We start from the raw sequence: 143,307 nt of genomic DNA, 5'->3' as shown, positions 1-143,307 counted from the left end.
CCTCTCCCTTTAATTTAGGCATTTAATAAACAGATCGCATCGTTCATCCAGAAATGGGGAAGGTTAATAATTTCCTTGGGCGGAGGGTTCCAAGCAGCCCTGGCGGCTTTGTGTGGACCTTCAAAAGAACTTCTGCAGACAGAGTCTGTGAAACTTTTTATTACTGGTCTATTAAATTTTCACTAGGCTCCCCTGCCCTCATTAATATCATTAGTGTATAGGCCCAAGAACCTGCCCAGTATTTGTCAGACATCCCAGAACCCAAGGGATGGGTCCGACGCCATAAAGCAGGTGATATGCCCTCCTGAGGTATTTCTCCTGCCAACTTTCCCAACTGGCAGTGCCCTGTTGCTCTTCCGAATGCCCAGGACCCCCCACTGTGGCACCATAGTGAGGAACGAAGCCGAAGAGACCTTCTCTCAATGCCTCAGCTCTGCTTCTACCAACACGTGTAAAATGGGGAGGCAAAATCGTTTTTTCTCTCGGGCATCCCATTCCTTGCTTGTCAGGACTTCAAGGGCAATTCAGACTATGTCGAGTCAAGGAAGTTGCTGCTTAAGAAAGCAGTTAGGAGGGGCGCCTGGGTGGCTCAGTGGGTTAAGCCTCTGCCTTCGGCTCAGGTCATGATCTCAGGGTCCTGGGATCGAGTCCCACATCGGGCTCTCTGCTTGGCAGGGAGCCTGCTTCCCCCTCTCTCTCTGCCTGCCTCTCCGCCTACTTGTGACCTCTCTCTGCCAAATAAATAAAATCCTTAAAAAAAAAAAAAAGCAGTTAGGAGTGCAGGGTGTGGGGGCGAGACAGACTTGAATTTTGATCCTGGCTGTGTGTTCTCAGGTAAGTCACATAACCTCTCTGAGCCTCATTTTCCTTACCTGTAAAGTATATCTATTTCACAGGAGTTCTTGTGGGGATTCAAGGAGATGAGGAATGTGAAACTCTTCACCTGGTATCTGGTGCATAACAGCTATTAGACTCCTGACATATCACATCTAGAAGTGCTTTCATTTTTTACTTTTTTAAAGTTTTTTTAAAAAGCTTTTATTTTGGGCACCTGGGTGGCTCAGTTGGTTAAACAACTGCCTTCACCTTAGGTCATGATCCCGGAGTCTGGGGATGGAGTCCCGCATTGGGCTCCCAGCTCCACAGGGAGTCTGCTTCTTCCTCTGACCTTCTCCCCTCTCATGCCCTCTGTCACTGTCCTTCTCTCAAATAAATAAATAAAATCTTTTTTTAAAAAAGCTTTTATTTTTTTATTTGACAGAGAGAGAGAGTGTGTGTGCGCGCACAAGCAGGGACAACAGCAGGCAGAGGGAGAAGCAGACTCCCCTCCAAGCAGGGAGCTCAACATGGGACTCCATCCCAGGACCCTGAGAACATGACCCGAGCCAAAGCAGACACTTAACCCATTGAGCCAACCAGGCACCTCTGAAAGCGCTTTTAAAGAGCATTTGCTCAGGGGCTCCTGGGTGGCTCAGTGGATTAAGCCTCTGCCTTCAGCTCAGGTCATGATCTCAGGGTCCTGGGATATAGCCTCACATTGGGCTCTCTGCTCTGAGGGGAGCCTGCTTCCCTCCCTCTCTCTGCCTGCCTCTCTGCCTCCTTGTGATCTCTCTCTGTGTCAAATAAATAAATAGAATCTTTAAAAAAAAAAGAGCGTTTGCTCAGACCCCTCATATTCTAGATGGGGGAATGGACCTAGAGGGAGGTTATCTAACTCATTAAGGAAAGAACTCATTAAGGAAAGATTAGAAAAGTTTTCCCGGCCCTCTTCAATCCACTTGGCACTTCTTAGGGCACGTCCAAAGCAGATGGGGAGGTGGCGAAGGGAGACCGGACCTGCTGGGGCCCAAGTGGATGGCAAATTTCGTTTGGTCTGGTGGGCTGGTGCCATGTTCAGTGGACACCAATGCCGACTAGCAAGTGAGGACTTGGGAGATTTTTCCAACCTAGGATTATTTTCATGATTATCTACACTCAAGGCTATTCCAACAAAGCCTTGCTTGACCATCCCTATGGTGTCATTTCTCCCTAACTGGTCTTCAACAACGTCCTCCCCCAAAGGCAAACGTTTCCCTTTGGCCAGCAGAGCATTCATCCTCCTTGGGCTGTGAACAAGGGGCCTCTCTCCAAGGCCTTTCGGGCCGGGTGTGGGGCAAGGGAGGAAAGGACTTCTCTCCCCAGCTCACTTTGCTGGGCGGGAAGTTCTGTGGCTTTCACCAGGACAAGTTAGGGGGGTGGGGGGAGGAGCAAGGGTGCTGTGGCTCTTGTGATTGGCCGTCCACGAAAGTGGTGTGTCAAAGAACGGCCAATTCCACGCGAGCTCTGGCGGCAGGCCCCGCCCCCCCGACCTCACGTGGCCCCGCATGAGGTTGCTACTTGCCTGTTCAGAGACCAAGGAGCACTGGGAGTTCTGCCCAGCTCAGCACTTCGTTATACCATGGAAGCAGGAAGGAACTGGCCAGTAAGTACTCAGCTCCTGGCTGAGCAACTGCTAGACTAAACAGGGCTGGGATGTGCAAGCTAAGGCTCCACCCACCCCCAGGCCCTGGAGCTACAGAGCCTGGCAGTAATGGGATCCTGGGGTGGGCACTTCATTTCCTTCCTACTCCGAGCCTCTGCATCGGCTTCCAGAACCCCAGATGTGCCACGAGGCATCAGTGAATGCATCCAACCCGAATCCACTTAGCCTGCCCTCTTTGGTTTTCTGTTAGCCTCCTTCTTGTGGGGAAATGGGACCAGGAAGCAAGGTGACCTTGGGAAAGTCATCCCCCTTCCCTGGGCCTCAGTTTCCTAATCTGGAAAATGTGTGGGCTGAACATGTACACTCAAGTCTTCACAGCTGCCTCCCAAGGCCAGCTCGCCATCCTAACTTCTTGATGTATCTCGTGGCCCCCTTCAAACCATTACCAATGCAGCAACCAGGGGACCCTAAAGCACATATCAGATCTCCTGGGCTTGAAACCCTCCCATCCCACTTTAAATAAAATTCATATCCCTTACTGTGATACCAAAGGCCCCCATCTAGCTGCCTGGTCTCAGCTCCAGCCTTTCCCACCCCTCACTCCCTCTGTTCCAGCCACACCAGCTTTCTTGCATGTTCCATAAACATGCCAAGCTTGTACCTACCTCAGGTCCTACCCTCCTGCCCAAGATGCTTTCCCCCAGCTTTTTGCCTGCTTTAAGTCCTGGTTCTACCTGTGGTCCTGGCTCAGGGTCACTTCCTTGGGTATAAGCCCCTCCTTGAACAGGGTTCCCCCATCCATTCCTGTGAGGCTAATTCAAGTTCTGTTGCTATATACACTTTCACTAGACACCATTCTTTTTTTTCATAGCACTCCTCAGAACTATAATTATTTAATGTCTGCATTCCCCACTGAAATGTAAGCTCTGTGAGGGCGGGAGCCTTGTCTGTCCTGTTCACCATTTTCTTTTGGGGAACTTGTGTAGTGCCTGGCACATGGGGAGAGCTCATTAAAAATTGTTGGGTGAGGATGCCTGGGTGGCTCAGGCAGTTAAGCATCCACCTTTGGCTCAGGTCATGATCCCAGGGTCCTGGGATGGAGTCCCACATCAGTCACATCCGTTGCTTGGGCATCAGACTCTTGATCTCATCTCAGGTCTTGATCTCAGGTTCCTGAGTTCAGGCCCCACATTGGGCTCCATGCCAGCATGCAGTGGCGCCAGCCCAATTAAAAAATTGGTTGTTTGGGGTGCCTGGGTGGCTCAGTGGGTTAAGCCGCTGCCTTCAGCTCAGGTCATGGTCTCAGGGTCCTGGGATCAAGGCCCGCATCGGGCTCTCTGCTCGGCAGGGAGCCTGCTTCCCTTCCTCCCTCTCTCCCTGCCTCTGCCTACTTGTAATCTCTGTCAAATAAGTAAATAAAATCTTAAACAAAAAAAAAATGGTCCCTGCCATCTCTGCAGCTCTTTAGCCTGTCACTGTGTTCTCACCGTCTGTGGGGCTCTAAGGTAGTGGTGTTGACCTAGTGACGTCACTGTTAGGCAAGCCAGGAGGGCAAATCTGTGTCTGGAAGACTCAGAATGTGGTCACTCATGAAGCCTAACGCAAGACTCGCATTTTTGTTATTCATGCCTCTGGTCCCCTTCATTAGTGATTCAGTGCTCCGAGTAGCTACTGGGCACCAGCTGTATACCTGGCCCTATCCTAGATGCTGCTGGTCAAGGCGGTCACCTGCCCAGACTCGGTCTGGGTTCCTTAAGAGCTTGCCTGTAAACAACCAATTCTCACGCGCGTGTCAGCCGGCCAGCCGTGCTCAGTGCCTGGGAGGACAGAGGAAAGAGCAATTGAGCACTGATTATCCTGTGGAAATTTAGTGGGGGGGAAAGGGAAGAGGAGCAGATTGTGCAAGAGGGTAATCCGATTAGCGGTGGTGCTGGAGTCCCTTTCCTGATGGAAGGATGAATATCAGGGAAGGCCACCCATGTCATGGGGAGCACTTGGGGGAGGGCTCTCTGTCCATCAGGTGGCCGCAGGGGGAGGGTGGGGAGCTGCTTCTTGCCAGGGTGGCAGGCTCACGAACACCCCTAATCCACTTTCCACCGCAGTAGCTGTCACGTTCTCAGGTCTCCAAGCCACCCGGGGTCCTTCTGAAACAAGCAGAACCTCCTTCCTCCTACCAAGCCCTGTAGATTCGGGCGGAGTGGGTCAGGTGTGGGGTCTGGCCATCCGCATGTTTGCATGTTTAATAAACACCCCTCACCCACGTCCTTCTGAGGCAGGCGTTCCCAAAAGAACACTCAGAGGGACGCTGGTCCAGTGGACTGACAGGTGGCTGGTACAAATGGGAACTTAGGTGGAAGTGACCCACAAGGGCATCCCAAGGATTTGGGATGCATCACTGACTGGGGGGAGGGAGCGGCTTTGTAGGAGTGACAGAGTCCAGGTGAGAGTGGGCGTTCTCCGTGTGAGAGAGGAGTCCTAAGCCCATGACAGGAATCCTCAGGGCCCTGGTGGCCATCCATTCCCAAGTGTTCCCCTCCCCACACGAGACCAGAGGTCTCTTGTGTGCCCAGATGGTTTCTGGGCCACAGAAAAGAAACCAGAAGGGGTTTTCCTACAGGTGCATCCGGGAACAGCAAAATCCCGAGGTCGCTCCTTGCCTCCAAACAGGCAGTGCTGGAAGTAAGCATCCTGGGGGCCAGAGGACTAGCCTATGAGTAAGAGGGAACCCCAGAAGGACAGGGGATGACACTAATGCATGAAGCGCTTCGTTTCTTTATTCCCCAAACATGCGCTGAGGGTCAGGCACCATACTAAGTGCTGCGAGGTTTGCTGGTGCCACCATCTGCCCGGCTGTCAAGGCCAGAAGCCAGAGACTCTTCCCTCTCTTACTTATGCCCTCCAGGCAATCTGATTCCCGGAACCTCACTGATTCCACCTCCTGCCTGTCTGTTGACTCCCGCCCTCCTCCCAGGCCTCTTTGCCTGCTGCCTCAGCGCCTGAGCTCACTGCTCCGTCCACACCTGGACTTGCCTCACTCCCATCCGTTTCCCACACTGCGGCCAGACTGATGATGGCCTCTTATTTTTAAACAGCTTTATCATGGTATAGTTTGCGTAACACAAAACTCACCTATTTTAAGTCTACAATTCAATGATTTTTGAATATTCATGGAGTTGTGTAACCGTTACCACGATCCAATTTTAGAACCTTTCCATCACCCTGAAAAGGTCCCTCGTGCCCATTAGCAATCACTTCCTGTTCCCACCCCCAGCCTCCGACAACCACTAATCTACTTTCTGTCTCTATGGATTTGCCTTTTCTGGGCGTTTCACAGAAATGGAATCATGCAATGTGTGGTCTCTTAACGTTTGGCTTTGATCGCCTCTCTTAACACAGGAGTCTGCTCAGTTAAGCCCCTTGCATGCGATGGTAAATGGCTGATGGATGTGTTAGTTCACCTTTCTCTGGTCCTCATTTCACAGTATATATGTGTATCGAATTATCACACCGGGTACCTTCAATGCATACAACGTTGTAAGTCAGCGTTCTCTGTCGAACCCTCTTGAAGGGGTCCCGGTCAGTCATCCACCATCCAAACATCTGTGACTGTTCAAGGTTCTTCTTGATGGACCCTGCTTTGGAACGTTCTGTGGTTCCTGAAGACACACCGTGGCCTTTCTTGCCTTCACGACTGTGTACCTGTGGTTCCCCTGCCAGGAATGCCCTCTGCCTCCCCCGGAAGGAGGCATAACCTCTGCTATAATGTATCCAACATCCCATTTCCCCAATTCTTCTTCTAAAGATTTTATTCATTTATTTGAGAGAGAAAGAGAGCCAGGGGGAGAGGCAGAGGGAGAGGGAGAAGCCAACTCCGCGCTGAGCAGGGAGACTGATGTGGGGCTCAATCCCTGGATCATGACCTGAGTGGAAGGCAGATGCTTAAACCACTGGGCCACCCAGGCGCCGCCCCACAATTTCCCAAATTCTGATCATCCCTTCCACTCTAAGCACGTCACACCCCGTACGTGCTTTATTCATTGCACAACTTGCACTGCAGTGTAAGTACCCATACACACCCTAGCTAGACTGGGTTCCATCAGGGCATTGGAAACAGATATGCTTACCTTAGAAGCAGATCCTGGTTCAGAATGGCCGCTCAATAAATGTGTGTTCAACCAAACAGAACTATGTGCTGTACAGGCCCAAAACTGCCCTTCAGGAGCTCCCAGTCTGGTGAAAGAGTAAATGAACCATTCATCGGCCAACCTACATTGACTGAGGGCCCATGACTCAATGGTAGGAGGTGGAAGGGAACGAAAAGGATAAGGCATCCTGCCTCATGGGACAGTCGAGAAGACACGCTCTGCACAGATCAGCAGGTTGTCCTACGAAACATGACACCCCCAAATGTTAGGTGGTGGGATGCTGGGATATGTCATGAGCCCAGAAGAGAGGCAAGTGACTGCTGTTGGGACACCGAGAGAAAGCATCATGGAGGAAATTGAGGGCAGGTAAGGATTGGAACAGAGGTGGAAAATGTAAATCCCATTTTGGATTTTTTGTTTGGTTTGGTTTTTTAAGTAGGCTCTCCATGCTCAGTTCATGGCCCTGAGATCAAGACCTGAGCTGAGATCAAGAGTCAGAAGCTAAACCGACTGAGCCACCCAGGCGCCCCTGGGAATAGCATTATTGGATGGCAGTGAGAGAATGGCCTGGCAGCATCTTTTGGCAGAGGGGTGGATGGTTTGGAAGAGGGAGGCCCGGGGATGGGGGAACAAAGGACTCAGAAGACGGTAAGGACCTGAAGTACAGCTATTATCAGGAAGAATGGCCACACAGCTGGAGTAGGATTTTTAGATTTAGCAAACAAAAATTCAGGGCACAGTGCAAGAGACATACATAAACTAAACTATTACTTGTTGGATATCTGAAGTTTGCATTTAGCTGGGCATCCCTGCATTTTCTCTGCTATCCGTACCCTGGAGGAGAGCAAGTTTGAGCCCAACCACGAAGGCCTTGAATGCCGTGCCAAAATGTTTACCCTCTGCCCTAAGAGTTAATGAGGAGCCACTGAAGGGGTTTAACTTGAGGACTGACATAATCACTTATGCCTTTTAGAAAGATGGCCCAGGTTGTGGCAAGGAGAGTGGATGGTGGGGGGGGGCAGGGGTTGGGGCAGCTATAGACTGTGACAGCAATTCAGGGGACAGAGGATCAAGGCCTGAGTCAGGGCAGAGGTGGTGAGCATAGAGAAGAGGGTAGAGTCCGGGAGCAACCCAGCCCCAATCAGATGATGCTACATTAATTCTAAGTACACATGGAGAGGTAAGGCACGGGAGTTGCAACCAAAACGTCCAGGGCCAGTGGAGAAGCAGCCTCCAAGTGGGGTGCAGGGCAGAGCATCCTGTGATCTCTCCCACTGCCACCTGCCACCCAAGGCAAGAAAGTGAGGGATGCGCTGGTGAAGCTTAGTTGGAGAGCTTGAGCAGCTGCCATGGGAGAAAGCCCTCCCAGTCTCTCTCTGGCTGGTCCGTCCTGTACACTTCCCTTTCCCCTTGGGCTCCGGCACCGGTCCAGAGCACACAGTGTTCTCCCAAACAGATGGATGCATTCTGCTCTGGGTGATTCACTGTCCCTGGCTAGAGGGGCCTGACTGCTGGGGCAGGGACCAGACAACCCCTAAGAACATTCCAAAGGGCCCCCTGTGCAAACCCTCACAGAAAAGTTCACACCGGGGGCTAACAACGGGTGTCTAAACAGTGCTGTCTTTTCTGGGGCGACTTTTGGCACAGCTGATGAAAGAGATGCCCCACCTTAGCTCTCCTGGCCAGGAACATCTAGAACACTCTCCTAGCTCAAGCCTAGTGCTCCTTGGGGATTCAAGAGTGGAGAAGGCAGAGCCTGCTTCTCTGTGCTGATTCGTTCCCCTCTAACCCAGACACTTGTGCCAACAGCAAGTCCCACCCCAATCCCATGAGCCTCATGGCTGCACGTGGATGTGCACAGGGCTCAGGCGGGGACCAGAGGCTGACAGCAGGGAAAGGCTTTTCACCACAGGCTGCAGAGTTGGGCACAGAGGATGGGGTGAGAATTTTCCCGCGATCCCTGCTGTCTTTCCCAGGTTTTGCGGGATGCAGTGGTCCCTTTGGGTGGAGTTGCCAGAACCTTCCTTGGTAACATCTGAGGCCTTCATGCTGTACATGGGGAGGCTGCCTAGCTAAGGGCAGTGGCTCCAAACTCCGATGGAGCTGAGTGCTCGGCCTCACTCCCCCTTACTCCCTGTGGACCTTGGACAAGTGACTTAAGTTCTCTGAGCCTGAATTTCCATTCCCAGTGTGTAAAATGGTGGTAATTAGGGTACTTGAGAGAGCTAAATGAGATTATCCATGTAAAGCATTTAGCCTTGTGTCTGGCAGTTAGAAACCATTCAATACATGTTAACTTGTATAATTATGCCCCTTTGATTACATGCCCTCGCACAGTTCTCCCTGGCCCCTCATCAGATTGTTTTCCCCAAGGGCACAGCTCAGGACCATCCCCTTCAGGCCACCATTGCCTGGTGAAAACTAACCCCCGCCCCACCAACCAAGGATCCTTCTCTGAGGAACTCAGTCCTTGCTCCACAGATGGTGGTTCTCCCCGGGCCTCTCATCCTAATTCAGAGCCACTTGCCCTCTATACCTCAGCCTTTTATCTGCTGTGTCATTGTTGGAGAAGGAGCCAGAGCCAGAGGGCAAAGGGCAGGGGCAGAGAGCAGGCTGTCTAGGCCTGGTGGGGCAGAGGAGATGCTGAGAATCTGTCCTGTCAGCGCTTTTTCCCTGTTGGGAGGCAGGCACCGCCAAGGGACTGAGCTTTCTGAGAATGTCCAGCTCTGCTCCGTCCAAAGCTGGCCTGCCCTGGGGCCACAGCCACAGGCCGCCCCCAGCAGGTTCTCTGATCTCTTGGGTAGAAGGAAGGCACAGGAGCCTCAAAGAGCTCAAAAGATCACCTCCTACACGGTCTTGCCTGCGGCTCTTCAGCCCAGCTCAGGGCTGTCATCCTCCATGCTCTCTCGCAGGCACCCATATGCCCCAATTCACACCATATGCAGAAAAGGCAAGGAGACCAAGCTAGTCTTGAAAGGAGAAAAGGCCCCGGAGAGCCGAGCAGTGAGGCATTTGTTTGTTCTCCAAACTACAAGAGGCCCCCAAAGCCTCTTAGGCGCCCTGGAGCCTCCAAGGAATTATCAAGAGCGACTGAGAAAGTGTCCGCAGTGCTAGATCAATTAGGAGTGCCGCAGCAATCAATCAAGAGAGCCTTTAACACCAGCTTTCCCCCAGCTTTTACTGCACCTTCTAGGTAGAATCTCATTAAACCCTCTCCAATCTCTAGGAAAAAAAAAAAAAGAGGCAAGCAAGCCCTTGAGGAAAAAAAAGGACACGAATAGGCACATTCAAGCCGACTGCAGAAAGCAAGTAAGTGGCGGGGGTGGGGGGCGGCGGGGAGGAGGAATAGAGATGTTATGCTTAAAACATCTGGGAAGTGGTATCAGTCCTGTAAAAGCAAGGCTGGCTGGGGGGAGCCTTTCCAGTGGCCTTGCCCAGCTGTCCTCCTCCCACTTAGAACGAAATGTTCTGTCTTTCTGCGGTTATAACCTCTTTTCACTTGGAACGACTTGCCCACGTCTGGACCTTGCTCCGGGCGGCCGCTCAGCGAGGCTCGCACGCCAGCGCGGATTACCCAGGGAGCCCCGGGGGAAGGGCTCCGCCCCGCGCCCGCCCACCTTCTGCCCCGCCCCCGCCCCGATCCTCCGCCCACTGCTGGGGGAGGGCGGCCGCCGCGGGCTTTCGGGCTACTCTCCAGCTCTGGCTGTGCGGCCGCGCGCGCCTCTGCTCACCCTCCCCTACGAGCACATGTCTTCCCACGCGCTGCTGCCGGGGGAAGCGGGGTGCAGACCGGCATGTGGGCTGCCATGCGGCCGCCAGACAAGGGCGTGGCGGGGAGGCCAGCCCTGGCGGCGGCGGCGGCGGCTGGGCAGTTCTATCTGGGTTCCCGGGGAGTCCCGGCTTGCTTAGCAGAGGTCCCTGGGAGGATCAGAGTTCTTTAGATTTTCCAAAAGCCTCCGACAATGCGCTCACCCTGGCTCGCCCCGGGAAATAGAACCACAGCCACCGGCCGGGGACCTGGGGTGGGGGGCGGGGGAGGAAAGATTGGGCTTCCGAAACCCAGAGCTCTGATGGGATTGACGCCGGGGGTGGGGGATGGTTTGGAGCCGAGCCCGGGTCAGACGCCACCGGCGCACCCAGGCAGCTAAGGGGAAAGGGGAAAGTGGCCGCGGTGTAAGACAGCTGGTTCTCAGATTTGGCTGCCAAGTAGAGTCACCCGGGGAATTCTGATGCCCAGGGCCTCATCCCGCATTCGTGTTATCAGAATCGGGGGTGGGGGTGAGGCTGGGATCCAGACAAGGGTAGTTTTTTATTTTTTTTATTTTTAAAAAATTTTTAAAGAGATTTTATTTATTTGACAGAGAGAGGTCACAAGTAGGCAGAGAAAGGCAGAGAGAGTGTGCAGCAGAGGTTGCGAACCATCGGTTGCAGGGGTGACACAGAGCTGGTCCCAGGACCAGCAAGTGTGGCGCGAACCCGGGGTGCTTGTTAGAAATGCAGACTCTCCAGCCCCACCTCAGCCCTAGGGAATCAGCATCTCCATTTTTAAAGGAACAGCTTTCTTAAGATGCAATTCACACAGCTCAGAATTCACCCTCTTGTAGCGTATGACTCCGTGGTTTTTACAATTTTGTGCAATTACCACCTCTATCTCCCTGGTTGCATTTCCATCACCCCCAAAAGAAACCCCATGCCAATTAGCAGTATGAGTCTGCATTCCCTCCTCCATCCAGCCATGGGCAACCACTATTTCTATCTCCCCAGATTTGCCCATTCTGGATATTAGGATCTGCCTTGGAACAGATTTCTTCAGCGCCTGACAGTTTGAGGAACACCAGTGTTAGAGACCTTATAAGAGAAGCAGCCCTCACTCCCCTCCCACACTTGTTGTCATCCAGACCTGTAGGTCCAGAGTTGCTAGATTTTTCTGCTTTTTCAAGAAACGCCCAGAACTCTGGGTTTTTATGTGAAATCTTGCACTTTTAAAAAAGGTTGGCAACTAATTCAGAATTTTGGAAAACACTGTTGGAGCCAAACAAATTCTGTCTGAGGGCTAGATTCAGCCTGTCAGCTGCCACTTTCGCCATTTCTCATGGTCACCAGGTTCTTACCCACCCCCACCTAAATCCTTCCTGCTCCAGCCAGAGTCCATTTCACCTTGTTCACTTTCCATGGAGCAACCATTTAGTGGCCTCATAAAATCTTTTCACATAAGTCTTACCTTTCTGCAAACAGACAACTACGCATTTATTGGGGGCCTACTATGTGTTTGGTGCTTTACACTTCCTGGAATCATTTAAATCTTCACAATAGTCTTTTTTATTTTTTAAGTAGGCTCCACGCCCAGCGCAGAGCCCAACACGGGGCTCGAACTCACGACCCTGAGATCAAGACCTGAGCTGAGATCAGGAGTCAGCCGCCTAACTGACTAAGCCACCCAGGTGCCCCCTTCACAACAGTTTTTATGGCAGATGTTATTATCCTGGTTTTAAAGACCAGGAAACTAGAGCTCAGAGAGGTTATGTAGCTTTCCTGATGCTGCAGCTGTCATGCAGGGTCCAGCTGCTGGGCTTTGGTACCTAAGCCCTGTCTACCTCGTCCTGCTGCCTCTGATTTCCCAAAACTGGCCCCCATTTTTCCTCTCTTTCTTCCTCTTCTGAATCTTCTCCATTAGTCCCCAATCCTGGACACAGCTCTCTGAGGACCATTAGATTAAAGAGAGCACAGTTTCAGTGAGCCTAGGACCTCGGTCTGCTGGGGAGAGTCTCGGTTGCAAATACTCAGGCTTGTTTCCCCATGAGTACACTCATTCTTGTCAGATTGGTGCCCTGATCTTTGGTTTGGAAAATGTGGCCAACATAAGTGAGCCATGCTCTATTTTGAGGCTGATTCATATTCAACTTGTGGTCAACTCCCTCCTTTGCTTGGTGTTTGTCTTGTTTATTTGTGTTGCACTAAATTATGCTGTTAGGTTCTGTCACTAACAACCCCCTTGCACTTGTTGCCCGTGAATTTCATCCTGATTTCGCAGGAGCTTCTTCCCCCAACCCGTCTGACTGGAAGTCCTTCCCTGGCCTGCTGTGGGTTTGGCCCCCTCCCAATTTTTCATTTTCAAGTCACTCCAAATGTCCCATCGGCCTTGCTCCCTTCACTGCTCTGGAAGTCCTAGGTAGGCCTCCTGCGGTGGCCGGGGGGAATAATGCACACAGATGGGGGGAGGCAGAATCCACCCCCAAAATTGGTTGAGGGGGGAGGGTTTGGCTGTGGCGAGGAGGGTCCCATGGTGGCCTTAGGCCAGAAGCTCTAGCCTATGTCAGCTCCAGACCTAATCTGGCACCAGGACTGGGGGAGGGGCAGGGGTCCCTGGACCTCTCCTCAGATCAGAGATGTCCTGGTCCTGGGCGTCCCTCTGGCAACAGTCAGTACTGGCCCCTTGGGACATCCCATTGTCTTGATTGAGTGCGGTGGAACCCCAGGCCAGTTGCTAGGCACAGGGTGCACTCAAACAATGTAGTGTGACAGTTCCCCAGCCCGCCCCAGGGGCCTCCCTGGGCCACAAGGGTGTGGTTTGCAGTCTGGGTACATTCTGTACCCTCAGCCCCGGGGGCGGGTTTGTGGTTCCTGGTGCTGCAAAGCAGGGCCCGCCCAGGCCTTTCCTCTCCAGCTACAAAAACAAAGCTTAGACCACAAGAGGGGAGGAATTGAAACAGAGGCCGGCACTGTATAGCTGGTCCCTGTAGATGCCAGGGAGGACCTGCCCCCTGCCCCCTTCCCTGAAGGAGTCCCACGCATGGAAGGCCAACTACCACCGGTTCCTTGCTTCCCTCCCCATACGCCTCACTGAATGGCTGCCTGAGATACTGAACAGCAGTCTGGTGGGTCAGGTGGGTGCAGGCCAGAGCTCTCTGGGGCCTGGCTGCCACTGCCTTCCCCAGGGACCCCAAACCATGGCTTTCTTTTCTCTGGCAGGGTTCCATGTCTCCACATTCCTCTGACTGCTGAGGGTCCTGGGTCTTTGGTAGTATCATCATCATCATCATTATTACTATTACTATAATTATCAGCTAGCACCACTCACAGGCCTGTGTCGTCCTGGTGCTTTCAAAATCCTCCAAGTAATTAATCATCGCAACCCTTGTATGAGAGAATAGGAGCTGATACCTCTTTCGCACTCACTGTGCAAGCACTCCACACATCTCATTTAATCCCCAGGGTGCGATGCCTGGGTGGCTCTGAAGACTGGACAAGCAGCACCTCTTCCATGTCTCTCCACTGGAGAATCAACTAGCTCTATGTCGCCAGAGCGGAGGGAGTGTTCCCTGGAGAAGCTGGGCGAGGCAGGTGTGACCTTTGCTCAGTCGAAGGGATTCCCCAGGACTCCCTGGGAGTCAGGCCACACCCACCTGCTGCTTCTGCTGGTGGAGTAAGCTCTGGAGTAGGGGGGGGAGGGAGAGAGAGAGAGAGAGAGTGAGTGTGTGTGTGTGTGTGTGTGTGTGCGCGCGCGCGCTCACACGCAGATGGGAGTTGGGGGTGGGGCGGGACGGGGGCGGAGGGAAGGAGGTGACTGAGGAAACTCACCATCCCAGAGCTCTCTGGCTCCCTCTTCAGGCAATGCGCGCTCACTGCCGCTCCTCTCCGGGTGACCAGTTTCTGCCACGCCGAGGCTCTCTGTTCAGGGATCTCAAAACCCACCACCCTTCCCTGTGAGCTGCAAGTTCTGTGGACCAGGCCACTGCTGAGTCTTTTTTCATTTCATTATTCTATTTTTTTTACCGTCTTATCTGTTTTCAAGTGTACAGTTCAGTGGTGGGAATTACATAAGCATTCCTGTGCAGCCATTGGCACTGTCCATCTCTAGAACTTGTCCTTCATCCAAAACTGAGACTCTGTACCCAGTAAACAGGGACTCCCCATTCCTTCCTGCCCTCAGCCCCTGGTAAGCACTGTGTTACTTTCTGTCTCTAGGAATTTGACTCTTCTCAGTACCTCACGTAAATGGAATCTTCCAGTATTAGTCCTTTTTGTCTGGCTTCTTCCACTCAGTGTAATGTCATCGAAGTTCATCCATGTTGTGGCATTCTTTTTAAAAATTTTATTTATTTATATTTTTAAATTTAAATTCAATTAGCCAGCATATAATACATCATTAGTTTTTGATGTGATGTTCAATGACTCATTAGTTGTGTATAACACCCAGTGCTCATCGCATCATGTGCTCTCCTTAATGCCCATCACCCGGCTACCCCATCTCCCTATCCACCTCCCTTTCCGTAACCCTCAGTTTGTTTCCCAGAGTCAACAGTCTCTTATGGTTTGATTCCCTCTCTGAATTCTCAGAATTCCATTCTTTTTTAAGGCTGAGTGAAACTCCACTCTCTGTGTCCACCACATTTTATCAATTCATTCTTTGAGGGACATTTGGAATTCCACCTTTTTGGGCGTTGTGAATAATGCGGTGAACATGGGTGTGTACAAAAATCTGTCTCAGTGCATGGGTCAGCACCTCTAGGGAAAGTTCCTCACTTGCCCCAACTCTGTGGCCAACGGTCCCCAGCACCAATTCTGACGAACCTCTCCGGGCTTCATTTCCTATTTCTGTCCTGTGTAGTTATGGTCATCTTCTCCCTCCTTGAGGGCATTGTGTCAGTCTCTGGCGACCATCTTTGTCAGCTTCCCAAGGAACTGGACCACAGCTGCAGTTGCCTTTGTACAACTAATGGGGGACAGTGTCGAGCAGTGGTTAAAGGCATGGGCTCTGAAACAAGACTGAATCCTGGCTCGCTCCTGTTAACCTCACGCAATCTACTTGGCCTTGCCATGCCTCAGTCTCTCCATCTGCAAAACTGGAGTGGTGATAGTGGTATCCATCTCAAGAGATTATGAGGAACTAAATGATACCATATACAGGGACACCTGGGTGGCTCAAGTTGGTTAACCATCCGACTCTTGATTGTAACTGATCAGCTCAGTTATACTCTCAGAGTCACAGGATCAAGCCCTGTTCAGCGCAGAGTCTGCTTGTCCCTCTCCCCCTACTCCTCCCCCTACCTGTGTTCTTTCTCTCTCTCTCAAATAAATTAAATCCTTTAAAAAAAATGATACCCTATACAGAAAATCATCAGTACAATCCCTGATACACAGTAAATGCTAAATAAATAGGAGCTGTTACTTTTAAGCTCCCTTTCTCCCCATCACGACCTTTTCGTAAACAAAACAAAACATCAAGGAGTTTAGTGGGAGCCATCTCAGTCTGTTTTCCAGGGAGGGCTGGTGTTGAACTTATAGACTTCCCGCTCCACCATCCCCCGCCCCTTTCCCTGTGTTGATAGTCTGCTCTCGCTGGCTTCCCTCCACTGGTGTGAAATGTTTTGTGAAGTTAGTGTAAACAATACAGAGACTATAGAAATTGTTCCCTTCACTCCAGCAGCCCAGCGCATTGTAGCCATTGTGCGCTCGATAACCTGGAGGTCCTGTGAGGCCCCCACTGAGGCCAGATACGGCTCAGGAAAGCTGCCAACTGCAGCCGGCTTTCAGAAACCATTTTTCCACCTCTGGAACCTGTGACAGAGGGGACACATTGTTTATGGCTTCCAGGCTAGGAGAGAAGAAATGAAGCCACCAGGCTCAGTTTATTTCGTGGTTATCAGTAAAGATAGCCCTATCTAGTGAGTCCTGTTGCTTAAAGCGAATATTAATAGGGTCTATTAATAGAGTCCAAACCATCACTTGAGTCTACCCGGCCATTCTCCAAACATTGATTGGGCACCTGTTACAAGCCAGGCACTGTGGGGTCCAGAGATAAGCAGAGTTAAGATCCCTGCCCTTGAGGCCCCCAGGCCAAGAGCCTGCAACTCTCAGACTGCTTTGAGAGAGTTTGAAGAAGGACCCCTGCTAAGGCCTCCTGGAGGAGTCGGGCCAGACTTCACAGAGGCACTGCTGACTTTTGCGTTGACACTTGGAAAGTAAGTTTCTCAGACCGAGAGGCAGGGCCGGGAGGCTAACACGTTCCCCCAGGGGACATGACATCTGTGCTCTGAGGGCTGAAACTGCTGCGGGGGCCGAAGGACAGGCTGCCTGTGGGCTGTGGCCAAGCATAGAGACCAAGGTAGGGCCGTCAGCCTGAGACAGACGGGGAGCAGGGCCCAGAGCACAGAGAGGTACTGTCTTATTGCTGGTGTTTTCTCTGTGTTGTAAGAGTGTGTACTTTATCCTGCAGGTTTTCCAGCTGTGTTTCCTGGAGTACTAAAGTTCCACAGAGTGGCTTCTGTGGGGCTAAGCTAGTGGCTGCTGGTGGGGAGAAGGGAGGAAGGTGGGAGAGGGACGCCAGTTGGCCAGAGCTGTAGGAGCTCTGCTCTCTCCAGCTTGAGTCGCTCCACATTGACTTGGGTTGTAAAGTTTGGTTTGGGGGCGCTTGGGTATCTCAGTCAGTTAAGTGGTTGACGTTGGCTCAGGTCATGATCCCAGAGTCCTGGGATCGGGTGGTGTGTCAGGCTCCTTACTCACAGGGAGCCGGCTTCTCCCTCTGCCCACTGCTCCCCCTGCTTTTGGTCTCTCTCTCTCTCTCTCTGACAAATAAATGAAATTAAAAAAACATTTTTTTAAAGTTTGGTCTGTTGGTTTCAAAAATGATTTTTAAAGTGCCACTTATTTATTTATTTTTAATTTTTTAAAAAAGTGAGGGAGGGGAAGGGGCAGAGGGAGAGACAGCATCTTTTTAAAAAGATTTTATTTATTTATTTGACAGACAGAGATCACAAGTAGGCAAAGAGGCAGGCAGAGAGAGAGAGAGAGAGAGAGACAGGGAAGCAGGCTCCCTGCTGAGCAGAGAGCCCGATGCGGGACTCGATTCCAGGACTCTGGAATTATGACCCGAGCTGAAGACAGAGGCTTTAACCCACTGAGCCACCCAGGCATCTTAAGCAGGCTCCACACCCAATGTGGAGCCCGATGCATGGCTTGACATCATGACCCTGAGATCATGACTTGAGCCAAAATGAAGAGTCAGATGCTTAATGGACTGAGCCACCCGGGTGCCCCAAACTGCCACTGTTTTTTAAAAAAATACCATCTACACAGAACTTTGAAAACTACTGCTGTGGATAGAATGGGCATATATCAAAAGATTTGGAGTAGAAGAGTTGATCTATTTGATTTATCATATATATATCTGTATTTGATATACCACATATATTTATCACATATATAAGCCCTGAGCACTCCCAATATTTTGAGATCACAAAGATGAGAAGGACCGTGCAAAGCAGACTGAGAAGGAGCAACTTGTGAGGTAGGAAAAAACAAGAAAGTGTGCAGGAGTCCCAAAAAAGATGTAAGAAAGATTGCTTCATGGAGTGAGTGATCAAGGTGACAGTTGGTGTTGAGAGGCCTAGCAGGTCGAGGACAGATAATTGGCCATTGGAGTTGGTAACTCAGAGGGAACCAGGGACCTCAACAAGAACAATTTTGGTCAGTTGCCAGTGGGCCTCAGAGCCAGCTAGGCTGGGGGCCACCCTCTCCCAATAGCACACCAGGCCAGCAGCTACTGTGATAGGGGCTTGCAGCCCATCAGGCCAAGGGCTGGTGCTGCCCACCAGTGTACTTAAAGCAATCACAGCCCGGCCACCAAAGGATAGTTAATTCAGCCCACAGAGGGGATACCCTTGCAACAGCTGCCTCTGGTGGCCAGGGGAGTATTGTGCTTCTGGGCCTCAAAAGGACATCTCCTATGTCTAAGGCTACCCCCTTCAAGACTAGGAGACCTAGTTGAACTACCTAATACATAGAAACAAACACAGAGAGTTAGGTAGCATGAGAAGACAGCTGAACATGTTCCAAATGAAATAACAAGACAAAACTTCAGGGAATGAACTAAACGAAACAGAGATAAGCAATCAATCTACCTGTTGAGAGTTCAAAGTAATGGTCATAAAGATGATTGCAGAACTCAGGAGAAGAATGTGTGAACACAGAAAGAACTTCAATCAAGAGAGTAGTGAACAGAGCTAAAGAATACAATGACCAAAATGAAATAAAAAATACACTAGAGGGAATAAATAGCAGATTAGATGATACGGATGAATGGATCAGCAATCTGGAACACAGGGTGGTGGAGATCACCTGAACTGAAGAGCAAACAAAAAAAAAGAATGTTTATATGAGGCTAGTTTAAGGGACCTCTGGGACAACATCAAGCATATTAGCATATTAGCACTTGCATTATAGGGGTCCCAGAAGGAGAAGAGACAGAGAAAGGGTGCAGAAAACTGATTTGAAGAAGTAACTTCTGAAAACTTCCCTAACCTGGAGGAGAAAACACACATCCAGGTCCACGAATCACAGAGAGTCCCAAACAAGACAAACCCAGAGAGATCTACACAATAACATATTATAATTAAAATGTCAAAAATTAAAGATAAAGAGGGAATCTTAAACGCCGAGAGAGAAAAGTAATTATTTACACATGAGGGAGGCCCATAAAACATTCAGCAGATTTGTCAGCAGAAATTTTGCAGGCTGGGAGAAAGTAGCATGATATAATCAAAGTGCTGAAAAGAAGAAACTTACAACCAAGAATATTCTACCTGGCAAGGTAATCATTCACAATTAAAGGAAAGATAAAGAGTTTCCCAGACAGGCAAAAGCTAAAGGAGTTCATCACCACTAAACCGGCTTTATAAAAAATATTAAAGAAACTTCTTTAACTAGAAAAGAAAAGGCCAAAGCCAGAAATAAGAAAATATATCAAAGAAAAAAATCCCACGGGTAAAGGTGAATATATAGTAAAGGTAGTAGACCAACCACTTATAAAGTTAATCTGAAGGTTAAAAGACAAAGGGTTTTAAAAATCAACCATGTCTACAATAATTTGTTAAAGGATACACACACCTACACAAAAGATATAAAATATGACAACAAAAGCATCAAATGTGCGGAAGGGGAATAAAAGTTTAGTGCTTTTAGAATGTGCTCACACTTAGGGGCACCTGGGTGGCTCAGCCGGTTAAATGTCTGCCTTTGGCTTAGGTAACAATCTCAAGGTCCTGGAATGGAGCCCCAAGTCCTGAGTCCCTCTTTGGGCTCCCCGCTCAGCAGGGAGTGGGCTTTTCCCTCTCCTTCTGTCCCCGATCATGCTCTCTCTTTCCCTCTCTCTCTCACTCACTCCCTCTCTCAAATAAAAATAAATAAATCTTGGGGCACCTGGGTGGCTCAGTGGGTTAAGCCTCTGCCTTCAGCTCAGGTCATGGTCTCAGGGTCCTGGGATCGAGCCCCGCATCAGGCTCTCTGCAGAGAGCTTTCTTCCCCCTCTCCCTCTGCCTACCTTTCTGCCTACTTGTGATCTCTCTTTCTCTGTCAAATAAATAAATAAAATCTTTTAAAAATTAAAAAAAAATCTTTAAAAAAGGAGTGTTCAAACTTAAGTGACAACCAACTTTAAATAGACACACACATATAGATATGTCTATCTACATATGTATGTTGCTATATACGAACTTCATGATAACCACACACCAACAACCTATAATAGATACACAAGAAATAAAGGGAAAGGGATCCAAACATAACACTAAAGAAAGTCATCAAATTGCAAGGGAAGAGAGCAAGAAAAAAACTCCAAACACCACCAGAAAACAATTACCGAAATGGCAATAATTATTTAAAATGTAAATGGACTAACTGCTCCAGTCAAAAGACATAGGGTGACTGAATGGATTAAAAAACAAACAAACACATAAGATCCATTTATATGTTGCTTACAAGAGATTCACTTCAAATCTAAGACCTGCACAACTGAAAGTGAAGGGATGGAAAAAGATATTCCATGCAAATGGCCACGGAATGGTGGGGTAGTGGTACTTATAACTGACCAAAATGACTTTAAATCATAGTGGTGACAAGAGACGAAGAAGGGCATTACATAATGATAAAGGGATCAATCCCACAAGAAGATAGAACACTTGTAGATATTTATATACCCAACGTAAGAGCACCTAAATATGTAAAATCAATATTAATAGACACAAAGGGAGAAATGGACAGTAATACAGGAAAAGTAGGGGCCTTTAATACCCCCCTCTTACATCAATAGATAGATCATTGAGACAGAAAATGAATAAGGAAACATTCCCTTAAACAATATATTAGACCAGATGGACTTAATAGATATATGCAGAATATTTCATTTAAAAACAGCAGAGGACATATGATTTCACACATATGTGGAATTTAAGAAACAAAACCTATGAACAAAGGAAAAAGGAGACCAACTAAGGAACAGATTTTTTTCTTTTTCCTTTTTTCGAATTTTATTTTATTTTATTTTTCAGTGTTCCAAAATCCATTGTTGAAACAGATTCTTAACTCTAGAGAACAAACTGATGGTTACCAGAGGGGAGGTAGGTGGGGGGATGGGTGAAAAACGTGATGGGGATTAAGGAGGGCACTTTTTTTTAAGATTTTGTTTATTTATTTGACAGAGAGAGACACACACACACACACACACACACACACACACACACACACGGCACAAGCAGGGGGAGTGGCAGAGGGAGACAGAGAAGCAGACTCCCCGCTGAGCAGAGAGGCTGATGTGGGGTTCTATTTCAGGACCCTGGGATCATGACCTGAGGCAAAGGCAGATGCTTAACCGACTATTTTTTTCCAACCTGGAAAAAACAAAATTGGAGACTAAACAATATGCTTCTAAATAACCAATGAGTCAATGAAGAAATTAAAGAGAAAATGAAGAGTGCCTAGGGACGTCTGACTGTTCGTTTTGGCTCAGGTCCTGGGATCAAGTTCTGCTTCAGGCTCTGAGCTCAGCAGGGAGTCTGCTTGAGCTTCTCTCTTCCCTCTCCCTCTCCCCCTCCCCCATCCACTCTCTTCCTCTCTCAAATAAATAAATATACCTTAAAAAAAGCATTTGACAAAAGCCAACATCCACTCATGATAACAACCCTCAAGAAAGTGGGTATACAAGGGAACATACGTCAACATAATAAAGACCTTGTCTGAGAAACCCACAGCTAACATCATACTCGATGATGAAAAGCTCAAACCTTTTTTTCTACAATTAGGAACAAGACAAGGATGCCCACCCTTGCCATTATTATTCAACATAGTATTGGAAGTCCTAGCCACAGCAAGAAGGCAAGGAAAAGATATAAAAGGCGTCCACATTGGTAAAGAACAAGTCAAACTTTCACTATTCACAGGTGATATGACACTGTATATAGCAAAACTAAAAATTCCACCAAAAACTATTAGACCTGATGAATGAATTCAGTAAGGACAAAATCAATATACAGAAATCCCTTGCATTCCTATACACTAATAATGAAGCAGCAGAAGGAGAAATTAAGAAAACAATCCCGTTTACAATTGCATCAAAAAGAATAAAATACCTAAGAATAAATTTAACCAACGAGGTGAAAGACCTGTCTTTTGAAAACTGTGACATGTTGATGAAAGAAATTGAAGGCGACAAAATAAATGGGAAGATACAACATGCTCATGGATTGGAAGAATGAATCCTGTTAAAATGCCCGTACTGCTCAAAGCAATCTATAGATTCAATGCAATCCTTATCAAAATACCAATGCCATTCTTTCTAGGACTAGAACGAATAATCTTATAACTTGTATGAAACCACAAAGACCCTGAACAGCCAAAGCAAGCTTGAGGAAAAAAACAGAAAGAAAAACAAAAACAAAACAACAACAACAACAAAAACAAAAAAACAAAGCTGGAGGTATCATGCTCTCAGATTTCAAACTATACTACAAAGCCATAGTGATCAAAACAGTATGGTACTGGCACAAAGACAGACACACAGATCAATGGAACAGAATAGAAAACCCAGACATAAACCCACACTTACATGGTCAATTAATCTATGACAAAAGGGACAAGAATACACAAGGGGGGAAATACAGTCTCCTCAATAAATGGTGTTGGGAACACTGGATAACTACACGCAAAAGAATGAAACTGGACCATTTTCTTACACCATATGTAAAAATAAACTCAAAATAGATTAAAGACCTAAATGTGAGACATGAAATTATAAAAATCCTAGGAGAAAACATAGGCAGTAAGCTCGTTGATGTTGGTTACAGTGATATTTTTTGAATCTGTCTCCTCAGGCAAGGACAAGACAAGCACAAATAAATAAATGAGACTGAATGGAACTAAAAAGCTTTTGTGGGACACCTGGATGGCTCAGTCAGCTAAGCGTCTGACTTCAGCTCAAGTCATGATCTCAGGGTCCTGGGATTGAGCCCTGCATCTTGGCTCTGTGTTTACTGAGGAGTGTCACCCTCTACCTCTGCCCCTCCCCCCCCCCAAATAAAAAAATAAAATCTGTAAAAAAAAAAAAATATGGCGCCTGGGTGGCTCTGTTGGTCCAGCAACTGCCTTTGGCTCAGATCACGGTCCTACAGTCCCGGAATCGATTCCCATGCCCAGCTCCCTGCTCAGTGGAGAGTCTGCTTCTCCCTTTGACCTGCCCCCTCTTGTGCGCTCTCTCTCTCATTCTCGAATAAATAAATAAAATCTTTAAAAATAAATAAATAAATAAAATAAAAAATAAAAAGCTTTCGCATAGTGAAGGAAACCATCAACAATACAAAAAAACAACATACTGAATGGGAGAGTATATTTGCAAATAATATATTTGATAAGGGGTTAACATCCGAAATGCATAAAGAACTCCTACAACTAATATGAAAAACAACAACAACGAAGTCCAATTAAAAAATGGACAGAGTAGGGACGCCTGGGTGGCTCAGTTGGTTAAGCGGCTGCCTTCGGCTCAGGTCATGATCCCAGCGTCCTGGGATCGAGTCCCACATCGGGCTCCTTGCTCCGCAGGGAGCCTGCTTCTCCCTCTGCCACTCTGTCTGCCTGTGCTCGCTCTCTCTCTCTCTCTCTCTCTCTGACAAATAAATAAATAAAATCTTTAAAAAAAAATGGACAGAGCAGGACGCCTCGGTGGTTCAGTGGGTTAAATGAACAGGACTTGAACAGACATTTTTCCAAAGACGACATCCAGATGGCCAACAAACACATGAAAAGATGCTCAACATCATTCATCAGTAGGGAAATGCCAATCAAAACCATGAGCTATCACCTCACACGTTGAAATGACTATTATCAAAAAGACAAGAAATCACAAGTGTTGGCCAGGATGTGGAGACAAGAGAACTCTTATACAGCGTTGGTGGGAATGTAAGTTGGTGCAGCTATAACAGAAAATAATATGAAGATTCCTCCAAAAATTAAAAGTAGAAGTACCATAAGATTTGACAATTCCACTTTAGGTGTTTATCTCAAGAAAACAAAAACACGAATTCGGAAACATATATGCATTCCTATGCTCAGCACAGTAGTATTGACAATAGTCAAGATATTGAAGCAACCGAAATGTCCACTGACAGATAAAAGGATAAAGAGGGGGGCACCTGGGTGGCTCAGTTGTTAAGTGGCTGCCTTCAGCTCCCGTCACGTCACGATCCCAGGGTCCAGGGATCAAGCTCTGCATTGTGCTCCCTGCTTGGCAGGAAGCCTGCTTCTCCCTCCCCCACTCCGCCGCTCCTGATCCCTCTCTCGCTGTCTCTCTCTCTCTGTCAAATAAATAAATAAAATCTTGAAAAAAAATTAATGGCCCCAACTTCACTGGGTTTTTACAGAGAATGAGTTCCTTCATTGAACGTGTTCTGAATAGGACTGGCATCTGACTGCACTCAAGAACGAACTTTGAGAGTCAGCTATTGTCTCTGTACGTTTTAATGGTCTCTACATTTTAAAAATGTATATTTAAGAAAAATAACCACTCCGTGGGAAAGGGCACCTAGGAACTTCTGAGCACTATCCACTCTGATGGGAATATTGTGTGAATCAGGAGCACAGCGAACCGCATCCATTATGGTCCAGACCAGCCACTAGCTGCAGTGCGTCTAGTGAGAAAAGGACCCTCCCGCATGTGCATCAGTGGAAAATCAACTAGCTAAGCAGCGGACTCGTCAGACCTTCTTGCTGGCTTTCCCTTGAATGTCTTGCTGTGTTACATTCACATTCAGGCTACCATAGTCAACAGGGGCATCTCTACCAGTTTAGGAGATTGGTAATTACAGGACCATCCCTTCTATGGCCGAGGACTGGAAATGTCTTATTATAGAGCCCAGTCTAGGCAGATCTGCCGCAGCAAGGGATGAGCACATCGGAAGAGATCACTAGGAAACGCCTGGGACGAGAGGGAGTAGTTAGAGGCCATGGAAAGTGTGATCAGAAGCATGTACCTAAGAACTGCCAAAGCTGGAAAGGCCCTTAAATATCCTCTAATCTTTCTTTAAAAAAAAAAAAGATTTTATTTATTTGAGAGAGAAAGCATACACACAAGAGAGCAGGAGTAGGGGAAGGGGCAGAGGGAGAGGGGGATACAGGCTCCCCACTGAGCAGGGAGCCCAATGTGGGGCTCTATCCCAGGACTCTGGAATCATGACCTGAGCCGAAGGCAGAGGCTTAGCCACCTGAGTCACCCACGTGCCCCTAAGATCGTCTAATCTTTCTACCTTTAGGGATTAGAAAACTAGGGTCCAGAGAAGGGACGGGACTGGTCCAACATTGACCAGCCACTCAAGTAGCGGGTCTAGGAACAGTACTTGGGGCTCCTAGGTTTTCTGTAGGGTCTTCATGCTCTTTTCTAGAGATCATTCTGCCTTTCTGGTCGTTCAAACACTTCGCCTGGGAATCAAGTTTAGCCAGGTTGCAGCTCCGGGCAAAAAGAATTCATCTCTTCTGTGGAATCCTCTCTTGGTCCCCAGAGGTAACGTGGGGACCAAGTGGGCCTGGGATGGCCCTGTTCTTATGGCACACAATACTGACATTACCAAACGGCCGGCCTGGCTGGAATCAGGGATGGATGGAGACTGGCTCTAATGTGTGGCCGGGTGCCAGAGTCTTCAGTTTTAGAATGATTAAATCAAACCTTGAAAGGCCGCCCACAATGCATATGGAGGTGAGGACAGTGGCGAGGGGTGGAGATAGAGGCAATGACAAGCAAGAGAGGCTCCCCTGCCCCCCAGTCAAGACACAAGAGAGAAGGAGGCCGGCTGGGATAGAAGGTTGCAGGGCAGAGTCATTGCTATGCAGACCGTGGAGGGAGCGCTGGGAAGCGGCTGGGAGGATATGATGGGGGAGAGTGCGGAGTAGGTGAGGACCTGTACAGAAGAGAGTGAGTAAAGCCAGGCGGTTATTTAATTATTCCAACTTCACCTTTTCTCAAAAAAGATATCCAGTCCGCTTACAAGGACACACAAGGTAAGTCAGGGCAGCATAAATTAAAGCTAGCAAAACAAGGGCGGGCAGAAAGTGGAGCCAAGAATAAGGGTAGAAGTGCATACCATAAAAGCCTCTGCTCCCAGGAGGGGTGGGCCCCAATGTTGGCTCTAAGCTTTCCAGCAGCCAACAGGAAAGGGGAAACCTTGGCGTTACACAATTCACAATGTCCAGGAGATAAAAACAAACTCATTGCTCAGAAGGGCAACTGTTCTTAGTACTACGATCAGACAGGAATTCCTCCCGGGGGTCCTCGGAGAGGATGCTGTGGGATACAATGAACGACATCCTTGACAACATCCTTACAATAGCGGTAGCAACGAGTTTCAAAGGGCTGTTTTTCATGAGGACCCTCAGGATCAACCGCCTGGATCCCACTGCAGCAGGCAATTAGGAGCTAAAAATAGCACGTGAAGGTGCACAACAGTACATGCAGTATGTTCGCACTGGTGGGAAAAAAGACGGTTATATATAGGCATGCATATGCATGGAGCTCTTCTGGAAGGATACATTGGTAACAGGGGTTGCCCCTGGGGAGAGGAAGTGGAGGCCTGCGGGCCGGGACAGGAGAGAAATTTCCTTTTCATCCGAATACCATTTTGTACCGCCTGGATTTGTGTTAACCATGTCTTGTCTTTTTAATAAAATTTGAATTGCTGAATTTTAGTTCCTATTTTAATTACTGAAATAATAATGACATTCAGCCCCCAGAGGGTCAGCTGGGTTTTATCTCAGAGCCACAGCCAGGCTGGGGATGTCCGAAAGTTCTTGATGTTTCAGGAAAGGAGGAAAGTAACATTTTTGGAGTAGCTCCTGGGTGGGTAGGGCTTTCGTTTCCATGAGCTCATTTAATCCACACAATAGTCCTGGGAGAGAAATCTACCTCATGGACAGTCAACTCCGTTTTCTTGGAAGGGACGCATGAGTTAAATTGCTTATTTTTCTTCCCGCTGTTGATTTGTAGGAGAAATTAAAAAAAAAAAACTGGTGAGAAAACGGGGGCTATGGGGAATTTCAGATAGCTGCTGCACGGGACACACTTTACACTTTCAGATTAGTCCTTGTTTATCTGAAATTCAAATTTAGCTGTGCACCCAGAATGTTTTTTAACTTTTAAAAAATTGAGATATAACTGGCATCTCACATTCTAGTAGGTTTCAGGGGCACAACATCATGATTCAATATGTGTGTATATGCTGCACAGTGATCACCACACTAAGTCTGGTTAATATCAATCTGGTATTTCACCATGTTTCAAAAAATTAGAAGATTTTTAAGACTTATGATTATTATTTTTAAAGATTTTATTGGGGGGGGCTTGGGTGGCTCAGTTGGTTAAGAGTCTGCTTGGGTTGTGATTCCAGGGTTCTGGGATCGAGCCCCATGTCAGGCTCCCTGCTGGGTGGAGGACCTGCTTCTCCCTCTCCCTCTGCTGCTCTCTCTGCTTGTGCTTGCTCGCTCTCTCTCTCAAATAAATAAATACAATCTTTAAAAACAAACAAGCAGACATAAATAAAAGATTTTATTTTTAAGTGATCTCCACACCCAACTTGGGGCTCAGTCACAGCCCGAGATCAGGAGTCACGTGCTCCACCGACCAAGCCAGCCAGGCATCCCCTAGGTGATTTTTTAAAATTAAATCAATTTGACATATAATTTCCATGTTTTTTGACTCCACAATGCCCATGTAAGGCTTTTAATTGGTATATTTAGACCAGATACATCAAATGTAATTATTTTCTAGCTATCCTGGAAATCAAGACCACCATCTTCTTGTTGGTTTCCTGTTTGTTCTGTTTTTGTTTCTTTTCCCTAACTGCCTGTGTTGCTTTTACCATTTTTAGAATTCTATTTTAATTACAGGCATATGTCAGAGGTATTGTGGGTTCAGTTCCAGACCACCACAAATAAAACGACTATCACAATAACGTGAGTCAAATGAATTTTTTTGGCTTCCCAGTGCATATAAAAGTTATGTTTACACTATACTGTCATCTGTTAAGTGTGCGCTAGCATTATGCCTTAAAAAATATGCACCTTGGGACGCCTGGGTGGCTCAGTTAGTTACGCGGCTGCCTTCGGCTCAGGTCATGATCCCAGCGTCCTGGAATCGAGTCCCACTTGGGGCTCCCTGCTTGGCGGGGAGCCTGCTTCTCCCTCTGCCTCTGCCTGCCACTCTGTCTGCCTGTGCTCGCTCCCTCTCTCTCCATCTCTCTCTCTCTGACAAATAAATAAATAAAATCTTTTAAAAAAATATGCACCTTAATTTAAAAATACTTTATTGCTAAAAAGGCTAACCACCTTTCAGTGAGTCATCATCACTGATTACAAATCACCATAACAAATAATAATGGAAAAGTTTGAAATATTACAAGAGTTACCAAAATGTGACACACAGACACGAAATGACCAAATGCTGTTGGGAAAATGTCCCCAATAGACTTGCTTCAGGCAGAGTCTCCAGAAACCTTCAATATCCACAAAGCTGGGGCGCCAGTGGATTAAACATCTGCCTGGGTCCTGGGATCGAGCCCCACGATGGCACACCTACTCGGTGGGGAGTCTGCTTCCCCCTCTCCTTCTACCCCTGTCCCTGCTCATTGTCTTTCTCAAATAAATAAATAAAATCTTTTTAAAAATCTGTAAAGCACAATAAAGCAAGATACGCCCGTATCTATGGTGCTTTGGGCTACATCTCTTTCTATAACTTTTTAAATGACTGCTCTGAGTATGATATAAAATCTACATAATTGATCACGGACTACTGACATCTCCGTCTTAACATTTTGAGTGAAACATAGAAATCTTACCTCCCTTTATGTCCCTTTACCCTCCCTCATTCATAGTTGTCTTTTATCCTATCCACTAATTTTTTTCTCACTTTACTGAAGTAAAATCAACCAGCATATAATTGTCTTAAATATTCTACGTACGTTGAGAACCTTGTCACACAGGATTATAAGTTTGGCTTCAACCACCAAACCTGATTTAGAAAACTCAGGCGGTTGGGGGGGGGGAAGGATTTCTCTTGTATTTACCCATATTTTGGCTTACTGTGTTTTCTTCTTTCGTGATGTTCCAAGAGTCCATTCCTGTTTCTGTCAGTTCCTTTCTGTTCAGAGAATTGCTCTTAGCCAGTCCTTCAGAGTAGGTCTGATGACGACACCCTGTTCTTCGCTTTCCTTCATCTGAAGGATGCCTTGATTCCCCCACTTTGTTCCTGAAGGGTATATGCATTGGATTCTGGGTTGTTAGTTTTCTGTCAGAACTTCCTTCTCGTCCCCTGGTTTCTGATGAGAAATCTGCTGTTATTTGAATTTTTTCCCCTACAGGTAAAGTATCATTTCTCTCTCCCTACTTTTGGGATCTTTTTCCCTTTGTCTTTGGGTTTTGGAAGCGTGACCATGATGTGTTTCAGTGTGGATTATATTTGGGTTTATCCTGTTTGGGGCTCCCTCAGCTTCTTCAATCTGTTGGTGTATGGTTTTTGGTGTTTTGGGTTTTGTTTTTGTTTTGCTGAATTTAGGAAGTTTTCAGCCATTATTGCTTCTAGTACCTTTTAAGCCACACACTCCCTTACCAAAAAAAAAAAAAAAGATTATTTATTTATTTATTCGACAGAGAGAGAGAGACAGCGAGAGAGGGAACACAAGCAGGGGGAATGGGAGAGGGAGAAGCGGGCCTCCAGCCAAGCAGGGGCTCAATCCCAGGACCCCAGGATCACGACCTGAGAGGAAGTCTGATGCTCAATGACTGAGCCACCCAGGCGCCCCTAGCCACACCATTTTCACCTCTCCTTCTAGAACTCTGAGGTCGTGAATGTTAGATTTTTTGGGTTAGAGTCATAAAAGTCCCCAAGTTTCGTTCTTTTTCCTTTCCATCTATTTTCTCTCTGGTGTTCAGAATGAGTCACCTCTGTTGTTCTATCTTCAAGTTCACTCACTGATACTTTCCTCTGGTCCCTCCATTCTGCTGTTAAGCCTAGCCATTGGGTTTTTGTCTCTGGCTTTTTGTTTTGTTTTGTTTTGTATTTTTCAGTTCTAAAATCTCCAACTACCCTTTTATCTCTCCATTTCTTTGCTGAGACGGTCTGTTATTTTTACTAGTTTCAAGCGTGTTCATATTTGCTCATTGAAGCGTTTTTTATGACGGCTCCTTTAAAATCTTTGTCAAATGATTCTAACATTTCTGTCATCTTGGGGTTGGCATCTATTGATTGCCTTTTCTCAGTGAGCCCGAGATCCTTCGTGAAAATACGAGTCATATTTATAGTCATTTTATAGCTGTTTGGACATGTGGGGTGTTATGAGACTCTGGATCTTGTTTAAAGCCTCTATTTCAGCGAGCTGCCTCAGACCCATGCTGGGGAGAGAAGAGAGACGTGGTCTCATAATAAGTCAGGTGAGATGGAAGTCCAGGGTTCCCATTCAGGCTCCAGGAACACCCAGAGGCTGAATGGGAGTGGGAGCTGAGGATCCCCACGAGGCCCCTCTTTGAGGGGCAGGAGTACCCCCACGGACAATATGGGGTGAGAGGCCTCGTTATGGTCCTGTGCCAAGAGCAAGGTGGGGGGGGGACCCATGTTAGGTCTTCCTGAAACGGCCCTGGTGGGAGGTTAGGGACGCCGCCTTACAGCCTAGCGAGGGTGGAAATCTTGGCTTCCCCCTGGGTCTTTGCTGGCTTGGGGCAGGTAGAGCTGGTTTTCTTTTCGGTATCCGGTTGCCCTTGAGTGGTTGTTGTCTGTAAGTTTTCTGTCTTGTCAGACTGTCTGTTTTCCCGTTCTTTTGCCTAGAAAGAGGCAGATTTTGTCAGGGCTTCTTTTGTCTCAGCCCCTTGGCGTTTCTGGGTTGCCTGTGTTTCCAGTGCCCAGTTCAGGATATGCAAGGCAAAAAGAAAATCCAGAAGACTCCAGTTATGCTGTTGCTCGGGTTATGAGGACCCTAGCTACTCTGCTTTCTCACTCTGCCTTTCAGAGTCTCCTCTTTTTATTTTTAAGATTTTTATTTATTCATTTGATAGAGAGAGAAAGTGAGAGACAGAGCAGGAGTGGGGGTGGGGGAGGTGTTCAGAGGGAGAGGGACAAGCAGACTCCCCATGGAGCAGGGAGCCCAACTGGAAGCGGGAGCTCGATCCCAGGACCCCGAGATCATGACCTGAGCCGAAGGCAGATGCTGAACTGACTGAGCCATCCTAGGCACCCTCAGAGTCTTATTTTTTAAACTATATAACGTCCTGTATCCCCCATTCTGTATTTTTATTCTCAAAAACAGGCAACCCTACCCAGGATCCCTATTACTAGTTGAGGCCGTAAAGACAATATGGGAATTTTGCATGCTTTTTCAACTACAAGGAGTGGAATGATAAGGTTTTCTCAGCCCCTATTAGCTCATAAAATTCTTTTTTTTGAGAGAGAGTATTCAGCTGAACAGCCAATTTTCTTGCACATTTCTGTTAATCAAAGTTTTACTGTGCTTCTAGAACCTTGGCAAACCACCCTTCCCATCAATTTGCCAGTGACATTGAGTTTGTGCTAATGAGGCCCTCTGCTGTCTGCAGAGAGAAAGGCAACGCCATAAATCTGGAGGCTGTGGCAAATTTCTCCTATCTCTGCGGCGGGACAAGGTGGATCAGGAGTTCATAAATTACACTGTTATTAGCATCACCGATCCCCCAAACTTTGGGGACCTGGAACACCCTAGCTCTGTTTAACTTCAGCATACTGTTTCTTTCTCTCCTCTCCTCACAGAGATGTGTAGTGGCACGGTTTAAATATGAAGTTCAGGTCAAACAGCACTTTGGACTTTTAGTGCCAACTGCTCCCATTAACACCCCAATTGGGGAACTGAGAGCCACCTTGGGCCCTCCGCAAGGCAGGCCTGGGCACGGCAGCCCGTACTATCTGCCAGAGAGAGGAAAGGACTCACAGATACACAAGCCAGGATGTGGGGTTGTGCTAGTCTGGAAACTTCCAGAACCTTTACTCCGCCAGACTAAGAAGGAAGTAGAACAGTGTTAGAACGAGGGAAGCAGGCAGGCCTCAACGTACGGAAATAGGCTGGCTTTCCTTCCACATTGCTTTCTACTCCATCCAGGCCTTTGCGGACAGACTCCTGAGTAGGGGCATGAAGAGAGGCAGTGGGAGTTAACCCTGTTCCTCAGCAGGGGAAGGAAGTTTGTCAAAAGGAAGCATGTTGCATATTCTCAGGAGGCCTCCCCTCCCCAGAAGGACAGCACAACACAGCTACTCTCCCCCTCCTTGGAAGCTTTTCTTTCCCTCCCTCCTTCCCTCCCTCCCTGCAACCCATGGGAACAAAGTTACAGTTGTTACTAACTCCTTGCTGCTCCCTGCAGGGAAGAAGCAGGCGAACTCAGGCCTACTGAGTGCCAGGAACAGCCTGAGTGCCAGGGACGGTATCAGGTGCTTGCTAGAATTTGTGTCAATATTCACAACCGTCCTACTGCGGATAATGGTAATACTGCTGCTGACTGAGGGTTGGGTTTTGCAGCAAGCACCGTTCTAAGCACTTTGCATGAGTCATTTAATTTCATCCTCACGCCACAGCCTCAAGGTCTGTGTTATCACTGCCCCTTTCTTTCTTTTTTTTTTTAAGATTTTATTTATTTATTTGACAGAGAGAGAGAGATCACAAGTAAGCAGAGCAGCAGGCAGAGAGAGAGGGGAAGCAGGCTCACTGGCTGAGCAGAGAGCCCGATGTGGGGCTCGATCCCAGGACCCTGAGATCATGACTTGAGTCGAAGGCAGAGGCTTAACCCACTGAGCTACCCAGGCGCCCCATCACTGCCCCTTTCTTAACCACACAGGTGAGGAGCGGTGGAGCTGGGATTTGAACTCAGGTTCAACTTCGAAGCCCACACCCTTAGTCACTCTTGGTAAATAATGGAACTCAGATCTGAATCTAGGTCTGTGAAGAACTTTCAAATCCCCAGGTGTAGGCAAGGAAGTCAGATTGGTAAAAGCTGCGTGCCTGAACCCACAAGCCTACACGCAAGAGGCCTTGTCTCTCTCTCTCTCTCTCTCTGTCACTCACTCACACACACACACACACACACACACACACAGGAGAACTGAAGGGGGTCAAAGTGCACCTCAAGCTATTGACGTGCTTCAGCTGGGCCAGCCACGTAAGGACCAGAGGTAGCAACTACTCTAGTGTTGACAGTGGTGCTGGAAGGAGTCATGAGGGTGCTGGTCAGGTTCTGTTCTTTTTTTTTTTTTTAAGATTTTATTTATTTATCTCGGAGAGAGTATGCACGTGTGCACACATGCACGAGCAGGTGGAAGGGCAGAGGGAGAGGGAGAATCTCAAGCAGACCCCCCACTGAGTGTGGAGCACCACGTGGGGCTGGATCCCACGACCCGGAGAGCACGACCTGAGCCGAAACCAAGAGTCGGATGCTCAACCAACTGAGCCATCCAGGCGCCCCATGTTCTGTCTTTTGATCTGGGTTCTGGGTATGTTCAGTTTGTGAAAATTCAGTGAGCAATAAACTTGGGAATTGTCAACTTCTCTATATATTATGTGGCGAAAACTTTTGATTTCTTCGGAGACATACAAAGTTCTGAGAAGACCAAGTAGACATACTTTTTCTTTTCCTTCTGGTAAGTCCAGCTGAAAGCTCTGGACACTAGCTCTGGAGCAACCGCAGAAGACTCTGGGAGGTGGACAGAAGGCAGAGCAGGTAGGGGTCTCTGACTCAAGGAACAACACGGTCGTGAGTTCCCTGGGTTTTCCTTTTGCCTCATATATTCCAGACTTGAAGGTGAAGAAGCCGACTGGGCAATGTCAATGGGCATAGGCAACGAACCCCAGCAAAGGCATCTCTCCCAAGGAAAGAGACAGCCTAAGAAAACAGACAATGTTAGATATCAATCTCTCTACTGTAGCCAGACAGCACAGGAAAAACTGTGGCCCCACCCCCACCGGCCAAGGCCACGCAGGGAGCGGAGACTTGGACTTCAGGCTGTAAAGAGCACCCCAAGCCCTCTTGCCAGGGGTGTCAGAGAAGGCTGAGTGAGTAGAGAGGCGGGGCTTTCATCTGGTTGAATGATAATGAAGGTCCCCGTCTAGCGGTATCAGAGGAGACCATGCGGGGCGCCCTGACTTCCATCCCCACTAGGCAATATTAAATACCCTTCCTGCTAGGTAATGCCAGATCTGGTGGAGACTTAAAGGTTTTCACCATCACCCGGTAGTAGCGAGACCACATTCCTCCAACCTTGTGGTGTCAGTGGAGGTCGTGTGGGGAGCAGCTACAAGGAAGTCCTACCCCTCCCAGCCAGGAGGTATCAATGGAAGCCTGGCAGAAGCTGCTACTCCCAATCGCACCTGCAGGAACAAGGAGGCTCCCCACTTGGTTGTCAGCAGATGCTGAGTGGGACCTGCACTTCAACCCCCAGCTGGCAATCCCGAGAGATGCCAATTTCCCCTTCCAGGGCTGAAACAGTGTCAGAGGGAGCCAGCTGAAAGAGAGAGCTTTGAAAGACTTGATCAGACGCTCCAGCGAAGAGGATAGAAGGATGGCAAATAAACACGTGAAAAGATGTAAAACACCATTAGCCGCTAGGGAAATGAAAATGAGAGCCACCATAAGCCCTCACTATACACTTATCAGAGTAGCTAAAATTAAAAAAAAAAAAAAAGTGAGGGTGCCTGGGTGGCTCAGTTGGTTAAGTGGCTGCCTTCAGCTCAGGTCATGATCCTGGAGTCCCGAGATCGAGTCCTGCATTGGGCTCCCTGCTAGGTGGGGAGTCTGCTTCTCCCTCTGACCCTCTCCCTTCTCATACTCTCTTTCTCTCTCTCAAATAAATAAAATCTTTTAAAAATAGTGACAACATTGAATGCTGGTGAGGATGCAGTAAAACTCTTGTGGCAAACTGATCTCTGGGCTCTGGACATGAAATAGAATACAAAGACAGAATTTGTGGGTAAAGAGGAATGATAGGGGTGCCTGGGTGGCTGGGCATCCAACTCTTGATTTTGGCTGGGGTGCTGATCTCAGGGTCGTGGGATCCAGCTCTAACTCATAAGATTCTCTCTCTTTCCCTCTGCTCTTCCACCCCTGTTTGCTCACTCGCTCTCTCTCTCTCTCTCAAAAATTAAATAAATTAAGAGGAGCAATATAGTTTTATTACTTTGCCAGGGAAAGGAGGCTGCAGCAGGCTAATGTTTTCAAAAACTACAGACCCGCCCAGGGAGGAAAAGGCTGAAGGGTTTTATAGGAAAAATGCAGATTCTGGGTGGTTTTGATAGGAATCTAGTACATGCTGTGAGCCACGTTGGATCATGTCTCCAAGGTAGTCTCATGACTAGACTAGCACAAGTGCCGGACCATCCCAGTCTTGTTACTAAGTATACATTGAGGTCAGTGAGATGTCAATATCAATAGGGAGCTCCTGGAACAAAGGTTTCTACAGAAAAACAAGTGAAGGGAAGAGGGAGGCTTCAAGAATGAGGAAGAGAAAAATCAGTTCAGCTCAAAGTCAAGCCTTACTGAAGCATTAGTGTGTCCATCTTAATTTCCATCCATCTTTATGTTTCTATAGCGGTTTGAAAACTGGATCACTCATTCATTGCTGGTAGGAATGCAAAATGGCATGACTGCTCTGGAAGTCAGTTTGGGGGTATCTTAAAAAAAAAAAAAACAACTTAACATGCAAATACCATACAACTCAGCAACTGCATTTCTGGGTGTTTATCCCAGGGAAGTAAAAACAGGTTCGCACAGCATCCTATACGTGAATGTCAACAGTGGTTTTATTCTCAGCCAAAACTCAGAAACACAAATGTCCTTCACTGGGTAAATGGTTAAACAAATTGGTCCATGTATACCATGGAATTCTACTGGTACTAAAAAGGAACAAACTATTGAAACATACAACTTGGATGAACCTCCAGAGAATAAGGCTGTAGCTTAAAGAAAAAGGCAAAAGGTTACATGTTGTCAGATTCTATTTATACAACATTCTTGAAATGACAAGATCTTGCAAATGGAGCACAGGTTTGTTAATTGCCAGGGGTTCATGGAGGGGGGCGGGCCCAGGGTGGGAAGGAAGTGGTCATGGTTATTCAAGGCAGTGGCGACTCCTTCTGGTGATGGCCCTGTTTGTATCTTCTTTGTATCAATAAATAACTTTCAGTTGTATATTACACTGCAGTTCTGCAAGGTATTACACTGGGAGAAACTGGGTGAAGGGCATATGGGATCTCTATTATTTTTTACAACTGCATGTGAATCTGTAATTATCTCAGAATAAGCATTTTAATGAAAGAAAAAAAGGCAAAGGGACTCTGTTCAGCACTGGCACAAGGCTCTGGAGCCCTCGCCCCGCCCCCCCCTTTCCATGAGTCTCTGATTGCCATTCCCTATCTGGGTTGCTGAGGTAGCTTTTGAAGTCTGGCCGTGGACTTGTTAAACTGTTGTTGTAATCTTCCTCAGGTAACCTGCTGCTGCTGCTCCTGCTTCGCTCAGCCATGCCTTCACTTCTCCTTGCCCTTTGGATTCAACCACCCAGAATTTTCAAGCCTGGCCTAGTTTGCAGCCCCGCCCGCCACTCCGGGACTATCTGGAGAGGGCATTTGGGCCCACGTGGATGGATGGCCACCTCTCCACTGGTTGCAGTGGCTGCCCCTTGAGCCCTCCTGGCCAGGTGCCCCTGGGCGGGGTATCTTGGACTGAGCAGCCCCTCAGCCGAACTTCAGCCTCATCCCCCATACTCCACGGTACCAGCGTCCGCCAGGCACTCGGGCCAGAAAGACGGAAGTTGTCCTGGACTCCTCCTTCTCTCTCAGTCCCAACGTCAAAACGTCACCAGGTTCTGCAGCATTTTCCTCCCGGATCCACTGTAAGCGGGTCTTCTCTCATCCCCTCCCCTGAGACGACTGCACAGCTGCCTGCCTGGCCTCCCTCTTTCACACTTACCCCCCACCTAATCCGGTCTTCACATCAGTGCCACTGTAACTGAGTGATTCCCATGCCGCCAGCATCCTGCTTAAACCCCTCGGTGGCTCCTCTTTGCTCCCTGGATAAAGTTCAAACGCCACAGTATGTCTTACGTGAGTAGGGCAACCACAAAATAGGCTTACACTGTTATCCTAACCAGGACGCTTTTGAGAGCGAAAGGTGGTGCCGTCAATAAATACACTGGGACAACACGTGTGTGGTCCCTCTACTTCGAATATCCTTCATGATCTGGTCTCAGCAGCACCATCCCTCCTCACCACTCCCCACCAAACCCTGAAACAGAGGCATACACAGGCACGCATGCGCGCACACACACCACTCTTTAGGGTGCCCACGTAAGCACATGCTATTCTGTCTGCCTGAAAGATCCTTCTCCCCATTCCCCCCTTGGCGAATTTCTAACCAACTGTTTCCAAAGTCAAAATAATTTTCTCTAGGATGCCTTCCTGACTCCCAACACTGGCTGAGGCGTCCCCGCTGCCCCCCACCCCCTCCGGCTGCCTTGCTCACATTGCATCTTGTTCTTCCCTCATCACAGTCCTCAATCACACCCAATTGTAAAGCCGTTTTCCTCTCTGGACCAGAGCTCCACGGGGAGGGGGACCTTGTCAGACTCGTTTCTGTGCCCCTAGCTTCTAGCACAGCGCTTGGCTTGCAAAAAGGCACTGGGCTGCGCACTGAAACTCTGCGCACCTTCCTGTCTGCTGAAATGAATGGGAATCGGGCACTGTGTTGTCTCCCTGGCTGCTGGGGTGTTAAGGGGAAGAGTGGACCTGGAGGACCCGCAGGTGCCTCTCAAGGCTGGAGCTATTTCCCTCCATCCTCTGCTTGGCTCCCCCTAGTGGCAGCTGGGCAGCAGTGACCGGTCCCAGGGGCCACATTGGCCCAGGCAGGAAAGGGACGGGCGGGGGAAGGGCCCTCAGCCAGGCTTCAACTCCTACTGGGCAGCCCTACCCTGCCTGGCTGCAGCCACAGAGTCCCCATCCACGGGGCCACCAGAGGTCCTACCCCACGAGCTTTGAGGGTGAGGACTGAAGTCGGGTAGTGTGGCTCCAGGCTAACTTCCATGCTGGAGGTAGAAAACTGCTGTTCCCTGTTGCCCTTGCAAAATGGATTAGTCAAGCCTGGCTTCCCTCTTTTGTCTTATATTCAAACCCTGGATTCGAGCCACAAAATGTGAGTGAGCTCAGGGCAACACTGTGGATGAAACGACAAGACCCAGCTGCGACATGAGTGGACGCGCCGAGGGTGGCTGTGGGGACTTGGAAAATCTAAGAATGGAGTCAGCTGAAAACACAAAGCGGGGTGGAAGGGGATGGGATGAAGGCCCGTTGGTTTGATTTTGCTGCAAAATGAGCTTTCCCTTCCCCCATTTGGAATGTCATAGTTGGTAGCTGAGCTACTGGAGGAAGGCCTTGGGGAAGAAAGCTGGGCAAGGAGGGGACGGGAAAGATGGGAGAAGGGTATCACTCTGGTGGCTTAGGGGGTGTGTAGGAACAGTAGCCTGTCACTGAGGAGCATCCAACAGGCCAGCAACAAAGAGGATCACACACAGACTCAGGCTGAAGCAAGGAACCAGCCAGGTTTCTGAGTCTCGGGGGAGCTGGTGAGGTGACCAAGGGCTACAATGGAAAAAGCTACCTTGCCCCTTGGTCTCTCCTTTCCCTTCACTCACAAGCAAAAACACAAGGGAACATCCTCAAAAAAAGACAAGGGGGCCTAAGAAGCTTCATGGCAAGACTACTTAGGAACCTCAGAGGCCACGGGCATTCAGGCGTGCGGGCAGGAGAGCAAGGCGGAGAGGGGAATGGAAGATGGTGATCAGGAAGAAGTGTCGGCTTTCTTGGAGCCCTTGGTGCTGAGACACAAAGTGATCTCCGGAGGGGTGAGGTCCTAGGAATCAGTCCAGCCACCACAAGCCCTTTCCCTTTGCAATCACTGGGGCCATGGAGAACAGAACTAGATAATCATTACCATGGGTGTTCTGGGTCTGAATATGCCTGTAGCTATCTTAGCTCGACCACAGTTGTCCCACAAATACCTAGACTTTGAAAAAGGGGACTTAGAAGACACATGTTATTGAAGATTCTGTGGAACACTGAACTTTATCCATCAGGATTTGGGGCAGAATTTCCTTTACTCCTAAACAGGGAGTCTCAGAGTAGAAAAAAGGTCTGCAGGAGAGACAGGCCTCAATACATGGCAGGAATAAAGGAGGAGGGGGGAGTCCTGAGCTGTAGAATTCTTGCCTTTAAACCATGACCTGATGTCATGATAGGAGCCACCTGTCCCAAGCAGCTGTAGGGTGGGTGGTGGGGGGCGGGTTGGGGGGAGATACCCCGGTGTGTTCTTCTGGATAAAAGCCTTTGCAAAAAGCTGAGCCTGTAAGAACAGCCTTCTGGGAGAGCCAGCAGTTGGCAAAAAGGCAGCAAATGACTAACAGGCACAAGGTCAATCCTTGGCCTGAAAATGAGGTGTCAGTTAACTTCCAGTATGTTCCTGCCCCATGGTTGTATTAATTCTAATCCTCCCTTCTCCCATTTGCAGCTATTGAGGGCAGTATAGAGGACTCTGGTAAGCTGTTACCATGTGATGGGCGGAGGTGGGTGGCGCTTTGGCCTCCCTGGAGGACGCATCTGGCGGGAGGCTAGAGGTGCCCACTGAAAGGTAGGAGGCTGCTTCTCCCTCCTAACCGAATGTAATGGCTCTTCTCACCAGTAGGGCATTTACTCCTTCAGTGGTCTTTAGTCTGCATGGGGGGCCCAAAAGCAGGGCAGAACCTTCTTCCTTCATCCTTACTTCCGAAGTTCTTTCTGGGGGTGTGCCTCCAATACCCAGATCGCTTCCCAGAAGCCTCTTCCCCACCCCACAACCAAGAGCTAGTAAGAGACAGTAGGAGGCAAGATCACTAAGAGGGGCAGGTCTTTCTTTTTTAAATAATTTGACACAGAGAGAGAGAGATACTGTGAGAGGGAATACAAACGGGGAGTGGGACAGGGAGAAGCAGGCTTCCCGCTGAGCAGGGAGCCCGATGTGGGGCTTGATCCCAGGACCCTGGGATCATGACCTGAGCCGAAGACAGAGGCTTAACGACTGAGCAACCCTGGCACCCTAGGTTTTTCTTTTTTTAACTGCAGGCTTTCTCCATGATCCTAATAACCCTCAGGTCAAGGGCTACATGCTATTAACAGTCCAATTAAATAAACTCTCTAGCAGAAAACGCTTCTATTCCCAATCTGGCAGGGAGATTGGTAGCCCCAATTTGCAATGAAATCTCTTATAAAGGCATTAGCTTGGGGACTCTGCTGAGGTGAGGTTTCCGTTGTTCCAAGGCCTCTCCCCTCCTCTGGCTCAGAGGGTGGAAGGTGAGGGATGTGGAGAAGCTGGGGATGCCTATCGCTCAGCAGCAGGCATCGGGCCCTTACAGGTGCAGGCCGATCCTGGCTTTGGTGCCTCCCCTCCCACCCCACCACCTCTATTCCTGCCACAGTTCCCTAGTGAAGACCCACTTGCCTTCCAGGGCAACTTGGGGGCTCTCCCGCCTAGAGGAGCTTGTGGCACTTGGCTGGGTGCCATAGGGGACTGAATACTGACCCCCTCCCAGGCGGAGGGGCCAAAGGTGGGGACCGAGGGCCTCTCCTGAGTGACCTTAAAACCTCATTCTAGGAACTGAGTGACCCAAGGGGGCCCACAGTAGAGTCGAAATGTTTGGACACAGCAAGCCCTGACCCACTGATCCAGTACTTCAGGAAGCTGCATGATCAGCAGGTTAGGGCACTGACGCTTCACATCAGTGGCTCCCAGAGCAGCAGCCTGACCAGGTGAATGAGGACTAGCGGGTCAGAGGCACATACTTCAGAGCCCACCTCAGTCCCTTTGGAATCAACCCCCCCTTTTTTCCCCAAAAGACTCACTGTAAAGTTGAGATCCCAATATTCAACGTGAAGTGCAACCGAGGCAAACAAAAGCAGAACCAGGCTTCAAAGATAAAGGGGTGCTGAGCTCTGCAGAAAGCTCTGGAAGCATGTGGCTTCTCCCGAAGAAAAAGGGCACCCTTATTTGATGAGGCACCAAAAACAAAAACAAAACCAAAACAAACAAAAAAACCCCACTGAGCATTCTGGAATGCATTATAATTCATTCTTCAATTGTACACATTTATCTTCCCCGGTTTTTAATTAGGAGGCCTGATATGAAATGCCACACGTGTGTCTACTACTGATGGAGGGAAATTTTGCATTTGGCAAAATTGGTTCCAAATGAATAAATGATAGAAACTATGCTCTTCCTATGAGAAAGTACTGAATGTCCAGCTCTGGGGAGAAACCAGAGATCCAGCAGGCCTGACACGCAATGTACCCTCTGGTACATAAGGCACAGAGTTACACCATATGTAGTTCTCGGTAAACCCTAGATTTCTTAAGGTCTTACTATTGAACAGAACTGTGGCCAAGGTCTTCTCTTGGCTGAACCATGCAGCTAATAGTCTAGAGACGCGGAAGTAAGAGCTATCATTGGGCAGCAAGACCCCCTTGGACCAAATCTGCAGCAGAAAGATCGGTACAGACACGATACAGACCCACAAATCACACACAGACACTTTATTAGTTTCCTCTACAAGAGACAATAACATCAGTCTTTTTAACAGAAATCTCAGGTCACTGGAGAGACCAAAGAGATGGAAGGAAGATGAAATATTTAAATTAATCAAAAGGCACTACGACCCCACCTAAAACCTACTACCATGGTGGTAGCGGGCTACAGAAGATTACTCTATGGCAAAAATAATCCCGTGTCAATGTCAGAGATTACGCAGCAGGAAGCGACTTTGCTTTCCAGAAGACTGGTACGGGGAACACTTGCGCCCGGAGGACATCTGGCCAGGGGAAGGGCAAGATGGCTGAAGGTCAAGCCAAATGGAAAGGAATGGCCACAAAGGAGAATCCAAGCGACACAATCCCCGAGCAGGGGATGAAGGATCAGGCTTTTTCCTCCCAAGAAGCAGTCATGGCCCTGTATGCTGCCTCCCCAACCAACCCTGGGCACCCCCACCCCCTCCAGAGAGTGGTCTTACAGGACTCAGCGGCCCAAGCTGGGGCTGCCTAGGGCTCTTGCTGTCATTTCACAGAGACTTTTTGAGAGCTTGTCACAGGCTGGGGATGGAGGGGGGAACTGGGGTGGCTGTTGCCAGGAGTTCTGAACCAAGGAAACCCTGAAGTATTCACATGCAAAGCAGTCTGTGCCTCCCCCTCCTCCCTGGGGCACATTCAAACACCCCTGCACAGCGCCCTCCAGAGCCTGAAATCTCGCTGCTTGGCTACAGGTAAAGCTACAAGGCTCGAAGCAGCGTCAAGCCAGAATGAGACAATGCAGGCGGGGGTTGGGGGGGGGTGGAAATCGCAGCAGTTCGTCTCAATCCGTCTTTCTCTACATTTAGGAGAAATGCTAATACACCCGATGAGGGGTTTAGAAAGCTTGGCTGGAGCAAGCTGGGCCTTCTGTGGAGTTTGTCATCAAATACCAAGGGAAAACAAGGGGGTGGGGTTCACTTTGTAAAAAGCCTCAGCAGTTACTCTATTATAAAGGGACGTGGCTGAACAGGTAGGAAACGGATTCCCCGTTGTGAGTTCTCCTGATGGCTTCTGCCAGGATCATGGAGATGTCGATCACCTATGGGAGCCGAGAGGAGCATCAGATTAGTGGCACACGGATGACCGACCCATTGGCCGACACTGGTGAGCAGCCTCACACGGGGCCTTCTCCTTCAGACCGCAGTACAGGACTGCGTCCCCTCGTGAGCCACCCCAGCTATATTCTGCATAGTATTTCTCCATATGAAGTTCAGAGACTCAAGGGATTCGTGTACACACTTTTAATGAAGCAAGACCTTGTTCCTTCAGCGCAACAGCTCTTAAAACTAATTACTTGGGGGAATTAAAGGAGTGGTCCCAGGACCACTTTTTTTTGTAGGTCTCAGATGGAGGCAAGGAATGCGCATTTTAACAAGAACCCTAGGTAATTAACTTAGGCTGTTACCACAGCAGGCTCTGAGACACTGAAGTTCTGAGGGGTATACCCCCCCCCTTCACAGGTTTCCCACTGTGTCTGCAGGGGCCAACAGCTAAGAGTGACACACGCACAGTGTAAAGCATGGACTTGCAAACTGGAGTGTGTATCACCATCACTGAGAGAGTCCTCTGACCTCCAGAGGTTCGCCTTGCAATCTGAACTTTTAAGCGTGATTTTTTTTTTCTTTGGGGTCACAGGTCCTCATGACAGACTCAGCCCTTAAGGGCAAAGGAGGACATCTTCAGAATCCAGACCCCCAACTCGCCACAGGCAACCGCCTCCTGAAAATACCTCAGAGACTTCTTTAGCAAGAGTCCCCTCCTCACCTGTATTTTGGAGCAATGCTTCATCTTATCCTCCTGAGGTATGGTATTGGTGACAACTACTGCTTCAAAGCATGCGTTGTTAATGCGAGAAATGGCCGGGCCAGAAAAGATTCCGTGAGTCAAAATTGCATAAACTCTGGTGGCTCCAGCTGAGAGAAGTCTAGAGGAAAAAGCAGAGTTGCTCTGGATTACTCTCACTTGTCTCACTTGTCACTAAAGGGCCTGAGTTAGGGGGGAGGGGATTTTATTAGTCAGCTTGGGTGCCTTAAAAAAACAGATCTTGCTCTCAGTTCTAGAGGTCAAGATCAAGGTGGTGACAAGGTAGCTGTCACCCTGAGGCCTCTTCTCTTGGGTTGCTGGCAGCTGCCTTCTCTCACTGTGTGCTCACACATGACCTCTGTGTGCACCTATGCATGGGGGAACCAGCGCTTGGGTGTCTCTTCTTACAAAGGCACTATTCCCATCATGAGGTTCCCCCGCCATGGCGTCATCTAAACCTAGTTACCTCTCCCAAGGGCCCCATCTCCAAATACCATCACTGGAAGCTTAGGACTTCCAGTGTATGAACTTTAGGGGGACATGATTCAGTTCATAGCAAAGAGAAATAACCGGACTAAGAACTTACCTGAACTGGTTCGGATTAACGAATTAAGACTGGAAAAGACTGCTAGGCTCAACAAAATCCATCGCCTTTTTATCCTGGGCACACAGCTGGACTACATTTCCCAGCCTCCCTTGCAAAGTTAGGAGTGGCCCTGTGACTTAATTCTAGCTATCAGAATGTGGGCAGATGCAATGTATACCACTGGCTGGGCTTAGAAGAATCTTCCATGGTGATTCTCCATGCTCTTGTTTTCTCTTTCTGGCTGGCCAAACTGGAAATGTCTTCCAAGGTAATCTTGGAAGCCGTATGTTAAAGATGCAGCACAAAACCGAAAAGAGGGATACTTACCTGCACCAGAGTAAGCCAGGAACAAGAAACTATCATGGTAATGAACAGACATTTCAGGGAGCTGATCTGTTACAGGCATTAGGGTCACCTTAATCATACAAGGACGATATGAGTTTTATCAATGTGTACTCCAGGATCCCAATCAGGAATTGCTCAGCCCACACTTTCTTAGCCCCTATTATATGCCAGGCCCTGGGCATGGCACAGATACCCCGAGGTTAAGAAAAAATTAGGAGAAACAAGGCTCTGCACAGTCGTGTGGATTATAAGCAATGGGGAGCCACTTAAGGTTTTCAAGGAGAGGAGTGATGGGTTCTAGCCTTAGTTTCAGATAGATTAGCTACCGGGGAGGCAATGAGAGAGATGGACTGGGGAGGTAAGAGACTGGTGGCTAGCAGCACAGTGAACAGAGTGAAGGCACAGCTTGGAACAGTGCAGGCAAGGGATACCTGGGTGGCTCAGTTGGTGAACTGTCTCCCTTCGGCTGAGGTCATGATCTCAGGGTCCTAGGATTGAGCCCCACATCAGGCTCCCTGCCCAGCAGGGAGTTCTGCTTCACCCTCTTTCTCTGCCTGCCACTCCCCCACTTGTGCTCTCTTTCTCTCAAATAAATAAATAAAATCTTAAAAAAAGAAAATCACAAGGAAAATACATTTATAGTACCGCACTGTATTTATAAAAACAAAATGCATAAATGGACTCACACAATTCAAATCTGTACGAAGGGCCAATTCCTATCTTTTCAGGCCCATACATATCTACTTAATTTGTTTTTAAAAACTACCAAACATCTAGTATTCAAGGGCACCTGGGTGGCTTAGTTGTTAAGCATCTGCCTTTAGTTCAGGTCATGATCCCAGCGTCCTGGGATCGAGCCCCACATTGGGCTCCCTGCTCAGCATGGAGCCTGCTTCTTCCTCTCCCACTCCCCTGCTTGTGCTCCTGCTCTCACTGTCTCTCTCTCTCTCTCTCTGTCAAATAAATAAAAATAAAATCTTTAAAACAAACAAACAAACAAAAAGTCGAGTATTCAGAGTGGTCAAAACATTTTGCAAATAAAGTGGTGACAGTCGCACGACACTGCCAATGTAACTAATGGCCCTGAATTGTACACCTAATGTTCAAAATGGCCAATTTTATGCTCTGTATGGTTTAGCATAATAAAGTCAGGAGATATGGGGGGGAAATATTCATCAACGTATACACACTGCAACTCAAGCCTTGGGTGATAAATCTCCCAAAGCTAGTTACCATCCCCCTCGACTCACTTCCATGAGAACCCGCTGACCACTGGCCCCACCTCTCCTCACTCACTTGTCAGCAGCATGGCAGATCGTGCCACAGGTGTCAGCCATGTCATCTACCAGGATGGCCACCCGGTCCTTCACGTCTCCCACCAGCACCATGCGGTCTACTTCGTTAGCCTTCTTCCGTTCTTTGTGAATCAGAGCGAAGTCCACGTTCAACCGGTCTGCAATGGAGGTCACTCTGCAAAACAGGGTGTTCGAAGTTAAACCTAAGGACGAAAGACAGGGACTAAATGATGGGCTTGTTTTCCGGTGGGGAGGTGCGGGGGGAGGGGGAAACACTCTTTGAAACCAAACTGTTCCCAGGGCTGGAAGAAAAGAGCTCTCACTGATTGACTTCTCAGAGGCCAAAGGCACAAAGTGGGTTTTATAGACTAAAGCCTCCATATGAGAGGCTGAGAGCAGTTTATGAGCGTATTAGTCAGACTTCGATTATAATTAATTCTGGTTTACAGTGAGCGGGGGATAGCCAGATGCCTCACCAGTCCCAGGAAGCAGTAGGATGCGAAGGCATGTTCATTTAATAGATTGGCAGCAGAAGGGGGAGAGAGAGAAGACGTCATTAACTAAGGCCGCGAGTGCAGATTGGCCCAATTTGACATGCGGATGTTGTGAGAAGTGAACCTGAACCTGGCAGGAGAGGAGTCAGAATGCCTGTGCTCTCACCACACTCCCCTCAGTGCTCCACCAACTGTCAATGTCAACTGTACCTGGACACCAAGCTTGGAAGTTCCTTTTAGGAGCGCTAGAAAGAAAGTTATACCAATTAACCAGGAAAACTGGACATCTGGCCACACAGCCTGAAGTATCTCCAAGTCAAAACGTCAGTCTCATTTTGCTATTACACAATAATACAAAACCGAACTAGAAGGTGGGACGGGAAGACCGATCTCTAATGACCAAGTCCCGTATAATAATTCACTCAACCAGAAACTGATTCAGCGTAAATGACAGCGAGCTGCTCAGTGTAAATGGCGTGCAGGCCCGTGGTCTGCTGTGCCATCCTCCCCGGGCATGAAGAAGCCTGTGCCTTGGGTCTTTTTTTTTTTTTTAAATGCAGCACTGATCCAACCAGAGCATTATGCCCGGTTTCTGCTGTGACTATGGTCACGTGACTGGTATTGTGCTGGATAGGGGAGAATGCATGACCCTGTCACAGAGAACACAGAAGATCTGAACCACAACCTAGATGGCAACTGTACCCTGACCTAGGGACCACACCCTGTGCTCTCCGTGACTACTGGGTGGGCAAGAGGAACACCAAGAATAACCCATCTGCTTGGAACATTTATTATCCAAGATAAATGCATGATCAAATTAGCTCAAGTGTCCCTGACCGTCCAAACTTGATGGCCAACAAAATCAATGACCGACAAAGCAGAAGGGCTGGAAAAGTCACTCCCTACACCCCTGAGGGGAGAAACTGTGCAAGTCAACAGCACACGGGGGATCTCCACCTACTCCGAAAACCCTGCCAAGGCAGAAGTGATAACAGCCACTCACTCTGAAAACACTCCACTGCTTTAAGAACATTATCAACACACACACAAAAGAGTCACCTACTGAAGGCAGTTTTCCTGTACACAACTTTGGAAAGAAAAGCTTGCCTGATTATTTATTTAAATCAAACATGACTATTTTCTAAGTCCCATGGCAAGATGGGAAAATACTGGCCAACAAGTTAAGACAAGTTTGACAACTACCAGTAGGGGGATGCTTCTTAGGCGCACCGCTTTTACAGATGGTTAACTAGCAATTACGTGGCACTCATGAAGCCATGCCTCTGGCTGAATAACGGAACCCAAGTTCTCAGTTTGGCGGTTCTGCTGAAGTTAGTGAAATAATAAGGTTGTTGAGAAACAGTCACTGAAAATTTGAGTGGCTTCAGAAGGATCTGAATTAGCTTTTCCTAATCATCTGTGTTTTGTAGCTTCTTCATTCTATTTCCACCAACAAGAAGAACACGTGTCATCCTTTTGAATGCATTACTAGTGAGTGATACACCAAGGAAATCAAGAGCTCTTAGTCTGCACCAGGGGAACTGTAAAGCCCCCAAACTGGTAATCCTTGGCAATCAGTTTGTTTAAAATGTTAAGGTCTTGTTTTTAAATAAAGTTACTCCACTTTATTTTCCTTCCTGCTTAATATCTTTGTGCCAGAATGAAAATGGTCTAACCACCGGCATCATCAGGCACGGAAAACGCCTACTTGTCTACTAATAGCACGTAGTTTGAAAGTGGGTGCCATTCATTACAAATCCCAATTTCCCACCATTCTGGATCGCTTCCCAGTGGTGTGGCTAGCTCTGCAGTGCCAAGCTGATTCATGGGTTTCAGTCAAGCCTACAACACGGTAACTACTTAAGGGCCCCCTTTGTGCTGCCCTGCCTTTCAGGCAGTGACTCAGGCCAGTAAAAGAGTGTTAGTAAAACTATGCCCAGCCTGTGCTCCAGCTCCAGCCACTCTGAAGTAGAGCTGACCCTTGAAAGACATGGGTTTGACCTGTGCAGGTCCACTTAAGAGCCGATTTCTATTGGTGCAGTGGAGTACTGAAGACGTATTTTCTCAGTAACATTTTCTTATCTCTTGCTTGCTTTCTTGTAATATACTATGTAATTCACATAAAATACAACAGGGTTAATCAGCTGTTTATGTTATTGGGAATGCTTCCAGTTAATAGTTGGCTGTCACGAGTTGAGTTTTGGGGTGGTCAAAAGTTCTATGTGGATTTTTGACCGCATGGGTGGGGAGGACGATACCCCGAACCCCCATGTCATTCAAGGGTCAACTGTACTTAAAAACTGTCACCTGCTAGAAAAGTATCACTTTCTGGGGCACCTGCGGGGCAGGTGGGGGGGGCAGTTAAGACCTGCCTTCGGCTCAGGTCATGATTCCAGGGTCCTGGGATTTAGCCCCTGGCCAGGCTCTCTGCTCAGCAGGGAGCCTGCTTCTCCCTCTCTCCCCCACCCATATGCTCTCTCTCGCTATCTCTCTCTCTCAGATAAATAAAATCTTTACAAAAAAGAAAGAAAAATACCACTTTCTGACACAACTGTCTGAACGAATTCCCCAGTACTTTGAGAATAATATGCATTCCAGCCATACCTCTTCGCTCCACCAGCATCAGGTGAGACAATAGTACAGTTCCTCCACTCAGAGATGTTCTCCCTTATCCACTTCAGGACAGCTGGCTCTGCATACAAATTGTCCACGGGGATATCAAAAAAGCCCTGTGGAAAGAAGCTGAGTCATGTTTGCTTTGTTTTTCTGCACTTCCATTTATAAATGACCAATACAAAGAGGTTAATAATAACCTGCCCAAAGAATATCTTCCTGTAATGTTCAGACTGGAAGGCATGCCTGGTGGAAGAGACTAAAAATGGCTTCCTCAAACCTGGGCGGCACAAGAGAGTCCAGCCAAGATGGGCAAGGCCTGCCCTCAGCTAACCCACAACTGAGGAAGGGGACATAAGGGAGCCCTTGGGAAGAATGGTCAAGTTCAGCCGATACCAGGACAGACCAGTCAACGTGCAGACTTGTGAGGTCATACTGCCTTATGCCACTAAATGCTGGGCTGGTTTGTTAGGGAGCAAGAGCTAACTGCTAAACCAGTTAGAGAAGCTAGTGGAATGTATTTATAATAATAAATGGTCACAAAGACTAACTCTAATACTAGCTGCTATTAATTAGTTGTGTTTCTCAACAAATCTGTTCCTCTTCTACGAAATGGGTAGAATCACCTTCCCCGGTACCTCACTGGATTGCCACAAGCCTCCAAGGAGGATCTGAAAGTCCCTTTAAATAGTACAAAACAGAAGGTAGTATTCCACTCCCCTTTCTCTGGGTTTATGCTAGGAAGTAGGTTCCGATAGCTGTGGCTCTCAATTTAATGATGACAGTAAGAGTTTCTATTTATTGAGCACCTGTCCTGGGCCACGTGTTCCACCATAAATTTCGCACTCACAGTAACAATGCAGTGTGTGTTCAGAGGAGTTAAAATAACCTGCCCAAGGTTACAAAGCCGCTGACTTTCAGAGCTAATATTCAAAACAGGTCTGAACCCAAACCCAATGCTCTTTCTCCAAATTCCAGCCGGCCTCCCCTATCCATCCACCGCAGAGACCAAGGTCAGGAAGTACACTGAAGGTGAGTGTGCTTGCGGCGGTGTCAGTGTACTGGTTAATCTGAGCGGCACTTGGGCAGGTTTTTGCTTCTCTGCGGTCTCCAGCATTATCAGCTCTCTCCTCCCCAACCCCCTTTCTACTGCCCACTATTTCGCTTCCAGATACCTGAATCTGAGAAGCATGCAGGTCCATGGTGATAATATGATCTGCGCCTGCTACGGACAGCATATTTGCCACCAGCTTGGCTGAGATTGGAGCCCGGCTCTAAACGGAGGCGGAGGAAAGAAGAACAAAAAAACCAAAAAAGCCTTTTTGAGAAACAATTCATTTGCTGGAGAAGTATCCCTTTAATGTGCATTTACTAGGTTCAAGGCACTGTGCTGCCAGGAAATTCATAGAAAGTGCCATGGCCACTGATTTCATGAGTAGATCACAGTCTAGCCTGAATAGTAAGCGGAGTATCACTTTTCCAAATCAGGATAGGCTTTCCGAAAAGAAAAATACCTTTCTACCTTTTGTTTTCTTAACTCAATGTGCATAGTTTCAGCCTATCGAGTGTTGCAATGCTCAATTATTTAAACCAGGCAGACTTAAGAAAAAAAACAGGCAAGTACACCTGCTGCACTATAAAAGAGCAAAGGCCTTGCGCTTTACTCTGTGGGAGGACTATACTCTCTCAGAATAAAAATATCTGGCCTTCTACCAGACATTGTATGCAAAATCTAAGCACCGATTATTACAACAGTCCTGCAAAGTTTTATGTGTATTACCTTGGCCTCTAATACAGCAGACAAATGAGGTGAGATGTGTATGTGTGTAATGAGACTAAGCATTCGTGTAACCGACTTCCAAGTTTGATGAAGAGGTCACAGCTAGAACCCCAAGAGGGTCCCAGAGGAGCTACTAGAGTTTAAAAAATAATTCTCCTCCACAGTAGCTGGTGCTTAGTCCTACTGACGTAATTAAAAAGTCACAGTGAGCTAACTGAAAGTCGCATATGAACAGGCGGAACAAATACAGACTACGAATGTGTGATTTATATAAACCAACCCCACGTCAATTGTTTCTGAACACTGGGTGATAGCTATGAGAATGTGATAAAAAAAAATAATACACCTTCTACATATGGGTCTGAGGATTAAGGAGTTTTTGTGACTTTGGGCAAGTGCTTCTTATGATTAAAAAAAAAAAAAGTTTTTTTTTTCTTAAAGGAGATTCTGCTCCCACCTTATCCTTTTTATCCTGTCGGGCATAAGGGAAGCATGGGATGACTGCAGTAACCCGGCTGGCTGAGGCAATCTTGCAGGCATTAATCATGATCAAAAGCTCCATTAGATTGTCATTGATTTCGCCACAACCACTCTGAACAATGTAGACATCCTCTCCACGTACGCTTTCTCCAATCTCCACACTACAACGAGAAAGGAAGGAAAGCAAAAACAAGGAAGATATTTTATTTAAAAAATTTTTTTAAAGATTTTATTTATTTATTCGAGAGCAAGAGAGTGAGAGAGAGAGAGCATGGCGGGGGAGGGTGAGAGGGAGAAGCTGACTCTCTGCATAGCGGGGAGCCTGATGTGGGACTTGATTCCAGACTCCAGCATCATGACCGGAGCCAAAGGCAGAGGCTTTACCACTGAGCCACCCAGGGGCCACAAAAAAACAAGAGATTTTAAAGCACTATAATACACTTCTGTGGACAACAAGGTCTAAAAAGTACACCTTCCCTACTACTGTGCTGTTCATGAGTTACAGCCCAGTGGGGGTCATGTGGACACGAGTCCCCTCACTTTGGGAGAGCCCCTGGAGGAGCCCCTGTACTGGAAACAGTCTACTGCCTCAGTTTACTCCAGTATGCCATACAAATAGCTACTTTTACATGTGACGTGGCAGGAAGACTGGTTAAAGCACTCACAAGTACTTGGAACGTAATTTCAGTGAGCTGCCTGTATCTCATTATACAGAGGAACAGGACATGTGAATGCAAATTTGATACAAAATCTGTGACTGTCACAATCCACCCAGAACAAAAGCAGAAGGATCACGTAAGGAGTGAGTCACTACTGTTCCATAATGATGCCTTCTATGGAAGCCAATACATCTACCACACTGGCACTTCACTCAACAAATAGTCCATGTTCATATGCCAGTCACTGTGCTAAGTGCCAGAGACACGTGGAGAACAAAACAGATGTGGCCCTTGCCTCCATTTTATGCTAACTATATTCTGTCCAATTAGTAAGTCTTGTTTAAAAAACATTCCACAGGAATTATGGAGTAGGGCTATACTTTACCATAAAAAGAAAGTTTTAACAGCCACGCTTGGATCCTTACCAAGAATAACTTAGGATTAAAAAATCATAACCTCCGTGACACCTCACAGCAACACCACTTCCCGAATTAAACCTGCAAGGGCGGCGGGGGTTATTTGCGGATATGTGTGTACAGTATGTAGTGTGTATCAATCAGGACTAGGCCAGAGAGCTGATGACTTCTAGCGATCAAGAGCAAAACTTCAACGGGAGGTAATTCCATTGCCAGAAGCAGCTGATACAGAAGATAATTATTTAATATTTATTCCTTTCCAATCCAAGCGATGGTTGATTTTAAAAAGAATGGGATTAGTTTATATTACAAAGCAAGAAAAATAAGCGCTAATGGTAAAAATCAAGCCAGAAATCAATGAGAACAGGGAGGCTGAGATTCCTGGTAGCCAGAACAAAGAGGAAAACACATTGGTCTGGAGTATCTGGAGATAAACCTTCAAGCACTGAATTCAAGAAGTATTTTATACTAGGGATCCTCACATTAAAAGTGCATTATTTTCTCAATAATCAATATCAATAAGGCACGTCTGGGTGACTCAGTCAGGTAAGTGTCTGCTTTTGGCTCAGGTCATGGCTCAGGGTCCTGGGATCAAGCCCCACCTGGGGCTCCCTGCTCAGCAGGGAGTCTGCTTCTCCCTCTCCCTCTTGCTCATGACTCCCTAGCTCAAATAAATAAATAACCTTTAAAAAAAGCAAAAAAAAATCAGTATCAATAATCTTAGTTCCTATACCGATAAAGTAGAAAATGGGCAAAATAAACCCAAAGTAAGCAGAAGAAAATAACCGTAGGAGCGAAGTCAGTGAAACTGAAAACAGGAAAACAATAGCGAGAAACCAATGAAACACAAAGCTGGCTCTTGGGGGAAGGGGAATTAAAAAACCGGTAAGCCTCGGGGCACCTGGCTGGCTCAGTGGCTCTTGATCTTGGAGTCGTGGATTTGAGTCCCATGTTGGGTATAGAAATTAGTTAAATAAACTTCAAAAAATTTTGAAAAAACAAAAAAAAAAAGATAAACCTCTAGCAAGACTAACCAGAAAACAGCTTCACTGGAGAGCTCTACCAAACATTTGAAGAATGAACACAAATTGTGCACCATCTTTTCCAGGACACAGATGAGGCAGGAATATTTCCAACGGATTTTACATTTTAAGAGGCCAGTATCAGCGAGATACCCAAGGCAGACAAAAGCAAGCTAAGGAAACTACACAGAGGGAGAAGTGTGGGTGTGGTTACAACAGGAAGGAGTCTTGCGGTGACAGGATGGTTTTGTATCTTGACTGCCTCAAGGGCAGTATCATGCCTCTCGCATTAACACTACAGTTTTGCCAAAAAACTATAGTTTGGAAGAACTCTGGTTGGGAGACTTGGGAAAACTGGGAAATGGGTACACAGGATTTCTCAGTATCATCTCCTATAATTACATGTGAATCTACGACTGCTGTGAAATTTGGTTTTAACAACAAAGGGCATTACGCCACTTTGTGTGGACTTAGGTGAACCATCACTGTGGTCCTCCATGAATGTCGAGGTCATAAAAGTGTGACTAGAAACAAGGCATTTCTGTATGAAGTCTTAAGAGTCTCGTCCAGTTGGATTATGTTCTGAGAAACTATGTTAATATGGTAAGGGAATCTGGAAAACTCAGTTTTTTGATTTGATAAATAGCTCTTCTCCAAATATCTTCTCCCTAGTTTACTATGCGGCAGTCACATGGTCTGTCTTCCTCTAAGTTCCCTGCATCCATCCCTCCTCACGTCAGTGCCCTGCACTTCATCCCACTACCTGGAATGGTCTTTCTGTGAGCAGCTCATTTATTTCTCAGGTCTTCAATCAAAGTGTCTCCTCTGACTATCTTAATTAAAAAAAAAAGTGACCTCCCTGAGGACCAAAAGATTAAAAGTGACTTAAAAAAAAAAATCAACCGGGTGCCTGGGTGGCTCAGTTGGTTAAGCCTCTGCCTTCAGCTCAGGTCATGATCCAAGGGTCCTGGGATTGCACCGAGCATTGTCTGGCTCCCTGCTCAGTGGGGAGTCTGTTTCTCCCTCCTTCCCACTGCTTGTGCTCTTACTTGCTCTCTCAAATGAATAAATAAAAAATCTTAAAAAATAAAATCAACCGATTGTGCTATATGAGCTTCATTTGCATGCCGATTCAAGAAAACAAGCCCCCCCCCATTTACAAAACAGGGAAATTTGGAACCCTAGTGCTGTTAATTTTTTTTAAAGGATTTTATTTATTTGGCAGAGAGAGGTCACAAGTAGGCAGAGAGGCAGGCAGAGAGAGAGGGGGAAGCAGGCTCCCTGCCGAGCAGAGAGCCTGATGCGGGGCTCAATCCCAGGACCCTGAGATTATGACCTGAGCCGAAGGCAGAGGCTTAACCCACTGAGCCACCCAGGCGCCCCTAGTGCTGTTAATTTTTTTAGGCAAGAAAATGGTATTGTGGTTACTGAAAAACATATGGGTGATAGGATAGAACATCCATGTTTGTTTCAAAATAATTGTGGGGAGGTGTGTGGAAGGGGAGATTGATAGATGAAACAAGATTAAAGCCAGTAATTGATAACTGCTGCTCTGGGTAGGTGATGTGTACACTGGAGGAGACCATTATACTATTCTGCTTCTGTTTGTTTGAAATGTTCCCTAACAAAGTGACCCTCCCCAATTACTACCTTCACAACCTACTACTTATCATGACTTGTTACTGCTTTATTTTTTACCCACTTGTTAATGGTCGTCTGTTCCCTTGGACTGCAAGCTCCGTGAAGGCAGGGACCAGATCTGTTGTGCTCTTCTGGACACAGTGAATTAGTAAGCACCCCCCAGGATTAGGCTGCCCCTTGAGAGCCACTCACTTGAGTCAGAATGCAAACCTTCTGCAGGTGCGCTACTGAGAAGATTCAGAAGCCTGGCTTCCATCATCCCTCACAAAGTAACTCACTTCACACTAGAGGCAAGTGGGTCCAACCTGTTTCTTTAGGATTTTGATAAATCTGCTCATACCCTTTCCACAGATAGATACCCAGCTGGCAGAGATTTTGTTTTGGGTAGAACCACAACCTGTTGGGGCCACCAGAGCGGGGAGAGTTACGAAGAATTTTATGGCAGGATCCTGCAATCTTGATACAAGAGGCAACCTAATGAACAATATGGCAATTTTGTGGACCCTGGTTTAGCTTAACCGACTGCTAGTTTTTTTTTTTTTTAAAGATCTTATTTATTTGAGAGAGACAGAAAGAGAGAACGAGTCGGCGGGAGGAGCAGAGGGAGAAGCAAGACTCCCCACTGAGCAGGGAGCCCCATGTGGGACTGGATCCCTGGACCCAAGATCATGACCTGAGCCGAAGGCAGACGCTTCACCGACTGACCAACCCAGATGCCCTATGAACTGCCATCTATTAATCACCAGGATCAGCCTTAAAAAGCAATAGACTCTGTCGGTAATGTTAACTATGCCAATGCCAAAACTGCTTTCTGAAGACACTCTTCAAAAATTCAAATGGACAAGGAGGAGAGAGCCAGGAAGGGCTTTCTGGGAGAGCAACTTCCACGTTTCCAAAGTGTAGGTCCTAGAATGGCACCGTTCAGTCTGGGAGGCACTGGACTTGTGTGGTTACCAAGCACTTGAAATGTGACTAGTGTGAGGAACTGAACTGAAATGTGCTAGAAGCATAAAATACACACTCTACTGTAAGGATGGTATAAATAAAAAGGAAAAACGTATCTCAATTTTAATGTCAATTAAGTGTTAAAACTACCCTATTTTGAGATATGCTGGGATAAATAAAAAAAGAGTATTAAAAAAATTACAAACCACAAGCAGACAAGGCTGAATAACACCTCCCGGAGGAGACCATGTGCTGGTCTCCTGTAACAGGCAGTGGTGTTTAAAGAGACTTCTCACATCTCCTTTACTCACACTGCCCACCCTGTGAGAAGTTCCAGGCTACAAGAGCTCCTTCTACATTTTATGGTGCACAATTCCGGGGTCTTGACCCGGTACTTCAAATATCTGAGCAACTTCAAAACTCAAAATTCTTATGGTGAGAGCCCCACACCACATCACCCCATTGACTAAGATCTTCATTTCCCAGGAGTAGAACCAAAGTCAGGCACAGTGATTTCCAATAAAGTCAATGGTAGTCTCTACAACTGATATGGGAGGCCTATGGCTCTTATTTCAGTCAAGAACACAGAATATCATCCGTGGTCCAGACATTCACTCAACCAGATCCAGGTTGTTTGATGAGAAGCTAGGGGAATAGCAGTTTAACAACTGGTCCAAGAGAGCATTAAGAGAAGGGCTAAGTCTCTATTTCAAAGGTTTCTTATTTTCAAGTAAGGCCAGAAAGCAATATCCGAAGACCATGATGCCGTCTCTCTTCAAAAATGCCTCAGTTACCGGGGTCAATATTAAAAATACCTAAAAGGAGCGCCTGGGTGGCTCAGTTCGTTAAGCCTCCGACGCTTGACTTCAGCTCTGGTCGCGGATCTTGGGGCTCTGGGATTGAACCCCGTGCTGGGCTCCATGCTAAGCAGGGAGTCTGCTCAAGATTCTCTCTCCCCCTACCACCTCTTCTCCCCCACCCCCACTGGCTCTCTAGGCACTCTCTCTCTCTCTCTGGAATAAGTAAATACATCTTTTTTAAAAATACCCACAAAATTGCTTACATTGTTCCTTGTGTTACTCAATATCGTTATTTAAGGATCCCATCCATAAAATTCCTAAAATTTTGTGCTTGGTGGTGTCTAAAGTATCTTATGAAAATAAAAACTACATGATCCACTGCATATGTCTTTATCCCTTTGGCTGCCAGGAAGCCAAGGGATACAGTTAAATTAACACTGAACTTCAGCAATCACTTTATGCCAAATTCTTGGCATGATTATGATAGTCCTTTGTTCTAGAAGGCTTCTAATGCATCTATTTAGTGAAACTTTTGTACGTGTGACACACGTGACATGTGACACATCATGAAACACGCTTCATATCATTTTTTGGAAGCAGATAAGGTATGAATTGTAAAATTAAATGATCACTGCCAACTTACACATCAGGACCATTTGCTGAATATAATACTTTGGTAGAGGTGATTCTTTTAGAAATTATATTCTAACATCAGAGGTTTGAAAAATAATTTTTATAAAAGCACCAGCTCACTACCCTGCACAATCGCTGGGAACATTTCTGTGTTATTGTATCACCCAGCTGTTCAGCCATTCAGCCATTTCCCAAAGCCAAATTCAGGACTAAAACTTACCCTCAAGCACAGACAGGTGTTATGACCAGGCATGTATCTAGTAACTTGGAAATTTTCTTTATTAAACAATATTCAAAATAAAGTGGTGCAGGGGCGCCTCGCTGGCTCAGTCGGTTGAGCTTCCCACTCTTTGTTTCGGCTCAAGTCATGATCTCATGGGTTGTGAGATGGAGCCCTGGGCTCCACACTCTGTGGGGAATCTGCTAGAAGAATTCTCTCCCTCTCCCCACTCATGCACTCTTGTGAGCCTGCTCTCAAAGAAATAAATAAATCAAAATGAAGTGGTGCAAGTAAAGTAGGACATTGCCTTATTTTACTGTGCATAACTGATCTCCCTAAATTAAGATCAATCCCTCCCTCCAGTAGTACTGTAGTGCACATTTTCATAAAGCCTAAAAAGCCTGCAACCTACACTCAGATTATACAGCTCGGTCAAGAAACAGTTCAAGGAATCCTCAAAAAAATCTTAGTATTTTTCTTATGGCTTCCTCTAAGTCAAAGAGATGATAAATTAGGCAGTGACTGATGATAGAACAGCTGTGCCTAAAACCTGTTTGCTCTTAATATACTCTATCAGGTGGAAAAACCTGGTTTAGCAATTTAAAGGGTAACACCCCATGTTCTCTCCCTCTAGCTAATGGCGTGTTTTCCAAGTGGCTTTGGGCCAATCGTTCTCCCAATCTCCTAGTGTGTCCAGACTGGCTATGTCCATCCAATGAGAAAACTAGCTTTTCCTTTACTTTTCCTTTAGCATCAGGCATAAATGCATCCAACTAGTACGGAAGGCTACACAGAAGGAAATCAACTGAAATCTAGAAAGCAAGTAGTAGTCTTAAGAAAATCTCAAGAATTCAGGGGCACCTGGGTGGCTCAGTGGGTTAGGGCCTCTGCCTTCGGCTCAGGTCATGATCCCAGGGTCCTGGGATCGAGCCCCACATCGGGCTCTCTGCTCCGAGGAGAGCCTGCTTTCTCCTCTCTGCCTGCTTGTGATCTCTGTTTGTTAAAATAAATAAAATCTTAAAAAAAAAGAAAATCTCAAGAATTCAGATGGAGACACTGGCATGTGCAAAATGCAAGGGATTAACTAACCAGGGGATATGGTTCTTAGGAAAATCCTAGGCAACCGAAGTTAGTCTTCCCCCTCTCAGCCTATCCAAAGTAACGAAATAAACCAAAGGTCCTTATCACTATTGAAGAGAGTAAAAAACAAACAAACAAACAAACAAAACTTTGGAATATACTAAAATTTTAAAAGCCAGATGAGATAATTTATCAGCAAAAATTTAAACAGTAGGGGCTCCTGGGTGGCTCAGTGGGTTAAGCCTCTGCCTTCGGCTCAGGTCATGATCCCAGGGTCCTGGGATTGAGCCCCACATAGGGCTCTCTGCTCGGTGGGGAGCCTGCTTCCCCCTCCCCCTCTGCCTGCCTCTCTGCCTACTTGTGATCTCTCTCTCTCTCTCTGTCAAATAAATAAATAAAAATCTTAAAAAAAAATTTAAACAGTAATACCTAGAGTTGGGCAAATTACTTAACCTCTGAATCTTAGTTCTTTCATTCATAAAATGGGGATAGTAACTTCTCAGCAGGGTTGAGGGGATTAAAATGGATAAAGCCTGGGTGCCTGGGTGGCTCAATGGGTTAAGCCTCTGCCTTCAGCTGAGGTCATGATCTCAGGGTCCTAGGATCAACTCCCGCATCCGGCTCTCTGCTCAGTGAGGAGCCTGCTTCCCCCCTCTCACTCTGCCTACTTGAGATCTCTCTCTCTCGGTCAAATAAATTAGTAAAATCTTAAAAAAAAAAAAAAAAGAAATGGACAAAGATTTATGTTCAAAGGTTTTCATATAAAAGCATTAATAAAAAATGGGAAATAACTACTAGCAGGGACTTGGTTATCTAAAATAATGATAAAACCATAAGACAAGACTCTACAGCTATTTTAAACCATGTGGACTAAATATTAAGGGGATAAATTATTCAAAAAATACTGCTACATGATGAAAGTTAGAACACCTCAAATTTTTTTTAGAGATTTCATTATTTATTTGAGAGAGAGAATGAGTGAGAAGGAAAGAAAATCTGAAGCAGACTCCACACTGACCACAAAGCCCAGTGCAGGGCTTGATCATGCAACCGTGAGATCATGACCTTAGCTGAAAACCAAGAGTCAGATGGTTAAATGACTGAGCTACCCAGGTGCCCCAAATATCTTACATTTTTGAAAAAGTACTTAAACACACACAAACATCTGGAAGGTCATATATGAAAATGTGAACAGGTGATCGTGGGTGCTAGGATTATTTGGGATGTATTTTTTCCCCTTGTCCTCTTCTGTATTTTCCACATTTTCTGCATATAATCACTTCCACTTCTTATCAACATTCACCGTGCATTTATTGTGTGGGACAGTGTTTTCCTTTACTCCTATCTCATTTAATCTTCACAATAATTCCATGGATAGATATTACTTTACAGATGACATTACTGGGGCAAAGAAAAGCAAAGATTTCAAATGCCGGTTCTCTGATTCCAGAGCATGAACTTCTAATCGCTCCTATCTACCTGTGTGTGTGTGAGACACCCACCTACATGTATGTATGTATGTATGCATGTTTCCTATATAACTGGATAGCAATGGATGATCTTGACTCGAGAAAAGCCACTCTGCTCAAAAGAGCACCAACCCCTGAGATTCTGCCAAATTGTACAGATAGCAAAACTGGCTCATTTGAGGCTGGGCTCTGCAGTTTCCCTCTCTGATGACCCAGAGTACCCACTGAGCTGCTCTGTCCATGTCCTTTAGAGCCCAGGAGTCATGCAGAAGAGCCAAAGGTGGGGGGGCATGAAGAGGGGGAAGCTCCAGAGGTAACATAGTCCATTATGTTCAATGAAGATTTTAGACCATCTAAGGAACCAAAAAGCTAATGATTAAGCCTGAAACAGGGAAACCAAACCAGTCAGCAATTTTCCATGCTGGGCTTAATCTTAGCCAGGATTTTCAAGCATGCTATTGTTCAGCTGTTTAAAAATGAAACCAGCCTGATCGCCGAAGTAGATTGGGATTGCTGATGAATTCAGATGAGTCAGAACACTAAACTGTTCTCACCCTCCCTGTCTCCCAGTACAGCTTCAGGTTCTAGGATATTGCATTAGGTAGAGGGTGAAGGGTTAACACAAAGAAAAATAAAGTCTTTGTATTTTTCCTAGAAGGGTAGGAAAAGAATTTAACAACCAGAGTTAAGGGGGCCAGAAAAACCCCTCTAAATGAAAATCATTCTTGGCCCCTACCTATACTGCCACTGGCAAAGTCTGATCCTGTAATGTCTTCTTATTATGGTGTCATAATGGTGTGGTCACAGCCAAAGACAGCAGCTTGGCCAGCCTCTTCTGACTAAGCTATTGCCTGGTTACAGACTGTGTCAGTGTTTGCACTATCATCTGCATCACAACCAGCGGCACAGTAAGTATCCAGAAGGAAGCTGTCCACTACACATGAATGCTTTTATCAGCAGGTCTAGGAAGGATAAGGGAGTTACATTAGGGTAGTAAGTTTAAAGAAAGCAAAAAGGAAAGGCATCTAGGAATAAATGTTGCAAGCAACCTTAACTAATTTAACTGATCCTTGGGTTTGGAGTAAACTTTCCCTTAACAGATGACTGCGCACCGTGAGGCTGTGGGCACTGTCCTGATTTGATCAACAGGGCAAAGAAACACAAAGTATGAATATCAGAACCAGAAGATTCTACATTCTGGTGGAAGGATCAGGTAATTAAGTTTATCTCTAAGATGGCCCCCAAGGTGCAGGAGGAAGTTGAAAGTGGGGGGAGGGAGCAAGTTTAATTAGCAAGGCAATGAAAAAAATTCAAGCTGCAATGCACTATGCAATTCCGGTCTTCCACTCCATTATCTCTCCTCCATTATCTTAACACTCAGGGATAATAAAACTGTTTCCTAAATTCTCTACGGGGGCCAAGGGAAGTGGACAAGTTCAGGATAGAGTCTGCTAACTGAAAAATAGGTTTCTGTATGTACCATCTGTACCAGTAGCTGCACTGGGGAAGGTCAAGGATTCCAGAACTAAGGTTCCCTACCTAACATTTTCTGGATGGCTCAAGCTGAGATGCTGGCAATCAGGATGCAGAGTTGATGCACCACTTTAACTGAGCAGCTAGATTTAACTTCAACAGAACTCCGCTTCTCAAGATGTGATGCTAAAGATGTGAAAAGCCAACGCCTGCCAATCCAGCGGAAGTCCTTAGTAATAATTTTGGCGCCCTCGGTACATAATGTCAATTTCCCTCAGTACAAAACCCGACCGACACCATTTCGAATTGAAAAGCTGCTTCGTAGACTCTAAGAGAAGCACCGGGAGGGCTCAGTACGCAGTAAGGTTCTCCCAAGAAAGCTGGTCCAAGAGTTAAAGTGAACCCAGTCCTGTCTGGATGGCTCAACAACGAAGCGACAAAGCCACGTGTCCCCTTGGCTGAGGCTAAGCGTCTTTCCCTTTCCGTCGCTCTAGGCAGCGGCTGTCCCCACCTTGGGTCCTCCAGCCCTTGCCTTCAAACCCAGCAGCTTTGCCTCACGCTCCATCTTGACTCCACCCCACCGCACGGTGAGAATGAACGTGACCCTCCCGCGAGAGGTAACATAACGGAAACAACCCGCGGGGCACGCTTGCCACGGAGCTGCCCCTTCCCCTACCCCAGCCCCCAACCCGGGTCGCACAGAACTCCCGCGGCGGCCCCATTCCCCCTACCCTCTGTCCCCCCAGCGTCAACCCCGCCGCCCCGGCAGGTGAGGCCGGTCGGGGTCCCAACTTCGCCCTTACCAGGTCTCTTGATTACTGAATTTCTTAGTCACCACCTTGCCTAGTTCCAGGCCCAGGCGGTCAGCAATTTTCTGGGATAAGTCCTGGTGGGAGCTGCCGCTGAAGATTTTAATATTCGGCATCTTGGCTCACTACCCTAGGCACTCTCCGCTCAGCGATCACTGCTGCTGCCGAGACGGGACCCGAAGTCGGCCAAGAGACTCAGTGCTAACCGCTTCGCGTTGCTACTCCGCCATCTTACATTCCCGCCCGGCGCGCGGCTCTAAATTGCCAAGCGCCGGGGAGGCGGGGTCAGCGGGGAGGTCCCCACCCCGCCGCCCCGATTAGCTGAGCGGGAGCGAGGGGCGGGTTTCTCGCAGCAGCTCTGCCTGCCTCCAGTTGGCTGGAGGCCATGAAAAGGGCGAGGCTAAGGCACGGCCCCGCCCCCTGCAGCTAGGCTGTAGGGGAGCGCTGGCTCCCGAGCGCTAAACTGAACCATGCTTGATTGGGGGGTGGAGGGATGTTGGTGACGCGTCGTGCCAGCTCTTGCTCGCAAGCGGGAATTCAGGCACGCTTATTTATCCCCTTTGGCAGCAGAGAGTAAGTCTGGCTCTGGTTTGCAGTTCCGTTTAAGAAAATCTGTTGATCGGGATGGCAGCCAGTTTGTCAGAATGAAGGGGAGATTTCTGAGCAGAAGTTTGCCTGTTTCTGAACGTGATTTTTATCTCTTTATAAGGGCGGGGGTGATATAAAACACGTCGCCAGCACCGAGAGACACCCGTGGCACAGGTGCATCCAACGGGCGTGTTTGCCCTTTGCAACTATGCTGTTTTGCCTTTGCCTGGGAGACAAGTCTCAAGGTTTGGAAAGTGGCTGAACGCACGTCACCTCCATCATCCAGAGCCATGGCTAGAGAAAGTTGTGTTTTGTTTTGGGCGATGGGACCAAGTGTGTTCAAACAAGTGAAGGGGTGTGGATTTTCCAAAATACCCTGGCGATAAAGGTCTAATTTAGCTAACCCTTGGAAAGGAGAGAAAATATATGTATATATGTATGGGACTTGAAATAAGGAGCCCGGAAGGAATCAGAAAACCTAGTTTTTGGTCTTCTGCCTCATGTGAGCCTCAGCGTCATATCTGCATGTTGCTAATGTGGACTTTTACACCATATTTTATTATTTTTATAATGATACATGTGCTAATGGAATCAAAGAGAGCCTTCATCCTTACACCACATTTTCATTCAGCATATTCAAAGCACAGGTTAGAAGAGAAAAATCATACAATTTTAGAATCATACAATTTTAGTCATGAGCACCATAACTACAAGCTGTAAAAATAGAAGGGACTTCAGAAATCATCTAGTCTCCTAGCTTTATCTTACATATGGTGAAACTAAGTCCCAGAGATGGGAAGGGATTTGTCCAAGTGGCAAAGGCAGAAAATACTCAAAGCAGCATCCTGTGTTTCTCTCATTGCCATGTTCAGCAGTGTCCATGGAGGACCTCTCCTTCTGACCTCTTGTTATACTTTTATGAGTGCGGAAATTTAATGTAGGCCCAGGTGTCGAGGGGTACTTGGAGAAGGCAGCAGATAATAAGGCAGAATGTTAGTAGTGTTCCATCATAGCTGATTCCTCAAATATTTACTGAGTGCTTTATTGCATACAAGGAAGTGTGGGAGTGCCTGGGTGGCTCAGTTAGTTAAGCGTCCGACTCTTGGTTTTGCCTCAGGTCATGATCTCGTGGGCCCTGGGATCCAGCCCCCAGTTGGACTCTGCATTAAGCAGGGAGTCTGCTTAAAGATTCTCTCCCTCTGGCCCTCCCCCCACTCACTCTCTGTCTCTCAAAAATAAATAAATAAATCTTTTTAAAAAAGGCAGCATGCTAGGCAGAAAGTATTTGCACCCAAGGGATTCATTCATTCAAAAAACATTTATTGAATACTTTTAATTACCTGTTCCGGGCACTGAGAATATGATAGTAAACAGTTCAAAACCCCTGCTCTCATGCGGTTATGTTCTCAAACAAGAAATGTGTAAATAAAGACGATATATAATATGTCAAATGGTGGTAAGTACTGTAGAGGAAAATGAGGCAAGGAAGCGGGATAATGTGCCAGGATGGTAGTAGGGGAGAGGGAGTTTTAAGTGGGGTAGTCAGAGAAAGCCAACCTGGGAAGGAACATTTGAACAAAGACCTAAAGGAGATAAAGGAAGGAGCCATGTTCCTATGTGGGACAAGCAGAGGGAACAGCAGGTGCGAGAACCCCAAGGCAGGAGAGTGTCTAACTTGTTTGCAGAATGGTACAATGGTCGGTGTGTCTGGTGTGGAGTGAGTGTTGGGGCAGTGGGGGTGGAGCATACCTGTAAGAGAAAATAAGGAAAATAAGGTCAGTGAGGTAAGAGGAATTGGTGGGAGGCTGCAGACCATGGACCTTGTAAGACATTGTGGGCCATTTGAAGGATTTCTGCTTTTACCCAGTCAAGTGGGTTTTGTTGTTGTTCTTGTTGTTTTAAGCAAAGCATGACATGATCTGACTTCACCTTTAAAAGGATCATCTCAACGGCGCCTGGGCAGCTGGGTTGTTTAAGTGTCTGCCTTCGGCTCAGGTCACGATGTCAGGGTCTTGGGATCGAGCCCCTAGCGGGCTCCTTGCTCAGCGGGAAGCCTGCTTCTCCCTCTCCCTCTGCCCCTCCCCCCTGCTCATGCTCTCTCCCATCTCAAATAAATAAATAAAAAGTATTAAAAAAAAGATCATCTCAGCTGAGAATAGAGTGTAGGGGTCATAACAGAAAGCAGGGAGACCAATAAGGTGTTGGCTTCTCAGTAGAGAAAATGAGACACTTATAAGCCATAGAATGATTTAATACATTAGTATAGACGAGCCCCTCAAACACAGCAGCTCAAGTAAGACGGATGATTTCTCTCTGACATCACATGCTGGCCAGCCTAGGCCAGTGGGACAGTTCTGCTCCATGCAAGGACATGAGTGCCTCCACAATTCTAGCTCATGGGAAGGAAGAAAGAGGTCCAGCAAAGGGCCCTCCTCGGAAGCGAGTCAGGTAGAATTTGTTCATCTCACTTTCCGTCATATCCCTTTGGCAAGAGCTCTGTCACATGGCAAGAGCTTAGTTGCAAGTCACACCTAGCCGCAAGCAAAACTAGGAAACACCTTGGGAGGTGGCCCTGTGCCCAGGCAGGAATGGAAACTTGATTTTGGGGGTATAACTAGACATCAGCCACAAGATCCAAACAAAGCGATATGCAGACTCAGTGGTAAGAGGTGTCACCTCTGAGCTGCACATCCTGGGAGGTATTTTTGGAGGTCGAAGTACATGAGTTAGGCTGAAGAATGAGTAGGGTTTGACCAGGCAATGACTGGGAGGAGGTGGGTCTCCCTGGGCTTGAAGCAAAGGTAGTAGAGGGGTTTTTAAGAGGGAGTAGAGAAGGGTTTTAAGGAAAGAGAAGTAGTCTACTTTGGCTGGAGTAGCAGGTACTAACTATGTTGAGAAGTTATTCTGCAAGTGATGGGAAGTCATTGTTCTGGAGAAAGGGAAGGACATAATCATAATTGTGCTTTGGGCAAATTTATCTGTAGAGGATGGATAATAGAGATTGGAGGCAGGTGACCCAGGTTGGAAAGGTAAGTTAGTCATGTCCCCAACTGGGCCACTAGTTAGAGGGTTTAACAAGAGGGTCGGGAAGAATGCGATTTGTGAGTCTCAATGTTTTGGAGGTCACGGCCGCCTTCGAGAATTCTGTGAACACTGTGGATCATCTATCTCTCCAGATAACTGATCTTGGGACCGTGGACTGGGAGAATTTTGTAAACACCCTCTTCCTTGGAAGGGCTCCCTCCCTCTCAAGAGGTTTTCTCATTTTAATGATGAGGAATTAGTGGGAAGGAATGTGAGGAATTAGATGAGGAATAGTGGGAAGAATGGCCTGCAGGGACAAGGGTTCTTTCCCTAAGAGGAAACCACCCTTAAAAGGATTTTACACCCCTTTGGAAGGAGCCCTCCACTCTTTCCCGGGTGATAGGTAGATGACAAAAGCCTGATTCGCTGACGGGTGCATGGAGGATTAGTTGAATTAAAACAGCCCGCCAACAAGCCCAAAAAATCCCGTAGACTCAGAAACTCCTGTAGCAACCCTCTCGGGTCCCCTCCCTCTTCCAGAACTTTATACCATCGCTCAGTAAACTTTGCTTTGCTGCCCACCACCCTTCATCTGGTCTACCTCTACATTCTTGGAAGCTGCATGACCAAGAACCATGGGCACCCACCGAGGGGAAAGAAATCCTGCAACCATTTCTGTCTTCTCTGTTCTGTTTCTTTTCCCCTGTAGGCTAGCATGACCTGTCCTCATGGTTCATATTGTTCGGTGATGGCAGGTGGGCATCTTGCATGTAAGCACAGCTGAGGGCTTTCAGAGGCCGCAGCAAAGTGCATCACATCTGGAGAGAGTTCCCCATGTGCTGTCACCTCCCTGAGCTCACCAGCTGTCAGCAGCTGGCCCTTCCGTTGGGTCCTGAACTCCTCGTCTCATGTTCTGTGTCTTCAGGCAGCATGCAAGCTCTTCGAGGGCAGAGACCATGTTCTCCCATAGCCCCTAGCATGGACCCCTGGAGTGGGGGAGATAGGTGAGGAGGTGAGTATTTGGGGCTTTTTCTAAAAGATTCCATGTAGGAGTCCTTTGAAAGAGCAAAGGACATATACGTAAATCATGGCTTTTATGAACAAAGTCTATCTTAAAACTAGTCCCATTCCAGAAGCTTTATCTCACAAAGCCAAGTTTGCTGTTTTGCCTTAAGTAGGATCTGGCTGGACCCTTCAGATGCATTCTCTCCTAGGGTTCTCATAAGTTGGTTTCCTGTGATTGTGGGCTTGATTGTACAAGGTCCATGTCCCAGGAATCTAGAATCATCTAGAGATTTAAGAGATGGGAGACTTCAGCACCCCCTGGGCAGATTAGCACTGGATAAAAAAAAAAAAACCCGCAGGGACAAGTGGGGTCTGTGGTTTGCTCTGGTGTTTGACTTTTATGAGCTTTGGAGTCCTCCCAGTTTAATGACTGATTTGGGGAGTGTTTGGGTGATGCTGGAAGTATTTGCCTTTGTTTTAAAAATGCTTGAATCAAAGAACGTCGAAAAATGTGCTTTTTAAAAGCTAATAGGCCCTCCAGTTCAACCTACTCATTTTACTTAGCGAGAAACCTGATACCCAGCAAGAGAAAGTGAATGCCCAAGGTCACACAGCTAGTTCTTGGAAGAGCTTTGAGTATAACAAAAGTCTCCTGGCTCCTGGTGTATGGCTCCTGCTTGCAGCTCTGTTACAGAGCCAAGTGAGCACCGAGAATTGAGCATCGAGCATCATGGGCTTGGGGCCGCAGAACCTGCAATTCAAATCAGGTTTTTTTTAAAGATTTTATTTATTTATTTGTCAGAGAGAGAGAGGAGCGAGAGCAAACACAGGCAGACAGAGTGGCAGGCAGAGGCAGAGGGAGAAGCAGGCTCCCTGCCGAGCAAGGAGCCTGATGTGGGACTCGATCCCAGGACGCTGGGATCATGACCTGAGCCGAAGGCAGCCGCTTAACCAACTGAGCCACCCAGGTGTCCCCAAATCAGTTTTTCTTTCTAATGCTTGGGGCAGGGGGCGGGGGACTGTCCACCTTCTACTTGGTTCTTTTGAATTTCTTTTCAGGTCCCTGGGGGGCATTGTACGAATATCCCTGCCATGCCAAGTTAGGAAAGGGACAAGTCTGTCCTTGCTCACACTTTTCCTACTGATTCCTCTGTCAAGGCCAAGAGTCCTGCCATTGTCATCAAACACTGTTTTGCCTATAAGTGATACTAGGAAGCAGGAATGACAGCTACTCCCAAGAAACTGCAAACCTGCTTGGCCATCCTGCAGATTTAGCCTCAAATGTAGATGAGGCAGGGAGAAGCAGATGGGCTCCTGAGTTTACAAGTGGGCAAGCTGAAGTACCAAGTGATTAGGGTTCTAGAAAAGTCAAAGAGAACGTGTTATCTCAGTGGCTTGGCCACTCCCCATGGTCAAAATCCCATAATGAGAGAAGGGATTTCCAACAGCCATGTTACCAACCAAGGCCACGCAGCATGCCTACCAATTAAAAGAGCAGATTCACCGCATCCCTATTGGATATGACGATATCTAACATTGCAGGAAGCCCTTAAGGCACAACACAAATTGCTTTATTTGTTAACCAGATGGCTTAAAACCGAACATATGATCATAATACCAGTTTCTGCTGGGGGAGAGGAAGAAGAAGAAGAGGTCTTTTAGAAGGGAGGCGAGGCCTAGTGGGTGGTCAGCATGTAGATCAATGAGAAGCCAGAGGAACATGTGAGGACCCAGGATGTCCTGATGAGAAAGGGGTAGGGAGGGCCACCAGGGGGTGGGAAACAAGACCACCTTGGCCTCCTAGGCCATTTTGCCATGATCCTGGGAGCTGAACCCTCCCCCTCCCCCATAGGTCTTTGAAATTCATTTCTCTTGCTGCCCTCTGAAGAACACCATAGGTTGGCACATGGCTAGGGTGGCGGTGGGACCTCCTCCACCCCCAGAACTAAACACTGGGCATAGCGGCTAGACCTTGCAGCTGCCTCTGGAAAACTGGCTAAGGGTTTGGGGTTGAAAGCCCTCTCCTATGAGCTAAGCCTAAACGTTGATGAAAAATTACAAGTTCGAGCCTCCTTCAATTATAGCTGCTTCTAGCAAGGAGGAGAATGCAGAGAGGACAGGAGGATGTCAGGGAGATGAGCCAGGGCACCGGCCAAAGGCCAAGAAGAGCCTCGGGTCTGCCTGAACGTGTCTACCGCAGAACAAGTGTTCTCCACTGAGGTGCCCAATGTCAAAAGAAAGGCCCAAGGGGGCCAGGGGTCCTGCATATCCCTTTTGAGGGGAAATGACCGGCAGATGGCTTTGACTGAGGATGACAGGGATTTGAAAGAAACAGGCCCCTGGGTTTCTAGTCGCAGGCTCTTGGTGCAAGCTTAGTTTCCGGACCAGTTGCAAAGGGGGGACATTACACTTGTTAAGCTCCAACAGCCTGAACAGGGGATTTTTATAGCTGCTTTTCAGCCCTCTGAGCCACCAAGAGAGGCTGAAGACCCAGTCATCTTTGTTTTAGAGAAGAGGCACAAAGAGGTAAAATGACTTTTACCCCCATCATATATAGCAAGTCAGCGACTGTGCCGAAAATAGCACGGAGCCCTTATTCTGGGGAACCGCTCAACTTAGCCCACACGGCCTCCCTGCTTCGCTTGCTCATTGCAGGTGCAAAATTCTCCAGCTTGGAGGGAATCTGGCTCTCTGTCTATTCTTGGGACCGACCCTCTGCTACAGTGTGTAATAGGCAACATGGGAGGCAGGGGCTGGGAGGGAGGGTGGGAGAGAGGCTGACCCCACTTTTTCCCGGCACCGTGTCATGCCAGGTGTCTTATTCCTGAAAGAGTGCCTGACTTCTGCTGTGTGCCCAGATTCACGGACATAGGCCAGTCCTTGATGTCCTACCATGCCAGCTATCAGCTCACCTGATGGGCCTGGAGCGTGCCCAGTGTTTCCACCAAAGTGTGTCTAGTAGTAGAGGTTAGCACACTTGGTAGGTGGGCATGGGGATGAAGCTGGAAGTATCAGACATGAGTCTCAAGTGTCTGAAATGGTACATATTCTTTTTTCTTTTTTAAGATCTTATTTATTTATTTGAGAGCGAAAGAGAGAGAGCATGAACAGTGGGGAGGGGCAGAGGGAGAAAGAGAAGCAGGCTCCACGATGAGCAGGAAGCCCAATGTGGGGATCGATCCCAGGACCCCGAGATTATGACCTGAGCCGAAGGCAGAAGCTTAACCGACTGAGCCACCCCGGCGCCCCAAAATGATATGTATTCTTTACAAGGCATGCAACTTGTGCATTCCTTGCTGTATTTTTCCACAAAAAATATTTAATGTATCACTCACATGATATCCTCCTCCCAAATCTTTGAGAAAAATGCAAATGCATAAGGAGTGTGGACTCAGACTCTGGTTTGGAGCACGGAGCGGGGGTGGTGTTCCATAATTTTGATGGTGGCCTTTTGGACACACTGTTCCACCCACAAACTTGAAGGCACAAATACTACTCCACCCCAGGGTTCCGAGGGGCATGTGGCACTGGGGCAGCCTGATGAAGAGAGGTGGGGGGCGGGTGGGCTTGCAGCATCCTGCACTTCACACCCCAATGTTGCCAGTGAATTGTCGGTTACCCACTTGCTGCCTGGAGGCAGCAACACTGCAGGAGCAACACTGATGGGCCATCTTCTGATGAGTGTGGCTGCACCTGTGCCTCTGTTTCTAGGGAAACTGCCTCAAAGGTGGGGCTGGGCTGAGTCCTGGGGGGCAGCCATTGAAAGCCTGGGTAGGTTTGAACCCTGGCTGGCTTACCACTTACTGGCTGTGTGACCTCGGGCTAGGGATTGAACCTCTTTCGGCCTCAGTTTTCTCCTCTGAGAAATGAATATTTTGTTTTTAGATTTTTATTTATTTACTTGACAGTGAGAGAGAGAGAGAGAGAGAGAGAGAGCACAAGTAGGGGGAGGAGGAGACGGGAAAGCAGGCTCCCGGCCAAGCAGAGAGACCGATGCGGGGCTCGATCCCAGGACTCTGGGATCATGACCCAAGCCAAAAGCAGACACCCAATCAACTGAGCCACACCGGTGCCCCTGAGAAATGAATATGATCATAGTCTCTCTCACTTTAGCTTAAAAAAAAACTATATATATATATATATATAAATATATATATAAAATTATCATTATTATTTTATTTTATATTTATAAATTTTATTTTATTGTATTATTTTATATTTATAATTTGTTTTATATTATTTTATTATTTATTATTATTTTTAAGTAAGCTCTTTGCCAACTGTGGGGCTTGAACTCACGACCCTGAGATCAAAGTTGCATGCTCTCTCTCTCTCAAAGGGTTGCTAGGAAAATTAAATGAGATCATGCGTGTAAAGTACTTAGCACAGTGCCTGACATATGGCAAGTGATCACACAGTTGTTTTTGCATATTTAAGGGCAGGGATCAACTTTTTTGCATCGTAGAAGGCTCTCAGCATAGTACAGACTCATATTCCTTTTAGTCCAAGCCGTGAAAATAAGAATGAGGGGTCACCACCCAGAGGGAAAGACAGACATCACAGATAGGAGGGCTGGGGCTCTTTCCTAAGTGGTGGGTCCAGAACCTACAGCTGGAAATGTCTGAGAGGGTGCCAGAATGTGCCTCAGTAATACTGGGAGTGTGGGAAGCACCCAAGAGCTTGGTGGCCTGGGTGAGAAGTTGCTAGAAGCACTGAAGTGAATCAAGAGCTTCTGTCCCTGTGAGAAGGCTGGCCTCCGTAATTCTCCTCACAGTGGCTTCCAGCAGCTCAGGCCACTGGAACTAAGCGACCCTCCTGGAATTCAGGCCAGTTTTCCAGGGCCTAGGACTGACCCTCAGTGGTTATTTCCTCTGACTGCATGGAGGAGCTCCTCTTCGCTCCGGATGCACACCCAGAGTCTGGCCTCCAGCCTACAGGATGGGGAATGGGATGTGGTTCTCCCTCTCATCCTAGCAGCTGTTGGGAGGAATTCAGTCCTAAGGTATATACATCGATGCCCCTTCCCAGTGCTGGCAGCTGATCTTCCCTTGCCCCTTTTGGCAAGGGAGAGTTCTGGCTGAGGCAGTTCCTTTCAATTCATTTCTGATGAAATTGCCTATTATCCACAGTGCCTTGACAACAGCTTGACAAAAATGTGGCTTTGCTAGCACCATGGGCTTCCTGGGTCTATGCCAACTGCACGAACCCATTTCCCCGTAATTGGCTGCAGCCAGAAAGCGGCAGTCAAGCTCTGGGGACTCAGGTCTGGTAGGGGGCGGCTAAAGAGCCTCCGCCTCGGGCTCTGGTTCAGGCTGAAGATGGCGGGATAGATACTTAGTGGGAAGATGGCGTCCCCCAGTGCTCGGGGATACCACACAGTGGTATCCCCCTGTGGTTGGGGATACCACACAGTGGTCCTGGTTCCACAGAAAAGGAGACCAATCGGTCATCTCAGGAGAGCTTCCGAAGCTTTGGGAAAGTAGTGTGTGGAAGTCTGCTGAGTGAATGGGACACCTGACTTCTCATTCTTTGACAGGAGGAGGCCAGGCTGCCTGGCTTCGTCCAACTGCGCTGCCCTGGGTTAGCCATTCCCAGGGCAGTGAGGGCCCTTGGCATGAGGTACAGAGGTCTGGGAGGGCACTCTCGTGACAGTCATCTCATCCAACACTCATTCATTCCACAAATATTTCTTGAAGACCTACTACATGCAGGGTCCTGTGTGGATGGGTAGGTACCCAGGGTCTAGAACCGAGTAAGAATGCTTTCTGACTGGAGGGAGCCACCCATGGGCTAGAGGGCCCCAAATTTCTGGACTGCTCAGTTGGGTTCTCTTAAGTGGTTGACAGGTCTCACTTTACATTGGCACTGCCTTCCCCTGAGTCCCAGCCTTGGGGTTGTGGGACAGTATCCCCAGTGGGCGGCCCTCAGAAGAGCTCTGCGGCAGGGGCCAGGCCTGTTACCCCGTGACCTCCCGCACACAGAGGGGGTCTCTGACTGTGCTGTTTCTGCCTCCTCCTCTGTGCCCTGCTCCCAAACCACTTTAGCCAGGAACTCTGCAGACGGGAGAAGAGAATCTGTTTCTGGTCTCTGGGAGGAAGTGATTCCTCAGGGCGAGGGTACATGGTTGTCTTGTTTGCCTACTGGGCCAGCAAGGCCAGGGGAGGCTGGATGGAGCTGAAGCGGTCATGTGCCCACGGATGCCCAGGTGTCACCCCGAGGATGATTTTCTTTCTAACTCATCACAGGGAGTTTGTGTGGCAGGGAGAATATTTATCTAGTTGGCATGGGGGTGCCTCATATGCTCCTGGGGACCTGTGATTACCGGAAGAAAATAAGAGGATGGAAGAAGCAAAATCATTTCTCTCCATTAGCTATAAACTCTGAAAAGCCAGAGAGGTCAGCCCTGCTTAGGGTCCTGCTGCTCCTATCCTTTTGAAACACCCCCCCCAAAATTACCAGAGGGCATTATAGGGGATTTGCGCCAGCCAAGCTATACTCCGAGGCAACTGGGCACGTTTCAGAGGGAGAGTACCCATTTTCCAGCTCCACCCAGAGAGCCGCCCCAACCCTGTTCATCCCCTACCTCCTGGGCCCTTCAATCCCCACCCTCTGCTCCCTTCAGCTCTGAGGTCACAGCCAGGCTCCAGAGAAGGGAGTAGACCATTCCTGTGATTACGACCCACAGGAAGCTTCTAAGAGGAGCGAAGGGGAGGCAGCAAGAGCACAGGGTCCTAAGCTCTTGTCACTCGCTGGGGCCCAGGTAGATGGGAGCAGAAGCTAGGGAGAGCAGTTGGGGGTGGGGGCGACCAGCGATTCAAGGACACAAGGACACCACCGACCAGCGATTCAAGGACACAAGGACACCCACAAAGAGGCACTGCAAAGACATATTGGGATAGTAAGATGAATAGATTTAATCATTCTTGTTTGAAAAACAAGACATAAATTAGTATATATATATATAATTTATATATTTTATGTAGTATATATACTATATACAGACATTAGAAAATGTGTCCTCTCCATGAGGCTGAGGGAGAGGTGAAGGATGGTGGTGGAATGACGCGGACAGTGGACTGGGTGGCGAAGGTGCAGGATCAAGAAGTTGGGAGAAGAGGAAGACCACGACAGCCCTGGGGCTTGCAGTGGTCATGGGGGAAAGGGTTCCCCACTGGCTGCATCTCTGGCCCATTGAACGACTTGGTCCTAGGGGGGAGGAGAAGCAAGAAAAGGGGGGGCTGGCTTCTGCAGAAGGGGCTCCCCTGATCCTTGCCGGGAGAAATCACCACTTGGGGAGGTGGGGGGGCTTTATTGCGCTGGGGGGGTACCAAGGATGGGCAGGGGTTAAGCACAGTGTACATCTTTATAAAACTCACATAAGAACAAGAGATTTCCCACAGACCTCTCACATAATGGTGAAAGAGAGGCAGACACAGGGCGTGAGCATGTGGCAAACGGTGGGGCAGGTATGGAGAGGTGGACAAGAAGCAATCTATACAGAAGAAACATTGGCTTTCTTTGTTCCCTACAGTGGGGCAGCTGGTAGGGACTCCGTGTCTTCACTCCCGGGAAGGTTGTGGGGGACGGGGGTGGGGCTGGGGGGGGGGAACTGGAGGGGATGGGGACATGGCAGCAGCGGTAGATGTGTGTCAAGGAGGATGCTAAACAGTGTGAATTCCCTTCCAGATGACTCCGGAGAGAGAGAGAAAGAGAGAAAGAGAGAGAGAGAAAGAGAGAGAGGTGCAGGACTGCACCGGGTAAGGCGCTCAGCTTCTTTTCTTAGAGAGACAAATCCACAGGGTCAATACACAGCCAAAAGCATATACTCAGGATTAACATATCACGCTAGCTTCCAGAAGTTTAAGATATAGTCATCAACACCCCCCACCCCTACCCCCATCCCCCCTCCCCCCACCCCCCATCCCCAGTCCGTAGCTAAGTCAAACTCCTAAGGACAGTCTGTCTGGTAGATGTTGAGAGAGGAACCGCTCGCCTGGAGCGCCAGCCCTGGCGCTGGGCTGGGCTGGGCTGGGCCGGGCTGGGCTGGGCTGGGCCGGGCGGGCTCCGGGGCCTGCTCCGGGTCTCCCCGGGGCAGACGTTTATCACCAGGTACCTAACCCAGAACGAGTGGGGTGATCCCAGATGCTTGCTCCCTAGTGGACTGAGCCACCCTGCCCATCAGCGAGAGACAGGGCACTTTGGGGATGGCTGGTGTGGAGCTACTGGGCCTGGGGGGCGAGGGCTCCCAAGGCCGCCAGCCTGTGAGGCAGGCCACTGACAGCCCTGTGTGGTGGCTGTTTTCTGCAGACCTGCCTCCCGGGCCCAGGCCCTCTAGGGTGGCTTCTGCCTCGTGAGTGTGAGCCCAGGGTGGGTGGGCACAGCTGGGGGGAGTGCCCTTGGTGCACCCCCCCACCCCGCCACTGGGCATGGTGTCTGGTGCTACAGCTACTGCTCCGTGGGGGGTGGGGAGATGCCAGGAGGAGCTCAAGGCCTGTGGGCCTGCCTGCTTCAAGCCCTGGCTCCCCTGGCCCCCTAGAATGGAGCAGGAAGGTGAGCCTGATGTCACCTGTCAGCCCTAAAGAAGAGATAAAAATCCAGCTCTGCGGCAGGCAGGCAGGCGCAGTGATGAGGGGCCTTGGCCCTCACAGTGTCAACCAGAGGCCGGGGAAGGGACGAGGGTGCCCAGGGTGGTGGCCACCCGGAGCCCTCAGGGAACAGCCTTCATCCGGGGAGTTCTCCCTCCTTGAAGACTGAAGGCCCGTGGACCCCGACTGGCCGGGCAGACACGGACACTCACCACGAGATGAAAAGACCACAAAGCTCAAACCTGGGGCCGTGGTTGGGGGAGGTGGGGGAGGGGGCAGGCCGGGGCGGGTGCCCTACTTGATGAGGGTTTTTAAGGAGCGGGTGAATGTGCTCATAACAGTCGCTGAAGTTGGGGAGCCCGGGGGATGCCCAGTGGCCGCGCCGACAGCTGCCACCGCCTGCTGCTGCTGCTGCTGCTGCTGCTGCTGCTGCTGCTGCTGGTTAAGGTTCCGGGTGGTGGACTCCTCAGCGGCGCGCAGTAGAAAGGTGTAGTTCCTCACCACCTCTTCGACCTTGGCCAGCAGCTCTTGGCGCTGGGCCTCAGAGCGCACGATGAACACCAGCCGCACGAAGGTCTCGATGAGGCTGCTCAGCACCTGGAAGCTGCCCGTGATGGCCGCCAGCATATGCGTCGGGCTCTTGTCCACATTGGCCACGCGGCGGCACGAAGCCCGGAGCTCCTTGAACTTGAGAGCCAGCTCGAGCTTGTACTCAGAGATCTGAGAGACGTAGGGCTTTGGCGCACGGGCCTCAGGGCTGGCCACGCACTGGCGCAGGACAGTCAGCAGCTCATTGGTGTCCAGCCTGGCAGCCAGGAAGCCGTCGGGCAGGCCATAGGCATGGGCCCGCAGGGCATTGATCTTGGCCAGGCTCCCTTCGAAGGTGGACACACGCAGGTCGATCTCCTGAGTGCGGGAGGCCTCGGGGCTGCTGCTGCTGCAGGTGGCGGCATCCAGCACCTGCAGGGTCCTGCTCACCACGGGCACCACCTGCTCGTCCAGCTTCATGCCGGGCAGGATCTTCATGGGGATGGAGTAGGAGAGCTCGTCCTTGCCGTCACTGGCGTCATCCGCCATGTCGCACTTGCGGTAGTAGAAGCAGTAGCGGATGGAGCAGCATTTGCCGCTCTCGCTGTCCTCGTCCAGGTCGGCGGGCTTCTGGTACACCTCTTCCGGCAGCGAGAACACTGCCATCTGTCTGGGACCTTTGGTCTCGGGGGCAACCTGGACGTATGAGGGGTCTCCCAGGGTCGGCGACTCCAGGGACTTGGGTTTGGGACCCAAGCCTAGGGGGAGGCCTGCCTCTACCTCCTTGGGCTCCCTGGGCAGCATGCCCAGGGGTGGGTGTGGATAGATGTCGGAGGTCAGCGAGGCCCTGTCACCCTGGTCCAGTTCACTGATACTGTAGCGGCGCATCAGCTTCCTATAGTTGGGAGCGCCCAGACACTCCCCCCCTGTGGCACACGTGGTCAGGCAGGACATGCCGCTCTCAGGGTCAGATCGGCACTCCCGGGATTCCAGGCTGGTGGAGCGGAGGCGCCCCGTGTTGGTGGGGCTGCTGAGGCTCAGGCCCGGGCCAGCCTCCGGCTGCCTCTGGGTAGGTGGGACCCTGTCCCTCTCCCGCCCCCGGAGCCCGGGCATGGGCGTCTGGGGGGCCTGCGGCCGGCCCCCCCGGCAGATGCGCTTGCAATCACAGCTGCGCCTCTGCTCCCGTGACATGCCTGGCCCCTGCTGCACGGGGCTGCTGCGCAGTTGGCAGCTGCAGCGGCCCGGCGCGGGGGGCTGCAGGTACTCGGGGCCCGGCAGCTCCCCCTGGCTGGGAGGCTTCAGAAGTTCCTCGAGGAACTCTAGCTCATACTGCTTCACCTTCTGCAGCTGGGCCTGCCGCTCATCAGTCTCCTTCTTCTGGCGGGTTGGAAAGGTGGCCGAGAATAAATTGCGGAGCCGGAAGGGGCCTCGGGAGGATTTGGTCTTGGTGGGGCCTTCGGAGGCCGAGTGGCCTCCATCCAGGGTTGTCTCAAGCTTCCTGGAGGGCATGGTGCTCACCTGCCGGCTGGCAGCCTGGGGCCTCAGCGGGCTCTGGCCTCGAGGTTGGTAGCTGGGGCTCTGGCCTCGGGACTGGCTGCTGGGGCTGTGGCCTCGGGACTGGCCGCTGGGGCTCGGGAGAGCCATGGAGTAGCTGGCTCGGGGCACCAGGCTGGTCTCCTCGATCTTGCTGCCTTGGGGCACACTCTCCAGCTGCCCCTTCTCCCCCTGGCTGGAGATGGCGCCTGGCTTGTGCAGGGCGGGCTTAGCCCCCTCTGGCCCAGCCTTGCCTGCTACCTCCCCTATGGATTGCTTGCTCAGGGACTCTCGATTCGCTCGTGAAAGATAGCTTTTAGGAGGGAAACTTTGCCCAGGCAGCCGGTCCTCTTGTGGGGAGAGGTGCAGGCTGTCAGCCCGGCTGCCTGTGGGCACTCTGGAGCCAGAAGAGACCTCTGGGCTCAGCGGCTGCTGGGAATTCCGTGAGGTCTCTGGAGCACCAGGGCTCATTTTGAACTTCAGATTCTTATTTGCACTGCCACCCATCATGCTAACTTCTGATCTTCCCATGCTGACCTCAGGCCTCCCCATGCTGGCCTCCAGCCTTCTCTCCCCGCTGCTGGGAGGGGTCACTATGGCCCCACTGGGGGCAGGTAGGCTCTTAGGGTGAACCACCTGCTGGAGGGCGGCCGAGATGATAGCTGGGGTCACGTTGCCCTTTGGGTCCAGGATAAGCTTGGGGCTCAACCTGACTTCTTTGGGCAGGTTCTCCCTTAGCTCAGACACCTGCTCTTCACTGAGGGATGGTGTGGCTGCCCTCAGTGACATCTCTAGGCCTGCCCTCGCATGGCCGGGCCCTTTGTCCTCAGGAACTGGGGACAGCAGGCTCAGATTCTTCTGCTCACTAAGCTGCGGGGACAATGCTGGGTGCACAGCCAGGGCGTATGTTCGCTCTCTCTGAGGTGGCTGGGATTCTGATGGGGGCAGCTTCCTCCGAGCGCCAGGGGGGCCAGGACTCTGGCCTGTGACGGCTGGCTGCAGGGCTGGGTTGGAATCTGGGCGCCCAAGAGAGTAAGGGGCCGTGAGGACAGCCTGGGCGGCACAGCTCTGGATCCGGAAGGGCAGGTCCTTGCGAGCCAGGAGGCTCTCCTTGTTGAGGTGCTGGGCCAGGAAGTAGGTGGTATTCTGGTGCTGCTTCATGGCGGACACCATCTCTGACATGTCTGTGAGCTCCGAAGAGTTGGTTTCGTGGCCCGAGTCCAGCGATGATTCAGGGGTGATGGTGGCCAGTACAATCAGACCTAGAGGGACAGGGAGGGGGCTTGCTGCACTTACTCCAATCGAGTCCTTTCGCCAGCCTTATATAGGAAGTTTACGGGTGGGGGTGGGTGAGGGGGCAAGGGCAGCCAGCAGTATTTGCAGCCAGCGAGAAAGCCCTTAGGTCAGTCCCAGGACTGGCCTGGAGGAGGGGTCAGGCAGTGGGAAGTATAGGGCTGAGGGCGGGAGGAGGGGAGGGGAGGGGCAGAGGGAGACAAGCTGGCAGAGGGCTCCTGAAGGGCGGGAATCCGAAAAAGAAACAAAAGAGGCATAGAAGAGATCGATGGGGCAGTGTGACGGCAAATTAACATGCACAGCGCATGCAGAACAACGGGCTAATCATCACTATTTTTAGACTCAATAGCGAGGAAATGTTTGTCAATTGTCCTGAAGAGGGCTGGCAGAGAGAGGCCCCTCTCTATCTGGCCGTCCTCATCTGGCCAGGCCAGCCTACAGCTGAGGCCCTTGCCTCAGTGTGTCCTCTCTCTGGCGACCACAAGGGGCCACTCGCTAGCCAGGGAGCGTGTGCTCCAGACTCTGAGCAAAGAGAAATGCTGGGGGTGGGGGGGCAGGGAGGGGGGTGGCCAAATGCATGCAGGCTGCCCACCACCAAGGATGCCCTTGCATACAGAAAAGGGAGGGGATGGGTCTCTCCCTGGTTAGTCAGGCTGCCTCTGACCCCAAGCTCTTCTTCTTCTCTGTCCACATGTGCCCCCTGCCTCACACGCTTTCTCATACGCCTTCTTTTTCCCTGTTCCTTTTGTGTTGCTGTAGCATTTACCTGTTCTTTTTAAGGTGTATGTGTGTGGAGGTACATATCGTGAGTAGGGGCACAGTCTGACACGCGTGCTTGGCTACACGGTGGACGCACGTGTGTCTGTAACAGGGAACAGCATGCACGTGGTATGGCTCTCCCACCAAATAATACCTGCTGCTACTAGCTACTACTTATGATGGAGACTAATAGCTTTATTCCTATGTACTAGGCAGTGCTTTGTACAAATGATCTCATTTTGTGCTTACAGCAAGCCTCTGTGATATGACTATTGTTACCAGACCCACTGAAAATGACAAAAGCGAGGCTCAGAAAGGGTTAAGTGCCTTGCCGAAGGTCGCACTGAAAGTGAGTGAAGAAGCCAGGACTTGGGTGGCTCTGACTGGGAGCCCATGTTCTCAGGCAAGGTAAGGACCTCAGCCCTGAGCAGTGATGGCTCCTGGCCTCCCCTGACCCCAGGACACTAGGTGGTTGGTTGGTCGTTTTGTTTTTTCTTCCAGTCATGTGCATGCTGGATATTCTTTGCCTGTCTTCTAGATCTCTCAACAGTTTTGCTCTGATCCTCCATCCTGGCCTGGCCTGCCTCCGTAGCTGTCACAGCCCCAGTCCCTGAGGTCCACCTGCAGGACATTTCCAGAGATGGAATGGTGAGAGCCAGAGCTCTAGCAGGAGCTAAGCAGCCGGTCCCTGACTCAGCGTTGTTGATCCCCTGACCCTATCTGAGCTACCTCAGGCCGTCCACTGCCCTGGCACCCCACGGTGACTTTGACCTCTGCTCAGGAAGAAGCAATATCACCCGCTGGCCCTGCCTGGCCAGGAGAAGGAAGGGGAGGCAAGAGGAGGAGGAACGGGCCGTTACCTGTAGTCTGTGGGGGTGGGGGGTGGGGTCCATCCTCTGAGGCTGCCAGGGCTTCCAGAGCCTGCAGAGTGGACACCAGGGCATCATCTAGCTCCTGGGCATGATCTCGGACTGTCCGGGTCTGCACACTGTCGATCAGTGTCACTGGAATCTCATCATACAGGAGCCCACGCAGGTGGCGTCCTTGTTCCTGGCTCTGGACCGCCCGGCGCTTGGGGTCATCCTCGTCCGAACTGTTGTCTCGGAAACCAGGAGGGGGCGCAGCAATGGCAGGCAACAGCGACGTGCTCTCATCTTCCTCCTCTTCCTCCTCCTCACTCCCAGGGGGTGGGAGGGACATCAAGTCTACCATATTGTCACGAGAAGAGCCGGGCCTCCCACCTTTGCGAGGGCCCAGCTGCTCCTGAAGTTTGGCTTTGCAAGAGTCACAGTAGAAATTCAGGGCTTCGGCCCCAAGGGAATTGTCCAAGGTGTAGGACCGGGCCCTGCTGGCGCAAGGCTCATGGTCCAGGCTGGCTGCGTCAAAGTCATCAGGGATCACGTCGTAACCTTGGCCAGAGCTTTTGGATGTGGGGTCAGACTTGGTCCGGGGCCTGGTCTCCTCAAAGAAGATTAAGTTCTCGTTGACATCAGTCCGGCTTTCCTGTTCCTTCCTTTGTTCCCGCATGTGGAGGTAGCAAAAGCTGACAAGCTCAGAGTCGGCAGGCGGGGGCGTGCTGCGGCTCGACTTCCTGGGGCTGGTGCCCATGCTGCCCACATAACTACTCTCCTTTTTCCCCAGGTGGCCCCCAGGGACAGGGCGGTGGGCACTGTGCATGTAATCTAAACCCAGAAAGAGAATCAACAGATGAGCCCTGGTGTCGAGGACTGTGGCTGAGCTCCCTTGGCGTTTCTGGGGCACCACTGGTTGGCAGGTACTGACAGGATTACCTGGCCGCTAGAGGTTAGGGGAAGGGGCAGCCATGTTGCTGCCAACCCTCAAAGTAGAGTGAGGAGACCAGCCCCATGGGAAAAGGCATGGGGTGTTGGGGGAGGAGCTGAGCACGTTGTCATCTGGGTACACCTTGGGCTCTCACCCAGGTATGCCTGGTCTGAAAGTCAGCTGTCCACATACTTTTAAAAAAAAGTGAAATTTGTTTTATGTCCCCCTTGGAACTGGCCCAGCACGCCCTCCCGCCCTCCATCCTCACATTTTTCAGAGCTTTTCCAACCCCCAGTGCTCTATTATGGATCTCTGCTAGCAGAAGGAAATAACCTGACCAGTTCCTCGTGCCTTAGTGGGAAAATGCAAAACAGGCCACATATGGTGCCTGAAAATTCCCATTTTGAAGAGGACTGTTATGGAAGGACCCTAGAAGACTAAAGCGCTACTGGTAGTATTCTGGGCATCTGAATGTGTAAAGTATATGAGAAATAGGCTGGGACGTGCGTATGTGGGAGGAGGGTAGGAGGAGCATTCTTCCAATCCCTCACATCTCATTATTTCCCCGTATCTGGGCAGGGCTACCCTGCATGCTACACAGTGTTCTTGCCAACAGCTTTTTAATGATGGTCGGTATGCACATCTGAGAATTATCCATAGCGAATGAAATGCTTTCTCTCTAAATGCATTCTCTCTTGTAGACTGTTTTGGGGGCCCTTCCCCATGTCATCTGGGAGAATATACTCAGATAAGGCCAATTCATTTTGCTAGCAGCAGACAGAATGACAGATGGCAAGCAAGCACTAATGAAGGCTAAGGTCATCACACATGATCCCATTTAATCCTCACAACAAGCCAGTGAGGTAGGTGAGGTCACTATCCCCATTTTGCAGAGAGCGAAATGGATCCATTTGGTTATGTGGCCTATCCAAGGTCACATGAATCATAAATGGTGGCCTGGATTTGAACCCAGGTCTGAGGGACTACAAAGCCCATGTTTTTAACCAGTATCCTAATGTTCATCATGGCAGTCAAGACGCTAGAAAACAAAACTTCAAAATGCCTTTCAATTTCCAGTTTGATGGAGTCAGTGTGTCAGTGTTGCTTTTCACAAGAGCTTCCAACCATCACAAAAACATGGTGTTGGCACTTTGCAACAGAGTCCCAAAATACATGAAGCAGAAACTGACTAAATCAAAAGGAGAAACACACAATTCAATGGCAATCATTGGACCCTTCAATACCCCACTTTCAATAATGGATAGAATGATTAAACATAAGACCCACAAGGAGATAAAGGACCTGAACAACTATAAACTAAGTAGACACTAAGTAGTCACAGAAATCTATAGGACATGCCCCCTACCAACAGCAGAATATATATTCTTCTCAAGGGCATCTGGAATGTTCTCTAAGATAGACCAGATGGTAGGTCATAAAATAAGCCTCAATAAATTTAAAAGAAATGAAATCATACAAAATATGTGGGTTTTTTTAGCATAATGGAATTAGAAATCAATAACAGAAAGAAATTTGTGAAACTCACAAGAATATGGAAATTAAACCAAACATCCCCAGATAACCAATGGTTCAAAGAAGAAATCACAAGGGAAATTAGAAAATATTTAGAGATGAATGAAAATGAAGATACAACATATCCAAACTTAAGGGATCTAGCTAAATTAGTGTTTAGAGATTAAATTTATAGCTATAAACACATACATTAAAAAGGAAGCGATTTCACATCCGTATCTTAACCTTCTACCTTAAGAGACATGAAAAAGAGGAGCAAACTAAACCCAAAATAAGCCAAAGGAAAGAAATAATAAAGTATAGAGGACAGAAAAATGATAGAAAATCAATGAAACTAAAACTTGTTTTGTTTTGTTTTGTTTTGTTTGAGAAAGAGCTTCCATGCATGTGTGAATGGGGGAAGGGGCAGGGAGAGAGGGAGAGAGGGAAAATTGCCAGCAGGCTCCATGTTCAATATGGAGCCTGATGCGGGGCTCGATCTCATGACCCTGAGATCACGACCTGATCTCAAATCAAGAGTCGGATGTTCACCTGACTGGGCCACCCAGGCACCCCAAAAGTTAGTTCTTTGAAAAGATCAATAAAATGGACAAACATTTAGCTGTAGCGACCAAGCCAAAAAAAAAAAAAAAAAAAAAAAAGAGAGAAGATTCAAGCTACTAAATCAGGAATGAAAGAAGGACCATCACTACTGACTCTACAGGTACAGACTTGATTATAAGGGATTATTATAAATAAGCTTATGCTAAAAAAACACTAGATAACCTTGGTGAAGTGGACAAATACCTAGAAATATATGCTTAAAACTGACTCAAGAAGATAGAAAACCTGAATAGGCCAATAAAAAGAAAATACATTGAATTAGTAATTAAAATTACCCACCCCTGCCCCCACTAAAAATAAAATTTGGGCCCAAATGACCTCACTGGTGAATTATGCCAAATGCTCAAAACACTTCAACAAATTCTTCATAAACCCTTCCAAAAAACAGAAGAGGAGGGAACACTTCACAACTCATTCTACAAGGTTGATATTACCCTGGTTCCAAAACTAGACAAAACATCACAAAAAAACTATAGAGCAACATTTCTTCCACATATTTCTTCCACAAATTTCCTCAACAAAATACTAGCAATCTGAATCCAGCAACATAAAAAGTATGATACACCATGACCAAATGGGATTCATTGCATGAATGCAAGGTTGGTTTAGCATCCAAAAATCAATTAATGTAATACACCATGTTAACAGAATGGTGGACAAAAAAACACATGATCATCTCAATAGACTCGGAAAAATAATTTGGCAAAAGCCACCACCCTGTCATGATAAAACTGAAAAAGCTAGAAATAAAAGGGAACTTCCTGAACATGATAAAGATTATCTATGAAGAACCCATAGCAAACGTACCTGATGGTGAAAGACAGAAAACTTTCCCCCTAACGTGACGACAAAACCCAGGATTTCTCTTCTTAACACTTCTATTCAACACTGTACTAGAAGGTCTAGCCAGGACATTTTGGCAATAAAATGAAATATAAGGCATCCAGACTGGAAAGGAAAAGTAAAACTGTCTCTATGTGCAGATGACATGATCTTGTACAGAAAAAAAATCTCAAGAAATTCGCAAAAAAGTTATTAGAGCTAATAAGCTCAGCAAGATCACATGGTAAAGGACAATACAAAAATTAATTATATTGTTACAGAGTATCAATGAATAATCCACTAATGAAATTAGGAAACACTCTATTTCCAATAGCACCAAAAGGAATAAAATACATAGGTATAAACTGAACAAAAGAAGTACAAGACTTGTACAATGGAAACTACAAACATTCGTGAAAGAAATTAGAGTATATTTAAATAAATGAAAAGACATTCTATATTCATGGATTGGAAGACCCAATCTTGTGTGCCTTCCAATCAAACATAGCAGTACTTCCCAAACTGATGTACAGATTCAACACAGTCCCTATCAGAATCCCAACTGACTTTGAAAATAACTGATGAAGTAATTTAAAAATCCATATGGAATCACAAAGGACACATAATAACCAAAACAATCTTAAAAAAAGAACAAAGTAGGAGGACCCACACTTCCTGATTTCAAAACTTAATACAAACCAATGGTAATCAAGATGGTGTGGTACTGACTCAAGGAGAGACACATAGGTCATTGGAATAGAATTGAGAGTCCAGAAAATAAACCCTCATGTTTATGATTAAAGAGCCCAATTTAAAAATATAGACAGTTCATGAAAGAAGATATACAAATGGCCAATAAGCACATGCAGAGATGTACAACAGTATCAGTTATGATGATGCGAATCAAAACCCCAAGATACCAGTTCACACCCACTACAGTGGATGTTCAAAGAAAAAAAAAGATGGACAGTAACAAGTATTGGTGAGGATACGGTGCAATTGAATCCTCCGATATTGCTGATGATAATGTAAGTTGGTGCAGTCCTCTTGGGAAACAGTCTGGCAGTTTCTTGAAGTTAAGCATAGAGTTACTGTTTGACCAGCAGTTCTGCTCTAGTTGTATACCAAAGAGAAATGAAAACCTATGCCTCCACAAACACTTGCACATAAAGGTTTATAACATGATTATTTGTAATAGACACAAAGTAGAAACAATGCAACTGTCCATCAACTGATGAATGGATGAACGGAAGGCGGTCTTTCGGCACTATGGAATATTATCTAGCCGTAAAAAAGGAAGGAGTTAGTGATATAGGCTACAACATGAAGGATCCTTGCAAACATTACACTAAATGAAAAAAAAAAAAAGCAAGCCACAAAAAAGACTGTATATTGTATGGCTCCATTTACCCAAAATGTCCAGGATAGGCAGAACTACAGACCCAGAAAGCCAGTTCATGCATGGTTGCTTAGAACTGGGTGGTCACTAGGAGGGAACCAGGGAATGAGTGCTAATGGGTACAGAGTTTTTTTAGGAAGGGTAAAAATGTTCTAAAATTAAATTGTGGCAATGATTATATAATCCTGTAAATATATTAAATATACTAATAAAACGCTGAGTTGTTGGGGTGCCTGGGTGGCTCAGTCGGTTAAGCGACTGCCTTCAGCTCAGGTTATGATCCCAGGGTTCTGGGATCGAGCCCCACATCAGGCTCCTTGCTCAGTGGGGAGTCTGCTTGTCCCTCTCCCTCTGCTGCTTCCCCCTGCTTGTTTGTGTGCATACTCTATCTTCCTCTCTGTCAAATAAATAAATAAAATCTTAAAAAAAGATGCTGAGTTGTGAACTTTAAATGGGTAAATTTTCCATCCTTGAAATTATATTTCAACAAGGCTGATTCTTTAAGGAGCGCCTGTGTGGCTCAGTCACTTAAGTCCAATGCTTGGTTTCAGTTCAGGTCATGACCTTGGGGTGGTGGGATTGAGCCCTGAATCAGGCCCGCGCTTAGCACAAAGTCTGCTTGAGATTCTCTCTCTCCTTCTTCCTCTGCACCTCCCCCCTACTTGTGCTCCCTCTCTCTAAATAAATGAAGAAATAAAATATTTTTTTAAAGATTTTTATTTATTTATTTGACAGAGAGAGAGATAGCAAGAGAGGGAACACAAGCGGGGGCGGGGGTCGGTGGGAGAGGGAGAAGCAGGCTTCCCGCTGAGCAGGGAGCCCGACGTGGGGCTAGATCCCAGGACCCTGAGATCACAACCTGAGCCAAAAGCAGATGCTTAATGACTGAGCCACCTAGGCGCCCCAAGAAAGAAAATATTTAAAAGAAAAGCTGTTTATTTAAGAAAAAAAGCACAGCACTGGGCACCAAGTGTACTCTCAATCATTATAAAAAGAGCCAAAAAATGTGCTCTGCTCTTGAAAGAACTTTATGGGGTTTATCTCACCATAATCCTATCAAATCTCTCCTGACGTAGAAGCTGTTATCGTCAGTTTCCAGATGAAGCAACTGGGACTCTGTTTATGGAATTTGTTCATGATCATGCGGCTAAGACATGGTCTCTACCTTCAGATTCCAAGCCCTCGCTGTCTTCCATAGACCCCACTGCACTTTTCAATACAGAGTCTACATAATCAGGTCAATCAGACCTTGGTGGCTGTATTTAGATATAGGGTACTTTGGATCAGCTGGGGGAATATTAATGTCACGACCCTCTGAGCCTCAGTGAAGAAGCGCTCTACAGCAGTGCTAATCCAGGAGCACGAACGATCAGTTCCAGAGGTTTTTATCCTCAGGCACTGACCACAGGTCTGGGCCACGCACCAGGTGCTGACTACCTACAAGACAGCTGAACAGTCAGCCCAGCCAGCCTGGCAACAAGCTGCCATCAGAGGTGGCTCCCAGGGGCATGTCCAAAAGCAGGTGGTGACTCCTCTCAGACGAGGGCTGGAGGTCTAAGGATGGCTCCCCTCCCTGCAAAGTGGGAACATTTCTCCACAGCAGGCTGACAAGGCCAGGGGAGGCCTAGCCCACCACTTGATACTGTGATTTCCAGATCCGAGGAGCGATAAAGTGCTGTGCGAAGGAGAAAATATGTCTGGAAAAGCCCAAGACTCCTCTAGACATAAGGTTAGAAATGCAAGGAGAGCCAGGTGCGCTGGGCTGATGGCTGGAACAGTGTGCCTCTCAGATTCAAACCTGCTGTAAATTGCTCATCAGCTTTCCCCAAGGGGGATGTCCTAGTCTAGCTTTCTGTACTCAGCCACTCAGAAGACTGACTTTTAAAAAAAATGCTTGGAAAGAACAGGCTGGTGATCCAACTAGAGTTATGTTCAAAATATATGCAGTGTGTACACACACACACACACACACACACACACACACACAGAGTCAGTGCAACACGGAATCAACCAGCTTTCTATTAGTTGCCTTTGCTGTATTCTCAGTCTGATGATCAATACTGGTCAAAGGGACGATCTGGAGGCCTTCAGAGGCCCTCAAGTTCTTTCTGAATCACCCAAAAAAGCACCTAGTATGTTCAGTCAAGCTTTAGATCTCTTGTGTGTTGCTGGGTGAAAATGGGTGAGCTACCATGGGATATACAGTAGCCATTAATCAGAATATTCAATTTACCAGACCAAGCTGTTTCCTAACCATGGCAGAAAATCAGGGAGTTCTTCTGACTAGGGTCCCCACTGAGGCCCCAAAATCCTTCTTTTGCTGGATTTCTCCCAGAATACTGGAGAGAAATGGCAGCTGAGCACTGAGTTGGTGGGGCTAGCTGGCAGCTGCTGTGGGACAAGAATATGGATGGAGGCAGACAGATCAGCCCTTAAGTGGGCTGGAGCTTTGGCCCTGAGGATAAAGCCCAGAGGAGGCTTGCAGGATGCCTGTTCCCTAGAGATCTTCACTAAACAACAACTGGGCACCGGGGCTTCTTTTCTGGGATGAAAGGCGGGGGCGGGGCATGGAGGAGATGTCTCTCAGCTTTGTACCAGGAACCGATGGCCCTGCACTGTGACCTGGGTGGAGGGCTCCTCAGGGTGCTGCTTGCAGTCCCCCTGTTTGTGTCCTGGGGCCATGGGGTCAGATGCGCATGCCAGCCCCCGAACGTCAGGGCTAGGGCTCTAACCCTGCCCCAGCCACCAGGAACACTTAGTGGTTGCCCTCGAGCCAGCAGCTAACAGTTCAAAAGGCCAAGTACTGGGCCCAGGCATGGACCCACACCCCTGGAGAGGCGAAGCAGAACAAGGGGAATGCCACTGTGGTCCCTTGGGCTTCTGCACCGAGACGGGCCCTGTGCTAGAGGCAGCTAAACCACTGCCCCTCTGCAGGCCCCAAGGGGGATGCTCAGGAATCAGGGAAGGGCTCGGAAACCATGCCTGGCATTTATAGAAGCCTTCTTTCCAGGCTGCAACACCTTCAAGGGAATCCCACGGTCCTGATTTGCCTCTGGAGAAGTAACAGGGATGCAACTCTAGGCGTGTTCAGTGAGACTGAAGGGAAACAGGAAACCTGTGCCCTCATTTGGTGCCATTATCCCTTCAGAGAGATGCATACTTAAGGGCAGCACCGACCACGGTGCTGATGGGATGACAGAACACTCTGGAAGGCAGGTGGGACTACAGAGCCATCTCTGGGGCCTTCTGAAAGCAGATCCCCCTAAAGAGCCCTCACTCCCTCATCTGGTTCTTGGCTGGGCTCCAGGCTCCTTCTTCTGTATTTCCTTCTCCCTTTATCTCTCTCCCTATCCTGCTTAGCAAAAGGCATCATTGACTTAGCTGTGATGACAGAGAGGACCAGAGGGGACAATGACAATACTAACACAGGCTTGGCCATCACTTGGCCATCTGCAGGCCTGGTAATACCTATGGCCATCCGCTTGGGAGCTATTCACCTGAGGACGCGTGGCAACTCGGTGTCCTGGCTTCTTCCTATTTCTAGTCAGTTCCTTTGCTTCTCTACGTGGAACCTCTGTCTATGCCTTGGGGCCACCTGTCCTTAAGGCCACCTGTCCTTTCCCCAGTCTCTGTTTGGTGGATTGCCTTCTACGTCTTGTGGGCAATGTTAGGAGTTGTACACATGGGCTTGTCATGGTCCTTGTGATGAAGAGAAAATGACGTGAGGGTGTGCTGCTCAGGTCTCCTGGTTTGGTTTGGGGCAGCAGGATCTGGACTGGGCTGATCGTTCCCAAGGCCCCTGTTTGTGCCAGCACCAGGACAGTTCCGAGGGGGTAGCTGCACGGAGTTGCCTAACTGGGAAGCCTGGTGTTGGGGGCTGCACTTGACCTTGTTCTTGGTGGTCATCCCATCATATCTCTGGAATATACTCTAAACCCACACAATCTCTCCTACCCCAGGCTTCCATGGCCTCTTAACTTCAGACAGCTCTGTCAATCCTCATTATGATGAATAAGAGAACGATTTTATCTTCACTTTCAACCTCCACCTTCCACAAAGCCAGAATGCCCATGCCTCTCTCCTAGATCACTGTACCTCTAAAGCTGTGCCTTAGATCTAATGCAATTCTCTAACTGGTTCTACTTATTGCTTATTTGTTATTTTTATCTTACGTTCCTTCACTGACTCGATTGTGATGTGTTGTCACAGGCATCCTTTGTGGGACAGGCCCTTCTGAACGTCAGCTATCTTTCCCACTGGCTTGTGCCAGGAAGGACCCAGCAGTATAGCACTGGCTCCTGGGAAATCAGGGTGCTGGGGGAATGGGGGGAAGCACTAAGGCAGCAGAGCCCCTCCCTCCCTGTCTCCAGGGTCCCAAAGGGGCTCCGGCATACTGAAAACTGAGGCTGAGCCCTACCTGCCTTGATCATTGGAGGTGGAAGAGGTTGGCTGGCCGGCCTAGAGAAGACCATCTTCCTGGAGTCCAGCAGGAGACGGCAGTACCCCGCAATCAGGCAGGCAAAGTTGGTGGCTTCAGGCCACTCCATCAACAGCACCAGAGGCTGGGGGAGAAATGAGAGGAACCATGAGGACGTGGGAAGGAGGGGAGCAGGTGCACGTTCAGGGGGACCGCAGTGAAAAGATGACTTGCAGAGGTACAGGAGTCATACTTTCTAAACCAAAAACCGAGGCGTGTGGACTGACAGACCAATTCTTCTGGTTTGAGAGTTTATTTATAGTGAACTCCTACCCAGGTATCAAAATTAAATCAAACTTTAGTTTCACATTTAATGAACTACCTTTACTGAAAAAAGATTAAAGTTATATAATATCGTCTGCCTGCTGTGTGGTTGTATTTGTGTTTGTCGGGGGCCCGGCAGATGTGTGGGCCAACTGGGAGAGGTGGGGTGAACCTGGGAGTCCTGGCTGGACTGGGGAACATCCCTGATAGAAAGTTCCTGAACCCATAAACTATCTCTTGCTCATCTATAGCCCTTTGCGCCCAGTACCCAGAATGTTCCATGCAACAAAATCCTCACTGTGCCTTCTGGACCCAGTCCTTTCTGGCCTGCAGCCCTGCTCAGACCTCCATGCTACCCCCTGTTTCCTAGAGTGTCCTCAAGATGTTAGTTGTGCCCCCTGAAACAGTTCCTTGGTCCAATAAATGTGTGAAACCTTGGGTCAAACAAAGTTACGCAGAGACTTGTACTTACAGGAACTCTCAGACTCTCAGACACTTTCATGCAGGAATGTGCAGTATGAAATGTTAACAGTGTGGCCAGAGGGCTTTAGGATTCCAACGTTTCCAAATTATTTGACCAAAACCATCTATTTTCACAGAAAATCTCATGGTAGTAGGGTTGTATTTTTTTTAACCTATTTTAGGAAATGCTAGCATACTCTGTTGACTTTTGTTCTTGACCCTGAATTAGTCAAATTAATCCCAGGATTAGCTGGTTGACTGTTTCAGTGACTTGGCACCGATATACCAAAGGAAAGACAGACCCCTCCCAAATCAATACCTTTCCAAGAAACCTTCCCAATATCTGTATCATGATTTTGTCAAAGTGTGGCTTGAAAGAAGTCTGGGTCAGATTGAAGTCAGCTATGGGAGTATTCGTCCTGGGGCAGGGCAGTGGCCTTCAGATAAAGACCAATGGAGACTGGCTGAAGAGGGAGCCATGGGGCCATGACTCACCTTGACTTTTGGCTGTTCCCAGACCAGGCATTAAGAACTGAAAGAATTAGGATGGAATGAATCCCTTCTCTCACCAGTGAGGTAGCCATCGCAACAGTCCAATGAGAGGTGATGAGAGCCTCCACGAGGGTAGTGGCAATAAAAGGAACACCGTGGAAGACTTGGTTGAACTTGGTCACCAATTAGACTAGCCTTCTTGGCCTGGATCACCACCTGGGGAACAATTCTGAATCCAAACCAGCTCACCTTTTAAATAAAGTTGCCTAAGTCCCTTTGCTATCTCCCAGGATCCTGACACACAGCTCGGGTTGACTATTTTGTAGTTCATCAGACTAGGGTCTGGCAAATTTTTCTGTAAAGGGCTAGACAGCAAATGCTTTAGGCAGTAACTCTGCTATCATAACATGAAAACAGCCATAGATAATCCATGAGCTAAACAGTGGGTGTGACGGGGGTCTAAGGAAACCTTATGCACAGAAACAAGAAGTGGGTCAGGTCTGGTTTGATCTAGGAGAGAAGCTTCTTTCCAGCCCAACACAATGTTCACACTCATTTTCACAGCTCTCAGCTTGTTTCATTTGCCAACACTGATCCCCTTCTCTTTTGGAAATTCTTCTCTTTGCTTTTGTTCCCATGAGGTGGCACTGGATTCTCATTCTGTAGTCCCTGACCATTTCCATCTCTCTCTTTGGCTCACTCTTCTTGGAGAGCCTCCCAAGAATCACCATCCTCAGCCCATTTCCCTCTTGGACACTTTGCCTACCTCAGTGCTGTGTCTCTATCATATAGTCTCCTGCTGGATCAAATCCTATCTTGAATTGTTTAGTTATTCTCTATTCAATGACACTGTGGGGCATGGCAAGGCATTTGGATTCCATCCCCCAGGCCTGAGTTGATGATACTCCTGTGGAGCTCACTCAACAACATCAGGAAGAAAAGGGACCATCTGTACCCTGAGGAGCAAGTGGCTCCTTTCTCCAATGAGAAGGGGACCAGGGATGAGATGCTGCTTTTGGGTCATTTGTTTTTTTAGTTTTTATTTTAGTTCCAGTTAGTTAACACATACCCTTTGGGTTATTATTAAGAAGGGGCAGAGGGAGTGTTTGTAACTCTAGTGAATGGATGCTTCTGTCGCAACAGAATGCGTACAACAGAATCTGTACATTCAAGAGAACGCAAGGTTGACCTTGTGTACAACAAAGGAGAGACAGAAGGGGATTGGGATGGGGGTGAGAAGAGGGCCTTGACCCCCTGCCATTAATGGCAGAAGGATACCCAGAGGTTTGGGTGTGAACAGCTGCTACCACCATTACTAGGAGGACCCAAGACTCACTAGGCTTGCCTCGAGAGCATTCGCTGACATCATGGCTGCTCCTGCTGCCACTGCTTTACTTCAGGCCCTCTTTGTCCTCCTCCAATACCAAAACTTGTCAAGGTATGTGTGAATGGGTGACAAGGGGGCTGAGATCCCGAGCCCCTCGGCCTCTGGGTCCTTTTGTGTCTGGCCCCAAGCTGGTTCATCTGCTTATTCTAGTGGGCCATACAAATTGTGGCATTTTTCACGATATGGAAAATGTGGGGACACACTAATCTCAGGAATCCCAGTAGCCTCCTGACCAGCCTTCCTGCCTCCAGTCTCTTCACTTCACTTCCCTCCACTCCACCTCCATATTGCTGCCCAAGGTTCCAAAACACAACTCTCACTTGAAATGTATCTCATCACCTTAAACCTACTACCTTCTCATGTCACATAAACCCTTTAGGGCCTGGACTCAACCTACAGCTCCAGGCATATCTCCCACTAGCTTGCCTGTGCCCTCCTCCCATCCCTGCCCCTCTCCTTATGCTCTAGCAATGACACAGAATTTTCAGTTTTCCAGAGATGCCACGTTCTTTGATCACTTCCTAGCTTGTTCTCTCTGGCTGAAATGCCTGCAGCCAACTCTGCCCACCGGATGAACTGCTACATGCTGGTGGGATAGCTCGTGGACAGCATAACCCACTGACAGATGACAGCCATTCATTGCAGAACAGGGCTAACACAGGTCCTGCCCTCTTGCAGCTTATAATCTAACAGAAAATAAGACATAAATCAAATAATCATACACATGAATATGAGTGGAAGGTGTGATAAGCACTATGAAGGGAAAGTGCAGAGAGTTATCAAAACATAGAATGTTCTGGATCAGTGTGTGGGTAGGTAGGTGTGAACGTGTACTCCTGTGACCAATCGGTTTCAGAAGCTGGAGAGCTTCTCTGAGGAAAGGACCTTGGCTGATGACTAGAATGACATTCCTTTTGACCAAAGTACAGGCTGACTGGCTTGACTGACTGATGGACAGATGGACTGACTCGCTGGCTGAGGAGCTGTCTGACTCACTGATGCCCCGGCTCACAAGCTGGCTGCAGGACAGGCAGAATGCCTAATAGCCTGACACCCTGACTGGTTAGCTGCCTGGCTGGCTGGCTGGCTGGCTAATGGATGGATCAGAGGCAGAGAAACCAGCTGGTCAACTGACTTAGCTGTCTGACTTCGTTTCAGTTTCCCTTGCTTATCTCTTACCCCAAATACAACCTGATATGGGTAATGAAACAGCATGAAGGTGAAACCCCACGCTCAGAGAAGGCCATGGGCATCCCCAGCTGGCTCAGTCCAGCACATCAGGAGTCCGTCCTCTGCATGCCCACATGGCCAACTGGGGGGGACACCCCAGCATGGGCCAAAAGGAACTTGTCAAAGGAACACAGATGTGCTTTTCACCAGCAGGTGTAAAAATCAAATCAAAGGCAGGCAAGCAAAGAGGTTGGATAGGTTTTCTTAGGAACCTTCAAAGACATTTTATTTTAAATAGGATTTTAACAATCGTGATGTCTAATGTAATGCTTGTCCCTACAGAAAGCACTAGAGCAATAAAGCTCAAACATGAGAACAGGAGACACACCGGGCCACAAGAGATCCCTTGGGACATTTCTTTGATGGTTTCTTTTCCCCCTTATGTGCTTCTGTGGTAATGGGGTATGGTCATGGCCCACTGGTGTGTCAGTCCCAGACAGCTGTCTCTTGGAGAAAGAGCTCTGCAGTATCTCACGGTCAATCCACTAATAGCAAGTAAGCAGAGTGAAAACTGTAACCAAATACGCCCAGGCCATCTTCAAACGTTACTGGAGAAAAGGGGGTGGGGTTGGAAGCATGGCCAGCCATGAGAAGGTAGAGCAGGGATTAATTTGCTATGCCCCAGCCCCATCTCCTTCGTGGGGTTCTCAGAGTGTGCTGGGAATTCACAGGCATCCTGCACTCTGGGATGCCAGCTAGGGAGGGGACTGTTCTTGGGGTAGCCTCAGTACACTCTAGCATCTCTGAAAACTGGAAAAAGGTGGGAATCCAGGGACACAGAAGGGCAAGGGTACAAGATGATGGTCCTTGGGTCCCAGGGAATTTGGGGTCTTGCCTCCAGGGCCCTGGGGAAGGCTAACCGGGCATAACCAGCCAATCTGGAAACAAGGCAGATTATCGCTGTGAGGTGGTGGTTCTCAGGTCAGACACACATTACAATCCCCTGGGAAGCTTGAACAACCTATATACCCCAGCCCCACCCCCCCCCAACATTTTAGTTTAAATGGCCTGAGAGGAAAGGCCCAGGCAACCAGTGGTTTTTAAATCTCCATACATGATTCTAATGTGCAGCCAGAGCTAAGGACTACTGCTCTGAGTGAAGACTCTTAGCTTCACCAGGGCCTTCCAGAATATTCCCAGGCCAGAGTGGCATATCTAGGAGGAAATGAGCCAAGTCTGGTTTCTAACTTCCATGCTCCTAGTTAAGGGAATTCAGACATTCTTTCTTCAGTATACCTTATGCGGTGGCGTGCTGGGAAACATTAAACAAGTTCTATGAAGTCCTGATGGGTATTCTTTGTCAATTTCCCAAACCCCGCCCCCCCAATCCTTCCCTTTGTTCATATATATGGAGAGAGGTACCACTCAGTAAACACAGACACTGCTGATATGGGGTGTCTCCAGGAAGCTTCCTTAATCCCTGAGCCAGAATTGATTTTGCCCTCCTCTGTATCCTGATATGCTCTTGGTACCTCTTTTTTGGCACCCACTTTGGGAATGCCACATATCGGCATACTTCTTTCTCTTCTACAGAGAGCTTCTAGAGGGAAAGGAGCCATGTTTTTCTTTTCGTTTCATGCTTGTACCTCCCATTGGGTTTAGTTGCTTCCTAGCAACACTGAGTTCATACTAAATGACCTTCAGATAGAAGCCTAGATCTTTTTTTTTTTTCCTCCCTCAATCTTTCTCTTTTTCTCCCATCACCGTATCCCCGATCCTGGCTCTGCTGCTTTATCTGTGAAAAGTATAAATAACCATCCTGTCAATTTCGTAGGGCACCGCTTTGTAGCGATACACATAGCAGACATCTCTGATTCCAGATGCATCTGATCTTATGTAACAAAACTTGGGGGTGAGCAGCACGTTTCTCAGTTAAATCCTATCTTTTTTTTTTTTTAAGATTTTTATTTATTTATTTGACCGACAGAGATCACAAGTAGGCAGAGAGGCAGGAAGGTAAGCAGGCTTCCCGCTGAGCAGAGAGCCCCATGTGGGCTCGATCCCAGGACCCTGGGATCATGACCTGAGCTGAAGGCAGAGGCTTTAACCCACTGAGCCACCCAGGTGCCCCAATCCTATCTTTAATGTAAGGGATGAGAGTTTCCTACTTGAAGGACTCTCACAGTTATGTTAGTTTCCTGTTGCTTCTGCAACCAACCAACACAGGCTTAGTGGCTTAAAGAAGACACACCTGTTCTCTTACACTTCTGGAGGTCAGAAGTCTGACTCAAGCGTCATTGGGCTAAAATCAAGGGTTGACAGAGCTGCGTCCCTTCTGCAGGTAACCCACAGTCCTTGACTCATGGGCCCTTCCTCCATCTTCAAGGCCAACAAGGTCCTGCAGAGTCCTTTTCACCTCCCATTATTCTGACCTTCTCTTCTACCTCCCTCTTCTACTTATAAGGACCCTTGTGATGACACAAAGCTTACCTGGATAATCCAGAACAATCCCCCTATCTTAAGGTCATCTGATTAATTCCATCTGCAACTCTAATTCCCCTCTGCCATATCACATGGCGTATTTACATGTTCTGGGGATTAGGGCACAGGCATCTGTAAGAGCGGGCCACAATTCTGCTTAGCAGAAACATTCTAATGCAAAATGGATAATTCTCCTGTGGTTTTTCATATGCACTGTATTGCCTGCTGCAAGTGGGGCGTACCTGAACTATCTACCACTTGACAGTTGCATTGCTCACCCAACCATGTGCTGTTTCCCACTCAGTAGACTGCAACCTTCTCCTAGCCCCCTCCATTCACCCATGCGATGTCCTGTTTATCCTGTAATGCGGTCTCTCATCTCTCCACGCACCCGCCATTTGGCCACTCTGTGTGCTGTGTGCATAGCCCCAGTCTTCAGTGTAACCATGATATAGGCAGCAGGCAGTCACGGTTAAGTATAATAAGCCAGGTGCATCGTGTGTACAAGAGGGGAACGTGTGTGGGCATTTGTGCGCATGTGCTTGGTGAGTCTGTATATTTCACACTGGCTCTTTCTCAAGACCACTGCTGTCCATCCAGCTCAGGCCCTGCTCTTGTCACTTAATCCCTGCGCTAGGGCCAGCATCCCCTCCTCACCTCCCTGGCTTCACACTAGCCTTGCCTTCAAAGCTTTTAGCCAGCTTATTCTGCCCACCCTCAATCTCTTCAATTTTTTTTTTCTCATAAGTCTCCTCTCCAGCCAGGCAACTATGCTTATCGACCTGCACATATGGCTTGCTTATTTCTGTGCTTGCTCTCTGCCAGTGAACACAATCCCACTTCTTTCTGCTAATCCGTGCCTATCACTTCAAGATCGAGCTTAAAACATGCTCTTGTGGAAGTCAGTTCTTGTTAACCCCTTCCCATTCTTTTGTTCCATGTTCTGCACCATACTCACCTGCAAAATTTACTTCATGTTAACTTTTCTTCATTGCTATTTTGCTTTTCAAGAAAATAACAGGTCTCATTCGTTTCGTACTTACTATGTATCAGGCAGTGTGCTGAGACCTTTTGCCTACATTTTCTCATTTAACCTTGAAAAACCACCTTTTGAGATAGGCATTCCATTGTGCAGTTGAGGAAATCAGTGTTCACGGAGGTTAAGACACTTTTTCAAGGACACACAGTTTAGGAAGTGGAAGAGCTGGGAGCTAAACCTGGTCTGTCAGATTCCAGAGTTCCATACATGTTCTGATGTTGTGTTATTAAGGGAGGTTGTGTGTCTTTGTGAGACTAGTCTCCCCAGTAAAACTGTGGTTCCACCTGGGCAGCATTCATGCCCACACCAGTTGCTGGATCGCTCCTAGAAATGAGAATAGTGCTCCTCACTCAGTTAATACCCACTGACCCTGCTCAGCTTGGTTCCTCTCAGATCTCTGGACCCAGGGGTCAGTGGTTCTCAAATCTGGCTACACTATAGTATCACTTGGGGAACTGCAAAGTAAATAAATCCTGATGCCCAGGCTGCACCCTGACCAATTTGATCACAACCTCTGGAAACAGGACCCAGGCATCTGCATTTTTAAGATGTTCTCAAGGAAAGTCTGTTGGGCAGTCAGTGTTGAGAATGACTCATACAACATAGGAGAAGAGTCATCCGGAAAGTTGTTTCTCTGTTTTAAACCCTTTTTATTTCTCAGGAAGCCATATCTACACTGCATGTCTTATCTTTCCTCTCCCTTCCATACCTGTCCACCCGGCTTTTTACCCAACAACACTGGCGGAGGGCAGTGATCATTCGTGGAGGAAGTAGCCACAAGCTAATTAGGTATCAGCTCCAGGTGGGTTCCTAAACCAACGTGAATGCTGGGAATCACAGGCGGAAAAACTAACATATTAAAGCTTTCTGAGTTTCACAAAGACAAAAATAAATAACTTGGTCTTTTAGAAACAGCAAATAGTGCATCTCTGAATTTGCTAACAACATCACCCCCCTGGGAAATCCTTTAGGAAAGGAAAATTGCATCTACTCTAACAACTTCAGCCAGCAGGCAAGCAAGGCTGCCCCCATCCCCACACTGGTGACTTGGGTGTTCAACAGGAGAGCCACGGAGTGGATGGCTGATCATGGCTGCCAGACCCTACACAGGTAATAGGCGCTTGCCAGTCTGAAGGAGCTGATCTGTGGGAAAGGTTCTAAGATTCTGGAAGCGCTAGACTCTGGGAGGTCAGATGTGGACTGTCAGCCTGTTCCCCGTCTCCCCAGGCCTCTGTGGGTCCGTCCACATATTCATGCACCCCCTACTCCATGATTCCAAGTGTGTATGCCTATAGCAGGGCTCCCCAGCTGGTGTGCGCATATCCCTTCAGCCTCTGGGGTGGCCAGACAGGGCCTGGGGAGGCCATAGTCTCTGGGGCTGGACCATTTATCCTATCATTCTGCATGAATGTCATTTTTTGTGTGTGCTGTGACATAAGAAAGATTGGGAAGCCATGGCCTGGGGGTAGCTCCAAGTCCAATTGCCCTGCCCTCTGCTAAAGACCCCTTGTGGGTTGATCTGACACTTCCTAGCCTTCCCTAGCACCGGCTGACCATAATATGTGGCCAAGACAGCATGTCCCACAGGGCTGAGAAAGAAAAGAAAGATGAACCCAAAGGGGCCCAGGCTCTGAACCACTTAAGAATCACTGACCCTCACTGGAAAGGCTCAAACTCTCCTTCTCAAGTTTACTCCTCTCTCTGTTCCTAAGGCCTGTCCCTGGAGAGGAGTAGCTCCTCAAAGTGGGGCTTACCTTGGCATCCATGATGCTGGTCTCCACCCGGGCCACGCCCTGGTTCTCCCGGAACAGCTGGATCTTACTGATCTTGCTGAACTCGGATAGCACAGTGGTGAGGTTGGTTTTGAGGTCAATAACATGGCTGATGCCATGACGGGGTCCCACCAGGAGAGTGGTGGCTGACTGCTTCTCATCCTGAGGACCGAGTGTGGCGGGCAGCATTCACAGAGAGAAGGGCAGAGGAGGTGGCAGAGGAGGTGGGAGGAAATAGAAAACAGGCATTGAACCGGTTCTGTTGGGAGGTCTGGAAACATTTGGGGCTTAGGGCCAGCGCAGGGGGACAACTATGAGGGGCAAATGGTCTTGGAACGCTCCTATTCCCAGGGCAGGCCCCGGGTCACTGGATGCCTTAGCCTCAGCAACAGGCTGAGTGAGGTGGTTCATGATAGGGCTGGCTCTAGCAAAATCAGGAAATAGGGGAGGTTTGTGTTTTAAAGGTTTGCAGTGTCCTTTTCCCCACCAAGCCCCAGGGGCTTTCCATTTGTCGCTGCGGGCCACTCGGTACCCCAACCCAGTGTTCTGCCCGAGCAAGTGGCATCCTGTGTCTGGTCTTCACTTCCTTGCCCAAGAGCCACCTAAGCTTGCACTCCGCATCTGGTGCCAAAAGTTAGGCAGACAGTCACTCAGCCTGAGGTGTTGGAAGTCGACTGGGGGCTTAAGAGCAGGGTCGGGGGAGCCCCTCCCTGCGAAGACATCTGTTCTTTGGCAAAACAGCAGTCCTTTTTTAAAAAAAATTATTTTATTTTTTAAAGGATTTTATTTATGAATGTATTTGTTGGGGGCAGGGGATACAAGCAGGGGGAGCAGGAGAAGCAGGCTCCCCACTGAGCAAGGAGCCCAAAGCCGGACTCGTTCCCAGGTCTCTGCGATCATAACCTGAGCTGAAGGCACAGATCTGCTTAACTGACTGAGCCACACTAGCATCCCAGCAAAACAGCAGTCTTAGCCCAAAGGAATGACCTATACGAGTATCAGCAGTGGCAGGGGGGTAGACAGGGGTGGAGGGAGGGGAGTAGGCTTTCAGGGATCTGCAAGTACCAGTATGTAAATTCGTCCCTCTGCACCTGAGCACTATCAAGCCTGAGCCCTCTGCTGGCCCATTTTCTGGCATTAGCATCACCCCAAGGAACCTCTTTGGGTCTGCTATAGACACTTTGATAAGCGGCTTTCCATCAGTGTGACCCACGAGCATGACAGTGTGTTCCCCAGAGCATGACAAGCACCTGCATCCAGAAAGCAAGGTGATCTGAATTCCCTTCCACCGTGGCTCACTAGGGTGGACTAGCCTGGGGCGCAGATTTAGGGGGACCTCCCTGTGCACCACCAGGGAGAGGTGTTACTACAGTGGGGACCCTGGGCAGGTAGGGGGATGTATGCATACTCAGAAAGCCTGAGGTTGACGGGAGGAGGGGATGGGGGGGGCTGCAGGGGTAGGGGGAAAGGCGATGAGGCTGAGCAGGGGTTGGCAAACTCTGGCCTGGGGCCAAATCCAGTCCAACTCCAGCGTTTACACGGCCCACACTCTGAGAATGATTTTTACATTTTTAAATGGTTGGAAAAAATTCAAAAGAACCATATTTTCTGACATGTGAAAATCCCATGAAATTCAAATTTCAGTGTCCATAAATAAAGAGATACTGGAATACAGCCATGCTCATTTGTGTCTGCATCGTCTATAGCTGTTTTCATGCTATAATGGCAGCTACATAGTTGTGACAGATGCCCGCATGGCCTGCAAAGCCTAAAATATGCACCACCTAGCTCTTTCTGCAACAAGTTTGCTGAGCCCTGAAATCGAGGAAAGGGGACGCAGAACGGTCATGGAGGGATACTGAAAACAAATATGGCCTCCTACTTGACCATTTTACCAGAGGCAGGACTGGAGCACCATGGGGAGGGTGAAGGAGAAAGAGGAGGAAGAGAAAGGTCTTTAGAAGTGTTTGCTGACAGAGAATGCCACCCTAAAGCTCTAGTGGAGTCCCTCCTGCCCCCCACCCAAACCCAGATGCACGCAAGGGACTCCCTCCCCACCACGGCCCTCACTGACCAGGCCCACAGTGTTGAACAAAACGCCTGTGAAGGTCGGGAGTTCGTTCAGAATTCGAAGATACTGGAGCTTTGCCTGAATTGCAGAGCCCTGTGGAAATAACCCATGCAGGCATGTGAGAAGCCCGAGTTGCACAGGAAAAGCAAACCTGTGTTCTCAGGAAGGAGCGTCAACATCTTAGGACGGGCGCTAGTCAGACGCGTCAGCAAGCCGCACTGGGTGTGTGAGGAGACCCTCAGGAAAACTGCAGGAAGGTTCCAGTTTGGACAACTCTTGCCTCCAGCCATCCTGTTTCCCTTTCTAAACCCTCCTCTGACCTCCTGATCCTCCTGCCTTAAAAACCCAGCTTACTCATTTTGTTCTCAGGGTCATTTCAACACCTCTCCCTAACTCAGATGTCCCACATCGTCTGCACCTCTGTCCTGAGATCCCCTCCTGCCGCCTTGGTACCAGCCATCCCCAGCCGGGGTCCCAATCAATGCCTTTATTCCTGAGCACCCCTAAGCCTCAAGCCTGCTCTTCCTCTGCCATCCCCTCATAGAAAAGTCTCTCGAAACGGTACCCACTCCCCCTTGGCCTTTGAGCCAGAAACCTGTATCACACTGGGCTCCCCTCACGTCCTCTCACCTGACGGCCACCAGCCACAATCTCACCTTGACTGGCTCTCCTAACTTCCTCTCTGACCTATCCATACTCCTTTCCCTCAACCCCTCCGCACTGTTCTAAGGCAGAGCCTAAAACAGCAGTTCGATCCTGTCAGTCACCTGCTTAAATCCTTCTGTGGCTTCCCGATGCCCACAGGATGTCCTATCCCGATGTCCATGGCACACGACGTGCTCCAGAAACTGACTCCTGCCAGCTTCTCTGGCTTTCTCTCAGGGCCCCCCTCCTGAGGCATGTGCCTTGCACTCTCTGTACTTGCTTATGCCGAACTATTTGCATTTCTTTCCATGCACAATGTTCTCTTATACCCCCACAGCCTTGTACAGATGGATCTGCCTGCCTGGGAAAGTCTTCCTCCTCCTCCCGCCTCCCCCTCATCTAGACAAACCCCTATCTGTCTGTCAAGACCCAGATCTGGCATCAAACGCCCAATTCCTGGCCTTTCCTACCTCCCTAAGGCTGGGCTGGGTGTTCCTCCTCCTCCGTGTTTCCAGAGCCCCCACGCCTGTTGCATGGTGTTGTGACTGACTGTCGCTCTGTGTTGTGACTGTCGTGTTTCCCCACTAGCCTGTGCCTGACTTAAGCTTGGGGAGCAGGCAGGCCTTTTTCATCTTTGCCTCTCCAGCCCAAGCACTAGGGGTGGGGGTGTCCTCAAAAAAATGTGTTTGCTGAGGAGGGAGCGCTGATGTTCTCCCTCTGGGAGAAAAACAATTTGATTAAATATGCACAGCAAGGTACGCCTGGCTTAAGTCTCTGGGGAAATTTGCATCTTAAAAGAGAAGCTTGTGGGTAATACAGGGAATCTGGAAGGGTAGTATATTGGTGGGGGGGCCACTGTGTCCTTTGTCTGCATCTGTATGCTGATTCTGGTGCCTTTAACCACTCCTCCTGCCTCTTGGGCAGGAAGCAACCAGAAGACTGAGAAGGGCTTGAGACCTTCAGGGCTGGAGGGGTGGGGACTGGGAGTCCCTCAGACGGTACAGGGTACTGCAGTGAGGTGAACTCTCGACTGGCTGCCCAGTGACCCATTCTCCAGGTCAGGCCGTGTCCCACCGGGCTGAGCTTTCATGTCCCAGAATTCCCTATTCCCCACTTGACAGATTAGAAAACTAATGAAGAACAGAGCAGTCCTTTCCGTGGAAAACACGCCTCCCCAGAGTCCAGTGCTGTCCACACACAGCAAGTGCTCAATTGGCACAGAGGAAATGGGTGGAATGATCTGAGAACTGCCTCCTCCTGCATCTTGGTCCCTTTGCTTGGAGGATCCTGGGCTCCCCTGGTGATTTGCCCCTGAGCGGTCTCTGGGGGAGGCTCAGGCTTGGGGAAAAATCACTCTCCACCATCATCCCCCATATCCAGCCAAGCTGGAGGTGTACCTGAGTCAAAAAGAGTGTGTGTGTGTGTGGGGGGGGGGTTTCCCCCAGAAGACCAGACCTGCTGGGAAACCACACAGGAGAGCCCCACAGCCGCCAGTGCCTGAGCAGGGCGCCCAATGGATGACACTGGGTACCTTGGTGCCGCTGGAAGGATGTGTTTGGTGGGCCTTCAGTTGCTGAGAGAGAGACTTCCGGAGGTTCTTCTCCTTGATGCCCTGTAGGAGGGAGGGAGGAAGAAAGGGCTCCAGGCCCCATTCCTTCCTAAAAGCAAAAAGAAGAAAAGCAAGAAATAAGTGAGGGTGACAAAATGGGGCAGAGAAAAGAAGATGGTGAGGCAGAAATTAAATCTGAGAGGCGGAGGGATGCAGTGTGTAAGAGAAAGAGAGGGACAGGGCAAGAGAATTCCATTGGCCATGATTCCCTGGTAGAAGCTGGAGCTCAAAGGCATCGCGGTCTAGGGGAGGGGAACCATAATTCTCACTCCCACCCCAGGCTCTACATTCCTGGAAAGCATAGCACAGCTCAACCGTTGCATTTTCTCCCTTTACAGCTGTTTGCCCCCTTCCCAAAGGGCCCTGGCACAACTCACTCCACATTCTTGAGCGAGATCTTCTGACTAGGTCGAGTCGCCGAGACCGTGATATAGATGTGGAGGGCAGTGAGGCCCAAAAGCATCTCCGGCTTGGGGTCCATTCCAAAGCGTTCGCGGATAACATCGTTCCGACTCTGCAGGAGAGGGCAGTCCAAATCTGTCAGTTAAAACAGGTGTTCCCTCCCCCCAACCCCCTTCCAGCCCCCCTGCCCCATCTACTCCCTTGTATCCCAGAAAAGAATTGTGGTGTCAAGTAAGACATCCTAGTAAAGGGGGAGAGGAAGTTTCTCCCCTTGGGGGAGAGGCAACAGAAGAATCTTAGGTCTCGGGGACACTATTTTGCTTCATTTAGCAGATCCCGGACAGGCTTCACAGGGATAGATGCACACAATGGCAAGGCCCAAATGGGCAGAATATCTAGGTCACTGCAAAAGTGAGACACAACACCACTCTCTTTCTTTTGTCCTGTTCCAAGAGGCCCAAACTCACTCCCCAGCCATACAGGGATCCTCTACTAGCTCAGATGGGAATCAAGAGAGATACTGGAGGAGCTCTCCATAGCGCTCTGATCCCAAAGCCCAGGGTGAGAGATGGATCGCAGGGATGGGGCAGATATTCTGATCCTTGGGGTCCGAAGGTCAAAAGCAGCAATGAGTCAATCTTCTCTGTTATCCTAAAGGGGGTCCCCTGGAACTACTGGCTAAAGTTATGACAGCCCCCCAACCCCTAAGGGTCAGAGTCCCAGCTCTTGATGATTTAGCCTTGGTTAGACCAGTTGCCCATTTGGTTGAGGTGAAACCAGGATGAGCTGAGGGACTAGGGAGCCACAGTGGTATCACTGCAGCACAGGAGAGAGTGGAAAATGAATGTTTCATCAGTGATCATCTATGTAGAAAATCCAATGGAATCCACCAAATGCTTACTAAAACTAATGAGTTAGCAAGGCTGCAAGACATAAGAGCAACACACAAAAACCAACTGCATTTCTATATGCTTGGAACAAACGACTGGAAATTCAAATTAAAGGTCAAAACCGTTTATAATAGCATCAAAAATATAAAATATTTAGGGAATAATCTGTCAAAATAAGTGAAATACCTGTACAATGTAAACTAGAACATCCTGATGAAAAAAAACTAGAGAAGATCTAAATAAATGTAAAAATATACCATGTTCATGGGTCAGAAGACCTGGTATTAGTACGATGTCAATTCTCCCCAAACTGATCTATAGATTAAACCCAACCCCAATCATAAGCATGGCAGATTTTTGGTAGAAATTGACAAGCTAATTCTAAAATTCAATACAAAGGACCTAGAACAGCCAAAACAACTTTGAAAAAGAACAAAGTTAGAGGATAATTGCTACCTTATTTTAAGACTTACAAAGCTACAGCAATCAAGAGTGTGATGTTGGCATAAAAAATAGACCAGTAGATCAATAAAGAGTTCAGAAATAGACCCACACCTTTATAGACTGATTTTTGACAAAGGTGCAAAGACAAGACAGTGGGGGAAAGGATAGTCTTTTCAACAAATGGTGCAGGCACAGCTGGATATCCATAATACGAGAGAGAGAGAGAGAGAGAGAGAGAGAGAAATTGAGTTGATACCTTGTACCGCATAAAAAAATTTTGTCAAAATGGATCACAGACCTAAATCCAAGATCTAAAATGCTAAAACTTCTAGAAAAAAAGAGAAATTTCCTGTGACCTTGAGTTAGGCAAGGATTTCTTTGATATGGCATCACAAGCATGATCTGCAAAAGCATTATCCATCAAAGAACACACCAAGAAATTTGACTTCATCAAATTGGTCCATGGAAGACACTGTTCAGAGAATGGAAAAAGAAGCCACAGACTGGGAGAGGAAACTGCAAATAACATATCCAACAAGAAACTTGTATCCAGGAAGGAAGTCTCATAACTCAGTAACAAGAAGACAAAAAAAAACCAATAAAAAAGTAGGCAAAGGATTTGAAAAGACACTTCACCAAAAAAGATGTACGATGGCAAACAAACACATGAAAAGACATTTAGCATCATTACTTGGTGGAAAATGCAAGTGAGATACCACTGAATACTATCAAAATGACTAAAAAAAATTACTAACAATACCAAGTACTGATGAGGATGTAGAGAAACTGGAACTCTCATACACAGCTGGTGGGAATGTAAAATGGTACTGCCACTTTGGAACACAGTATTGGAGTTTCTTTTTTAAAAAGGAAAGAAAGAGAGATCTCCTGTATGATCAAACCATTCCATTCTTAGGTATTGACCCAAGAGAAAAGAGAGCACATGTCATACAAAGACTTGTGCATGAATGTTCACAGAAGCTTTGTTCTAGTAGCCCAAACCTGGAAACACCCCAAACGTCCATCAGCAGAGGAATGGATTAAAACATTTTGGTACATCCACACCATGGAATGCTACTCAACAATAAACAGGAATGGAGTAATGAAATACATAACAAGGGCAGATCTCAAAATCATTAGGCCGGGTGAAAGAAGTCAGACCAAAATAAATGTACATCCCGTATGGCTTCATTTATATAAAAACTCAAGAAAATGTGGGCTCATCTATAGTGACAGAAAGTAGCTCATTTGTTGCCTGGGGGTTAGGGGTGGGGAGGGGATGACACAGAAGCCTGATATGCTCAATATCTTGATTGTGGTGATGGTTTCATGGGTATAAACTTATGTCAAAACCTATCAAATGGTTGGGTTTTTTAATTTATTTTTTATTTTATTTACTTATTTGACACAGAAAGAGATCACAAGTAGGCAGAGAGGCAGGCGGGGGGGAGGGGAGCAGGCTCCCCGCTGAGCAGGGAGTCCGATGCGGGGCTCGATCCCAGGACCCTGAGATCATGACCTGAGCTGAAGGCAGATGCTTAACCCACTGAGCCACCCAGGCGCCCAAATGGTTGTTTTAAATATGTGCAGTTTATATGTCAGTCAGACCTCAATAAAGCTGTCCTATATGAAAAAGAAGAAATTACAGGTGAAGTCCATATCATCACGAAGGGGAGGGACAGAGTAGACATGGTCTTGACTTACAAATTCCAAAACAATCGAGCCAAGATGATCCCTGAAAGCTTGGATGAAGAGATTTAGGGCCAATGAAATGAGAGCTAAACTTAAAAAATTCAGAGAGGAGCCACAACTCATTGCCCCCAGAGTGTTGGTGGAGGAGCCCAGGGCTGTTTGAGAAATGTTCCTCACGTCTGGGATTGTTAGAAGAGACAATCATGATGTCTGACATCATCAGAGATGAGTCTGGAGTTATTTTTCTCTTCTCATCAAGTACTCTGTACGTTCTATGGGCACCTAGGACTCAACACATCCCCAACTGATCCCATCTATTCCCCAAACCCATTCCAGAAACACCCTGTATTCCTTGACTTGCAGAATGAGACCACCTCTCCCAGACACGTATTGAGTCAAAGCCCATTGGTTCCACCTTTTCATTATCTCTTGAATCCCCTCCCCCATCCCCCGTATCCAAAACTGCCCCTGTTCTGGCCTCCCTCAGCACCTATGTAATCTTTCAAAGTTGCTCATATGCCCGGGCCTGCTCTCCTTTCCACATTTCTGTACCCCTGCTCTGTGGCAGAATTTCCTTACCCCTGGCTACCCCCCGAGAATCACCTGAGGAACATCAGCGTTTGGAGCACATTCCCACAGATTTTGATTGATTTGGTCTTGGGTGGAGGAGAATGCTTTTTTTCCCCAAATCTTCTCAGATAATTCTAAGTGCAGTTAGGGGTAAGACCCAATGCCCTAGAGCAGTGGTTCCCGAACAGCACTGGGCATCATAATCCCTTGGAGGGCTTGTTAAAACGCAGGCCTAAATCATTTTGTGCGTGTTATGACCTGCCAGGCCCTTCCCCACCTGCTTCCGGTCTCTCCCAGTTCATTTCTTTTTTTCTTTTTTTTCCTTCCATTTCATTTCTTATTGCTCCTCACCTCCTGTTTTGCACTCCAGGCATGAGAAATTGCCCACAGTTCTCTCAACGTCCCGTGCTGGTTCATGCCACCAAACCTTGGCAGATGCCCGTCCCTTTGCCTAGAATGCACACCTTCCACTCCCTCTCCACACACGGCCAATGTCCACTTATCCTTTGAGGCAAGAGCACACATGCCTCACTTCCTCTGTGAGGCCTCCCCTGGCTTCCTCCCAAGAAGAGTTGGCAAACTGCTTCTGGCTGCTCCTGGTGACATCCTACTCTGCCGTCATCAGAGGACCATCACGCTGTTTTATTATTCACTTGCGCATATGTCTGTCCATGAGATCTAGCAGGCTGGGACAATTCTTTGTTTATCTTGATGGCCAGCCCCTAGCACAGGGCCTGCTCTGGAGGGAGCACTCAGCGAATGTTTCTGAATGAACTGAGTTGGGCATCATCTCCTTACGGGAGCAAGGCATTGGGGATAGGGCCCCCCTGCTACTCAAATGGGCTTGGTAAACCTTGGGATACTGTGATGCTGACAGAGTGACATGGGTTGCCTGCTCCCCCAAACCGAGGAGCTCTGTCCAAACATCAAGGCGGGACTTGAGCCACAGCCAGCTCTGGTCACTGAGCTGAACAAGGTGGCTGTGGCCCACAATGGTAGCAGCAAAGGAGAGAGCCTTCAGAGCTACCTGGAGGTTGGAGTAACTTACATAGCGACTTCATAGTGATGGCAGAACAGCCTGACTGCTTGTTTGTCCATGGGTCTGTCTGTCTGTGTATCCCCAATCAGACTCTACCTGGATGTACAGGTACTCGAAAGCAGCAGGATCTCGACGCAGCAGTTCCACAGGGTCTTTGGGAAAGAAGCTTATTCGGAAGAGGCATTTCATTCCTTGGTAGTGTGTCCGCTGTACCACCTGAATCCCAGGGATGAGAGGGGTGAGCAAAAGAGATCTGGGAATCCGTGGCCCATGGCTGTAGCGGTAAGAGCCACACACACTTTGAGGTGTATCCTCAAGGCTGGGCTTGGGGCTGAGTGAGGTGGCTGCTTACCACTGCCTCCCACCCGATCCAGCTCAATTATCCTTTGAGGAAATGTCTTGCCTACCCTTCTGGTCCAAAGAGACTAGAATTTTTTTTAAAGACCTTCTAAAAAAAGATTGTATTTATTTATTTGAGAGAGAGAGAGAGAGAGAGCACGCGCACAAGCAGGGGCAGTTGGAGGGAGAGAGAGAAGCAGACTCCCTACTGAGCAGGGAGCCCGATGCGGGGCTTGATACCGGGACCCTGGGATCATGACCTGGGCCTAAGGCAGACTCTTGCCAGACTAAGCCACCCCAGGCACCCCAAACTGACTAGGATTTTTGAATCACTTAACCAGGACATGGCCTTTGTCAACAATGGGGTCTAAGGCTCAAGATACAAGATGGGAAGAGGGGGCTCCTGTTAACTTCTCCGACTCTTTTCTCGCTGTGGGGCTAATGCCTTCACCTTGCAGAGAGGCTCAGTGCCAGCAGAGTTAAGTGGCTGATGAAAAGCAAGTCAAGCTTTAAAACTCCATCTGGAGGTATAGGTGATGCAAGTTGGCCATGTATAGGTAACTGTTGAAGCCACCATAGGTCATGATGAGTCATGATACAATTCCTTCTACTCTTGCAGATGTTTGAGGTGTTTTTTTTTTTCAATAAAAAAGTTTAAAATCCCATTTAGAAAAAGAGACCAATTGGATTCAGAAGGCCTCTTGAGGGGCGGGGGTGGTGTGTAGGCCTCCCTTCCAAGCTAACAATCTTCCTTCTATAGGTAGGAACCCTTGAGGCTTTGGACGGCATTTGGCTAAGAGCTAACCTTGAAGAATTTTCTTTCCTAAAATCCTCTTGTGTGTGTGTGTGTGTGTGTGTGTGTGTGTCTGATTTGGGGTTTTGCTGCACGTCCGTTTAGGCATTTCTTCCCAATTGCCCCTCTCTAATTTCCTCCTTCCCTCTCTGGGAATCCTGGTTGGCCCCCCTGGTTCTTCCTGGTGCTTCCCCATTAGTGAAGTACCAGCCAGCATTTCAGGCTCTCCCCAGACTCTTTCTCCTACTCTGCCTTGAAAGTTGATGTGGGTGACATGCTGCCCATCCCCCACTTAGCCCATTCTCTGCCCATGCCTGTCCGGCCTCAGTAGACCCTACTTGTTGACCTTTTCATACTACAGCCTTCATCAGAAGGCCAAGTTTCCCCTTAGAGGCAGAGAAGTCTAGCAGGCAGGGCCTCCAGGAGACAGCAGGCTTGACACCGCTCTCCATCCCAGCATTCTGGGAGACAAGCCATGACTCACCACCCCACACCTTCCCCACTAGAGACCGAGACTAACAATCTTCATGCCCTTCTCAGGTCACGAGGAACATTGCCAAAAGCCCGCTGGATGTGGTTAGTATAGACCTTAACTGAGAACTGTTCATTTCTGGGGGCTGGCTGGCTGAGGAAATCATTATGAATTTTCCAGAAAGAGGACGCCCGGAGTCCTCTTCTCTAGTAGAGGCCACAGGCAGCTCCCAAGCCAGGCCGAAGGAGTTACTTACATAAGCCAGGGGCTGCTTGTCCTGGAGAAGCAGGAACTTGTGGTTCTGTTCTGGCCCAGCATACTCAAGGACCAGAGCAAAGTGCTCAATGTACCTCAGGGAAAGACGGTCCTGTAATGTTACCATCACATCCTATGGAAGAGAAGAGAGCCTTGAGACGGAGATACATTCCAGTTCTATACCACTCTTGGCACCAAACATGGGAGAGGGGGATCACACACCAAGAGAGATGGTCCTGGGCAGGAGGCGGAGGCTGGGAGAGTGACCAGACAGAGACACGGGCCTTTAGGGTGGCCCAGGCCTTCTCCAGGCTGAGGAGAGTAACCCATGAGTACTTGGTCTCTGGGGAACAGCAAAGGTGCAGGGTGGTAGACGGAAAGGTTTCTGAACTTGGCCTGGCCAGACATTTGGCAAAAGGTGGTCATGGCTCTCCCTCCCTCCTTGCAGTCAACAAAATGTTTTTGGAGTGCCTACCAAGTGCACCACTGAATAAGGAAGGCACGATGCTGGTTCTTCCCCCACCTTGCATAAGTCAGAACGTTCACTCTAGCTTGTCCATCAACCCTTTCCTCAGGAGTGTACAAGAGCAAGAGCCCCAATTACGTGATTAAAAAGTAGACTATTTCTGGATTCATAATCTAAATCGAATGACTTGAGTCACTGGCAAAATGTTCATTTTTGATCGTAGCTGGCTTTTGGAGATGATCAATTTAGCAACTTGAAAAATGTGTCCATGCAGAGGAACCACATCACGTGTCTTGTGTACAGTCATAAATCTGACTACATCGAGGCTCTGTCTGCTCTGCTGCCCTACTTTTAATATTAGGATGTCTGCAAACATGTCCTTGGGGGCTGCCCAGATGTCAGTTTTGAGACTTCTGCCATCTATTTGCTGTGACTGCAGCACACACACTGTGTGTGTGTGTTTGGGTGTGTGTTCATGGAGTCAGCACAACTCAGCCCCCAGAGGCCGGAGAACAGCCGGCACGGGAATGTGCAGCTCCCTTACAGCCAGAGTTGCCAAACAAGCCCCTCCGTGAACATTCAAGGACGCCAAGCCATTCAGACGTGAGGCTGGAAACTGGTGGGTACTTGAGAGTGTCTCTTTGTAGCATTCAAGTAGTTACAGAGGCGCGAGTGTGGCTGGAGCTCTGGCAGGGACAAATGAGGTTTTCTTTGCCGTTTAGCTGCCCTGGGATTGCGGATGGCCAAGCTGCTGATTGCCAAGCTGGTGTGACAAGTGGAACAGCCCCCATGCTAGGCTGTTGATTCAATACCCAGGTACCTCTCTCTGGGACAAGTGGCTTGGCAGCTTGTCTGAGTTCCAAGGAATGGCTGGCACACCTTTCCTGAGGTCAGGATGAGATCACAAGCCAGGGGATGCTGCTGTCCTGAAAGGCTGGGGGTACCCGGAGGCAACAATGTCATTGTGTCATTGGGTTGTTGTGAGGTCAGGGATGCTCGGAGAAGTCTCTGAGGGGAATGAGAGGAGCAAATGTTCTGGCATGGAGACAGAGCTTCAGAGGACATACTGATGAAGAGAAATGGCCACATCTGGAGGAGGAGCACTTGGACACCCCTGGGCGGCCTAGCTGGGCTTCGATGCCCCTTTCAGAGGCTGAGACCTCCAATAGGCCAGAGACCATCCCAGGATACCCTAAGGAATATGTTTTGGTCCTAGGCCCCTTGGGGGACCCACCCAGGCCTAAGCCTTCCAAAGAGACTCTCAGTTCCATCGACACGGGGTAGGTCTAGTGTTCTTTCTTTTTTAATATTTTATTTATTTATTTGACACAGAGAGAGGGATCACAAGTAGGCAGGGCAGCATACAGAGAGAGATCGAGGGGGAAGCAGGCTCCCTGCTGAGCAGAGATCCCGAGGCGGGGCTTGATCCCAGGACCCTGGGATCATGACCCGAGCTGAAGGCAGAGGCTTAACCCACTGAGCCACCCAGGCACCCCTAGGTCTAGTGTTCTATAACTTGGGTGCTACTGGTACTCTGGGCAGGACAATTCTTTGTCATTCAGGGACTGTCTCACTCCCTGCAGGATGCTCAGCATCTCTGACCTGGAGAGATTCAATGTCAGTAGCACCCCAAACCGTGGGATGACCCCAAATTTCTAAATGCTGTCCGGGAGGGGCTGAGAACCCTGGCTGGGAACTACCGGCGAGGCCGACCCCGAACACCTGATAATTCCTCTTAGAGAATTTTCCTGGCCCAGGGGTTTCCTTCTTTATAAGGTTGCCTTGGCCCCAGCCTGGGGACCTCAGGACGCCTTTGAGCCAAGTGGGTTTTCTGGGCAAATAGATGCTATCTCACTGGCTGCGTGGAAATTCATTCCGAGGATGGCATTCTCTTTTTGGAGGGGGTCCAGAAGAAGTAGGAGTGGTGATTTCTGTCCCAGATCTGAGTTGAACCTGGGGATTAATCGTTTCCTTGTCTCTCCTCCTCAGGACGAAGGGAATCACTGCAGCTTTTTGACAGCTGGCTGAGCTCTTAAGAGTCACAGCTCAGTAACTGTTCTTCCTGAGAAAGGAATAGCCAAAGGGACTGTTGCTGGACATTTCAAATCTTGGTTCAGTGCTTAAGATCCGGTGGTTATTTAAAAAGCAAAGCATGGCTAGGCTAATCTCCCAAGAGATTGTGTTTGTTGATTTCTGTGTGTAAATGTACATAGGTGTTATTGTAGCAATATAAATCACTTTTGCTTTATAAATGTTTTAATGATCTTCACGCTCCTTAGCTCCTGAGAGCCTTGAAAGACCCAGTATAACATGGACACAGAGTAGTACACAAGTAGGTGTATACACATAATGCACTCATGTTTGTGCACACATGCACATGCACACACACACACACACACAGACATGTGTAGCTGGGCACTCAGATTCTTGCCTCCCCCCCACACCCTCATCCAAGGGCTATGTGTTCCCGCAGCCTGGGGCTCACAGAGGCAGAAGCACCAAGGCCACCTTGTTCCCCAGCAGCAACTCTCCACAGACCCAGAGACACCCAGGAACCAGCAGCTGTGTGTGCCCCAGAGAGGGCAAAGGCTGACCCGAGAGAGAGGAGACTGTATGTACCTTAACAGTAGTCCGGCCATCAAAAGTGAATGATTTGATCTGCCCATTTTCTAAGAAGACCTTCAGGACATTGGGGATGAGGAGAAGAGCTTCTTTCTTCATCATTTTCTGTGAATAGGCAGGGAAAGGTCAAGGAGAGGGGCTCATTCGAAGGCAGAGGAAAGCCAGAGGAGGGGTATAGGAAGGAAGAGAAGGGAGTGAGTGAAGGAGACAGGGAGCCAAAGGTATGAAAGGACAAGGAGACAGAGGAAAGAACAGATCAGTGATCATGTTACCTGCAGACCAGAACCAAATGCTCTACGAAAACATTGGGCCACATCGAAAGTTCACCTTTCATTCGATATCATGGCGCACCCCCATTCTACTGCGGCTCAGCGTTCCACAACTAAGGGTGATGCTTGGCCCACAGAGACCACCGTACCCTAAACAGCAGATGGAAGGCCTCCTTAGGACCCATATCACTCACTTGCTCTTATATGCTGACCCTCCCCTTTCCACCAGGCCCTTTGCAGGCCGAGATCACGTCCATATCCGTGCCTTTGCTCTGCCAACCCCACAGTCTCCTGGGTCCTTTCTGACCCGGCCCCTGCCTACTTCTCCAGAGTCCTGTCTTGCCAGTCCAGGTACCCACCCTGCCCTTTCAGCCTGTATACCTCTGACAACTGATCATTCAGGGACCATGTCACTCCCTGCAAGACACTGCGCATCTCCGACCCTGAGACGCTCAATGCCAATAGCATGCCAAATCATCGGCATGCCCCACAACACCTTCCGACATTTCCCAAAGCCGAGAGGGGGCAGTACCGACCTTGATTGAGGACCACAGGCAAAGCCCGTGTTTGAACACCTGGTAACTTCTTAGCCAAAGTTTTCTCAGCCTCAGCCCAATGTCCCTTGATTTATACAGTGGTTAAGTTCTCCATAAATATGTCTTAAATAAAGACTGTTCTCTCTGCCTTCCTCTTTCCCTCTGTGGCCAGCTCCTACTCATCCTTCAAAACCCAGCTTAAATACCAACTCTTTAAAGTCTTGTCCAAACTCATCAGGCACTTGGACCTGGTGTTCCCATGTGTTCTCAGGGTAATGTCACACACCCCTCTTTCAGTGCTCTTAGCATATTTTTGAAGAATGTTTGTCTTTCACAAATGGTGAACTCGGCCCTATTCAATCTTTGTAGTTCTGACTTTAAGCAGAGTTCCTGGCACATAGTTGGTGCACAATACATGGGTGTTGAATATATGAGCAGTAGATACGTAACGTGTGCTTACTTGAATGATTAGAATCATCAGGAGAGTCCGATTGTTTTCCTGGGCCATCACCAGTTCTAGAGGAACCAAAAAGCTTTCTAAGATGGCCAGAAATTCTTAATTCAGTGGGCATTCATTGAGCCTCTTGTATATACCTCACACTATGCTAAGTAACTTCCATGAGGGCCAGGCAAAAAGAGAGGATTGGATTTGGTCTTATAATCTTGTTGTAGAGACCGGGCACGGCCGCGTGAATCCACTAGAAAGCAATTATAAACCAAAACTAAACCAACAGGTATAAGATGGGTAAGATTTCCTAGGTGAGGTGAATTAGATTTTGATCTAATGGTGGGAGTAGACTGTTAGAGAGACCAGAAGAACAGCAGTCTACATCTGGGGACCCTCACAGACATGAAGAAATGAACAAGCAAGTCCTCCTGGGTTGGGGTTCAGTTGGGGGTGGTGGGGAGTCAGGAGTGGGTATAATGTTGGGAAAACGTGGCTCCCTGGTTCTCGGCCTGATCCTGAGATGCCTTTCTCCCACCAGGCCCAGGCTGATGACACCCAGCGGTGGCACGTTTTATTTAGCACACTGGGTTGGACTCAGATAATCACTTAATTGATTTTGCTTAAAAATAGAGTTGGCTAGGAACGCCCACTGGATTTATTTGTGCTCTGGCTGCTTAATAAAGCCCCGGAACACCGAGGCAGAGGGAGGATGGGACAGTATTGGAGTCACCTGGGCCTGGACTCCCCTTGGTCCTGAGCAACGGTGAGGCTGCTAGGGTCCACACTGGTTGCACGGGGATGGGGGTTGTGACATCAGGTCACTTCCGGAGCACAGCTAGAGTGGGAAGACTGATGTCTGTCTGTCTGTTTCTGTCTTAGTCAAGGGCCTCACGCTGCACGTGGTGGCCTGTCCAGGAGTGACGGAAGGAACCCTGGGTGGGTCCCAGCCACTCTGGGGCACTTGCTTTGAGGTTCATCTGGGGTCGGGCCTTGATCTTGCCTGTGGCTAGCTGAGATGTAGGAGAGGGGAGTCATGTTGTGGGGAGGGGAGAGTGAGGAAGGGGGAGCGGAAGGGAAAGGCAGAGAGGGGAGGAGAAGAGAGGAGAGATGGAAGGGAGCTTTTCACTGGGTGGCCTGGTCTTGAGTGATTACTCTGTAACACTGAAAGGGGACAGTCTGTCCTTTCCAGATTCAATTTGCATCTCCTCTGGCTTTTCGAGGGCTCAGGACACACAGGTCCCCTTAGTGGCTTGGCCCTTGGAGTGTCCTTCATCATGGTCACCAACCTCCCACTTCTCTTGAACGTCTTCTGCTAGGACAGAGATGGAGCCCAAACACCAACTATGCAATGGCTTCTCCAGGGGGACCCTGGAGTCCCCTGGCTTCTCAGCCTTCCCTGAACAGGAATGGAAGAGGGCCTGGGCTGAGGCTGGGATGAGTGCCAGGGAAAAGGCCATGGAAGACACCTGTGTTCTCTAACCCTTCTTCTGAGTGGCTCTGTTTCAAAGAACTACACCAGTGCCTGGCACCCCACTGACTTCCCCGCTCGGGCTGGGCCTGCTGGCTTTTCTCAATGGCAGCTGTTCCTCTGTACAGATGGGCCATGGGCCTCCCGGGAGCCTAGCCCGCAGACGCCTGCAAAAGCCCACAAACGGCTGTTAGCTCAACTCTCCCCGCCCCCCACCCCCACCCCGACCTGGCTATCACGGACTTCTGCAGGCTCCTGGGGGACTCAGGCCATAATCCATGACTGCTTAACACACACCTCCCTGCTCTCCACCCATCTCTTCTCTGGGCTTATCTGGAGCAGGCAGCTCAGCTCAGGGAAACCCCAATAGAGCAATGAGAAAGACTGCGGGCTGGCCATGACCTCCCCCCACCCAGCCTGGCAGCTGCGCAGCAATGGATTGTCAAGGATCACCTGCTCGTTGAAACCATACCACCCAGTGGGGGACACTGTGTCGTCTCAACCCAAACCACTACCCCCCAGAGCCACCCAACATCACTGAGCAGTATCCAGGGGCAGGGAAGAAGTGTTTCTTTTGCGTCCCTTGCAGTGCTGGGGACACAGCAGGTGCCTAATGAAAGCTCTGTGACAACGAGAGTCTGTATCATTTCCCCCAGGCTGCTAGCTGGTGTCCTCTCGGGTCAAGCTGGGCCAGTGCAGGACCACTTTGATGCGAAGAGAGATTGATTTCACCAGCCGCTCTGGCTTGGGATCTTCAGAAAACCACTACCTCCTCCTTCCTGCTTCTGTCAAATAGCCCAGGGATGTTTGTGGAGCGCTGGCTCTGAGCCTGAGCTAGGCTAGGGAGGCCCACATATTCCTAACTCACTGCTAGCCTGGAGCCCTGTGATTCTCCCCGTCCAGCCCCATAAGGCCGCCCGCTCCACCCGCTCCAAAGAGCAGCAGATGAGCGCCTGCCCAGAGGGAGACCTCCAGGGCCGGGCTGATTCTAGCCGAGGGCCGAAGACAGGGAGCTAAAGCTGTACTTACTGCGTCTGTTTCTCCAGCGACCACCTGCTCAGAAAATCGGACCTTCGAAGGATTCGATCTCAGCCTGGCCTTCTTTGCGGTGCTGATGAAAGCAGATTTGGGGGACTGGAAAAAGAACAGAGGGCCGGTGAGTGCTCCATCCCAGGAAGGAACCTGACCTTTGCCACGCTGGAGTTAAGATGTCTCAGTATAGGTACACTTTGCCTTGCTGATCAATAAGTTGATAAATAAGTATCGATTCCCTGCTAGGTGCAAGGCAACGTGCTAAGTGCTTCCTTCCACGATTGGTGTGTTCTGAGAAAAGCTGGGCGTGCATTGAATTCGGGTAAATTGAATCCCGTTATTAACACTCTAGGCCTAGGGGAGTTGGCAAAAATTCTTTAGTAGTAACATCCACTGAATGATTACATATTTGGTGTCCGTAGTGTGAGATATACCTAAATGATGGCTTTTATTACATCTGAATACGAGCACCTCAAAGGAATGATCTTATTCATCTCACAGATATGCCCTGCCCCCAGGAAGATTACAGAAAACGACCCAAGGAAAACGAGGAATCTTGCTGAGGGGCCCCCTTCATGTCTTTGAGGGCATTTATTCATTTGTGTGGCAAATTTAGGGAGAACCTCCTATTTGCAGGCACTGTTCGAGGTGACAAGGGATTCAGCAGGGAGCAACACCAGACTCCCAGGCCTCAAAGAGCATCATTCTAGCAGGATCAGAGAGACAATAAACAAATCAATTCCTTTTGGGTAGCAGAGAAGGACTCCGAGGCCAAATCAAGCAGGGTGGAGGGCTACACAAGAGAACGCACTAGTGAGGAGGTGTGAGTGAGGAAGGCATTATTTTTAACTAGATTTTCAGGGGAGACCTCTCAGAGGAGGGGATATTTAAGCAGAGACCGGAAGCGAGTGAGGGAGAGAGAGCCTCCCAGGCAGAAAGGATGATAAAGGCTCTGAGGTGGAAGGGGGATCAGGGTGCATGAGGAACCGCAAGGAAGCCCAGTGTGGCCAGAGCAGAGCGATGGAGGGGGAGCTGGAGGAGTTGCGCTCCAAGAGGCAGGTGGGGGCTGGTCACGTAGGGCCTTGTCAGCCATGGTCAGAACTTTCTATTTGACTCCACTGGAGGGTTTTAAGCAGATAGGTCTGACTTGCATTTTGAAAGGATGCCTCTGGCTGCGGTGTGGAAAACAGCATAGGAGGGTCGACACCCAAAGCAGGGAGACCAGTTTGGAGTATCCTGTAATAACACAGTTCAACTATGATGGTGGTCTGGGCTAGGGTAGTCACAATGGAGGTGATGAAAAGGGAGTGAATTCTGGATCTATTCTGAAGACAGAACCGAGCTGATGTGTTGACGGATCGGATGTGGGAGGCGAGAAAAAGAGAGGAGTCAACTGGAAGAACGGAGTTGCCACTTACTAAGGTGAGCAGGACTAGGGGGTACATCGGGTTTGGGGCTCCTTCAAACTACCTCCTCTACTGGCTTTGTCATGGAGCCTTGGAGTCCCACAATCAAAAATCCCTGAGAGTTAAGGTCTCGAAGGCCCCTGCCAACTGGGAAGGGGATCTTTTAAGCTATTTTCCACCATTAATGCTGCAGCTGAAATCCATTTACCAGATCAGCCACAGGAGGGCAGGGACCTAAGATAAAGACACACCAGAAACAAACGTCCTCATCAGGGCTTGGGCCCTGGTCCCAGCTGGGTCTCTTCTGGAGCCAGCAATCTCATTCCCCACAGAGTGTGGATTGTAGGAAGCCACCTGTTCCACCCAGGTGCACTCGAACCTCAGGCGGTGGGTCTCCTTCCTGGCTGCATGGCAGAAAGAGTGGGGCAGCTTTCCAAACCCCTGATGCCCAGGCCCCACCCCAGATCAATGACCTCAGATTCCTGGGGCTGGGGCCCAGGCATTGGCATTTTCTTTCTTTCTTTTTTTTTTTTTTTTTTAAGTTTCCAATGACTTCCAAACGTGGCTAAAGTTGCGGGGAACCACTGAGCTAAAGGCACAGTAGACTTCTCATCCTGAGCCACAGAGGTGGTTTGTTGGCAGCAGACAGTATGGCACAACAAAATCCAGGCCTGGAGATCGTTGCAGAAAGTGATTACAGTATTGATTGTTCGTGGGAGTCAAGAAATGCCTTTGGATGTTGTGCAGCTTGGTGCTTAAATCCTGGGCAGGGGCTGCAGGCTGTAGCAGGAGCACAGGGCAAGGGCAAGATAGAAAGCTCTGGAACTCTGTTCAGGCAGCACTGCTTGGCTCTGTCTCCATAGTAGTCTGAATGTCCACCTGAGGCACCACAGACACAAGGCAGGTGAAATCTTCACTTCTACCCATCACTCCCTCCTTTTTCTGTAACCATCTGTCATCGGATGCCTTCATGCACCGTGGGGAATGAGGCATCTCTAGAGGCCTCAGTGGGTTATGTAGTCCACCCTTCATTTTTACACGTGAAAATGGAGGCCTGGGAAGAGGGTAGGGTTTGCTCGAAGTATCAAAATAATTTGGTAGTGGAGCCGAAACTGGAATCCAGATTTCCAGCGTCTTGGATTGGTGACTAGGCCCCATAGCCCACTGAAGCTGGGTGTCCATTCCCCATCTTTACCCCACTGGTTCTGGTTTGATGCAGGTCCTATTGAAAGGACCTTTGAACATATGAAGGACCGCAACTGGTATCCTTCCAGGTCTTTACTTATGAGGAGGGGACAGCCTCCTTGGGATCCCTACCAAAAGTCTCACATTGGATCCTGCCCAGCAGATACGACTATACACAGAAGATCCAGATATTTTTATAGGAGCAAAACCATGAAGGAGGAAGTGGAATTGCCTATATTTTCAGGGCTTGTAATCATTTCCGGTGACTGTGGTAGAGCTATTTTCAGCTTGTTCGTGCCTCATTCCTCACTGACCCTTGTCCTGTCCGTCTCTAAGACTCCGTTCTATTCTCAGTCTTCAGACTTGATCACTGATGGTGACTCACTCATTGCCAGCTGGTCCCGACTACATGTCACCGACTCACGTCTAGCCTGGTGCCTCCACACAGGTGACGTCTGCCTTGCAGTGGGATAGGAGGGGCTCTCAAAGGTCGCCCTGTTCCAAAGCATTTTTGAAGCTCAGCTACAGGGCCTGAAGTTCTTAACGTGAGGGTCACTCTTTTGAGTGAAAATACTAAGAATTGGGAAGGCCCGATCAAAGCGTGAATGTGGTCCCAGGGAGGAGTAATGAACATAATTCCTGGGCCGGATCCTGCCTGCCACCTGTTTTTACAAATAAAACTTTATTGGTATACAGTTGTGATCTTCACTCAGGCTCCACCTGTGTTTGTTTTTGCAACTATCATGCATCACCTACAAAGCTTACAATATTTACTAGACAGCCCTTTACGGGGAAAAAAGTTTGCTAACTCCCGCACTAACTTTTTAGCATGCACTCCCCACTGTTTCTAAAACTTTCCTGATGGTAAGAATCACTGGGGAGCCCTTGCCAAAGCACAGATTTCTAGGCCCACCGGACTTAAAAAAGTCAGAATCTCTAGGAGCATAAGGCACAGGAATTTATATTGTTGAAAATGTCCTAGCCCATCAGGCAGAGATTAACTGAGTACCTTCAAGCTGGGACATCTGAGCTCTTCACTGACCCCGTTTTTCCCCCTCAAGCAGTTGGGAATCTCATTTTGCAACAGGCCCCCTTGCTGGCGAAAATGAATTTTGGCTGGGAACACGGGACCAGAATCAGGAAGCACCATTGGGGGCCACTGTAAGCCCCTTGAAGCCAATATGAAGCCAGCAGCTCAGTGGAATAAGCAATAGAGGAGAGGGCCTGCCTCTCCCTCAGGACTGAATTCAGCAGCTGGTGATTCTCTGACCATTTTTATTTTTAATTTGGTGGCTCTATTAGGACAGATTTCAGGGTTGGGTTCAAAGTCGGGTATACGGCCCAACATTTTAGTGCAAGATAGAGCCCCACTTGGATTGCGAGAGGATAAAGCTTGGGTTCCTGCAGCACGGACAGCCTCCTAGTCTCCTTTCCACTGGTTTATTGTCTTTGACACCTGAGCCTCCTTCTAAGCAATCCCCATAGTAACCACTGTGGGAGTCTGAGAAAATGGAGGGCCAACCTAGTTTCATGGGACTACTGATAAGGGACCCAGGGCCTTCTGATCTGCTCTTGGGGCCTGGAGGTGAACATGCTCTCTCTTTGGCTTCCAAGGCCCCCTGCAAGACACACATGACCCTCATCTCTGGCCCTGACAAAGTGGTTCTGGGCACACTGCCCTGGGCACACTGGGCTGCTTCCCACTTCCGGTGCCCACCTCATGCTGCCTCTTCACCATCGCTGCCCCTCTGGGCCCCCAGTGTCCCCTTTGCTTAGCTAATAAGACATCTCTAAAGCCCAGCTCAAATTCCGCCTTGGTCCTGAGTTCTTCCCCAATTCCTCCAGTCCCCTCCCCAGATTTCCTATAGTACTCTCCTCCCCCTTTTCTCCCTCTGAGAGAAAGAGGTGGAGGGAGGGGCAGAGGGAGAGAATCTTAAGCAGGTTCCATGCCCATAACAGAGCCTGACATGGGGCACGATCCCACAACCCTGAGATTGTGATCTGAATCAAAACCAAGAGTTGGAAGCTTAAATGACCGAGCCACCCAGGCACCCCTATAGTACTCCTTGTTAATCCACACTGCCGGAGCTCACGTCCCCCACTAGGTTGTAAAAGAAGAGATGAGATTTTATATTACTATATTTACCCCTAGCACCAAGCATAGAGTAGGCACAGAATTAAAGAGAGCGGTTGATTGCTAAGGTTCATAATGCATTAGCTCACCAATTCGGCAAATACGGCTTAAGTACCTACCATCTGCCAAGCACCATACCTTGAGAAGCTCTGTGGAAAACTAATACTTCTGGAGTAGTTCTCATTATTTTGACCTTTTTTATTGGGCAAGTGGTTCCAAACAGGGGATCCTGGCTCTTTGGGTACAGGTAAGTCTTCAGTATTGGAAAACTAGTTTCATTTGAAGGGACAGTCTACTTTCTTCACGAGGGCCATTTTAAGTCCCAAGAAAGTATTTAAAAAATATTGATTGAGGACCTACCATTTGCCAAGGTCTAAGGGTACCAAAATGCATATATATTGAGTCAATCACGGGGGATAGTCGGTCACTCGAAGATTAAGGAACTCCTTTAAATACATATGGGCGTAATAAGTGGCTATAGAGGCAGTATGCATAGACGGGCCCCTAACGGACCCCTGTGATCACCCCCACTAAAATACCCTCAATGGTCTGACATCATAAATGTCAGTCTATTACAAGAACAGTGTCATCTGAAAGAGACCGCATATTAGATCAGTAGTTCTTGATATGTATCTTGGCTGCATAAGAATCATTTTGGAAGCCTTTTTGAAAGACCAACTCCTGGGTCCCGTCCCCAAAGCTTCAAATTCAATTGCTCAGGGCTAAAGCCCAAGTATCAAGAGTTTTAAGAACTTCTCAGGTCGTTCTAATGTATAGCCAGGGTCAAGAACCACTGTACAAGACCCTCCTCAGCCACGGAAAGTGGAAGCCAGAAGGAGCCTCAGAGGTATGAGGATTCCTGGGCCACAGGCTGGACCTACCGGGAGACTGTCTTCTGGAAGAAACAGTAATCACAATGAACACAGGCTGCAGGGCAGGGAGGTGTAGATAAGCTCTCATTACATCTTGAGAGAAGATTCTCTGTCTCAGTCCATTTCTGTGACTCACGGTAGTTATGTTTTATAAAGTCACCTCAAACACTGAACAAATGAATACTGAACAGTTGCTCCTGGGGGAAATGGGTGTGTGTGTGCGTGTATGTGTGAGTGCAGCGTGTGCACACACAGGCATGCATGTGTGTGCGTGCATGAGTGCGAGTGTATGTGTATGTCTCACACAGATGATAATTTCGAATTCTAAAAACAACTCATCCTGGTAGATTCTATTTTCTTTCACTGGGAGAAAATGAAATTCTGAAGTGTTAAGTGACTTGCTTGAGGCTGCCCCACTAACAGGTGCCAGAGTTGGGATTCAAAGCCCATCCAACTGCTCCAGAGCCTGAGCTTCCTGCACTACATGGCACTGCTCCCTGCCATCTCTATCTTCCAGACACCTCCGTGTGACGGCTGAAACAAGATGGCAGAGTGCTGCCCTGTTTGACCTCAGCCGGAATTGTGTGCACTGGGAGACTCTAATTTTTCATGCTCTGCCTATGTCCGTAAGTGAGCAGAAAAGCACCATGGGTCTCGGTTTGGGGGTTACGAATAAACTTTAGGGAGTAGGTGAACTTGCACATGCAGAATCTAGAATAGTGAGGATCGACTACACATGTATGCAAGGCTGACATTTACTGGGGAGGTGCTGGCATGGCCATTCCCATTGTGAGGGTTTCTTTCACATTGATTGGTAAGTAGCCACTGCTCTGAGCTTCCTGGGTGCCCCCGACCTCTGCCCTGGGATCTCTTTACCAACGGTCAACTGAAGGGTTAACACCTGGCCCAGTTAGGAGGCCTCCAAGACTCTGCTCCAGTGCCCATGGCTGGCTTACATTCTGATCGAAAGGCTCTGACTGTACAGGTTAATTGTTTTGACTATGGCTCCTGTGTGTTTGTACTCACTTCTTTTTTTTTTTTTTTTAAGATTTTACTTGTTCATTTCACAGACAGAGATCACAAGCAGGCAGAGAGGCAGACAGAGAGAGAGAGGGGGAAGCAGGCTCCCTGCCGAACAGAGAGCGCGATGTGGGGCTCGATCCCAGGACCCTGAGATCACGACCCGAGCCGAAGGCAGAGGCCCAACCCACTGAGCCACCCAGGTGCCCCTGTTTGTACTCACTTCTATGCTCCAAGGGTTTAGAGAGCATAAGGCCAAGTACCAGACTATAAGCTCTGTGAGGGTAGGAGCCATGTCTGTCCCATGGACTGCCACATTCCCAGCTCAGAAGAGCACCTCGAATGGTAGGTATTCAACAGATGTTTGCTGAATGGACCCGCAAATGAGAAACTCTCACTGAGGTTGGTCAGGCTGAGGTGTTTGGAAGAGTCTCAAGCCAGGTCTTCAAGGAAACAGACCCGTGTTAGAAGAAGTGTGGGGCAGTACAAGGACAGAAGCCTGCAGGGTATAAGAACTAAGACCTGGACTGGGGGAGAAGGAAAGCAGCCTGGCCATAGCAAAGAAGCCCTGGAATAGGACAGTGCGGGCATAAGAACTGGAGGGCAGAGGGGTGTTGGGGGCACTGGGATGAGAGGTGGGGGGCAGTGTTAGGCTTTTTATTCTGCACCTACGTTTGGACACTTGAGTTTGGGTTGCCGTGATGGCTGGAAGCTGGGTCTCCTTTATTCCTTTGACACATACTCATTGAATACTTACTCTGTGGCAGCTAACGATACACAGCCCTGTCCTCGTGGAGCTGACATTCTAATAAGGTTTGGGTGAGTCACTAAAGAGCCTGTGGTCCATCTGCACCATGGCACACTACTCAGCAATTAACAAGGGACAGAATGCTGATACTGGCCAAAACCTGGATGACTCTCAAGGGCGCCGTGCTGAGTGAAAAAAAGCCAATCCAAAGAGATTACGTGCTGTATTATTTGGTGTATATAATATTTTGGAAATGATGACATTACAGAAATGGGGAACATACTAGTGGTTGATGGGGACTGAAGTGGGGGAGGGGGTGCGGCTTTAAAAGGGCAAGCTGAAGGGGGGACGGGAGAGGGTGGTGGGGATATGGACATTGGGGAGGGTGTGCTATGATGAGTGCTGTGAAATGTGTAAACCTGGCGATTCACAGACCTGTACCCCTGGGGATAAAAATACATTATATGTTTATTAAAATAAATTTAAAAAAAGGGCAAGGTGAGGGGTCTTGTAGTGGTAGGACTGTCCAGTGACTTGACTATGCTGGTGGCCCCACGGACCCACACCACACGTGATGGACTGACACTGAACCCTCTACACACATTGCATCAATGTCAATGTCCTGGTTTCGAGATGGAAGTTTAGTTCTGGGAGCTGTAACCCTTGGGAGAAACAGTGTAAAGGGTACACACGGCTGTGTGTACTAGCTTTGCATAGCTTTGCAACTTCCCGTGAGTCTATAATGATCTCCCAGTGAAAAGCCTACAGATATAATATTTTCGCTTTAAGGAAAGAAATGACACAGTATCAGGAGATGGGGACAGGTTGATGCTGTCTTAAAAAGGGTAGTCAAGGAAGGCTTCTAAGAGATGACATTTGAGGAGAACAGAGTAACACAGTAACCCACAATGAGAGGTAAAACACAACAAGCATGTTTTCTTTCTTTCTTTCTTTCTTTCTTTCTTTCTTTCTTTCTTTCTTTCTTTCTTTCTTTTTTTGGTTGGGGGAGAACTGGTAGCCATTTCATGACAGGAGCCTGGGGAGTGAGGAATGACAGTCCACTGTCCACTAGGCAACTTGCTGTGCAGAAAGGCAGGGAGGGAGGAAGGGGTCTATTTGTTACACCTGCTAAGGTGGAACTTGCCTGCCCAGAGCTACAGGAGGATTGCTACTGAGAAAAGCCTATTTGCCAGAGAGCAAGTACGAGAGGGAGAGGGAGAGTGGAAGGGGAGGGAGAGAGAATGTGCCTGTATAAATGTGTGTGTGTGTGTGTCTCTGTGTGTGTGTTTCACACTGAGGATGGCTTGGGGCCATGGGGAAAGGCAGTTAGTGCCAGAGCTTGATTTGAACCCATCCCTGACTGATGAGCCCTGCACCTGCACACTGTCCCTGGCTTTGCACGGAAAGGCCAACTCTCGGGAAAATCTTTCCCTCTGTCTCTGCCTGGGAAATCCCGTCCCATCTCTGGAGGTCTGGCTCAGGTACAGCCTCCTCTGTGAAGGCTCTCCTGATTTCATGCCCCCTAACCCCAAAAGGTGGGACCTCTCCTGTGGCCATGGGGGTGGGACATTAGTGCTGGAGGGCAGGGCAGTCTCAGGGACACTGAGAAGGGACAACTAGGCTGGAGGTGGAAGGAGGGCTCTGAGTTTTGCACATTAAAGTTCTGTACCTGGGTCTGTGCATTTGAGATTACTATAACAGCCAGTTAGTGACTACATCAGGACAAAGATGAACCTGTCTGTCCAACTGTACTTTCCCACCAACGTCATTAAATTCTCCCCACTGTGGTGCTGGGCCTCATACATTGCAGGGCATCTAGGAAATACTGCTATGAATGAATGAATGAATGAATGAATGAGACTAGCTAGCACCCACCATCTGCAAGGACTTTATGGGAGTTGGACCCTGGGCAGGTACATTTTGAGGGGGCATAGCAAAAAAAAAAAAAAAAAGGTAGAAAATCTGTCTGGGACCCAGGGCAGTGAGCATGCAGCCTCTGTGGGGGTAAAGAGTAAAGTGAAAGGCACAGGGCAGAACACAGCACTGGAGAGCCTTTCAAAATCCCCAAGCCTTGAGGGTAGAAAGCAGAGTCAGGTGTTCAGAAGGTATGCCTTGCCTTCACTCCTCACGTCTTGGCTCACAACATGTGGATTCTAGCCTTGCCGTCCACCCGCCCTCCCGTCACGGTCACTTTCCAATATGGGATTCTGTCACCTCCGTAGGGAGGAGGGGTGGCTGGCACAGCGGCTCACTCACCTGATGAGTGTGCTGAACTGTAAGAACGATGAATTCCTTAGCGCTCCTACAGAGAGAAGAAGGAACAGGACAGTCGTGTATCACACACTAGGTATTCATCTCACACGAGAAGCAACACCGGAATTCTCCCCTGAGCTGCATTCAGGGATACGGATTAGGCCAGTGGGCACTCTGAATATCTGTCCGGCTGCCTCGCCTCCCGTTTTTTGTGGCAGTCAACGGAAACCATCCGTAGAGGTTCATGCGGGCATCTGAAGAAGGCATTACCATAATCTCTGGGGCTGTCATTTTTCAGGTCTTCTCATTCTAGTTCCCTCTCACGTTTGCTCTGTAGAACTCCCCAAGCCTTAGGAGCATTTTTTTTTCTGTAGAATAGAAAATTCTCGAGGAAAACTGAAGGTCTGAATTATAGAACTGAATTGGCAATTTGGTATTTAAGCAAGAGGAGAAATTCAAAGGAAAAACCCAAAGGAGGTCATTTGGTTATCATGACTCATACTCAGCAGATTTGTTTTAATTGAAGGACCAAAAAACGAGAGCCAGGGAGCAACAGATGGAACCAAGGGTCTCCAGACAGCAAATATTCAAAGGGATGAGGAATTTGAAACTCCTCCGACAAGACTTATGCCAATGATCACACAGGCCATGAGGTATGAAAATTCTCCCCCGGGAATACACAATCCTTTAAAATAACTGAGAGAAATGGAAAGAGTTTGCCTGGAAAGAGCTTCCCCTCTCCTCACTGGACTTTTTCATGTGTTTTTGGGAACAAGGGTATTCAAGAAGCAGAGTCAAGATCACTTGCTTCTAGATATTCAAGGAACGCCAAGGCCTCTTGTTCAAGGACTTGGAACATTTTCCACATTCAGTGAGGCCAAGTCCAGGGATGGGGAGCTCCTGGGAGAAGGAAGGAGCTGTGTTCCTGGGAAGCCCCACAGGAAAATCTGTCTCTTGAACAGGGCAGGGCATAGCGTAAGTCAGATTATGTGACCCATCTGCCCCAGCCCCTGCCATATTTCCCCATTTCACATAGAACAAAGCCAAAGTCCTTATAGTGGCTACAGGTCTTCCCCTCTTTACTCCACTTCACATCCTGGCTTCTCTCCTGCTCCCCAAACATGCCATACTCCTGCCTCAGGGCCTTTGTACTGCCACTTCCCTCTCTAACACCCTCCCTCCTTTCAGTCTTGCTTTAGTTGCCACCTAACTCTGGTCAGGCTATTTAAATATTCCTTTTTTTTTTAAGATTTTATGTATTTATTTGACAGAGAGACAGATCACAAGTAGGCAGAGAGGCAGGCAGAGAGAGAGAGAGGGAAGCAGGCTCCCTGTTGAGCAGATTGCCTGATGTGGGACTCGATCCCTGGACCCTGGGATCATGATCTGAGCCGAAGGCAGAGGCTTTAACCCACTGAGCCACCCGGGTGGCCCTGGTCAGGCTATTTACACTTGCATTGGTACCCCTGTGCCCAGCACTCCAGGACCCCGTTTATCCCGATCCACTTTCTATCCTTCGATAGCCTTCATCCACTTTTTGCTGTACAATTACACATTTATCATGTTTATCGTTAAGGCGTGTTTCTTTCCAAGAGAATGTACACTCCGATGGGGTTTCTCTCTTATTCACTGCTGTGTATTCAGTGCCTAGAACAGTGCCTGGTGCACAGTAGATACTTGATAACAAATATTCATTGAATGAATGAAATAATAAAAATTGGCTAGCCCCTGAGGTTATCAAATGAGTGAGCTCTGTCTTGATCCTGAAGGAGCTTCGGAGTCCCTCACAAAACTGGGCTACCTGTTCTAGGGTGCAAAGATGTTCACTAGAAGCAGAACAAAGACTTCTGGATGATCAGGCTGGAAGAACCCCAACATGTCCTCAATGGGGTTGAAAGGACTTACCCCATTTCGGTGTGGTGGTGGAGGGTGAAGGATGGAGTTGGGTGCGGGGAGAAGCAATGGACTACTGAACTTGGAGGAGAGACAAACCAAACATCATTAGGGACCAGACACGTTTCAAGATGCGAGCTGGAGAGGGGAGCATGTCAAGGAAGACCTGCCCTGGACTTCGGGAGGGAGCATTCCAAATGCTTCCAGAGAAAGTGAGAGGGGGCTGTTCCATCCACAGTGTGCTAAATCTGCCTTTGAAGGGGAGGGAGCCTCTCTGGGGACAGGTGGGATTTGGGAGAAAAAGAAAGACAAGTGAGATGAAGAACATTCTAAAACAAGAGGGTCTGAAGGAGATGGAGGCAGAGATAGGCCAGACCACACAAGGCAGACAGAGAGAGAGAGAGAGAGAGCCCGCACATAGTTCCATTTGGGGGGACACAGCCAAGGTCACCAAAGCTGAAGACAACCCATGGAATTTAGAGCCTTTACCTCTATCTCTTATTCCTTATCAACCATCTATGCAAGGAGGGGTGTGTGTGTGTGTGTGTGTGTGTGTGTGTGTGTGGTATGTGTAGGGGTGAGGAGGGGAAGAGTCACCCGCCTCTGACACTCCTTTCTCTCTCTCACTTGCCCCCATCTGGAGAGGGCGCTAAGAAGTCCCACACATTGAGCAGAATCCACAATGGCAGCTTCCCATCCTCAACCCATTAGCCAAGGATTCAGATTTTCTTCTCCTCAGGTTTGTTGTTGTTGCTGTTGTAGTTGTTTGTTTGTTTTTGGTGCTGGGGAATTTGGATAGGTGAGAAAAAAATAACTAGCTCACACTTCGCTTATCTCAGAGTGTTCTTTCTCCCTTTTAAATTTTTTTTTTCCAGAGTGTTCTTTTAATGGCTTGTTTGGTCCTCATCACTCACTGGGTCTGTCCCCCTGCACTGAAAGTCAAAAACCAAGGGGTTTCAGTGAGAGAAGCAGTAAGGGGGAGGAAGGTGAGGTGATCTCCTACAGAAGGCTGTTCTCTATCTACATCATTGGAGAAAGCTAAGCCAGAGAGCGAGAGGGACCCTGGGGCCCCGGCAGGGATGGTCTCTGGAGCCCTGGGTAGCCAAGATCCCTGGCTAGGGCTGCTCTGCCTCAAGGGCTTCCCTCTCAGGGCCAGGGAGGACGGTGGGAGCCCTATGTCACTGGTGGGCCGGGTAAGGGGTCCGTGCTCAGCTCCTGCCAAGGCCCAAGAGGCCCCTGTTACCTGATGAGTTCTATGAACATTTCCCTGGGGGCTTCACTCACGTCCCCCTCATTAATAGCCACAATCTGGTCACCAGCCAGGAGCTTGTCCTCAGAGGGGCCTCCTGCAGAGGAGAGGAGAGAGGCGTGTGGGCTTGGGACCACTGCTGGGAAAGCACAGGCCTGGGCGGGAGCCATCAGTGCCTGAGGGAGCTGAAGCGGGTACCGGAGCCTGCGGGAAAGAGTGTAGGCCTCACGGCCTGGTGGTAGTGGTGTTCGTGCCATGGATGCCTGTGCCAGACAGAAGGCAGAAGACGGAAGAAAGAGCATAGCTTGGACCTCCCGTGGCTGCCAGTGGTGTGAGAGCAAAAGGTCCCAAGCCTAGGCCTGGCCCCCAGAGCAGGTGAATACGTGCTTTCCTGGTTGGGTTCTAAAGAGGGACATGGGTTTTCCTTTCACCAGGTGGGATCTGCTCAGGCCCAAGGAATGACTTGCAGACCATTGAAGGAGGTAGAAGTGAAGGCAGGAGCAACAAGGAATCTTCTTACCTGAACAACATTCCTACTTGCTGGTCGGGAATGATTTAGGCAGTCACTTGCCTGAAGACAGGGGGATGGACTAAAAGACCCAGAGGGTTTATCTTCTCTTATCTCTGAGAGACACCGCTCTTCAGTAAGTGAGGGGAACAAGCACAGACCCCAAATTACAGGTAGTTGGAAATTGGCTTTCTGCACTTACCATCTCCACTGCTGAGGTTAAGAAAGCAGACCTGTCTGAGGGCCATACCTTCTTGGTTGGGGTGAGGGATGGGGGTCGAGGGGCACCACAGGGTGTGCTGAATCTGGTGTTTAGCCAAGACCTTGGAGAAAAGCTTTTCAGAGATTCAGGGAGAATGATAAGTCAGGCCCAGCCTAACTCAAGCCCCAAAGAAATGTGCACTGACAGGGCCCACTCTCGAACCAGCCCCGGCTTTTGTGTGCACCTGTTTCCAAGGGCTAGATCCCAACTGTTCCCTCTCTCTACAAAGAAGTGTACTGTGCAAATGCCAGAAGCAAGAACATACAAAACAATCTGTCACCTGAGCATGACCCGGTGGCTCTTGGAGTGTGGCGCCTGTGAGCTGAGGCAGCTTGGCCAGGGAGACTTACCACTCCACCTGCACTGGCCCTTGCCACACACACCCCCCCCGCCCACCGGCCAAGTCTCCTGATAGCACAGGGACTTCGGGAGCAGGGAACAGGGTAGGGGCGGGGGTAGTGGTCATCAGAAGCTCTGCTCTTGTCAGCTAGCCAGACTTGAACTTGAATTCCAAATCTGCGACTCCCTGGTTGTGTGAACTTAGACAAGACCTTTCATCTCTGTGAGTCTCTCCTCATTTGGAAAATGGGAAAATAACAGTACCTCCACCTTATAAGAACACGGGGTGGATACGTGAGATGATGAGCATATAGCACTTTAGGTGGTTGATTGATGTCAGTACGAACTTGCTAGACGGTAGTTATAATCCTCCAACGGGGGCAATTCCTTCAACTCATTGCATTTCTTCTATTTCCTCCTGCCAACATGCCAATCTCTTTTGTAGCGCGGCCACTGTACCCCTTCCCCACTCCCTCCCTTCCTTCCTTTTAATGGAAGCTGACCTCATGAAACTCAACTCTTGACGGCACTGGTAGGTGTCAGTCTACTGCCACTTTCCCGGAGGCTGACCCCACCATGACTGGTCCTCTATGGGATGCTGCTTGTCTTTCATCTTACCATCTTAAATACAGAACCCAAACTCCTCTGCACTTGAGGGCCACCTGGGCCAGAAGCAGCAATCTGGAGCAGCCTATGTCTTTATGGGGCTATGCCTGCCAAGCCCATGATTTTCCATGGCTCTCACCTGTGGCTCTCCTTTGTACCCCCCCCCCCACCCCTCCAACTCTGCCTCTTCAATTTCACATGGCTTGAAGCCGATCCCCCCTTGTCTAGGCCTAGGGGCTTCCTTTGGCCCTGTAAATCCCGTCTCCTTTGAGGTCAAAAGCGGGGGCTCCTGGTGGCCTGCTACTAAGTTTTTCCTGATTCCTCTTACCCAGGACAGATTTGATTTCCGATCAGGGACTCAAAAACCTTCCAGCAGACTGCATGACTGACTTGGGAGCCTGGGGTCAGCCATGAACTCCTGTACTGGATTGTTTTTTCCTTTATGCCCTCTAGTTGAAAAGGGAGCTTACAAAAACCTTTTTTTTTTCTTTTTCCTTTGAGGATTGCAAAATACATCAAATTTCTGCTAGACCAGTTTGTACTCTGGCTGCTCCTCTTGACTGAGTGAGAAACTGTTGTAAACATCTAAAGCCTCGGGCCCAGCAAGTCAGGAATAAAGCTCCTTTCTGTCTTTTCTGTCAACGCCTAGCAGATGTGGAACGCAAGGGCACTTAGGCCATTGCCCCTGTTATTCATGACAGTGGGATTCCACAGTCCAGGTGCGGGCTTCCACTTTGTCCTTCCCACCTGGTCCCAGTCAAGTCCCGCTTCTCCCGCACCGGCATCAGACAGACCCAGCCAGATGTGCTCCGCTGCCTCCTACCTGAGTGCCCCTGGACCAGTCATTTCTCTTCCTTTATGCCTCGGTTTCCTCATCTGGTTAAACGGGGAGGGGGGACTACTCACCTTGTAGGATTGGCTGGGAGGAATGAACAAGACAAGGAAAGCACACAGTAGGCGCTTAATCAATGGCAGCTGTTGTTACTGCCACTGTGGCATTTAGAGATTCATTCCCCTCTCCCTCCTCTCCCACCTCTGGTCCGTATCCTGAATCCAGCCCTCGGTGGCTGACCTTTCTTCTGAGTGTGTACCAGTCTCCACAGCCTGGTGGTTAAGTGCTTGGGGACAGGAACTGTGTTTTATCCTTCCCTATCATCTTGTCTTGCTAAGAGTAGGCAATCTATAGATACTTGTTGAATGGGAATTGAATAGACATTTCTCATCCAAGGCAGCCTGGCTCTTTTATGAAGGTTCTACTATGAAGGTTCTACCAAGACTCTACTAAACCATCAACGGCAGCCTCTGTCTAGGCCCCAGGAAGACTCAGGGGTTTGTGTCCATCATTCTTAAAGCCCAGCTCCCTCATGCGGTCCTTAGCCAGCGAGACTTTACCTGCTGTCTGTGAATTCTTTGGGATCACCCCTGTGAATGGGGGGAGCCCTGCTCTTTGGAAGATGGGTGGGTGCTGGGGAAAGAGGATCCAGGGCTAGGGGAACACTCTGAGGAACACCTACCTGGCCTCACAGATCGCACCACCACAGGCCGCTCACTGCCAGCCACGAAGCCAAAGCCATATATAGGATCTCGGTGAATGGTCACTTGTTGGAGCGTCTCTGTTGGCAGCTGCTCCCATTCCATAGCATTTGTGCTCTCTTCCTGCATCACATGACTGAGGGAAGGGGGAGATGGGAGCAAAACAAGATGCAAAGGCAACTAAGCCTCCAAACCGGCTGGGAGGGGACACGGAGGAGGGTGTTGGCCATGGCACATGGGGGCTCACACGCTTGGCTTCCAGTGTCCTCTAGAATCAGCAGAGGCAACGACGGCCTCACAGTTCAGTTTGGAGAAAGAGGAATCTGGCAAGGAAAAGCCACTGTCTACGGGGCCAGAGCCAAAAAGAAAAAAAAAAATCTGTTGCCACGGAACTTGACATTAGAGTCAGCCCTTTCCTCCAAGATACTGGGACTCTAGAAGGAGCCTAAATGCAGGTACATTATTCCAAAGGTTGACTGGCAGCGTCCGCTGAGTTGGCTAGCGACTCCCTAAGGGAAACCAGAACCTCGAGGAAGGGACCACGAGGCGGGCAAGTAAGTGGGGGAAGGAAGGCAAACTCACTTCAGAATAGCCCTTCATGAAGTCCTTGGGCAATTTTAAACTCTGATATCCCTTAGGTTCTATATAAAAGCAAACTAGTTAGATGGCATATATAAACCAATGTGCTGATGTGGAGGACCATCACCATACACACTCAGTTGAACATCATGCCGACTGACTTTAGGTAATGGGACAACAGGAAAGTGGCTCCTATGGACAAGCAAGGGAGCTGTGTCTCGTGGCTGCCAGCAGACGTGAACCCCAACGGGCTGCGGGGAATCACCGCCCTGGTACCTGGAAGAGACTTCACACAGCTTTCCCGACGCCCACAGATGGAGTCGTTGAAGCTCAGAAAAATTAACACGAGGACTTTAGAATGGTTCTACAGCAAGGACCAGGCTAAGGGCACAGGGACCGTGGAGCTTGGGAGGGCACCAGGCGCCAGAGGCAGGGAAGGAGGTAAAGAGGGCAATGAATGGCCAACGGGCAGGCTGGGGCAGGTGCAGGTGGAAGAGAGGGCACCAGAGCCAAGAGGCTCGCAGAGTCTTAGCTCCAGTATGTGGCACCGCTCAAGCCTCAGGCGAGTTCTGGTCTCACAAATGGGGCTGAGTTCCCTAGCCTCAGTGTGTGTATTCCTGAAAACCAAGGTTCCAGGCAGAGCCCGTTGAAACAAGATACAGAGGGGCGGGAGGTGATTAATCAAACTAGTATAAGGTTCGTAAAAGAGGTGGGAGGTTCTGACACGGGGAGAATGATTGCTGGCGAGCTCAGGATACCGGATTCCTCAGTTGCAAATGGTTTCAAGCGATTAGGTTGTTTATCAGGACACAAATTCGATAATTAGACTTTAGGACTATTTATCGGTGGCAGGGGGGATGGTGGTGGTGGGAGATTTAGAGTAATTGTACAAAAGGGAAATACATAGTCTGGGGCTTGTCTCCTTCACAGAAGCCCTCAAGAAGGAAGGCAGACCACAGCTGCCTGAATGCCAGTCATGTCAACTCTGGCTGCACCCAACCAAGCCAGCTTGGGGGGTTTCTCTCATCCCTTAGGGAGGCAGAAGGGGCTGGCCAGGATGTGGTCAGGGCTCCTGAAGGCAAATTCAGAAACTGGCTCCTGCCCTCCCGCGCTGGTAGGACAAATGGTCACTTTCAATAGAAAGTCACTCAGAAGCTGCACCATGGCTGGCTGCCAGGACAGGGCCCTGATGACGGTGGCCCCAGGCTGGCACCTCTCTCATGTCTGAGCCAGGTGGCAGGCAGGAGCTTGGCCTCGAAGAGAGACAGAGAGCATCTTTCCTGCAGCTGCTAACTTGCCTCACCCCGGGGGCTGCTTCCGAAATGAGCCCCTCCCCTTCCTGTCTCTCATCTCATTGGCACCCAAAGGAGCCTCTTCTTAGGGTGACACCAGCTCCTTTCTGACATGGGCCCCAGCCAGGGCAGGCTGGAGGATGTGTGCGGGGAGCAGGGACACTGGCAAGGAACCCCCAGGCATGGGTTCCAGTACTCACTCAGTATGCTGTCCTGAGCTCAGGGCCCCCTGGCTGCTGCAGGCTCAGTTTTGCTGCCTTTTCCTTTTTCTGAAGCCGGGCACACTTTAGCCTTGGCAGGGCCAAAGGCCCCGCCAATAATGATGCAAAGAACCGCTCCTGGAGCCAGAAGAACCAGTGCGCTAAGAGGCTTTTGTGACACAGGTGTTTTGCTTTCCTGTTTTGACTCATGGTCATTTATCAACAACTATTTATTGAGTGCCTACTCAGAGCTTCGAGCGACACATAAGTTACAGGTCTCTGCCCTCAAAGAGCTTCCAATCTAGTGTGGGGGAAGAAAGAGAGGTGTACACCGAACAGGAGAATCAGAGTGGTAACTAAGAACAGTAGCAAAGGTCCACAATTAAGGTCTAAGTTTTGTTAGACATGGGCACCCCATCTTCGCCCAGGGATCCCAGCTACTTCTCCTAGAGCCGCAGACATGTCTCACTCGCAGGTGGGCCTGAAGCACATTCGTCCCTGGGCTGTCCCTAACTGAGCTGGACTAACTGTCCCCAACTATACCCTCCCCTCTCTCCCCAATCAGCAAGCAGCCCTTGCCTTCCACTGCCTGAGCCTTCCCAAGTTATCTCGGGTCAGGGAAGAAACACCTCCATTACCAGACAAGGCGGTTTTACAACGCAAATGGAAGTTGGCCCTTCCCTCCTGGGGTCTGCATCTTTCAGGGACAGTAGTGCAGTCTCTCTGAAATTTTTGCTAAGTGCCTGGAGACTTGGGAGTGACAGTGAAAGCAAGCGGTGATGGATGACAGGAGCTCAGCTGTCCATGGGTCACATGGCTTCCCTCCTGGGGCGGGGGGGGGGCGGGGGAGGCAATTTCACTTTGAAAGATGTTTGGTTTCTGGTCCCTTCCAACAGGGCAATCGGGAACAAAATTATGAAGCAGCTGAAGCTTGTGGTCCTCCCTCCCCTACCCACCACCCCCACCCCAGCTTCGTTTCTGGGACCTGCTCTACGTTTCCAGACACGTGCAATGCCTTTGTTCTGACCCCTGCCTACCCAAGGCCCCCGAAAGGTGTCCCTTCACCCCGCTCCAGGCTTGCCCCCTCTAGTCAGTGACCTGGGTAAAAGCCTAGCCTTTCTCTTCTGCCTAATGATAATGACACTTTATAGCCAAGTGCTTCTTTTCATTTTTACACCCATTACCTCATCTGAGAAAAGGTGCTTTCACATCCATTATCTCTTCACAGTCTAACTATCCTGCCAGAGAGGCTTGGTGACTGCTCCTCCTTCATCCCGGCCTCCAAGCTAGGTGACGAAGAGGGACCCACAGAGGCTAAGCACAATAGCAACGCAGCTGGAGCCAAGTCTCTCTCGGGTGGGGCCCTCCATCCTGGCGTCCCCCCACCCCCACCCCGCCATACTGCCTACAGTCACACAGGGGCCTGGACCCTCTCTCTGGCTGTTCAGTCCTCACTGCAGGGCTGGCCTGGCCCCACGGCCAGCAGCACTCCACGTCCTGGCTGAGTCTGGAAGGCCGGCCCATGTCCTAATTAACCTGTCTCTGATCCTGTTCACTCAGCGTTGTTGGGAGAATGAAATGAGATCATGGCTACAGAAGCACTTTGGAAGGTTATACGCATCACATAGTTGTGGAGGTGGCGACATTAGCTATAGCCTTGATCGGGGTGGCTGGAGGGGCAGGGAGAGGAAGCTGAAGATAAACTTCACCCACTTCCCGCAGCCCAGGCCCGTCCCCCATCAACTCCTTGCCTGCAAGAGGCAGCCCCACAGTGGACTCGGTCCCCTCGATCCCCAGGTAGCTCCGTCCCTGATCCAGCTGTCAGGTGGCCTGGCTCTCTGTGGACACTGACACTAATTCCTCTGTGGGCTAAACGAATCCCTCCTTGCCGTCCAAAGACAGACCACGAGCTGCAGCGCCTACCGACAACTGTTGTTAGGCAGGACATGGCTAAGGCACAGGCGAACTGAGAAGATGGACTGGTTCGGAGCTCATGCTCTCTCCCAGGCACTTCTGGGCAGGAAGACAGAAATGTAACAGCTAGATTCCCAGGCATCAGCTTTCGCCTCTCCATCTCTCCTGGCCATTGGCTCCTTTTTCTTTACATTTGGTTGGCTCCTTAGGGAGTCTTGTCACTCCCCTCGCAACTGGCAGGATTTGGAGCCATGTGGGACCAATTAGCACTCTGACTCCAATCACAGGAGCCGGGTTCTTCCAGAAGCTCCAGAGATCCAGCATGGCAGCTGGACTGCCAGGAGAGGCCGTCTATTCCTGGTGTCGGGGATGGGAGCCCCGTCCTTGGGGTTCTGAAGCCGCTGCCCTGAGTGTCCTCTTGTAAGGAGCTTGGGCACAAACTCTTCTTCTTGTAAGGGGGCCTTGCTTTGGCTAGCTGCTCCTCACTCACTTGCATGCACATATAAATCACCTAGGGGTATTGCTACAATGATGCTGATGGAGAACTGACTGAGATTCTAGCAAATTCCAGGGTGGTGCCCATGCTGCTGGTCCACAGACCACACCTGGAGAAGCAAGGATCTAAAAAGAACGCGACTCTCAGACAATGGGAAGGTCACAGTCCGGTGGGAGGACAGAGGGGTTTTTATTTCACTGGGTTATGGCATCGCGGAGGCCCCGGCTAAAACAAAAATGCTTTCCTGGAAAAAGGACACATAAGATCATGCCAACGAAGGACTCACTGGCTGAACCAGGGAACAGGGAGGGCTCTAAGTGGATATGAAATAGGACAAGTAAGGTTGCATTAGGGAAAAGGAAAGGAATGGCTGGACAGAGTGGGCTTGAGTTAGTGCCACTGAAGAGTTTGGTCAGCAGAAGGATAGCCTGAGGACCTGAGACATCCGGGACTAAGGCGAGGAGGATGAACAAAGACAGGAAAGTGCAGAAAACAACTCTGTCCACATATGGCTTCACTCTGGTCCCACAACAACACATTTCACAGATGAGGAAACTGAGCTTTGGGAGAAGAAATTAAGCAACTCATTTTCCTACACCACTTCTGCCAAGAACCTGTGGCCTGAGCAGATGCCCAGCGGGTGACATCGAGGAGACCAGGTGGAAGGATTCAGCAGACCCCTCCTCCACAAGTGAAATGGGACCCACCCCCACACTCTCTGTCACAGCGGCCTCCCCTGAGTCACCCCAGCGGAGGAGACACGCTGCAGGCTCAGAACTGACCTCTCACACACCTCAAAGTCCACCCTCCCATGCGGGGGCTTCAGCTCATAGGGTCTGACTAGGGGCCCATTAACTTCAGTCATCACCAGAAAGATGTCCCCTCACCTCCGGTGGTCCCTCGGACACCTACACTCTCCTCTCCCCACAGTGGTCTGTTCACACACTAATGCTACCCTTCCTCTCCCTTCCAACACTTCCATTATGCCCTCTGGAACTCTCAGTCAACAGCAAATTCTGCCACGTTGCCAATTTCTTCTCTGAAAGGACCCTTCATCCTTCTCTCCCCACGAAGGCCTCACTTGTCCCTCAAGGAACAAACATCACTTGCCCACCAGTTCCCTCAAATGGAAACTGGCTTTTTTTTCCCCCACACTCAGATCTCAACACCTTCAGGACCTACACGTGGGGATAGGTGTCCTCCTTGCTTGCCAGTGCCACCTCCAGGCCGGTACTCCCCCTTCCTTTTGCCAGAAATCCTGCTCCTTTGAGGACCACGCCTGCGGCCCACCTCTACCACCCCATTTCCCTCATTACTGCTCTCTACAGCTTCCTGGGTCGCCCCCACATTCACTGAGGACTTCAGTTCCTGGTTGCACGTGATCTTCCCCTCTACTCTGATCCTTACTCTGACAAAATATAACATGAACATGAAAGGTACCATTTTAGTCACTTTTTCAGTGTACAGTTCAGTGGCATGGACTTCATCACATTGTTGGGCAACCCTCACCACCATCCATCTCCAGAATCTTCTCATCATGCCAGACTGAAACTTGGGACCTATGAAACCCCAACTCCCCATTCCCCTCTCCTCTCCCCCAGTCCCCAGCAACTACCATTTTACTTTCTGCATCTATGAATTTGCCGATTCTGGGATTCCCATATAAGCCGATGGATGCGTAGGACATTTGTCCCTTTCTAACTGGCTTATTTCACCTAGCATAATGTCATCTGTGTTGTAGCATGGGTCGTAATTCCCTTCCTCTGAAAGTTTAAATAATATCCCATATGTGGGACACCTGGGTGGCTCAGTAGGTTGAGCGTCTGCCTTCGGCTCAGGTCATGATCCTAGGGTCGTGGGATCTAGTCCTGAGTCGGGCCCTCTGCTCAGTATGGAGTCTGCTTGTCCCTCTCCCTCAGCCCGTGGCCCCCTCACTTATGCGTTCTCTCTCTCTCTCTCAAATTAATAAATACAATCTTTAAAAAAATAAATAATATCCCATTTGTATATATGTGCCACATTTTATTCGTGTGTCAATGGACACTTGGCTTGTTCCCACCTTCTGGCTCTTGTGAATAAAGATGCTGTGAACCCAAGTGTGCAAGTGTCTGAGTCCCTGCCTTCATGTCTTTCAGGATAGATACCCACAAGCAGCATTGTTGGATCGGATGGCAATTCTAGGTTGAATTTTTAAAGGAATTGCTCTATCATTTTCTATGACAGCTGCATCATTTTACATTCTTAGCCATAGTGGCAACAGGTTCTGGTTTCTCCACACCCCTGCCAACACTTGGTACTGTTCTCTGGTTTTTGTTTTTTGTTTTTTGATGATAACCGTCCTAGTGGGTGTGCCCACTCCAACTCTCGATATCATTGTTGGTGAGCTGAGCATAGACATGATGATGGGGAGGCCTCCAACAACAGCTTCCTCCACTCAGTCACTCACTCCATCGTCACACCTAGACTTGGGGCACACTACCTCCCTGGTCACCCTTGCCAAAATCCCATTCAGTACTACCCCACTGGGGCGCTTGGGTGGCTCAGTGGGTTAAAGCCTCTGTCTTCGGCTCAGGTCATGATCCCACGGTCCTGGGATTGAGCCCTGCGTCAGGCTCTCTGCTCAGCAGGGAGTCTGCTTCCCTTCCTCTCTCTCTGCCTGCTTCTCTGCCTACTTGATCTCTGTCTGTCAAATAAATAAATAAAATCTTAAAAAAAAAAGATTACACTACTACCCTATTTATCCTGCCAGTTTCCCTCCGCAGGACCCCCACTGCAGCAATAATCAGAAGCATCGTGATCGCTTATTCACTTCCCACTTGGTACTTCCTTTCCCTAGAAATCTCTTCCTCTAGTCTTTGCATTGGCAAGATGACTGTGTCATCCTTCGGGTCTCTGATTAAATGTCATCTCCTCCGAGAGGCCTTCCTGGAGCCTTTCTCCTAGTTGTTGACTTTCTTACTGTCCCCCAACCTCCTTCTTCTTTTTTTTTATTTTAAAGATTTTTATTTATTTATTTGACAGACAGAGATCACAAGTAGGCAGAGAGGCAGGCAGAGGGAGAGGAGGAAGCAGGCTCCCCGCCCAGCAGAGAGCCCGATGCGGGACTCGATCCCAGGACCCTGGGATCATGACCTGAGCTGAAAGCAGAGGCTTCAACCCACTGAGCCACCCAGGTTCCCCCCCAACCTCCTTATCTTCATTTCCCTTCATGTTCAAATTAGAGCTCCTGGTCCAACATTATGATCATTCTCTTGTACCCACCTTCAACTCCCTTCCTTTCTTCTCCCTTTACTACTCTTGCCTTGCAAAACCTCATTCCGTGATGAAATCAACTATATGCTTTCCCCACGCCTGCATCCAAGTAGTCGAAGGCAGCTGGAGAAAAACCACACAATTGGGTCCAAGGCTTTCACTTTATATTCACTGTCTCCAACCCGGTGTGGGCTCTCAGTGCTGTCTGGCCACCACTTTCTCACTCTCTCAGATGACTGTATCATAGCTCCTCCTCTCTCCTCGATCTTCCACACCTCTCCCCCTCCCCCATTGGCCCCAACAAGCCTCAGCTGATGACCTTGCCCCGTATGTGACTGAGAAAATGTGAATCATCAAATGAGAGCTACCCCAACCCCTTCATCTTACCAACACCATGTCTACACTACACCCCACCTATTTCTGTACCCATGATTCCCTTTCCCCTCCAGTGAAAACGGGGGCTATTTCTTTTCTTCTACAAATGGCAGGTCTCTCCATTTATGCTCTGGTCCCATCCCCTCTCATCTTCTCAAGGATTTTGCTCCTTTGGGCATTCACTCTCTTCCCTAAATCATCGAGTTCTCCACCTCTCTGGAATCATGCTAGCATGCTGATGAAAATCACCCATTCTTAAGAAAATAAACAGAAATCACTTGCCTCCACTCCATGGTCCCCTTACATGGTCCCTTTGTCCCACTCCCCTTCACAGCAAAACTGCTCAAGACTTTGCTACACCTATTGTCTCCACATTGTCATCTGCCACTTGCCCCTCGATCCCCTATAATCTGCCTTCCACATCCATTACTCCCCAGAGTCGTCCTTGTTAGGGTCACCAGTGGCCTTCAAGGTCAATTCTCCATTCTCATCTTACTCAACCCATTACTCCCCAGAGTCGTCCTTGTTAGGGTCACCAGTGGCCTTCAAGGTCAATTCTCCATTCTCATCTTACTCAACCTCTTCCTGGCTGTGGACAGAGTTGGCCGGTCCCTCAAGGTGTTCTCCTCTCTTGACTTCTGCGATGATCTCCTGAGTCTCCAACAACCTCTCTGCTCGCTTTTTTCTTTGTCTCTTTTATGGGCTTCTCTGCTACTTAACCACTGGATATTGCCATGCTTCCTGACTCAGTCCCAGGCCTTCCCGCCTCTGCTCTCTTTCCAGGTGATCTCACCAGTCCCCTGGCTTTAAGTACAACCCATATGCACACAATCCCACATTCTCAGTCTACCTCCACCTTCTCTGTGAGCTCCCAAACTCTTATTTCCAATGATCTATTCCAACATCTCGGCTTTGGTGACTCACAGGGATATCAAACTTAAGATGTCCCAAGCTGAACTCTCGATTTTCTTTTCCCTCTCTAGCCTAGGCCTCGCTCAGCCTTCCTCATCTCAGTACGTGGCACCATCATCTCTTTAATGACTCAAGCCAGAAACCTCAAAGTCATTCTGGAGTCCTGTCTCTCCCTTTCCATCACCACCCCCTCCCCCGCCCCGCAACAGCGAATCCCTCAGTAAGTCTTGGCAGCTCTTCCTTCACAATCTGCCCAACTCTCTCCATCTCTATGGCTATCACCCTGTTCAAGCGACCATCATCTGTCCCCTGGATTCCTGTAGTAGCCTCCTTCCTGGTCTCCCCATGGAGATAATGCCAAGTCCAACTCAGATCCTGTCACTCCCCTGCTTAGAACCCCAGAGACCTCTCCCGCTACAAGTGAATAACATCTAGACTCTTCTCTCCTGGCCTACAAGAGGCCCAGTGTGGTCTCCTCCTGCCCTCCTTGCCAGACCCCCTCTCATGCTATTCTTACTCTTGCATGGTACAGTCTGGCCCCACTGGCCTTTTTTCAGTCTCTGAACACATCAAGTTCTCTGCCACCTCAAGGCCTTCCTGCTTGGTATTCCTTTTTCTTCTGGAAACCTCTCTCCCCATTCTCTACATGGCTGATCTTCCACCCTTCAGGTCTCTACTCATATGTCACCTCCTCACAGAGGTCTTCCCTGAGAACTCTGGCCTGGTGATCCCCATTGCTACAGCTTGTTCATTTCCTTCAGGAGACTCATCACGATCTATATTCATTTATGTGATTATTTGTCTATAAACTCCCTAAGACTATTGACTGGGTCTCTTTTGTTCAACATTGTGTCTCCACCAACTAGTATGGTACCTGGCACCTAGGAGGCGACTAATAAATATTTTCTAAATGGGTCGATGGACGCATGTGTAGGAGTGATTTTGAGGCATACAGATCATGATTCTTTGGGCAGTCCATGTGATGCGTTACCGAATGCCTACTGCTCTGTCTCAGCCTGTGAAAGGTTTCTGGATGGGAAGTCTGGCCAGTGAGAGAAACTCCTTAACATCTCTGGGCAGAGACAAAGGCAGGGCGGGATC

General features: G+C 48.8%; 2 protein-coding genes across 3 annotated transcripts; both read right to left on the bottom strand.

Moving 5' to 3' along the window:
* Positions 1 to 41,510: 41,510 nt before the first annotated feature.
* Positions 41,511 to 62,366, bottom strand: PRPS1 (phosphoribosyl pyrophosphate synthetase 1). 2 transcript variants are annotated; one of them, XM_080831293.1, is made up of 7 exons: positions 62,113 to 62,366; positions 50,929 to 51,112; positions 49,867 to 49,965; positions 48,683 to 48,807; positions 45,586 to 45,759; positions 43,320 to 43,479; positions 41,511 to 42,594 (listed from the first exon to the last, which is right to left on the bottom strand). In XM_080831293.1, exons 1-7 carry the CDS (start codon positions 62,232 to 62,234, stop codon positions 42,502 to 42,504), a joined length of 957 nt encoding a protein of 318 aa, XP_080687419.1. In that variant the 5' UTR covers positions 62,235 to 62,366; the 3' UTR covers positions 41,511 to 42,501. The 2 variants fall into 2 exon arrangements, with proteins under 2 accessions (XP_080687419.1, XP_080687420.1); XM_080831294.1 differs by lacking the exon at positions 49,867 to 49,965 and having other exon boundaries at positions 62,113 to 62,359.
* Positions 62,367 to 75,614: 13,248 nt separating this feature from the next.
* On the bottom strand, positions 75,615 to 133,318 carry FRMPD3 (FERM and PDZ domain containing 3; the record flags this gene model as incomplete). Its single annotated transcript, XM_080795875.1, has 14 exons — positions 133,168 to 133,318; positions 129,933 to 130,035; positions 126,800 to 126,845; positions 117,176 to 117,280; positions 113,423 to 113,530; positions 110,339 to 110,470; positions 108,575 to 108,694; positions 103,819 to 103,955; positions 103,364 to 103,490; positions 101,191 to 101,280; positions 99,099 to 99,278; positions 89,990 to 90,134; positions 80,294 to 81,115; positions 75,615 to 78,643 (listed from the first exon to the last, which is right to left on the bottom strand). Exons 1-14 carry the CDS (start codon positions 133,313 to 133,315, stop codon positions 75,615 to 75,617), a joined length of 5,292 nt encoding a protein of 1,763 aa, XP_080652001.1. The 5' UTR covers positions 133,316 to 133,318.
* Between the last annotated feature and the right edge of the window lie 9,989 nt (positions 133,319 to 143,307).

Source organism: Martes martes (assembly GCF_963455335.1).
Source record: "Martes martes genome assembly, chromosome: X".
Classification (NCBI taxonomy): domain Eukaryota; kingdom Metazoa; phylum Chordata; class Mammalia; order Carnivora; family Mustelidae; genus Martes; species Martes martes.
This window is presented reverse-complemented; position numbering and strand designations above follow the sequence as displayed.

Bases quoted from the DNA above. Each gene is read 5' to 3' on its own strand.
- PRPS1 (XM_080831293.1), bottom strand. From the start codon at position 62,234: ATGCCGAATATTAAAATCTTCAGCGGCAGCTCCCACCAGGACTTATCC. The intron at 49,966-50,928 runs GTGGGAGCAGAA...GCCTCCGTTTAG, and splicing joins GACAGGATAAAAAGGATAAG to AGCCGGGCTCCAATCTCAGC. The intron at 45,760-48,682 runs GTATGGCTGGAA...CCTGTTTTGCAG, and splicing joins GATGCTGGTGGAGCGAAGAG to AGTGACCTCCATTGCAGACC.